The sequence below is a fragment of the Psittacula echo genome (assembly GCF_963264785.1).
Source record: "Psittacula echo genome assembly, chromosome: Z".
Lineage (NCBI taxonomy): Eukaryota > Metazoa > Chordata > Aves > Psittaciformes > Psittacidae > Psittacula > Psittacula echo.
In genome coordinates this window covers 62,832,621-62,957,059 of record NC_137742.1, presented here as the reverse complement: position 1 = coordinate 62,957,059, position 124,439 = coordinate 62,832,621, and the positions used below count along the sequence as shown (strand labels likewise).

Genomic DNA, 124,439 nt, shown 5'->3' with positions numbered 1-124,439 from the left:
GGTCTCAGAGAACAGTGGCTCAGCGACTTGCTGAACACTAAGAGCTGGAACTTGAGGAAAGGAAGACCTCTAATGTTTTGGGTTTTTTCCCTGAAGAAAGCTCAGACTACGAGCAAATGGCTACTTGCTGGCTTTGCCCCAGAGGAGCAGGTCTCATGTGAGCAAGCCAATGCAAGGAGTGAAAATGGAAGTGCTTTGCTCTGCTAGGAACGAAGGATGAAACCTAGAAAATGCCCAAGATGGCTCTCCTGGTGGGTTGGATTCCTGCACACCGACCTGTGCTGGCAGATCCTCCTGTCTACGCGATGTCCAGCTGGAACTTGCAGACCAAGGGAAATCAGTGATAGGATCTCAGGGTCTTGCAAACAAAATACATTGTGTAGGGTGCTTTTTTTAACTAAATACTGAGATCCTGGCTCTGGCACACTTACTGATTTCACTGGTACAATTAAGACCTCTAGGGCGCCTCTGTAGTTAAACGTACTGTTCTCTGACTTGATGCCTCTAAATGTCCTGTTATTTACAAAATACTGTACTTTTGTATTGCTATTAAAAATCTCTCCCTGGCTGGCCTGTTTTCAGTGTAAAAATCTCCGTGAGACAGGCTGAGAAAGTTGGGGCTGTTCAGCCTGGAGAAGAGAAGGCTGTGTGGAGACCTCATAGCAGCCTTCCAGTATCTGAAGGGGCCCTACAAGGATGCTGGGGATGGACTCTTCTTCAGGGAGTGTAGTGACAGGACAAGGGATAACAGGTTCAAACTTAAACAGGGGAAGTTTAGATTGGATATAAGGAAGAAATTCTTAACTGAGAGGGTGGTGAGGCACTGGAATGGGTTGCCCAGGGAGGTTGTGAATGCTCCATCCCTGGCGGTGTTCAAGGCCAGGTTGGATGAGGCCTTGGGTGACATGGTTTAGTGTGGGGTGTCCCTGCCCATGGCAGGGGGGTTGGAACTAGATGATCTTAAGGTCCTTTCCAACCCTAACTATTCTATGATTCTATGACACAGAGGCCATGATGGGATTGGAAGACAGGCTGTTCGTTCAAAGGTTTATGGTAATGCTGCCTGAAAGTTATCACAGGCTGGTGCTTGCAACATGAGTGTTTGAGGCTGTCATTCTTGTCAGCAGGGCTGAGTTTACAATAACATGGTTTACTTAGAAGATGATTAAGTTTGTTGGTTTGTGTCCTTCCCAAGACTGCTAGGAGTACTACAGTAGGTCCATTGTTTTTGGGGAGGATGTTTATATGAAATGGGTTCTTAGTTTTAATATTGGAGTACAAGAACGTCCAACAGCTTTATTGGGCAATTGTGCATTGTGCTGAATCAGGGATAAAGAAAATGACTTTCAGTTCTTGCACTGAAGATGGATGCAAACTGGAATAACAACGCCTTTCATGTTGCAGTCATGAGTGTCCCAGGGCTTGTGAGTTCCTGTTTTTTAGAGTTTTAGGTTAAATTATTTCACAGCAGATGAGGAACTGTGTGTCAGTATTTGTCCTTTCTGCCTTACTGGGGAAATCCATTTACAAGAGACTTGGTCTAACCTCAGATTCCTTCCAGAGCGTACTTTGAGGTTATTCACCAAGCTGTGTCCTAGGAATCCGGGGAGTCTATCATGTCTGTTCAGTTGCTGACTTCACTGTCCTGCTCTAAAGACATTTTACTCATTCGGATCCTATCAAGAAATTACAAATACTTTGGATTCCCAAGGAACGATTTCAGCTCATTACACCCTGTAAAGCCTTAACATACAGCAATTAGTAGGCTTCTGTGTTGTGGTAATTTTCCAAGAAGCCTCAGCTGATCACTGAGGTTGCAGCAATCACAGGATTGTTGCAATCGGCCTTAAACTGGGCTTGAACTGAGGTGAGGGGGAGGCTATTAAAGAACAGCTGTCAGCCTAGAGCTATTTGCCCTTTGAAGTAATCATCCCAAAGAAGTGTCCTCCCATAGCACAGTCTGCACATGTCCTGCTTTTACTGGCTATCTGCAATATAATGAAATCACCTGATGATGTTTGCTCTGGAGTGCTGTGCCCCCACAAACAGCATCTAAGGGTACATCATACAGCATACTATGTTCTGCAGAACGTGATATAAATTAATATTTTTAAATGAATTCAGTACTCAGTAAAAGTGTTTCACTCCAGGAAGCCATCTGTGAACGGGCTTGGGAACTGATGAGGTGGTAGCTTTCAGGGCTACAGCTTGTTCTGAGTACAGGAAAATAAATTGGTTTGGCAGCTCACAAAGAGTTCATTTCACCACTTGTCACATACACCCAGGTGTTTTAAGCTGTTTGAATTGTCATTTGTAACAGTATTAGTGTCTCTAAGAAGACTGTTTAGAAATACCAGAGTGGGTTCTGGTTATTTAAATAAGTGGGGGCCTGCTGCTTCTCTATCTTTAATTAGATAATTATGCATCCTGTAAAGGAAATGCTCTAGTCAGCATATTTTAACAAATACATTATAATTTGCTTATGGTCTTAGCGCTGATTTACTTAAATGCCTTTCTTCAAATGAGTCTTCAATACATGTAATTGCAGAAATGCTTATTGAGCTTCATAGTTAAGCTTCAGTATCAAAACAAAGGTTTAAGTTCTGCCATCTGCTGGTTAAATGGGGTTTTAGGGGAGGCTTCGTGTCATTCACTACCAGTAAAAGGGCATTTGACTTGGGAGTTCAGCTCCTGCTTCTGGTTCCGAGTCAGAATTCACACAGGTTACACAGGAATCACACACTTCCCTTGCTGAGTAAAAGCAGTTGTCTGACTCTGCCACACGAACTGAAGAAAAGGGAGTTTAGAACTGGATTATGTACCCAAAATCAAAGCATAAACTTAGACTGAGGCTAGTAAGACTGCTGACATTTGACTGTCAGCACTGTGCCTTCAACACCAGACTACATAACAGTTTTGCAGAATTTCTTCAGACGTGGATAATCTCTGATCAGTTTATAGTCACTGTACTGAGCATCATAAAAACTGTATGCACCACAGAAGTCAGAGGGCAGTTCCTGTCCTTGTTGAGAATCATGCGCAGGAAATGCAGAAGTCTTTGCTAACCACCAGTATATTTTTCTGAATAACTGGAATGGTGTAGAGGATTTTACCTGGACTAAATTATTGGGCATGCTCACCCTAAAACACCCCACAATCAGAAAAGACTTTGAACTGTTGATGTATATGCAGTGTACAATACCCTTGCACACAGGCTGGATCTGTGCTGTTCACAGTTTGTATTGCAGTTGCTCTCTTTCTGAGCTCAGGACTCTGACAGAAAATGTTATTAATCTGATGGAGTGGGGGATAAACTAATGCAAAAAGTTTGTAGAAGAACAAACTCTGGAGCACAGGCTGCTGTATTATATATTATGTGGCCAGTCTGAGCCCTCTGTTTTCACTTTGCAGCTGTACCAGCCTACAGAACTTGTACACAGTTGCTAACCTCTACCTGAGAGGTATGTTTCCTACTACATGCTCGCTGTCACATTTAGTGACTGGTAAACTTAGCCTTGAGCATTCACTACAGCACTATCCTACCATTCCCTGTACTGACTAGTAATTATTTGTAGTTGCCCTAACATCCGGAATTTGGTTTAGCCACATCCCCTGAGGCCTATTCCAGTGAGTGCTCTCACTTATAAGAAGCAAGTTGATGGTGAATTTCTTTTTCATAACTCACAATTCAGGAGTTACTCCACTTAAATAGCAGGGAGGTTTCTTACAAAGTAGAAAGGAGAAACAATAACACTGTCTTTGCATTAACTTACATTTTTGCTGCAATGTGGAAACAACTTCATATTCAAAATTCTGGACTTGATGATAGTGTTTATGTGTAAGTGTGTGTGTAAATCTGTTTCACAGTTCGAAGTGCACAGGGAGTGTTTTCTTTGTATGCCTCTGAATTACAATGTTGGGTGTCTTTAATTTGCTCAGGAAGGTGTTCCTCCTCCAAAGTGCTTTTATTTTCATAGTAACTATTATTTAAAGAAATATCTGATAGCCCTTGGCTCAACTGTTCACTACACTTCTGGGTAGAGCAGTCAAAAAGAGCATGAAGGGTTACTTCAGCCTCAAGGTCTATAGACTTTTGACTGGTAGATTGGCAGGGCTCTGCAGCAGGGATGCCGGTGCTCTGTCCAACTGGTTTCAGGGAGAGAGCAGTGTTTGTTTAAGAAACTTCACCAAGGACTGATTTCAGATTCTTCCCATTTATTTTGTCTTTGGAATGATTTAAAGACTCTGAGGCAGTCTGGATGAAGTCATGACCAAGATTCTCTTGTTCCTGAACAGCATCTTGCTCTACTAGATTTTTATCAAATCCCTTAGCCAATTCCATGAGTTCCTCTTCAGGATTTTTTATTTTAATATCTCTATATTAAAAACCAAAACAAAAGACAGACCTTCTGAAACGGTTTAGCTAAGGTCAAATAGAATGGCTGTATGAGTTGTTCATTTCTCTAGTTTTAACAACTACAAAGAGCATGACTGAATCCCACCACTTTCAATGCACAGTCAACATGCAATCTTTCTGATAAGTCCCAAGAAATGCCCATTAAGAGGAGATAACAAGCTTGAAGTTAAATACATCCTGTACGCTAATGTACAGTTACATGGTTCACTATACATGAAGGAACACCACATAGCCTTTTTTTAAATGAAACTGCGGCTGGGATGGGCAAGACAAAACTGTAATTTACCTTGTACAACTTAACTTTATCCTAGCTCACACTTTTACTTCTCCAGGTGTACAGGGAATAGCATCCTCACCCATCCATGTCACTAAAAGGGAGCCTTCATTACAGGTTGCTCTTTCATCCTGAAAAATTAGATTTATAATGTTTAGCATTTTGATTTCATATAAAGATTGGAGTAGACGCACACCCTGCATTAAAGTTGCTATATCAGTTAAACTGGATCAAATCTGTTGAAAGCCACAGATAGGAACTAAACTAATACAAGTTCAGTGAAGACAGGAACCTCAATAAAAATAACTGAATTTTACTTTGGTGCTCAAATCTAATACTCTATTTACTTTGGGTTTACACATAATCTGCAATATTCGTGTTATGAACTGTGATCTAGTTTATTTTAGTATACTACTAAGGAGCTGGTTCAGATACATGGTCTTTATCCACTTAGAGCAGCATTAACAGATCAGAGAATTTTAAAGAAATCATATTCTATATATTTCCAGGAAAAAAAAAAAAATCTGATTTCTTCCATTACAACTCATTTATACAAGGAGCCTTTAAACAGAAATAAATTAAGTTTAGGAATTAAATGAAGTTGTTTCACAGCGTTGAAGTTGAGCCTTGGACTTGAATTCTGAAAACTAAAGAGATATAATACTGCAGTGGTAAATTGTCTAGAAGGCCAGAGCCATGGGATGTAAGAAATTACTGCATATAAGAAGGCAAAAGAAATCTGAACTTTACTAACTACCAGGGTAGTTTGGGGGAGGTTTTCATTTAATTATATATATACATATTTTTTAAATTATTATTTTAAGAAAAAAGAACAAGGAACAGATAGTTGCAAATGCTGGTATTATTTACATTTATGACAAGGCTGTAATCAGGAAGGAAGTAGCATCCCTTACCAGTGATTTTCTAATTCTTAAGTATAATTTCTCCCAAATATGCCAAATAGTGGATACATTTTAAATGGCCCAAACAAATATGCATATAGGAATGATATGTTCTCTTATTTCACTTAATAAAAAGCAAAGAATAAGCAGTCTTATTTTCACTTTTCAGGCTGTAGACATCAGGCTCACAGCAAAAGAGAGACACCAAGAACATAGATTTAAGGTAAAAAAAGCAAATTATGTAGAATAACAAAGCAATGTTACTATGTTTATATTATTGTGAAGTCTCTCATCTGAGTCTTATACTTCAGCATTCAAGGCCATTCAAAATGCTTAAAAACAACTGCCAAGTAAATCTAGTATGGGAAGAAACTCTTACCTTTTAACAGATGAGTGATTAGGGATAAATGAACACACTACTATAACTAAGCCTGAGCCTTCACTAAGGGTGTAGCACTATTCTGTCTGATGACTGCTTATAGCAGAGCATTGTTTTAGGAAGTAACAATTACCTGAGGAGCAATACGATTAACAGTGTCTGAGATTTCTACTGTGTATCTACTGGTAGACTATTTGGGTTTTCCATTGCCTTTGAAAACAAAAAACCTTCTTGAAAACTGCTAAACAATTCGATTTATAAAGTGAAGTATATGCTAAATAATTCAAATATATGTGTACATTGAAAAAATATGCACTACATTGAAAAAAATATGGGTTATCAATGGATTTCTAACAAAAATAACACCAAACAACCTGCCCATGATAACAGAAATGGACTTTTTCAAGACATTTGGTAACTTTCACTGATCTCCCACTACTTGCCTCAAATAGGCACGCTGAAGTCTGGATTTCGTTAGCATTACTAGTCTGTGTGCAATTGGTGAATAAGGATCCCAAAAGATTTCTTGCTGTACATCAGTATCATTAACAGGAGAGATGAAAGTAGGTGTTCAGGATTTCCTACTCAATGATCTCTTTGGTGTTTTATGTAAACATGACTCTGTGAGAACAGGGAGATGATTCTCATTAAGAACAACAAATAAAAGGCTAAAATAACTTAGAACATACAACAGGAGAAGGCATAAGATGCTTTAGGAACATCTAAGTTAGGAAAATCAAGTTCACACTAATTAACATTATTTTCAACAGGAATATTGTTCACAACTATACACAAAGTATGACTTATCTGACAGTTACATCACCACAGAGATAACAGAGCATTACAACTCTGACAGCTATACACACTCAACACCTGATACAAGGATGAGAACTGTCAATCCTACTACTTGAGGGAATATTGATTTCAGCTTACGTTAAAGAGATAAAATACGTATACCTATGTAGGAGAATCTTTCGTATTCTTGCTTTCTCTGTATCTTTCACCCAGATTCTGATTTGGGTCACAACTGTAATGAGCCTCCAACCTATCTTTGTCTATGTTTCCCCCTCTGCGCCTTTCCATCTGGGACTGTTAAAAGCAGCAATACAGCTATTCTAAACCAGCTTGCAGCTGTTTAACATCACTAAGTGAACTGAATACACTGTCTCAAGCTCAGCTTTTCACCCCAGCCCTTTAGAAATGACATTGCAGATGTGGAAGCCTACAGGAATGATTTTAAAAGATGCAATTGCTGTGTGAGGAGCATCTTTGCACTTCAGCACTTAGCACGGCCAGGCTTTATTATCAACTAGAGTGGATTAGGGTCCTCAGTCAGCTCTAAGGACCTGCCGCGGGAAGATGCTCTCCATCACTCTTTGACAAGAACAGCCCCTTCCCAAGGCACACAGGCGGGAGAGGGCTCACCGCATCGCTCCTCACGGGCAGGGCCCACCTCCCCGCGGCTCCTGCGGTGGCGACCGGGACAGGGCCCCGGGACCGCTCCCGCCGTACCTGCAGCAGCGAGCACCGCCTCACCCACCGGCAGGCTCGGGCCCGCACCGCCTTCCCCGCCCTTGGCCGCAGCCGCGTCCTCCGCGGGGAGCTGTGCGAGGTTTAGAGTGGTTTTATCTTGGAAAGAGTATGTATCGTTAGAGAGGTTTTCAAAATATCTACCATTGCATCAATATAACTAACAAAGAGAAGTGACTTTATGTTACAGTTCATCTTTCATTCTTGTTAGCACTGGAAAAAGCGAAAATCAATAATAGCGATTTCAGTGGAAATACCAAGATTTGTGAGAGGATAGAGGTTATTAAAAATAATGAAATTATTTTGACAAATACTTCCCTTTTTTCCAGAATGCTTTTAAATGCTTTCTGAAATTTTTAAAGTGAGCTATGTTGGGCTTTTTTGTTCCCAAGCTGCACTTTCATTTAAAATTGATTTCTTTTTAAGGGCTGAAAGAGAAGTAAAGAAAACACACACTCACACACACACACACTCATAATTTGTCTCCAGTGGAAACGTGTATACATTTTGATCACCTGAGACCAGGTGAAAAGACAAATCCTTCAAGCCAGATGTTCCTTGGATAATTTGGGGTTTTTTTAAATGATGTGGGTACAAACTCCACAACTTAGTACACAAGTATATGATACTTTAAACATAAATATGTTTTCTCCTAGGGAAGGAACAGTTAAATAAGGAGTGTATGGAGCTGAGTAGTACCTGTGGTACGTTCCTAAAGCAATATGATAAACAGGTTACAGTCTCTTTGCTGCTGCAGTTAGACTTCTGGCAAGACAGGTGTCAGGAAAAGCTTTCTAAACCTGTGAGGACCTGTCTGCTTCTTTGGTTGTGTACAAACAGCAAAACACAAAAGCAGATGTTAACAGAAGCAAAATATATCTAAGGTTGTGCAGTGCTGTGTTCAGCCTACAGTTCTGCAAGAGTCCGCAGGAAATTTCAGTGGTCCCAAGAACAAGAGTCCCTGGCTGTGCTTCCTTGCACAATGCAGACTGCCTTCAGCCTTGTCGTGTGTTTCTGCAGAGTGTGGCTCAGCAATGCTCAGGGGTGTACAGAGGGACACCAGACGTAACTTAAGTGCCTGATATCTTCTACCTGGGTTTCCCACCTTGTGCCGTATAGGCATACTCTGGCATGACTTCTGTCAGAAGGAGGTAATAGTACTTACTATAGCATGGGTTGTCCTGGGGATAACCATGGAGCTGTTGGATACCACAGTGAGGGGAACTGTATAAACAGAGGAATAAACTTAGATGCTTAATGTAAGATGCATTTATAAGTACAACCCTGTGGACCCAAACAAAACTTACCTAAGACACCGACATAAAACGCAGCTGTGGAAGTAGAATATTCTAGCCACAAATTTTTACCTTTTTTCCTCACAGAAATCCTACTCATCCATATATTCTCTTAAGAAGCGTTGGAGTATTTACTAAAATGGAGCACGACATGATAGCAGATGGTTTATACAGGTTAACAGCAAGAGATAAGTGTTTTGTTGCCTTCTTTAGGACCTTAGGAAAAAATGAAAGGCTATCGGAAATTTTAACTTAATGGATGACTTTTTTTTTCAATTCATAGGAGAACACAGGCATCATGTGGTTTTTTATTAATAGCATTTTGATAGCACAGTTATCAAGGACAAAGCTTGTCCTTGGCTTGCCTTGAAATATCATACTGCCCTCACTTATTACAGACTGTTACTTTAATTTTCCAAGGTGAAATGTTCACGGAGCAGAAACTGGTGAGGAAAATACGGCCAAAACAGTTAGATCTACCTTTATTTTTAAAGTGCTGTCCAGAAGGGCTTGCAGCAATTTTTGCTGATGCATAGATTGGCCTAGACAGTAAAAGATATGTGACCTTAGAAATATCTGAAGTAGCCTTGCTTGAGAATTTTTAGTAGAGAGTCATTAAATGGCAATAAAATTTCCACAAGCATGGCCTAGTTTATGCTTTAGCATTCTCTTTCGCTCTTTCTCTCCACCATGCCACCTGAGAAACACAGAAAGCTTAAAAAATATTTTACATGTATCTTTTTTTTTTTTTTTTTGTCATAGAGATGCATCTTGTTTTATTTATCACACTCAGAAAATCTAATCAAATGTGAGCCTATAGTTTAGCTCACAGAGGCCTGATCCAGCAGAGCACTTGAGTACCTGCATAACTTCATCATGAAGACATCTTCCATTGCTCATTAACTGGTATTTAAAGGAAATTTTTTATTGCTTGGTGTCTGGGTGTTTAGAGGAAATTATCAGCCAAAATGGGTGAGCCATTTAGAAGAATTAGGTCAGGCAATGAACAGGCTACAAGTCACAGAGGTTCAGGCCTCTTGCAGAAAGCTGGAGATCACCACTGAGAGGGCCTTCTAATAGGTTATTTATTATAATGTAGGCTTAATTCCACAGCTGTTCTCCACTGCTCAGGATGAACTGTATTGAGGAGATGACTGATGGTTGTTCAAGGCTGTGGAGACCACTGTTTCTAGAACTTACAGTTCTACAGTTAGCTTCAGGGCACTGCTGCCTGGAGGCAGCTCAGGAGCTTCTTCTTCTGGAACAGATACAGTAATATGAGCATCTCTGCATTGCGCTGGCTTGCCCTGGGTAGGCTTGCACCAGGGAATGACGAGGAGGAGTCTTGAGGCAGTCATCCCCCATCCACTCACTTACTGCTGCATTTGGCCTTGTTACCAAGGAGCTCTCAGTGCTTTTCATCATTCACTCATGTCTGTAATATAGCATATACATGGCGGGTGATCCTCCCAGCTGAGGTGCACCCTCTTCTACCTTATTGTTTATACATGAAGAGGAGATTTGAGTAAGGGCAAGACCAAAACCTGTTCATAGAAATTACAAGGTTTTATTTTCTTTTCCTTTTTTTTTTTTTTTTTTTTTTTTTATATCTGTTGATCCTGCTGTATTACAGCTTGAGGCTATCAAGGAATGAGAAATAGATTTTCTTCTACTTTCTTAGTTTCTGGAATTTTTCTTATCCCTTATAGGAAATCAAGTCAGAGGGTCCTTTAAAGAACAGGAAAGAACAGGTTTCCAGCTTGTTTGGAAAACTTGACAAATATTAATCTACTATATATCCTTCAGATTATTTCTTTCATCAGTGACAAAAATTGACCTGTATTGAGACATTGACTTGCCAAAAACTCTCACATGCTATAGTGTGAATCAGCAAAGTATTTTGTGAGCTACCAAACACAAAGCAGTGAATGGCCAGAGAAAACAGCTTTTTGATCAAGCATTCTGGAGAAGAAAATAGGCACTGCTTATTTATTTAAAGTAGGCTTAACTTGTGACTGATACGGAAGGGCTTCTATAGGTATGTAGCAAATGAAAGACAGACTAGGGACAATGTGGGCCCTCTCTGAAAGCTATCAGGAGAATTGGTTATCCTGGATTTGGAGAAGGCTGAGGTTCTCAATGATTTCTTTGCCTCAGTCTTCAATGGCAAATGTTCTGACCACATGGCCCAAGTCTTGGAAAGCAGAAGCATGAACTGTGAGAATGAAGACCTTAGTCCCACTGTAGGAGAGGATCAGGTTCGAGATCATCTTAAGGACTTGAATGTGCACAAGTCCGCGGGACCTGATGAAATCCATCCTCAGGTCCTGAAGGAGCTGGTGAATGAAGTTACTAAGCCACTGTCCATCATTTTCAAAATCATGGCAGTCAGGTGAAGTTCCCAATGACTGGAAAAAGGGAAATATAACCCCCATTTTCAAGAAGGGGAAAATGGGTGACCCGGGAAATTACAGACCAGTCAGTCTCACCTCTGTGCCTGGCAAACTCTTGGAGCAGATTCTCCTGGAAAGCATGCTAAGGCACATGAAAAACAAGGTTGTTGGTGACAGCCAGCATGGTTTCACTAAGGGGTAATCCTGCCTGACCAGTTTGGTGGCCTTCTATGATGGGGCTATGGAACGGATGGGCAGGGGTAGAGCACTTGACATCATCTACCTGGACTTGTGCAAAGCCTTAGACACTGTCCCGCATGACATCCTTGTTTCTAAATTGGAGAGACATCAATTTGATGGGTGGACCACTCGGTGGATAAAGAACTGGCTGGCTGGCCGCACGCAAAGAGTTGTGGTCAATGGCTCAATGTCCAGCTGGAGACCAGTAACGAGTTGTGTCCCTCAGGGATCGGTGTTGGGACAGATCCTGTTCAACATCTTTGTTGGTGACATGGACAGTGGGATTGAGTGCGCCCTCAGCAAGTTTGCCGATGACACCAAGCTGTGTGGTTCAGTTGATACGCCAGAGGGAAGGAATGCCATCCAGAGGGACCTCGACACGCTTGTGAGGTGGGCTGATGCCAACCTTATGAAGTTTAACCATGCCAAGTGCAAGGTCCTACACCTGGGTGGGATCAATCCCAGGCACAGCTACAGGCTGGGCAGGGAAGAGATTCAGAGCAGCCCTGCGGAGAAGGACTTGGGGGTGTTGGTCGATGAGAAAATGAACATGAGCTGGCTTCAGTGTGTGCTCGCAGCCCAGAAAGCCAACTGTATCCTGGGCTGCATCAAGAGGAGCGTGACCAGCAGGTTGAAAGAGGTGATCCTGCCCCTCTACTCTGCTCTCGTGAGACCTCACTTGGAGTATTGTGTGCAGTTCTGGTGCCCTCAGCGTAAAAAGGACATGGAACTGTTGGAACAAGTCCAGAGGAGGGCCATGAGGATGATCGGGGACTGGAGCACCTCCCATATGAAGGCAGGCTGAGAAAGTTGGGGCTGTTCAGCCTGGAGAAGAGAAGGCTGCGTGGAGACCTCATAGCAGCCTTCCAGTATCTAAAGGGGGCCTATAAGGATGCTGGGGAGGGACTCTTCATTAGGGACTGTAGTGACAGGACAAGGGGTTAACGGGTTAAAACTTTAAGAGGGGAAATTTAGGTTAGATATAAGGAAGTTCTTTACTGTAAGGGTAGTGAGGCACTGGAATGGGTTGCCCAAGGAAGTTGTGAATGCTCTGTCCCTGACTCTGTTTAAGGCCAGGTTGGATGGAATCTTGGGTGACGTGGTTTAGTGTGTGGTGTCCCTATCCATGGCAGGGGTCTGGAACTTAAGGCCCTTTCCAACCCAACTATTCTATGATTCTATAGTTGTGTGGATTTAGCCAAAGCGATGTGCTGCTTTCACAAGTGAATTAAAGCATACACACTTGAAAAATCCTGTGCCTTTTCCTCTTAAGGAATACTGGTTTTCTAAACAAACATCAGTTACTTCCAAAGTCAGGGAGAAGAGGGAACCTTTGCGGCCTACCTTCAGTAATGCCACTGAAAGCAATGCAGTCTCTAGGCTTACACGCTGTATTAACCCAGGTTGGTGGAGGCCTAGATGTTTCATCAAATGTTTCTTTCTGCAGGTCCAGAAAGAGGAAAACAATTGTTGATTCTGCCCTTCCAAGTACCATGAAGTATTTTGTGAGTTAAGATGTGGAGCAAATTGTCATTGTTATGGTGACTTGAGTGTAACTGAGACAGTTTTTACCAACATAGGTGATGGCCACACCTCAAATTTCAGAATAATTTCTGCTTTGTAGAGAAGCATTAATATAAATCTGAATTTGTTGAACATGTTAACTAGAGTGTTCTGAATCAACTGAGATGGAATTTTTTATGGTGTCACTGGTAGAAATTATGTAAAACCAGTTTGACATAAAGTATGAAGGTATTACAATAGAACATAAGGGTGATGTTAGAACAGTTGTGGTCATTTTCAGTCAAGATAATTCTGAAGTCAATTGCAATAAGATTATTTATAAAAATAAGCATTATGTCATGATCCTCCGAATGAAGAGTGTAAGAACAAGCCACAAGGAATTCTTTGAGAATAAAAGCAGGTTAGAAAAAGAGGAAACTAAACCAGAAAGACAATGTATTGAAATTCAAGACAGGCACTGTTAGTAAAATGGGTAGGAAAATATAAGTAAATAATGCTATTATCATAAAAATATGAGTTAACTTCCGTCTAGATTCTGCAAGGGTTAATACACTAGCCATAAATGATGGGAAAAGGCTCAGTATAATTCATTCAGTAAATATTGAACTATTTTTGCACTGGCTAATAACTCAAAGTCTAGAGTTCAACTTGATCAGATGCACACTGCTGCAGCTGCCCAGCTTCTAGTGGAGCTGTTGTGACTTACATCAACTGAGGCACACTGTCAATTTTCACTTTTATAGGCTGCTCAGACAGCATTTTAACTCTGCATTGAGGGACTTAATGTGCAAAATAATGAGCAAAACTCACTGTAAGCTGCTGGGAGGGGAAAAGTGCCTCGTCTCTGAGGCAAACAGCTGACTTTCCCACTGCCTCTGCACACCAGCAGTGATCAAACAGCACAAGACTTTGGTAAGTAGAAAGAACAGTGTTCTTCTTCCTGTATGCCTGGTTGCTAATTGCTGGGGGAAGAAACATCTGGGCATGTCCTACTACCTTAGTGGGGGTACATATTTAATCCACCTGCCAACATTAATTTCAGTGTTTAGGCTTTATTTGCAAATATTCCCTGTTTTTTCCCCAGATATCTGTATTAGTACTTTGCTACTTTATTTCTCAATTTTCCTGCAGAAATTTAACATTCTGAATATAACAGCATTCACAATTCAAGAATATTCCACTTAATTTCTTCCAAGGCTTCCTGAACACATCACATCACTTATGATATGGCACAGTCAGGATGGGTGTTTCTCTGAAATTTATTTTTTCTGCCTCTGAGGACAGAGAATAATGCACCATGAAGTATATAACCTGACTCCTAGCAACAGTGAGAACACACATGCTGTTGCCTAGCCACTGGCTGCCCTGCACACCTCGAAAGTTTCTATTTTACATCTCACACCAGGCACTGCTAGTTCTTTTTAGAAAGTTGTCTTCTTTTGCCCTTTGCAAATAGTCCAAATCTTCCCATACAACTAACCCTTCATTAAGATCTATTTTAGTGGTTGCACTAACTAGTAGCACACCCGCTGAACACAGCAGCTGAGGATAACATAGCGAAGAATCCAGAGGGTGGTCTTTCTTTTTATCCCGTTCCTTAGCACAATGTTTAGATGCCACGAGAGTGGTGTTGTGGTTTAAGCCAGTCGGCAAGTCAGCCACGCAGTTTCTACTCTCTCTGTCCCCCCAGAGGGATGGGGAGGAGAATTGAAAGAATGTAACTCCCACGGGTTGAGATAAAAACAGTCCAGTAGCTAAGGTATAACACAAATCACTGCTGCTACCACCAATAATAATAATGATAAGAGAAATAACAAGGGCAGAGAATACGATACCACTCGCCGAAAAATGAGCCCGACAGAGCAGAGAACGTGCCCTTCCGGGAAACTCCCAGTTACATCCCTCGGGCATGACGTGCTGTGGTATGGAATACCTCTTTGGCTAGTTTGGGTCAGGTGTCCTGTCCCTGCTTCCTCCTGGCTCCCCCTCCTACCTGGCAGAGCATGAGACTCACAAAGTCCTTGGTCAGAGTAAACATTCTGACCAGCAACTGAAAACATCAGTTTTATCAGTATTATTCCCAGGCCGAAAGTCAAAACCACAGCGCTGCACCGGCTACTAAGAAGGAGAAAAAGTGACTGCTGCTGCTGAACCCAGGACAGTATCCACCCCTTATTCCATACCATTCACATCATGCTCAGATCCCACATTTTCAATATACCCTCACTCTGATCTCAGTGCACTGTTATCTTAGAGCATGGACCAATCCCTATAAAGCTGCTGAGTCCATCTGGTCCATGATGTTGTGCTCCATCTCTTGTAACAGTCTTTCAAGGCAGGAGAGGCTGTGTGCAGTGTTGGATTGTTGCCTGCTGATGCTGATCACTCCTTTACCACAGAACTCGTCTGGTTCTATCAAAGTTCATTCTCTGTTGGGATGATGGTCAGAGAGAAGTCAGGGCCAGTCGCTGGTGCCCTCTAGTCGCTGGTGACTTCTAGTTGATGGGCTATAAAAGTATTACATAGCAGGCAACAGCATACAACTGAGTTCATTGGCTGTTTTCCCCTAAAATCAAATCCCCTTGAGGTACACACTGGACTTCCCCATCTTCCTGCATTACCCACCAAGTATATCCAGGTCCCTGCGCAAAAGCAATCGCACGAGTGGGTTTGCCTTTACCTGAAGCAGGAATAACCCAAACTGTTTTCCCCAGCAAATTCTTCATGTGCACCACAGGAACTTTGTCTCCGTCTACAGTATGTAAAAGTTCTGACTAGGCTGGGCCAGCCCTGTTGGCAGATCCTCTGGTGTTGACCAACCAGGTGACCTTTGGTAAGTGTGTATCCCAATGCTTGAAAGTTCCCCCACCCATTGCTCTCAGTGTAGTTTTTAACAGCCCATTGTACCGTTCGATTTTCCCAGAGGCTGGTGCATGGTAGGGGATGTGATATACCCACTCAATGCCATGCTCTTTGGCCCAAGTGTCTATAAGGTTATTCTGGAAATGAGTCCCATTGTCTGATTCAGTTCTCTCTGGCGTGCCATGTCACCACAAAATCTGGTTCTCAAGGCCCAGGATAGTGTTCCTGGCAGTGGCATGGGGCACAGCGTATGTTTCCAGCCATCCGGTGGTTGCTTCCACCATGGTAAGTACATGGCGCTTGCCTTGGCGGGTTGGTGGGAGTGTGATATAATCAATATGCCAGGTCTCCTCATATTCATACTTCAGCCATCGTCCTCCATACCAAAGAGGCCTTAACCATTTGGCTTGTTTAATTGCAGCACATGTTTCACACTTATGAATAACTTGGACAACAGTGTCCATTGTTAAGTCCACCCCTCGATCACGGGCCCATCTATATGTTGCATCTCTGCCCTGATGACCTGAAGTGTCATGGGCCCACCAGGCCAAAAATAATTCACCTTTATGTTGCCAATCTAAGTCCATCTGAGCCACTTCAATCTTAGCAGCTTTATCCACTTGTTGGTTGTTCTGGTGTTCCTCAGTGGCCCAACTCTTGGGTATATGAGCATCTACATAGCGTACCTTCACCACCAGGTTCTGCACTCGGGCAGTGGTATCTTGCCACAGTGCAGCAGCCCAGATGGGTTTACCTCTGCATTGCCAATTGCTCTGCTTCCATTGCTGCAACCACCCCCACAGGGCATTTGCCACCATCCATGAGTCAGTATAGAGATAAAGTACTGGCCACTTTCACAGTATGTTAGAGATTGGAAGGGACCTCAAAAGATCATCTAGTCCAATCCCCCTGCCGGAGCAGGAACACCTAAATAACGTTACATAGGAATGTGTCCAGGCGGGTTTTGAATGTCTCCAGAGAAGGAGACTCCACAACCTCCCTGGGCAGCCTGTTCCAGTGTTCTGTCACTCTCACTGAGAAGAAGTTTCTTCTCAAGTTTAAGTGGAACCTCTTGTGTTCCAGTTTGTACCCATTACCCCTTGTCCTATCATTGTTTGCCATTGAGAAGAGTCTGGCTCCATCCTCATGACACTCCCTCTTTATATATTTATATACACTAATAAGGTCCCCCCGCAGTCTCCTCTTCTCCAAACTATAGAGACCCAGCTCCCTCAGCCTTTCCTCATAAGGGAGATGCTCCACTCCCTGAATCATCTTAGTCGCCCTGCGCTGGACTCTCTCCAGCAGGTCCCTGTCCTTCTTGAACTGAGGGGCCCAGAACTGGACACAATATTCCAGATGCGGTCTCACCAGGGCAGAGTAGAGGGGAAGGAGGACCTCTCTCGACCTACTGACCACCCCCCTTCTAATACACCCTAGGATGCCATTGGCCTTCTTGGCCACAAGGGCACAGTGTTGGTTCATGGTCATCCTGCCGTCCACTAGGACCCCCAGGTCCCTCTCCCCTACACTGCTCTCTAACAGGTCATTCCCCAACCTATATTGGAATCTGGGGTTGTTCCTGCCCAGATGCAGGACTCTACACTTTCCCTTGTTATATTTCATCAAGTTTCTCCCTGCCCAACTCTCCAGCCTGTCCAGGTCTCGCTGGATGGCAGCACAGCCTTCTGGCGTGTCAGCCACTCCTCCCAGCTTAGTGTCATCAGCAAACTTGCTGATAGTACACTCAATTCCCTCATCTAAATCATTGATGAATATATTAAATAATACTGGTCCCAGTACTGACCCTTGAGGCACTCCACTAGATACAGGCCTCCAACTAGACTCCGCCCCATAGACTACAACTCTCTGGCTTCTCTCCTTCAGCCAGTTTGCAGTCCACCTCACTACCTGATCATCCAGACCACACTTCCTCAATTTAGCTATGAGGATGCTGTGGGAGACTGTGTCAAATGCTTTGCTGAAGTCAAGGTAGACCACGTCCACCGCTCTGCCATCATCCATCCACAATGTTATTTCCTCATAAAAGGCTATGAGGTTGGTCAAGCATGACTTCCCCTTGGTAAAGCCATGTTGACTGCCCCTCATAACCCTCTTATCCTTGACATGCCTTAAGATGGCATCAAGGATAAGGTGTTCCATCACTTTCCCAGGGATGGAGGTGAGGCTGACCGGTCTATAGTTACCCAGGTCCTCCTTCTTGCCCTTTTTGAAGACTGGAGTGACATTTGCTTTCCTCCAGTCCTCAGGCACCTCTCCCATTTCCCAAGACTTGGTAAAGATGATGGAGAGTGGTCTAGCAATGACTTCCGCCAGTTCCCTCAGCACCCGCGGGTGCATCCCATCTGGACCCATGGATTTATGGATGTCCAGATTGCTCAACTGGTCCCTAACCCATTCCTCATCGACTAAGGCAAACTGCTCCAGTGACCTGGCTTCATCTGAGGTCTCAGGAGTACAGGGCTCTTCAGGACTGCCTCCAGCAGAGTAGACAGAGACAAAGAAGGCATTCAATAACTCTGCCATCTCTGTATCTTCTGTCACCAGGGCACCCACCCCATTCATCAGTGGGCCAACCTTGCCTCTGGTGTTAGTTTTATCAGCTATGTATTTGAAAAAGCTCTTTCTGTTGTCCTTGACCCCTCTCGCCAGATTTAATTCTAAGGAGGCCTTAGCCATCCTAGCTGCTTCCTACATCCTCTAGCAGCAGCCTTATATTCCTCCCGAGTGGCCAGCCCCTCCTTCCATGACCTATAAACTCTCCTCTTCCACTTGAGCATACCCAGCAGTTCCTTATTTAGCCACGCAGGTCTCTTGGCCCTCTTCCTTGACTTCCTACATGTCGGGATGCTCTGCTCTTGAGCAATTCTTAAATATATATATATATATATATATATTTATATATATATTTATATATATAAATATAATATATAAATATATATAATAAAATTATAAAATATAAATATATATAATAAAATTATTATATATAATATATATTATATATATTATATATTATTATTATATATTATTATAAATATAATATATAAATATATATAAATATATAATATATATTTATATATATAATTATATATAAATATATATATTATATATATATAAAATAAGCAATTCTTGAATGTCAACCAACTATCTTGGGCCCCTTTACCTTCAAGCAGCCTTGCCCATGGGACTTCCCCTAGCAATTGCTTGAAAAGGCCAAAGTTTGCCCTGCTAAAGTCCAGGGTTCCAATTCTACTTGCTATTCTACTGGTCCTACCACACAAGATCCTGAATTCCACCATCTCGTGGTCGCTGCAACCAAGGCAGCCCTCAACCTTTACTGCTTCTACCAGACCCTCCTTGTTAGTGAGGATGAGATCCAGCAGCGCTCCTCTCCTGGTTGGCTCTTCCACCATTTGCATGAGGAAGTTATCATCCATACACTGGAGGAACCTCCTGGACTGTGGCTGGGTTGCTGAGTAGTCCTTCCAGCAAACATCAGGGAAGTTAAAATCCCCCACGACAACCACGGCCTGTGACTGTGAGGCTGCTCTCAGCTGCTTGTAGAAGGCCTCGTCAACTTCCTCACCCTGATCTGGTGGCCTGTAACAGACACCCACAACAGTATCACCCCTGCCAGCCTGCCCCTTAATTCTCACCCACAGACTCTCAACTCGCTCGTCATCTGTCCCTGGACAGAGCTCAGTACATTGCAGCTGCTCTCACACATAAAGAGCAACCCCACCACCCCGCCTGGCTGGCCTGTCTTTCCTGGAAAGGACATAGCCCTCCATGAGTATATTCCAGTCATGTGAGCTGTCCCACCATGTCTCTGTAATTGCCACCAGATCATAATCTCCTGACTTAACACAGGTCTCCAACTCCTCCTGCTTATTTCCCATGCTGCACGCATTGGTGTACAGGCATTTCAAGGAGGGAGCTGAGCTCACCGATTTCACCCTAGGATTATAGGAGGCCTCCCAGTCTTCATCAATTTTAGAGTGCTGCCCCACTGGGGCAAGCCCAGTTACAACCCCATCCCCCTTCGAATCTAGTTTAAAGCTCTCCAAATGAGCCCTGCTAATTCATGCCCCAGCATCCTTTTGCCTCTGTGAGTTAAACCTTTCCCACGTGCCATCATTCGGACTGGAGCCTTATAAAACCAGCCGTTATCAAAGAATCCAAAGCCCTGCCTAAAGCACCAGTCTCGTAGCCAATTGTTTACGGACTGAATTTTCCCATTCAGTCCCACATCATCACTGGAAGATGGAAGAAGTGAGGAGAAGATCACTTGAGCCCCAGACTCTTTCACCATCCGCCCCAAGGCCCTGTAGTCTTTCTTCATCCCCCTCAGACTGCGGGAAGCAGCTTCCCCCCCACCTGTCTGGAAGACCAGCAGCGGGTAGTAGTCTGTCGGGTGCACCAGGCTGGGGAGCACCCTGGTGAAATCCCTGATCCGGGCTCCAGGCAGACTACACACTTCCCTATGATGAGGGTCAACTCTGCATATCGGGCCCTCTGTTCCTCTCAGAAGGGAATCGCCTACGACAATGACCTTTCTTTCTTTCTTGTCAGAGGCAGTCTTGAGGTGCGAAGTCGACCGCCTTTTCCTATGTGACCTTGTAGTCTGGCCTTGCACCACATCCTCACTTACCTCTCCATCAAGATCCAGGGCCTCAAACCTATTACGGAGGGGCACCTGGGGAAGCAGGGCAGGAAGGGAGGAAGGTTGCCCACGGTTCCGAACTGGAACTCGCTTCCAGCCCTCATCGTCTTTTTGGTCCCTTACCTCTGCGCGACAGCTACAGGGCAGGGGCTGTCTCGGGTCATCCCCCTCTGTCTGAGAGGGCAGGGGGTCCATCCCCTTGTGGGGGGTATCTCCCTGGAACCGTTCCTGCTGACATGCTAGGGAGTTACTCCACCAGTCGATCTCCCTTTCACAGTCCCTGATGGTCCTCAGCGTCTCAACCTCCTCCTTAAGTTCTGCCACCAATCTAAGCAGATCTTCTACCTGCTCACACCTCACACAGGTGGAATGCTGGCCTCCCTCTCTCGGCAGCAGCAGGCTCTGGCACTCCCTGCAGCCAGAGACCTGAACAGCCACGGTTTGGGGCAGGGTCTCTGTCTGAGTTGCTACAGTCTCCTTACTGCAAGCTCTCCTTCTGGAGGCGACCATATTGGTCAGCAGTGTGGGACACCAGCAACAGAGTCCACAACACGACCTGCTTGTTCCTCCCTGCGCCTGCTGGGCAGTGACCGCTGCCCTCCCAAAGGCTCTTTCAAGGCAAGGGGCAGGGGTGCGGTCGCCGTTACCGCGGGAACGCCCCCTGCCACGTCAGCCGCTCTCTCGCAAGGGCTGCTGGGGCTTCGGGGATCGGGAGATGTCGGGAATCGCGATGTCTCTGCGCTATCCCCTCTGCTTTTCCTAATCTCTGCTGACCCTCGTGGTCTCTGAAGCGTGCCGGCTCTGGCTCTAGCTGGGCTAGCTCCGATCAGCTGACTGACTCAATAATGACTTTCCTCATTCAGCAATGTCCAGGGCCAGCTGGATGGCTTTCACCTCGGCAAACTGACTCGATTCACCCTCTCCTTCAGCAGTTTCTGCAACTTGTCGTTGAGGACTCCATACAGCTGCCTTCCATCTCCGATGCTTTCCCACAATACGGCAGGACCCATCAGTAAACAAGGCATACTGCTTTTCACTTTCTGACAGTTTATTATATGGTGGGGCCTCTTCAGCATGCATCACCTCCTCCTCTGGTGACATTCCAAAATCTTTGCCCTCTGGCCAGTCCATGATGACTTCTAGAATGCCTGGACGACTGGGATTTCCTATTCGAGCTCGTTGTGTAATTAGTGCAGCCCATTTACTCCATGTCGCATCGGTTGCATGATGTGTAGAGGAGACCCTGCCTTTGAACATCCAGCCCAGAACGGGCAACCGGGGTGCCAGGAGGAGCTGTGCTTCAGTGCCAATCACCTCCGAAGCAGCTCGAACCCCTTCATAGGCTGCCAGTATCTCTTTCTCAGTTGGGGTATAGCTGGCCTCAGATCCTCTGTATCCCCGACTCCAAAAGCCGAGGGGTCGACCTCGAGTCTCCCCTGGAGCTTTCTGCCAGAGGCTCCAGGTAGGACCATTCTCCCCAGCTGCGGTGTACAGTACATTTTTACATCTGGCCCAGTTCGGACTGGTCCAAGGGCTACTGCATGAACTATCTCACGTTTAATTTGCTCAAAGGCTTGTTGTTGCTCAGGGCCCCATTTAAAATCGTTCTTCTTCCGGGTTACATGATAGAGAGGGCTTACAATCGAACTGTAATTTGGGATGTGCATTCTCCAGAACCCCACAGCACCCAAGAAAGCTTGTGTTTCTTTCTTATTAGTTGGTGGAGACATTGCTGTTATTTTGTTGATCACATCTGTGAGGATCTGGCGACGTCCATCTTGTCATTTTATTCCCCAAAATTGAATCTCCTGTGCAGGTCCCTTGACCTTACTCCGTTTTATGGCAAAACCAGCTTTCAGCGGGATTTGGATTATTTTCCTCCCTTTCTCAAAGACTTCTTCTGCTGTATTGCCCCACGTTGGGCACCAAAAAGAACTGTCGTGGTTTAAGCCAGTCGGCAAGTCAGCCACGCAGTTTCTACTCTCCCTGCCCCCCCGGAAGGAATGGGGAGGAGAATCGAAAGAATGTAACTCCCACGGGTTGAGATAAGAACAGTCCAGTAACTCAGGTATAACACAAATCACTACTGCTGCCACCGATAATAATAATGATAATGATACAGGGGGCTTGATATAAGAAACGCCAGCGCCTGGAAGTCTGTGGAATTTAGGGGCCCCACTAAACATGAATTGCCTTCTACATACCATTCTTCTGCCCATCCTCCTTATCAGTTGGCCCATCCTCCTTACATCTACATACCATTCTTCTCCTTCTCCTTACATCTACATGTCAGTTGCCCATTCTCCTTTGCTCATTCTTCTCTACTTATCAGTTATCAGTTAATCCAAAGACAGATAGATATGGCTTGTTTCAGCTACTTGTGTAATCACTGGGGCATCCAGATGTGACAAAGGTGAAAAGTTTAAGAAGAGGAAGACTCGTTTACTTAATCTTGAAGACCCCTACTCACAAGAGGAAGACTCACTTACTTCATCCTGAGATCCTCACCCATGACCACGGGGAGGCACTGCGCATGTGCAAAGGACTTTTTAGCTCATTATAATATGAAGCAGGGATCGATCATGAATGTGTATAGGCGTGTAACTTTGGAGGATAAATGTAGCGGGAAACAACACTGAGGTGTGCATACTTTGGAGGAGCGATCCCGATTCACCTCAGCGCTGAATAAAAGCATACCTACTTTACAACTTTTACGAGTTGTGGAGTCTCTCCGCGTATCAATAAGAGAAATAACAAGGGCAGAGAATACGATACCACCTGCCGAAAAATGAGCCCGACAGAGCAGAGCACGTGCCCTTCCGGGAAACTCCCAGTTACATCCCTCGGGCATGACGTGCTGTGGTATGGAATACCTCTTTGGCTAGTTTGGGTCAGGTGTCCTGTCCCTGCTTCCTCCTGGCTCCCCCTCCTACCTGGCAGAGCATGAGACTCACAAAGTCCTTGGTCAGAGTAAACATTCTGACCAGCAACTGAAAACATCAGTTTTATCAGTATTATTCCCAGGCCGAAAGTCAAAACCACAGCGCTGCACCGGCTACTAAGAAGGAGAAAAAGTGACTGCTGCTGCTGAACCCAGGACAAGTGGGTAATCCTCTGCTACTGCTCTGTGTGAAAATAGTACCTCCATTGTTGATCTTTCAGTGAACAGACTTCCTTATTCACCACAGACCTTAATCAAAAGCTGTGGTTATGCCAAGAGCAATCTACTCAATGGGACTTACTGTGAAATGCTAATTTGAATGCTACCAGACTTTTGATGCTTCATTTACATCAGTGAAATCCCATTCACTTTTTTTTTCTGTTTTAGTGCAGTATCGTAATGACCACAACCACTGAAAATTGATTTACTCAACACTGATGAGACATTTCAGTCATGCTCCTTATGCTAGCAGCTCCTAAGCAGCCAGGTTTAATTGTGTGGTACTTTCAACATATACTAAGGCTAAGTCTCTTTTTAAATGTCCACCTCCAAAAAGCATTTACTACTGTCCTGATGCAGCTCTTGTAATTTTTACCTTTTAGGAGATTGTGTTAATGTGTTATTTGGAGAGTAATGCTCAAAGGGACTATACCACATACAGTTCCATCTGGATGATCTTGTTGCATACTAAAAATTACACTGGCAGTAATTAGTTTAATCCACCTGCAGAGCAAACTTACCTAGAATACAGAACCCTAGTTCTGGAGTAAGCATTCACATGACAATTAGTGGAGGAGTATCTGCTGTGCATCTGCTATTACTTTAATACTGTTGTTTCACATTCTTTTTCCTCCCGCTACACCATCAGGCAAATGGTAAGCTGTTCTAAGATCCTACCCTGAAGTCTGCCTTCTCAACCTGAATGTAATGCTGACACATGGAAAGAAAGCATTACAGCATGTTTTTTCTCCATAGGAAACTAATCTAAGATTAAATTGGCAAACAGCAAGTAGTTAGCGTGTCTTTGATCTTTGAAACTCTTGTTAATGAATAATTGTGAAGATGCATTCAAGTATTTGTTGGTAAATTGAGCCTCTTAAGCTTTTAGAAGCCAGAGGTCTTGCCACAAGCTGCATCATGGGTCAGTGGGATGGTTTGTAAGAAAATTCCTGGTCTGAAAGGCAACAGCTTTGTTTTGGTGATCTCTGAGGAAAAGCTAGGCTGGACTACAGTGCCTACACTTGATGCCACTAGGCTACAGTGAGAAACCACAGGGCCCAATGCCTTTTCTGTTGCATAACCAGCCTTGTGCCCACTGATACCCGCAGGTGGGTCTCTGGGATGGGGCTGTGCACAGGAGCTCTCAGCTCCTCTCCTGGAGTTGCTTCTGGGCCCATGAAGGCTTTAGTGCTGGAGGTGCTGGTGCCTGTCCTCATGCTGCAGTGTGCAGGTACAGAATCTCTGTTAACTTAGGTGTGGAATGTGATTTGCTGTTAGGTGGTCATTTCCCCTGGCCCATGGGGAATTTAAGGACATCAGCCTCTGCAGAGCTAAGTGCCACTGGCACACTGCCTTCCCTGCCTGACCCTCTGAGATACCACACTGTTGCCTGAGACACTGGCTGCCCTGGACACCTTGAAAGTTTTTGCTTTACATCCATGACCGCGTGCTGGTCCTGTCCAGCTATGTCACAGAGCACACAAGCAGGTTTTTACCAGTTTTACTTGCAGCATGAATTGGAAAAATCACACTGTTCCTAGAATCTTCAATTGAGTTACACATTGGGAAGTTTTGTCTCATAAGATGGTGATAGAGCAGGTGAGTAGCCCTGCTGGGAGAAAGCAAGAACTCTTTTAACACCAGAGCTGGATCTAACTTTGAGGTTGTCTTTGCTCTGAGCTCTGGAGAGCCCTCTTCTGTGAGAAACACGGCTTTATTAAATAGTGTTTTATATACTAGGCTTCTGATACATAATTAGAGTGTAGAAGAGAAGCTGCAATGTGGTTTTACCAACATCAGACCTGTGTTACACGGAAATTTTTTTTTGGTGTGTAGAACTCTTTCCAAACCTAAATCTGTCATTCCAATGCAGAATCTGCCAATTCTGGATGTGGGTGTTTCTGCATATTTTGAAGTTCAGAATGCACTGAGTTAGCTATTCCATAAGAACTGCTTATGTGTTCCCTAGGTCCAGAGACAAAGCATGATCAAATAAACTAACAATCTTTACAATAAATAAATTAAACCCTAGTTGGGTTTGGGGTTTGGTTTGTTGTTCTTGGTTTGTTTGAGGTTTTTTTCCCCGGAGAAGTAATTCCTTAACTCTGAGCATATTCCTTATGTTGTCAGGAAGTTATTTGTGCTAAAATGTAGGAGCTGGAAATAAGCTATTAAAAGTTAAAAATCAGTGTATTTGGAGCTGAAATAGCTTGCCTGTCATACCATCATATTTGCTAGCTGACTGGATATAACACTTCAGCCTCTTGACCTTGCTATGTTGTTACACAGTAAGGTTTTTTTCTTTCAGCTCTGCTAAGATTATTATTTACAAGCCTCAGTTTTGTTAGCAGGACCAGAGAAGATCCTGAGATAGCAAGAAGTGTAACGAGTTCTGCAGTTCTGTCTCTCTGTGATAAGTGTCTCCACCTTTTTCTTAAATACTTACTAGTGTTGACTATAATGATTTTGTTAAGCTGCAGTTATATTAATTGATGTTATCTCTGTAGGTTTTTATCCACAGGAGATATACTTACTTAGACTGAAGCACTTTCTTTTGATCTAAGTCTCCTATGCATTTGTGGAGTGATATATTTTATGTATAAATATTAATATACAAGATAATATATGATTTATTTTCTGGAGTTCAAGAGGATAGACATCCTAATTTCCCTCTTTTCTTTTCTTTTTTTTTTTTTTTTTTTTTTTTTAATAAAGTGTTCTTTATTATAAGCTTTATCCAAAAAGGTATAATGTCTTAATCTGGCTATAAAAAGAATCAAATCAAATATTGGAAGACATACCAGCTATTTTACTGCATAACGTGAAACTGAGCCAGAACTTTGTGTTGGCTATCCATATCTGAGCTTTTGATTCTCTTACTCAGGGGTAGTTGTCAGTGCTTTTAACCAACAGGTCTTCACTCAATTTATTTCTATTGTTATCAGAGCAATTTTTTAAAAGACTTCTCCCCCACGGAAGTAAGATGCAGAGATCCTAAGCAGCAAAACCAAAACTAATTAAATGCTATGTATTTATTAATACTTTTTTGTAGTGTAGGTATGAGAAGTTGCATTTCTCTTTTGCTTTCCATTGATGGCCAAAGAATGCACAAATGTGATCTAATACTTTCCTTGTCTCTTCAGTTGTGAGATTTTAGCAAAAAAACCCATCCCAAACCAGTATCCCACTCAAATGAGCATCAGGATTTGCTTTTGGTTCAGATATCAACAACTTTAATTATGAAGAGGCAAAAAAGGTACAAATCTGAAACTCCTTTTGCCTAGGAAGCTGATACTTCTTCAGCCATTTCTACCAGATTAACCCTCAATTTCCAAATACTGGTGCACTTTTTCAAACCAGCCCACCTGCCTTGATGGCCCTCTATTTCTTCTGGCTGCCAACCAGGACACATTCAAAGCACCGCCTGTGTTTTAAATTCTTCATTCATAACAGCCACAGTTTATTTTAAATTTTCCTTTTCTACCTCCACATGTAATTTATGTCATGCCTCTCTTTCAATGCCTAGTGGTAGGGAAAGAAACATTCTTAGAGTGAAAAAAGCCTTCTCTAGAATCTTCTCTATTTCAGCCTGTGTCCATTGCCTGTCAACCTTTTCACTGGTTGCCACTGAGAACAGCGTGCCTCCTTCTGCTCTCCACCCTCTATGCCTATATTTATACAACCTTATAAAATCCTCCCTGTGCCCAGGTTTGACCTGATTGTTTATTGTCAGCTTTTCGCAGCTTGCTTACAAATAAATGGCTTCATGAAACAGTTGAGTAACTGGCTTTCATAGTACTGAGTGTCAAGCAAGCACTGATACAATTTACTGTATTGCTTAAAGGATAAAAATATGTGATGTGATATTGACAGCACATAAAAGTAATTTAATCTGGTACATAAACTGGGGGTAATGTACCAGAACTTGGAATTTTCAGTGGTATTAAAGACTTTTTATATGTCACAGTATGTCCTCTCCCTATATACACAGACTACAAGAAGGTTACAAAATGTTCAGAAGACCCAAGGTGTAAAGGTTGCTTGATTTACAGACTGCACCTCTACCAAGTCAGGAAACTTGCAAAAATGAGGATTTTCCTGAATTGTCTCCCCTACATTTGTATTACTTGAGTTTGCTGAGGTTACTGCAAGTACTCCAAGTACTGCAAAATATTTATCTGGGTATAATACTAAGTAAATTATCTTTTCAGAGGCATCACACTTTGACCCTTTTTACTGATCTGGTCAAAACATAGGAAATAGATGCTTTTAGAATTTTGCCTGTTTTCATCTGTGTGGCACTTCTTTCTTCTAAGAAGTGGTAGTTTATTCCCCTTTATTCCATCTTTCAATTATCAGCCTACAAAGCAAAAATTTCTGCATTATCAAAATCCCCTTCATATTCACTGCAGCTTGGAGATTTATGCACATCCTTTGAAACGGCCATTCAGATATGATAGATATCTCATAATTTTATATATTTACCCATTTATTTATATATTGAAAGACTGGAAGAGCCGCCAAACCTTTAACAAACGCAATCCTTTGATCTCTACCAGCTGTATATTTTACGATGGAAGCATAAGGGTAGAAATTACCTCTTCACCTATTCATGGGTATCTGCAGTTCATGCTAGAGTAGATGGGAATCTTGGTTCTGAATCAAAGCCTTAATAGAATTCCACAGAATCTTTTAAACTGAAATGCTCCAGAACATTTATCCATGAGAATATATAATTCTTTTAGAATTAACCAAGATGTTTTTTCCCCATAATGTGCTTTTACTGTTCATGATATTGGTTATTTGAAACAAGTTCCAAAGAAGATCTGAATATAAGTTGAATATTGACTACAGTTTCTGAAGGATGACCCCCTTCACATAGCCTGACCCAGACAACCTATCACAGTTTTACCACACTGAGCTGCCAGCCCTGAACAAGAATGAATGTCTCTAAGAACAATTCTGGCTAACAGCACAGAATTCCATCTAAAAAACCGCTGGCACTTCTTATCTAATTATAACTTTTGTCATAATGTAGTCAAACTCAGCTTGTTTGAAAGCACTGAAGTAGACTACGTGGGAGTTAAGCCAAGCAGACAGCATGGCAAATGTTCTGCTTTTTTTAGTCTCAGTTTCCTTTTCTCTATGTTCAACAGGGATTTAAATGTACCTGTGGTCTCTGAATTCTGTGAACATCTGCACTCCCACCTGGTGCACAGAGAGATAAAACTCAAGGAACTGTATCAGCCAGACTGCTAAGAGATACAGTCTTGCTCTGTGTGTGTTGAGGTCCATTCACATTTGAAATGTTTGAGTGTTAACACTTTGAATCCTAGGACTGTGGGATAATTCAGTCTGGAAGGGACCTAAAGGGGTCACCTAGACTAATTTTGCCCTACTCAAAGCCACGTCACCCTTTGTCTCTTGTCCTTCCAGCGTACACCACGGTAAAGAGCCTTGCTCCATCTTCTTGAAAACTTCTGTGTTGGTACTAAGGGACTACTATGAGGTCCTCCTGAAGCTGTCTCTTCTTCAGGCTGAGCAAGTCCCACTCCCTCAACCCTTCCTCAAACGGTGAGTGCTCCAGCATTCTGACCATCCTGGTGGCCCTCCACTGAACTTGGTCCATTTTTCATTGTGTTTCCTGTATTGGGGGCCAAAACTGGATGCCACACTCTAATGAGCACTGAGGAGGCAGGGATAATCCCTTCTCCCAGCCTACTGCCTGTGCTCCTGAGCAGCCCAGGATGCTGTTGAACGTGGTCGTTGCCAGGTTCTCATTTTTCACAAAGAGAAGAATCAGCCATTGTAAGAATCTCCACAGGGAAGTGATGGACTCCCCAGTGCTGGACACTTTTAAGATTCGACTGGACAGAATGCTGGGACATCTAGTCTAGGTCATGCTTTGCCTAGAAAAGTTCGACCAGATGATCCTTGCGGTCCCTTCCAACCTGGTATTCTATGATTTTAAGCGCCTAGAAATGTGTTCCGAGAGGCCTTCCTCTAAGATTTTCACAAAGACCAAAGTGGGGTTGAGTCTGTGGGAGATGGGACCTCTCATTATGGGCTTCGGCTCATTCAGCACGCATGCACTCATTTGCGCATTCAGCAGGCAGAGATCTTAAAAAACAGGGGGTTCACTCTGCTTCCCTCTTCTCCACCCTCTTGTATATCTGGAGCTCCATAAAGCTTTATAGTATTTTAGGTATGTTTATAGGACCAATTAGAAATACTTCAAAACATTTATATCTAACTGCTCACTCTTCCTGCAACCAAAAAAAGGACACACCAAGGTTTTTTTTAGTCTCTGAAGTGATTTTTTCTGTTTCTCTTTCAACTGCACAAATCTTTCTTACTCCTGATCATAAATAAGTTCATGTTAACAGCACAAAAAGGACATGTAAAGTAAGATCAGTGGAATTTAAGATTAGAAGATGCTAAGAAATTTTAGAAGGATTTCAGTGCTGGTCTACGCGACAGCAGGATGGTTTATTAAGCCTTTCACCAAAATACAAACAAATCAGAGTCAGAGATGAAAATTTAAACTGCTTTTTTCTTATCTGTGGCTTAATGAACACACCTATGTGTGTTGTTTGATGCAATAGCTTGTGTTGGAAGGGACTTTCAAAGGTCATCTGGTCCAAATTTCAGACAGCTCATATTCTCACTTAATATGAAACTGAGAACTAGGACCTAAGTGGAGACGTGAACAGCACACATCTATAAACACAAAATCCAGAGGTATAGCCTTTTCTCATTCCTGTCTGCTCCAGCCATGGCACTTTGCCTGTTGTAATGACAGGCAGAGGAGGAAACATCCTGGGGTGTAAACGTTCTCAAAACTAGAAAGAAGGTGGTAAAGGAAACATATAGCACAAAAGTGTTATAGAAGAGAGAGACTGCTGGGCAGAACCCATCATCTCTTCTAATAGAGGCAGAGATGTTAACAGTAGAAGGTAAAATCATAGCAAGCCATCTTCTTCTGCCAGTGCATCATGAGAAAAGTAGAGATGGAGTTTTATGCACTCCAGAACTGCGGGGGCTTGGGGCAGTGAAACTGCCCTGCGCAGTGGCACAGTAGGAACCGGGACGTCTTTTCAAGCTTCACAGTGCTAAGCTGCAAACCGAACCCGATGCTCCTTGCGATGAGACACTCTCACAAGCAGCTCTGTCTGTTTTCTCGACGTTTCCTGCTGCGGGCCTATCACCACCACAAGGCCCGGCGCTGCGGTGTGCGCACCTCCCCATGTTGCGTTCCAGCGGCAGTGCCGCGGCGGACCTGGCCTTTCAATGCCCGGCCACTTGCTTGTCCCGCTCCTGAGGGGTAACTCGCTCCGGGAGGAGCGATCACCTCAGCGGCAACGCCCGGGCAAGGGCAGCCCGCCGGTGCCCCCCGGACGGGCTGCGCGGTGCAGCGGTGCTGCCAGCAGGGGGCAGCGCATCGCCACCCGCAGAGGCCTTCACGGGCACCGCCCCCGCCCGCCCCTAGCCGCCGCCGCCGCCGCCGCCGCCGCCGCCGCCGCCGCCGCCGCCGCCTGGGGCGGAAGCGAGGGCGAGCGGCGGCTGGTGCCGCGCTGCGAGAAGTGGGCATGGCGGACGGGACGCGTTCGGTGCGCGGTGGCAGCCCGGCCTCCAGCCCGGTGCTGGGCGGCCGGGGACGGGTTACGGCAGTGGCGACGACGGGGGGGAGCAGCCCTCCGGGCCACGGCTTCCGCAGGGTGACCCTCACCAAGCCCACCTTCTGCCACTACTGCACCGACTTCATCTGGGGGCTGGCCGGCTACCAGTGCGAGGGTGAGGGGTTGCGGCGGGGCGGCTTGGGGCTGGGCAGGACGGAGGGACGGAGCGAAGGCTGCCGGACGCGGAGGGGGGGACAGGCCGGCCGCCGCCGTGCTGGCGGGCGGGTGTCCGACGTGCGGGACCGGCTGGGAACGACCGCCGCTTCCTGGGTGAGATGGGGGGGAAATATCCGAAAATACTGCTGATAAAAATGTAGTAGTAGTAGTAAGTAATGTGAAAAGAGCCTGATAATAACAAAATAACACATTCTGCTAAAATAATCTGACAATAGGAGTACTAAAATCTAGTAATAATGGTAAATTGTAATAATAAAGTGTAGCGACAACTGATGCTAAAAATTCTATTAGTAGACTACTATTAGTAACAAATGTTAATAATAAATTCTAACAGTACTAATCACAAGCCTAACAATAATAATTGTAAGTTATAATAGTAATATCTGCTTACGATAATGATTAAGCTTCTGGTAATAATGGTAAAAATTGTAACAATAATAATGGAAGAATTGAGGTGGTGCACTGCCTGCTCCTGTGTGGTGGCAAGGGTGTTTGCTGTGATCTTGCACATCTCAAGGTTTCCCTTATCTGCCAAAATGCCTGATGGCGTGGAGGAGCCACAAGGTGCATAGGGTTTGAACCTTTCAAACCCAAAAGGGGAGAAGGGCTCTCTAGGTCTACTTGCTGGCCTCGACAGCAGCAGAGGTTCCTGGAGACGATGAAATTATGGCTTGTTCTGACACAGCAAAACCAAGCGGTGTCACAGGGAAAAGAAGGTTCTCACTGGGCAGTTTTGGGTTGTTTCCTGACAGAACACCTCGATGTCTTCCTGAGTGTATGCAGCCCACCTGGCTTGGGTTACATCTACAAGACTACGTCTGAAGTAGCTGGGCTGTACAAGAGCCTCATTGTTCAGGTGGTGTTCAGGTTCTACAGACAAGGCTGTGTTTGTAAGACAAGTGCTCTGCAGTTCTTAAAATAGCTCCTGCCTTTTGTCATCATTGTGGGTGAAGAGGGTGCGGGATTAAGTTGGGTGGAAGTCATGTTCCTGTGTCGTGCCAGAGAAGTCTGGCAGGAACGGGTTTATGTTTGCTTAAAACTTTGGCTGAGCGATGTGTTGTTCTGTCTGCATGGCACAAAGTCACTGCATCCCCTAACAGCAAAGAAACCCCAAATTCGAGTGAAAATTTCTTACTCTGTCAAAATACACAAGGCTAGTCTTTTACAGTCTTTTATTATATTACTGCCTTAAAAAAGGGAAATCACTGGAGTCACAACAGTGGGCATTAAGGTGCCAGTTTTGTTACTTTAAGGGCTGAGTGCCTTTGGTGTGCTAACAAGTCAGAAAATGCAGAAGGTTTCCATCCATTTTTTTTACCTCAGTTTTTTCCCATTCACATACTACGTATGTAAAGGTGTGCACAGCTGTAACTTGAATTTAGGGTCTTTTCCTAATCTGAAAACTGCACTGACAGTTTGTGGTTTTGGAATTGTTTTCCCCTTTGGCTTTTCAGGCTGAGTTCTGGGTGAGGATTGTTAGCACTACTGTCTAGTGGCTGTGCACTAATGAGGCACTTGCAAGCTGCACTGTTAAGATACCTACCTCTTTTAAACCCAGGTGTGAAACCTCCACCCCAAACAAGTCGTGTGTGTGAGGGGGAGAGAAAAGCACACTTAGTCTGCATAAGGTGTACCGTGGGAGGGGAACCCTGTAATGTCCATGTCTCCTTTGGGTTGAGAACTGATCTTTTTTGTTATTGTTCATCTGTCTGTTTTCAACCAGTTATGCTCAGTGTCATGTTTGTCTTTTTCACCTGCTAAACAACAAAGCTCAAATATACGTGATGGGTCACTTGCTGATGGTGGCTGCTTTTGACAGCCACATGTACGCCCGTGTACCTTGTTGAATAGCTTGGCAGCTCCTTCTTTCAGAGTTATTTAATAAATGCTAATATGATTTCTTGAATGGTATTTTAAGTAAATTCCATTTTATAATTACTTCCTTGTCACATTTGCTTTAACTAATGGAATCTGATCATTGTTCTTTAGCAAGTAATAAAAGGGTGATCTCTAGGAGTGCCAGGCTGATTGAAAATAGAAAAATAATCCACCCGCTTTTAGTGAAGGAAATGTTTGCAGTAGACTAATAGACTTGGTAGATAATTGCTATCTCCTTTTTCTTCTCCCCAAGGACAAGCATTCCGGGTATAATTACAGCCGAGCTAATGTTGGCATTATTTGGATTCCTTTTGATAACCCACCTACAGGCTTCAAGATGAAGCCATCGAGGGGCCTTTTTCTAGGTGAATTTGGAGTGGTACTGTCTGTGGGTTCGGGTGTTCAGTCTCCTGATGCTGTTTGTATTGAAGTTGCCTTGAAGCTGTTCTTGATCAAAACAGAAAATTCCCAAACTTGGAAGGGAACTGAGCATGCTGATAATAAGATCTGTCAGTTAAAGAAGGGGTGGGGGAAGCTCCTGCCCATCATTATTTTGACTAGTTGTGTGGCTTAAATGACCTGGATTTGAGTTTTAATTGTGATCATGCTTTTGACCCTTGGAAAGTGGCATCCTCTATATGTGAATGATCAGGTCTATGGAGTTTTTCAATAAACTTACCACTCAGCAGGCTGGCATATATGCAGAAATACAGGAAAGTATAATGAATGCTTAACACATTTCTGTCAGTGCAGGCTAAAATAAATGGCCCTTCCCTTTTATTCTTGTGAACTCTGAAAAATACATAGAAGAGATGCTCTGATACTCTCCGTACAAGGCACAAAGTGTCCTGGATCTAATCTCTCAGATTTAGAGTAAGGTACTGCTTCCCTCTCCAGTTCAGGGCCAGTGCCACTCTTGCCAGCAGTTTGTGCAGCACAGGAGGTATTCTTGGGAATAATTGCAGCACTCTTGCTAGATTGACAGGATGTTTTTATAAATGAAATTTCACAGGTAAGGCAGTAGTCATCCTCTGTTGATTAGGTGTCCAGTTGGGTCTGAAGATGTCACTGTATTAATAAGCTTTTGTGCACATATTTATTGTAACCTGTGTTAAACAGGCTTATAGCTATGGTTTATATTTTTATTTCCTCCCTCCTGCAAATTTGTTTTACATAAAACCTTTGTAAATGACTCTTTATTTTTCTTGCCACTTTACTCCTTGTAGCTGTCACTTCCTTTGATAAGTGTGTGTGTATGTGAAAGAATAAGTGATGTCTGGATTGTACCATGAACAGTTACTTGTATTGCTCCTGCTTTCCAAAGCCTGATAATTTCAGGTTTGAGTGGGTTTAAATTTCCTCAGGCTTGGCAACAAAGAGGCAGGGTAAGGGCCTGCATTTCTGTGCATGTATGTGTGCATCTTAAAAATGAAAAATATTAAATATATTAAGTTTTTGTAAGAAACTAAGAGTTGAGTTCTTACTTGTAGTGCACAGAGGAACCAATTCAATACACTAAAATAATAACTAGCAGATATTTTAATTTGGAGTTTGGGATTTATTTTAGCCACCAATAAATATGTTTCTTATCACAGTGTCGTGTGGGTTTCGGTTTGTTTGGGTTTTTTTCCCCCCCATAAAAGACTTAAAAGAGAAAATGTAGAAAGAATTATGAATCAGTGCATTTTGGGGGCTGCAAATATTTCCAATGCTATAAATTCTTCTATTGTTAACTCAGTTTAGTTTATTTTAGCCAAAGGTAAAATGTAAGGGATTTAAATAATATGCACATTTGTTAGTAAATGTGATAAGTAATTATTAAAATAGTAATAGTAAAAAGTAATTTGCTTGGGTTTTAGGCTTTGTATTCTAAGCAGAACCTCCAAACTTATTCCAAGATGCAGAAATCCTTATTTCTCCTAATTTGGTTTAGATGTTGGCTGACAACACTGCTGCTTTTCTAGAATAAAATGTAAATGCTGACTTGGAGTTACATTTATGCCATAAATCTTTGAGCAAGAAATCCAAAAGGCGCTACAATTCATACAGGTATGTCACAGACATGGGCAAACCATGTTTTGCTTCATCAGTATAGCAGAACCTGGAGATCTTCAGGCAGCATCTCTGCAGTGGTCTGCAGTGCATATTCTGGACATGTTTTGAACAGAGTCTATTCCATCTAGCGACTGTTCTGAGTAACTGGAGCCAGACAGGGAAGGTGTGTTTTAGTTTAAAGCTGGACATTAGACTAACAGGGAGTCTGTCGGGACATGGAAATAGTAGCAGGCTAAAAAAGGGGTGATGAACAACGCCCTTGAAATCTCATCCTGTCTGATTAGTTTTGCTGTTGGGACAGCCAGCTGGAACATCCTTGACCCTGCTGGCTTCTGTCAGCTCAGTTTTGAAGGAAGTAAATGGTGTATGAGATTCTTCAGAAAGTGTTCATGCTTGCAGTTCAAAAGGAAAACAAATCCTTCTTCTGTTGAGCTTGCCTTGCTTTTGGGGCATTTTAAACAAAAAATGAAAGCTGCAAGAAAGTAAAGTGGCAGTAAACCCTCAGCTCTATCGTACAATCAGTTTGAATTTTCAAGACTTGCTGGCTTTATTCTTTAGTGGGTTCCTTGTCAGTGGTGGGGCCCTTCCGTGCAACTACAAGATGTTTGATGTTGAGATGCAGTGTGAGTTTGTGGTTGAGATGTTGTTCAGTGGAGGTGCCTTTACTGCGTTTTAAGTTTACATTGAATCATGTGACTCTGAATTTGTCTTGAGAGCAAACATAAAGGCTGTCAAGAAAAGGAAAAAAAAAAACCAACCCTAAAAAACCCCACCAGAAACACTCCCCAGAAGAAACCCTGACAGAGACACTTATCTCAGTTATAGTCAAGCTGAAACGTGTTGGGAAAGACGTTTGGAGCACTGACTGACACCCTGAGAAGTGAAACTTAGTTACTGGTCTGGATTTGAAGGATAATCCATTTTGTACTCAAGAGAATTCACTCTTTTTTTTTTTTCATGTCTCCCTGTAACAGTGCTTCAGAGAAAGATGTTCTCACCATTGGTGATGCAGAGAAAAGGACAGGGTGCTTTGCAAGGATGAGCACAGCTTTTGTAGCTCGAAGCTATTTTGTATTGATAGTGTTATCCTGGATTTCAGTCCAGAAACTCAATTAGGTAGTAAGTAACTTACCACAGAAAGTGCTAAGGCCAGCAATCCAATACTAGCCTTTGCTCTGTGTTACTGCCTCAGTCTGACTTGGCGGTAGATGACAAAAGCGATAAAGAAGGTTCTCATCAATTCTTCATGGTGTGGAGTGGCTGTGACTGGTGCTCTGCAGTTTTCCTTCCTAGATAACCTTTCATCTAGTATTTCTTAGACTTTATATGTTCAGGTGTTCCTCAGCCATCTTCTGTGTCTAATACCCTCGAGTTCTTTCCGTCTGGCATAAAATTTTTCAGTCTTCCATGTAGGTTTCCTGTGTTCCATATTCTTGCAATGCAGTGCCAAGGGTCTAAAAATCCATTTATTCTTTCTTGTAGTTGTGTGGGAGATAAATGCCAGACTAGTTATTTCTTTCTCATAAACAAAGGACATTGAACTCTACAGTTTTCCCATAAAACATTTTCTAAGCACTGTACTGAGCCATTTAACAGCATTTTCTTTAAAAAGTGGTTAGTGTTTCAGTCAGAAGTGACCTCAGTACTTCATGGGTGGAGAAGCACTTGCTTGTTCCTGTTTTCTGTGGCGTTTTCATGCATTAACTGTGAGCTGATGCATCCCCTAGTTCAGGTTTGGTTTACTTTTGGGAAGTAGTACACTTTGGTAACACATCTCCTTTCTCTAGAGATGGTGTGCATTCCTTCTTTATAGGTGTAGAAGCGCATCCATCTCAGCAACACAATCTCTGATTATTCTCTTGTCCTTCAGTTTTAGTCATAAGCAGTATTTTTGAGTAGTGGTGTTACTTTTATTTCAGCGCTTTACTGATAACATTAGAAGGTATCCTGGGGTTTTCCATGTGAAATAACCCCATTAAGCAATCACTTTGCACTGACAATTGCTTTTTAACAAGGTACACATTATGTACAATGGGCATTTATTAGCTAACTGTAGATGCTGATCTTGAGGTGGGGTCTCACGCTTATAGTGCCGTGGAGGATGATATGCAAAGGCTTTGGCTTTTTATTCTTGGCAGTTTGTAGTGAATATTTCTGCTGATTTCCCCCTACCCCCTTCTAAACTCTAAATCTAGGGATAAGGAATTTTGCTGTGTTGTTTCCAGTGGGTTCACCCTAGGCAGGGCCCTTGTTGCTTGTCTGTTTTCTCCTCTTTAATTACTAGCTTGTCCATAATGTTGTTTTTTTGCTTAGTACCCTGTAGAAACCTGGTTCTCATCCTGATTTTGCTGTTCTTTTCTTAGGTGGCAGCTTTGAATTGTCTTTGAATCAGGCTGTCCCTGGCTGAACTTTGGTTTTTGGTTATGTCACTAGTTTCTTCCAGAGTTATTTCTGACACTGCATTTCATCAGCTCAAACTGTCTTCCTTCTAGGCTAAATGTTGTTCATTAAGCCCATCCTGATCTGGCTCAGGAAAATCCCCTTGGCGAAACTGCTTTTGCAGTACCTATAGAAAAGAGGTGACTAAGTTACATTCATGTACTTAATTTGACTCTGCTCCAGTGGGAAAAGAACAGGAGGTATGTATAGCATATCGACCTTTCTAAAGGATAAAATAATATGTGCTGATCACCTCATGTTTTATTGTTTGTTTATTTGTTTGGGGGTTTTTGTTTGCTTTTTTTTAATTCAGTTGGGTTTTTGTTTCTTTGTTTGGGGTTGTTTGGTTGGTTTGTTTTGTTTTATATAGCACCTTTCTGTTTTCCGAGAAGCCTGTTCGGAAGTGCTCCCAAGCAGAGGGCAAAACCTAACATTTGTGTATCACAGTGTGATTAGGAACTCAGTGGAAGTGTACTTTTCTTTTTCCTAAATGTATTTTTCCTTTTAAACTATATTGTTACCAACTCTTGTCTCACTTCTGTTAGTGTGTTATTTGCTAGAGTAAAGTTAACCCAATATTTCACTTCCTGATTTTATATAATTATTTTCACTCACTTGGCTCTGGAACAATGTGGGGGTGTGAGTGTGTCTATATATATTCCTCTGTATATATTCACATATATATACATGCATTTGAAAAACATGTATTTTTATATATGTCTGCTGTTTTTTTCCTGTTTAAAATTGAATATGACTGATATACTTGGAAGTATGCTTAGGATTACAAATGTAATATGTTTCTATTGCTCACTTGCTTGGCTTCATTTTTAAAAAGCACTTGTATGGTATAAATGTCATAGAATCAACTAGGTTGGAAAAAACCTTTAAGATCATCGAGTCCAACCACTACCTCAGGACTGCCAAGACCACCACTAAACCAAGTCACTGAGGGCCTCATCTACACAGTTTTTGAACATTTCCAGGGATGGTGACTCCACCACTGCCCTGGGCAGCCTGTTCCAATGCCTGATCAACCTCTCTGTGAAGAGATCTTTCCTAATATCCAGTCTAAACCTCCGCTGGCATGGCTTGGGGCTGTTACCTGTTACTTGTTACTTGGGAGAAGAGATCAACCTCCACCTCACTGCAGCCTCCTTTCGGGCAGTTGTAGAGAGCAGTAAGCTCCCCTCTGAGCCTTCTCTTCTCCAGACTAACCCCCCCCAGTTCCCTCAGCAGTTCCTCTTCAGACTTGTGCCCCAGACCCTTCACCAGCTTCATTGCCCTTCTCTGGACCCACTCCAGCATGCCACTTGCTATGTAAAAATAATGTTGTTCAAGATCTAAAGCAACTACTAGTGAGAAAAAAAATTACTGTATTACGATTTCCTCTGTCCCTGGAGATTTTGTATACAGAGGACTGCTAGAAGCATTCTTAATACTTCGGTAAACAGATGTGTTTGGGAGAAACCAAATGATTTGAACTTGAGGTGTTAAAATAGAGCAGTATCTTGTCATGCAGGGTAGTGTTAGATTACGGTGGCTAGGAAATAGGACTTCCAGTTTAAGTCCAAGAATATGTAGCAATTGAAAAAAAAAATTAATCTCTGTTCCTCATTGCATTGCTTTCTCTTCAGCAGAATGTGTCACATTTTAATGTCTTGTTTTGTTATGATGTAATTCAGGAAATGAGTCTGTACTTTTTTGCAGTACTTTCTCTGCAGTGCATGGAGATAAGAACTGGTACACCTTGTTAACCAGTGAGCGTATGAATACTCCGCTAGCCAGTTTCTTCAGTGTTTCAAACAAATGCTTTCTCAGTGCTGAAATCGTTGCATGGTTCAGAGCTTCAAAAGAAGGCAGAAGAATACAAGGAAATTGCTAAGATTCCTCTAAACATGAAGAAGGCATGAAGGAAGGATCTGAACATAAAATAAAAAGGCTGGTCCTGTTTGAACCTGTGGATGCTGTCTTTCAGAACAAAAAATGCTCTTTTTGAGATGAAAAATTCTCATCAGAATGTAGTTAGGATGCCAGTCAAGTATAAATCATCACATGTATAAATTTGCATGGGAAACTGATTAGGACTAGCAGTCCTGGAATGTGTCTACTATGGAAAGCAGACATTAGACTTGAAACAAAGGTGTGGGCTTAGTGGCATGACCTAGGGAAAACTGCTTTTTTACATTAAACCTTTTCTCAAAAGAGTGTTGATAGGGAAGACTGGAAGAGATGTCAAGCTTCTTAGATATTCACAAATATTTAGAGAATTTAAACTTCTTAAGGCACTTCCACAAGTTGATGCATGAATTTTGGGTAGCCATGGATGCCATCAGTTAAACTGGTGACATAGTACTGCTCTGGAACAGTTGTGCCATAAGATGTGAGCAGTGTGTCTACACTCGCTGCGTTAGAGTTGTCATTTTGTGGTAATAGTGGCCCTTCCAAACAGTAGTCTCAACAGCTTTATCCTAGAAGGGGTCGAAACTTTAGGAAAATGGTGTTTGCAGTTATATTTGATGCTCCAGCGCTCTGTCTAGATGCTGAGGAGACTTAACTCTGAAAATAGAAGATGCTGAGTGAAAAACTGATCATATGACTGAAAATGAGATGGTGTGAAAGAAGAGGTGTAACCTTAAAAGCAAGTGAAAAGATTCCTGTTTTGTTTTCTGTGCCATTGACTTGGATGCCTGTGGTTTCTCTTGTGAAGAAGAGAAGTTAACTAGTGCTGCATATTCCCGAGAGCAGCTGGGGATGTTAGACCTCTCCAGCTGAATGCTTTTTCAGAAATAGGCTGAAGTAGCAGGTAAAAATACTGTAATGTTTTAAATACCCTTCAAAATATCTAAGTATAGTTATAGCATTCTGGTTTGACCTGTCTTACTCTGTTCCTTTTATATTCTCTTTGTTCCAAATAACTCCTGTCTGACAAGTGTCTTGAGATTTCTGGAAGCTATTATATTTTCATTCAAGCACTTTTTCTTCAGGAGGAACAAATAGATAATTAAAAGTTAAATCCTGCTCCCCTACCTTTTCACAAGTCTGGAAGGATAACAGAGATATATTATACTTATGCAGTACTTTGCTTAGTGTAACTTTTTTTCTAAATATGGTCTCATGGGAAGCCGTAAGAACCTCTCCGTGTGCTTTGGTAAATACAGAATCATAGAGTGGTTTGGATTGGAAAGGACCCTAAGATCAGCTCATTCCAACCCACCTGCCATGGGCAGGGACACCACACATGAGACCAGGTTGCTTAAAGCACTGTCCAACCTGTCCTTGAACACTTCCAGGGATGGAGCACTCACAGTTTCCTTGGGTAGCTTGTTCCAGTCTCTGCTACTGCCTCATCACTCTCGCAGTAAAGAACTTCTTCCTTATATCTAACCTAAATCTCCCTTGTTTTAAGTTTGAGCCCATTGCCCCTTGTATCACTACAGTCCCTAATGAAGAGTCTGGCATCCTTTTAGGCCCCCTTCAAATATTGGAAGGCTCCCCTGAGCCTTCTCTTCTCCAGGCTGAACAGTTCCAATTTTGGGCTTGCTTCAGTAGCTCCGTGTTCTTTTTACGTTGAGGACACCAGAACTGCACACAATACTCCAAGTGAGGTCTCACGAGAGCAGAGTAGAGGGGCAGGATCACCTCCTTCAACCTGCTGGTCACGCTCCTTTTGATGCAGCCCAGGATACGGTTGGCTTTCTGGGCTGCGAGTGCACACTGAAGCTGGCTCATGTTCATTTTCTCATCAACCAACACCCCCAAGTCCTTCTCTGCAGGGCTGCTCTGAATCTCTTCTCCACCCAACCTGTAGCTGTGCCTGGGGCTGCTGCAACCCAGGTGTGGGACCTTGCACTTGGCATGGTTAAACTTCATAAGGTTGGCATCAGCCCACGTCACAAGCGTGTCAAGGTCCCTCTGGATGGCATCCCTTCCCTCCGGCGTATCAACCGAACCACACAGCTTGGTGTCATCGGCAAACTTGCTGAGGGCGCACTCAATCCCACTGTCCATGTCACCGACAAAGATGTTGAACAAGACCGGTCCCAACACCGATCTCTGAGGGACACCACTCGTTACTGGTCTCCAGTTGGACATTGACCACAACTCTTTGTGTGCTGCCATCCAGCCAGTTCTTTATCCACTGAGTGGTCCACCCATCAAATTGATTTCTCTCCAATTTAGAGACAAGGATGTTGTGCAGGATAGTGTCAAACACTTTGCACAAGTCCAGGTAGATAACATAAATTGTTCTTCCCTTATCCACCAATGCTGTAACCCCATCATAGAAGGCCACCAAATTGGTCAGGCGGGCTTCGGCCTTAATGAAGCCATGCTGGCTGTCACCAACCACCTCCCTCTTTTCCATCTGTCTTAGCATAGTTTCTAGAAGGATCTGCTCCATGATCCTGCTGAGCACAGAGGTGAAACTGACTGGCCTGTAGTTTTCTGCCTCTTCCATTTTTCCCTTCTTGAAAATGGGGGTCATATTTCCCTTTTTCCAGTTGTTGGGAACTTCACCTGACTGCTATGACTTTTCAAATTTGATGGATAATTTGTGTGTATAAATTAATAGCTGATAATGTTGCATAATAAATTAAGAACAAGTGCTACAAGAACTTGCCCTGCCAGTCTGATCAATTAAAACAAAACACACCAAACATGAAGCCAAATGCAAAACAACAAACTTGTGAACATTCAGCCCCTCTTTAGGAACAATTTATAGTTTCTTATGGGTAGACTTTGAATTTTACTGTGTTGTGGGCAGAGCTACTGCATCTTGAAAGTTCTCATGTACACATAAGTGGTGTATGTGGTGACACTGCAAGCTTCCATTTTCCAAATAGATGTAAACACTCAGCTTCTGTGAATTATATATTGTCTAACTCATGTGAAAGACCCTATTCCTGAAGTTCAAGTTAAGTATAGTCCTGAGTCTCATCAGTGTCTCAAGCTTAAGTGGTGGAATTGGAATACTCACCCTTTCTTAAAAGGAATCTTACAAGGTTTGAAATTCATAATAAAATTAGGGATGGTGGTTAAAAAAAGAAGTGTATCACAAGATATTAGCACCTTCAGTTTGCTAGCCTTTCTGGAAATAGTGCCTGGCGAGTGTTTTACTTTCCTCTGATTAATCACTGTATGAATCATTTGCTGTTGATTTCCTGACCATGTCAATACCCTCACAGCAACCACGTTGAAGAAAATACTGAGTGTACTTACCCAGCTGGCACAGGACCCTCTTACTTTGCTTTTTGCCTGCTTCCGTCCCTTTCTTTCCAGCTCTGTTTTTCACCCACATTCTATAGTTTTGTACATTTCTATCTGTGATGCAGCTTGGAAATGAAACTCTATAGGAATGAGAGATAGAGGTTGCCACGGCAACTGGGGTGTTTTGGTTTGTTTTGGTGGGTTTTTTTCCCCTTCACTTGTTTTGTTTTGTTGTGGCTCTAGAAAGTGTGGAGATGCCCTAGATAATGCTAAGATTACCCAAGTTGAAAGAGTACTTACCTTGAGGTTACACATACTAATAATTTGTCTTACATTTTAATTGTACTCAGTGTTTCTTTTGAAATTGAAACTGTGCTGTGGAGGTATGCGGGTGCTATTGTAGCTGAGATTAGCAATGGTTTTTATTCTAGTCTCCTAAGGATTTTTATTACACTTTTATATTCTGCGTTCAGCTTTTAAGAGACAAAGTGGAAGGAAGTGCACCTCTGAGGCATTGCAGCCCTCCTGCTTACTGGTTACATAACTGAGTGAAGGAGGTTGGTTTTATGTGAAATGCTGCCTGTTTCTCCTTCCTTGGTCCATTCAAGGACTTAGTGTGTTTTGGAGGGAATTCTTGTGGTTTTACCCCCCTAAAGCACTGCATGCACGTGGTATACGTTGTGTGCCCCTGGGGCAGGGCTACATGAAAGCTGCTCTGAATGCTGTAGTGTTGAGAATGTCTCCAAATCTTTGAGTATTGTGAGGGATTCCAGGAAACTGTGTCAGCATCAAAGTTTTCTGCCAAAATGCCATCGTGGCTTTTGAAGTCCTACCATTCATTAACTTCTGCTATGGCCCATCCTGTTTATTTATGTGTAACTCAGATTCTTTTTCAAAACTGAAGATACTCTATGGTTATTTCCCTTTTATAAGTGGGGATGCATTTGGGCTTTTATATAATTAAAACTGCAGAAGTGTTAGCAGGACTGATTTTGTAGGAGACATCTGTGTTGTCCATCTGGGTTTCAGAAACTAGTTACGGAAGTATGACACGGACATTGTGTGAAGTTGTATGCATTACACTGGAAAACTAGTGGTAGTGATGCAGAAGGCCACATATATGAGGGCTGGAAGCCTGCAGTGTTTATGTGGGTTGCCTAAGCATGGTAAAAGTTTCAAAGATGCTTGCAGTAAATATAAAATTGTTTTGGTGGATTTTTCCTTGAAATTGAGGGCTGTATCAGATTGCCATGTGGTTTTTGTTGTGTTATTCTGTTCTGAATACTGTAAGCTATAGCTCTTTGTTTTGACCATTCACTGTGAGTCAGCTGGAGAGTGCTGATAAACAATTGACAAAGTTACTCTTTGTAAAGCATCACCCTGAAAACAGTGGATTGAAGAAGCTGCTGCAGACAGCCGCTGCAGGGACTTAAGTACCGTATCTTTAGCATTCATGACACTGGTGTACATGTCCTACTGCAGTAGGGGGTTCTTTGGTCCAGCTGGATCTTCCTTATCACTCTCCCGGTTTTAACCATTAATTGTTTCTCTGCCCTTGCAGATGCTGCAAAGCTGGCACCTCTCTGCTCTGGCCACTGTTCATTATGGTTCAGTTAATTGCATGGGTGATCTGCAGTAGAAGACTGAAGAGGTTCCAGCTTAAGACAAAGCCAGGGAAAAATACTGATGTTGAAGTGGTCTTCAAGAGGCTTGTCTGTAGTGGTATCTAGTACCTGATTTTCTTTTTACCTCTGTGGCATCTTACTGAAATTGAGCTGGGTGTTGTTGATGTCCTCTCTTTTTCTCCCGTCAAGGGTGTTAGGAGCTATAGGTTTTCACTGCAGGTACAGATGAGAGGTTTTCTGTCAGATTTCAAACCGGCTTGATCCTTTCTAGTTGTGTAAAGGCTGCAGACTGGAAGATCTGGCAAAAAACATTATGTACCATGGTCTGGCATCTAGTTTGCATGGGCAACCTTCATCCTGTAGCCTGTACAAAAGAGCTCCTAGAGTGCTTAATTGTTTGGCCTCAGGTAGATTTCTGTGGTTCAGATATGATTTCTTTTCAGGATCCCTGTCTTCAGGATCACTGAGTACCACGGCTAGCCTGCTAATATTCCCCGTTGCTGGAAGGAGAGTCACAGCCATCCCGATAGTCTGTGGCCTTTGCATCATGGATGTGACTTCCCTGTAGTGTGCTAACACACCAGTAGTGTGTTTAGCAGTGGAAAGACAAATTCAGTGGACAGACTGCAAAAACTGTGTTCCTCCAGGCTCCTTGTGCAACTCCACATCATGAGTGCAATGCGTCTTGCTCTGGAGGATCTTTCTGGGGAAACTGCCAGGAGATGAGTTGCTGAGCTATCTCCTGATGTTGTAGCCCTTTTCAAGATTTCTGGTTTTCCATCAGTGAACCAGTGCCTTGTGACAGGGCCTGTCCTTTCTTTGGCCTAATCCTCAAGAAAAGAGAAGGGGTTGGTGCTTTCTGGATTTGAATGCAAGTTTGACGCTAGCTATCTTCCATTTGTCTGAGGAAGAAAAAGCTTTTCATGTCGTGGAGCTGTTCTGTGCTGAAATCCCATGTCTTTGAAATTCTGTGCCCATCTTCATTTCATAGGTGATGGGAGGATGAGGAGGATGTTTTTCTGACAGGTGGAGTTCTGTTAGTTCATTTCTCAGTTCTGGGCTTACTGTACCGTGGAAGATGGGAGAAACAAGACAGAGTTTGTCATAAGACATCAGAATATTTACAGCCTTGCTGATTAGAGAATGAGAGGTCCTTAGGGTAGCCCAGGGGCTTTGTAAGACTACCAACATTTTAGCAAACCTATTGTAACCAAATCGGTGCTTTTATGATTGATGGTTCAAGTATATAATTTAATTCATTTGATTCTATCGTTATTCAGTAGCTTGTCTTGTTTTCACTTGACTTGTTGCTATTGTATTTTGTAACAGCATATCTGAAATACAAATGAATAGGAATTCAAATGTGTTGCCTTGAAATTACAGAGCTCAGATGTTACAAAAACATCCTTTTGGGTATCTATACCCATAAATAGAGCTTGCTCTCAAGTAGACCATTCTAGAGATATAAAGTATACCACCATCCACACTGTGCAGGGGAAAACTGCATTTTTATCAGCCAGAGTGTATGCTGGTACCTCCGTTTAAAGCAAAGGCAGGTATGGCTGGTTAAGCTGGCAAGGCCAGAGAGTTCTGGAAGGAGAAAGGAGCTGGTAAGTTCAAATAATCTATAACGACACTCAGTAAATATTTGGAAAACCTTAATAGGTTTCTTGATTCTTCTGGATTTTTGGAAGAAGATCTAGAAAGTGTCACTGAACTGTAGAGTCCACTAAGGCCCAAGGTTCTCAGGGCAATGAGAGAGGAGGGTGGTTTTGATGCCTCACTTATTAAAGCTTTCAGAAATTTTCCACTCCTGTCTTGCTGTTGTTTGAAATGTTCTGGAAAGATCAAAGCTTCTAGTGACAGCTTTCCTGGTGACATTTAGCAAGCATTGCACAACAGACTTCTAAACTTAAACTAGGTTGTGGTTTTCTTTGAGAGAGCACACCAGTATTGCACACAGGTCTTTGCATGTTTCTGCTGAATTGAGAAATAAGCTGGCAAGGTCCATGTACTGTGTCCAGCATTCCCTTCAGTGAATAGTCACTGTATTCAGGCTGGCCTGTGGTCATGGTTCTAAACAAAAAAGCTGAATGTGTCCTATGTTGGCAAGCTGCTACAATGGAGAAGGAGCTCAAAGCTGTGTAGCAAATGTAAAAGTTGAGTCCCACAAACTTCAAGTGAAAGGAGAGTACTGCCTTTAAGTTACTCATGAAAATAGCATCTCCACCAGCTGGAATGGTACTGTCTGCATAAGCAGTTCAGTAACAGTGTGTTTTATATAATAATCTTAAAACATTGAGATTAAAAGTATTTTTCTCCACTGTATGACTACTTAGCCTGTGGGTATTTCCTTAAACCTATTGTCTTCTAATTATCAATGGATCTCTCCACTGAAGGCAAAGGCAGGCCTGCTGTACGAAATAGCCTGCTTGCAGGGCTTCAGAAGTGAGTGAAAAAGCCCCTAAAGGGCAGAGGCACTCTAAGATGAAGCCTGTTATTTTGGCTTGTGTCATGTCAGTCACATGCTATGGAGGAGCAGGAAGAGAGGAGGAAATAATCTACTTAGTTCTGACCAAAATAAAACTTTGTTTTGATAGTGTCAGACTGACTTGGCCTGAGTTCTGTTGGTGCTTGATATGCCCTTTAAGTCCCACTGATTCATTGTTTGGAAAGTAGACTGTTATTGTTGTCTTGCGTAACAGCTTTGAAGCTTTGCTTTACTCCCTGGCTTTGCGAGGTTTGTTGTTTGTTCTGTCCATCCTTAGGCAGTTGTCCTTCCTCCTTCTATCTTTGGGGCATGCTGCAGTAGCTATGCCTTCTGCAGTGAGCATCTTTGCCATGGTGTGCCTAGGTGTGCTTTCATTAAACCAATTTGAGCAAGCTGATCCTTCCATGTTCAACTTTCCTGTACCCATCTTCCTTCCCTAAGCACTTATAACCAGCCTCTTTATAAACCAGTGCTGCTGTTTCATGACTGTGAGCTCCGGCAGAGCCGAGCTGGAAGCTAAGACATCTCTATGGGTACTGGCAATGAGAATAGGAAATTTGGAAGCCTTTACAGGTCCTGGACTAAAGCAGTTTGGTTTGGTGATCTCCAGGAGGCAAAGGGTGTTGCTGTGTTTCAGGGTAACTTTTGGTAAAGTGGCTGGACTGAACAAATGTTTGCATCTGTTTTATTAAGAAGAAGGGTAATAAGAGGACGCCTTGTTTTCACTTACTCTAGCAGTGATTGCCAGTGCTCTTAAAAAAACGAACAAAACATTAAAAAATATTTTTGTCACTTAATAAGCATGATCTTCCCTCCCCCCCTTCCTTCTTCTTTATCCCCCATTTCCCTCCCTTTTCTCCTCGTTTTTCCTCTTCCTTCGCCTCTCTTTCTCCCACTGCTTTCCATCCCCCTTTCAGGACATACTACGTGAGCTCTTGAGGTCACTTGCTGCGCAGCTTTCTGTGAAAAAAAGTAGTATGTTACCTGTGTGCTTTCATTACAGTTACTTCAGGGACATACCGAGATTTGCGCCCAAGGTAGTAAATATTCTTGTAGAGATTATTTTGACAGTGTATGTGTCACAGAAATAGCACACTGTCTCAACTATAACGTGAATGTTTGACATCACCTCCACAGGGTTGTTACTATGCTTCTGTCTTTCTGCTCGAAATGAGTTTTGTTTTGTGGATCGGAGAAGAACAGGATGGAAATCTCAATGCTTCCCACGTAGTTTGGGCTTTGTAATGTCCTCCATCTCTTCCTTCCCAGCAGGTGTCTTCTCAGGTGCAAATCATGCAAGACCTCTGAATTCCCACAGTCATTTGTTTTGATAAATGCCAAGACTTTTCTGTTAATTGCTGAATTTGTAGCATTCTTAGGCTTGGTGTCTGTAGTAGGCAAACATTCCCTAATGCTGAGGAACATTTGTATTCTGAAGAATAGCTCTGACTCTGGGGAGAGAAAATGCCTCTAACTACAGAACAGGTTGCCATGCTGGCTTGATGTAGCATAGGCAAATTTAATTACTCCCTCTTGTTCTATATTGTTGATGCTTCGTGTAAGTTGGTGACATACAGAACAAAGATTTGTAATAGTTGTGTCTGTTCAAGAGAAATATTTATGTTGTTGGAAGTACTAATGTTAATCTCATCACTGAACTTTACAGGAAGCCTGGGAGTGTTTTTGAGGGTGTAATTTACCCTAAATTATTCTTTCAGTTTGATAAAAACAAGATGTATGTTCCATGGTGTAATTCATGATCTAGTGTATTGATTTAAAGTAAAAGAATCTTGGCTTCTGTAAACTGTTGTGCTTTAGCAAGCTGAAAGGAGTCCTGCTGTTTTACAACACAAGAGCCTGACCTTAACTCTTCAGATTACATAGTCAGATGTACTGCACTCTAATGCTCTCTACTGGAGTTAATGAAAATGAAAATTACTGAAAGCATTGCAAAGGAATTGAAAAATTCACCCTGATAAAGTGAATTACGCCTTTGGAGTAAATGGATGAGTTATTCTTTCTGTAGTAGCTGCTGCATTTGAAACATAGTCACCTTTACTATGAAGCAGAAGGCCATGAAAGTACATTTTGTGCTGCCCTGAGACCTGCTGCTAAACTTGATGGCTCTGATTTCTTGCCGAGGTCAGTTGCCTGTTGCACCAGGCACATGGTAGTGAAAAAAGTGTCTGTGCTGTCACCTTTCCAAGGAGCTCGCATAACCCCAACAGTACCCTGGAGAAATACCATCAGAGTTGTACTCTGAGTGCTCACCACCTTGGAGTTTGCAGCCAGGAGACTGGTGGTTCTTGGACCTATCCACTAACAATGTGGGCTCTGACCAAAGTTATCGCAGGGTACACATCTGTGATCTTATCCTTTTGCCACCAGTAGGGAGCTGGATTTTTTGTGTCCCCCTTCTCTTCAAACAATTGCTCCCCTCTAGGGGCAATTAAACTTCGGGCAGTTGTGGCCTGTTGAGTCTTCCCATGGTTAATTCTGGAAATGTGTGGTGGGAAGCATTAAGGGGCATGGTCCAGGTTTGTCAGAGAGCTGCCCACCTGCAACTGGCAGAAAATGTTGCAAAAAAGCAGCTGGGATTTGTTCAGATGGAAAAAGAAAAAATTGAATACAGATGAGTTTTATTTGACGCATAAAATGCAGTAATGAGTTGAAGGTTGTCATGTTAAAAAGGAGGAGGGAGAATCTTGGGGTGTGCAGGTTTATGATAAAGAATGGAAGTTTCTGTAAAGGTGGAGATGGGGAGAATGTAATTGTACCACCTGCGTGTGGTCCAGGAAGCTATTTATAAATGTGTTTAATTTCTGAAATGAATACTTCAAATTTTTAACCCTAAAATATGTGCAAAGACACATTCCAGTTCAGGGTAGGAGGAGTGAAGTTGTGCACTTTAGATACCTTATGAGGCCGTCGTGTTTCTCCATCTACTGTGTTCCATCTCTTCATAAAGATAACCTTTTAAGGTTGACACGTTTGGGTAGGCAACATCTAGAACACTTACAATACTTGCAGACACCTGTTGTGTAGAAGGTTGTGGGTTTTTTGTCCTGTACAATTTCCATGTGCTCAAGAAAATGTAGACAACATTCCTGTGGCCACCCAAAGGGTGGTCTAGTGCCAGAGTCGGTTGCTAGCCATAACCACAGCCTTTATTTTTTGTCCTGTTTTCTGAGCATCTTAGCAAAAGACAGACATAACTGAGGGTACTGTGCAAGGGAGTTTCCCTGCAGAACTGAAAGCTGGCATTCACGATGTGTGAAATGCTAAAATAAAACCACACTGACTGCAGGCCTAGGGTTTGGGTTGCAGACAAAAGCAATAGAGGGAAGCAATGAACTCGATCGAGGTTGCAAGTGGAGTTGTGGCAGTGATCTTAGTAGGGTGTATGCTACTTAACTCTCCTGTTAACAGCCCAACAATCCCTCTTCAAAGGCCAGTAGTGAGCTGAGAGTTCATGTTGGACATCAGCTGCTGACAAATCTATTTAAGTGAATTAATTTTGAACTACCATCTCACTGCCTGTTGTTGATGAACGTAAAGTGATGTGTATGAAGGGGGGGACAGATACTCTTGCAAGTTGATGAGCCTTGAGTCAGCTTTCGGAGATCAGGCGAAAGGTGAAGTTAGAGTTGTAGTGATGCATCTAGGGAAATATTTGCCTACCGTGTAACTGTCAAAAAAACGCGTTATGTGAATAGGTCCACAGTGAGTTGTGTGTTAAACTGATCACACTGCCAGGACAGGATCAGATCTATTTTGGTCTTTGTGTTGACATTCCATGATCCTCCTTGGAGATCAATTTGGTAGCTCTACTTTAGAAATACAGTTGTTAAAGTTAAAATAAATAAATAAATAAATAAATAGACTTACATGTTAAAATACAAAATTACAAATAAATTTATGTTTGAAAACCAGCAAAACTGAATTATGGTAAGTATTTCCTCAAAGAGGAAACAAAACTAATTTTCAACGCCTAGCATTTTGTTCAGGAGTGTGTGTCCTTTCAAAAGTGGGAGAAGAATATGTGTCAAATTTGGTTATTTCATAAGCGTTTCTCACCCAGCCATGTTTACATGGGTCAGTGATACATCAGTAGAGTCTGCACAGCACATAATGCACCTTTTCTTCTTTCCATTTTTGGGATCTGCTTTGAAGTCTGTCTTGAGGGCAGAAAGAAAAAGGGTGGTGTGGAAAAAGTGTGGCATATTGGAGGGTGAAAACAGCCCTTGCTTTGCTAGCAAGTGTTACACAGCTCATGAGTTAAGAGTGATGCCCAGCTTTTATCTCCCGGCTTCCTAGGGAGGGCTGGAGTGGGATGTTTTCTGTTTTCCTCAACGTGTAGTTTGGAGAGCTACTGTATGTTCACTGGGTGCTGCCATACATACATGTTGTCCTTATTAAATCACAAAGTCAAGCAAAATGTGTTCTGGGAAGTGAAGGCTTATGGGCAGAAACTGCTGTAGAGCCGTGCCTCGTGCCAAATGTGGAGCAGTCCTGTGGTGCCTGATGGCCATTGCTCTTAATTCCCAGAGGTGTTTGTACAGGGCCTGGTTAACTTGTGTATTGGGTTACTATGTGCGCACTTGAAATAAAAGCGAATAGCCACTCAGAGATACTTGTCTTGTGGACTTAAAGTGCCTGCTGCTTCTGCAGCTCATAAAATTTCTGGGAGTGATATGCAGTGCATTGCTTTGTTCTTTCAGTCTGCCTGCTTTTGAACCAAAAAATCGAGGGGAAGCAGTGCCATTTCACTGATTTCATTAGTCACTGATGCTTTCTCCTTGACTAGCTCTACTTTATGAAGTTTTTGACAGTTGCCTGTTTATATTTGAAGTTTCATGTTGTCACCAATTATGGGTTGGCTCCCAAAGCCATGGGAGCCTTTGTCACCATGTTTCTGTCTGCAGTCCCCCTCACCTAGCCAGGTTCAGCTGAGCTTCAGGCACCTCTGAGGCAGTGGAGAGGCTGCCTAAACAAATGGCTGGGGCAGATGTCTTCTGGCAGTGGCAGGGCGTATGTGGTAGATTGCAGACTAGCTGGTAATGGGCAGGTAGGTTTTCTCCAGCCTCTGCAGACCTGCTCTCACAGCAACCAGCTGATCCTCCTTAAAGTGTCAGTAGAAATGTTGTGGAGACCTGGGGAGAGAGTAGGTTACGTCCATCTACATCCATGCTGTGGTAACATTGTGTAAGTGTGATAAGAATTCACCTGTTCACCGTGTGGGCCCCTACCTGTTTTTTAGAGCAGAAGATGCATCTTTCCTCTGCCCAGTCAATCACTTGTTCTCTTTGGTCTCCTCTGTGCTGATGGGCACTGTGCTCCTTTCTCCATAGCGACCACCTTCAAAGGTGTTGGACATCTGCATTTGTAGCTCTCAGAATCTGCATTATCGTCCCTTTGTTAACTCTTTCCACCCATTTAGCCAGGAACCCTATTAACCTTAAAGATGCACATAACACTTAATAGCAGCCATTAAAAGGTTTGGATTTACTCCATTCCTATTTTCTTTCATCAGTGCAGTAATCACTGTGTTACACCATGGGTGATGAATAACATCTTTGTACGCAGTAGTGACTTGCAGTGCTGCCTCTTTCTCTGACTTGCAGGCTAATGGAAAACAAACGTCTGCCTACTGCTCACATTAAGATGACTGCCAATGTGAAAGGGATCATCTTTGTGCCTCCAAAGGGAAGGGTTACCTTGCATGGTCTGGCAGTAAGCCACATAGAGAAGTGGACTTGGATTTTAGTGCTTGAGTTGGCATGGGAGAAGCAGGAATGTGAAATCAGAAGTTGCTGAGCTGGAGAAGGGGAGACTGGGAAAATTTGTCTGCTTGGCGATGGCACTAGCACATGAAGTCAGTAATGGCAGTGGTCTACAGAATGGGAAGCCTGAAATGCATGGAGTTTTTTCAGTTGCTGGTGAAACTTAAGAAGTGGTAAGTGTGCTTCTGAAAAGCAGAGATGTGGGAAAACCTCCTCTGTACAGCAACAGTTACGTCTGGGAAGTGATCTTCTGCCCAGGCACTGGCAGGGGTCTTAAGCATCTGTGTAAGGCTTCACACTTGAAATGGCAAGAGAGTAATTCTGAAAGAAGGAGGGCTCTAAAGACATAGCAGCATGTGTTATAAGTTCCTAATTAATGCGAGGTGGGGGGAATGAAATAAAGAATCCCTTGTTTTCTTTGCACAGCTTAACGTCATGTAAATCCATGGTAAGAAGCTGTGGAAAATATCACCACCATGAGAAATGATTTTTTTCAAACACTGTCTTGCTTGAAAGTATGCTTTCTGGAGCTTGGCCGGAATTCTAAACCTGTTGCTTCCACAGTGAAAGAGATAATTAGTTGCTCTTGGCTTTCAAAGCTGCATGCAACCGGTGACCTTTAATTTCATCTCCTTCATCCGTTACGCTCAGTGTGTAAAAATACTGTTGTTTTCTCCCATTTATTCCTGTTGCATGCATCACCCTGTAGAGTAATTCACTTTCAAACATCTCTGTCTGCTCTGGCTACATCAAACAGCTGTTTTTTTAACTTCCGATTGTTTAAAATCTCTTTGGGAATTCAAGAGCTCAGTCTGGTGCTTATGGAGAGGGATTCTGGGAGGGCATAACTTGCTGTAGTCCTGTGGTGCGTTGGTATAAACTCTCCTTCCTTTTCCACAGCCAAAATGAGCTGGAGTTCATGCACAGCAAGAAGTGTGAGAGTTGTGTACACTCTCAAATGTAGGAGAGATAAAATATGATTTAAAAGATGCGTTCCTAGCTGTATTTGACTCCGTATTATTTTTTGTTTGTTTTTTCGCTAAGTCTTGAAGACTTGCTCAAGGTTTTTATTTTATTTCTGCAGTTTGCAACTTCATGTCTCATGAAAAGTGCCTCAAGAATATCAAGATACCATGCTCATGTGTTGCTCCCAGCCTTGTGAGGGTGAGTAAGCACACACTGCCTTGTCTTTTTGTTAGGATAATAGAACAAATTTATTACTAATGAACATGGTGTAGTACCATGGTGGCTTGTTAATATCATAATGCTTAAATCAATTGTGTTAGTCACTACTGAGGCTTTTATAGCTGCTCAAATGCAAAGTTATATTTCCTTTGAAAAGTCCGTGCTATAGGGAGCTGTGGGTAGTCTGTCTTTGAAAAGACAGTTACTGACATTCTTTAATTGTTACTTAATGTTCTTAGTTATATGTAAGACTTGTGTGTCATTACCTAGAAGCCTCACAATAACGGAGTGGGGTGACTGATTGATATCAGTGCTCTCAGAAAACCATACTGTGTGTCATACTAAAGAAGAACTCTGTACATACAGTCACCAATTTTTTTACAGTGATTTCATCTTACTGGGAAAATACTAAAGCTTCTCTGCCTAGTGAAGGGGCTTGTTTATTGTGTCCAGAGAATAAAGTAATTGCATAGGGTTTCAAAGCAAAAAAGTCAGAGGGCAGGACTTCAACTGATGATAATATTTCAAATTTATTTATTTGGGTAATTAAGAAAGTAGTTGATTTTGGATGCCCTGTGACTTTTTCCTCTCATAAGACTTGAAGCTTAAGAGACTGCTTTTAAAGGGTGTGAAAAATAAATCGGATTTAAAGAAATATTATCTTATTAGTTGCATCTGTAAGATGCAGCTGAGGTATTAAAAAGCTAAATTGAGGAAAAACCAAAGTGGTGTTATTCACTTGGGAAAGGATAACAGTAAAGCAAAAAAAAAGGAAGGCAATAAGAAACTTATTAGAGAAGTAGTAAAACACGACAAATACCTAAAGTAGCCATACGCAAAAGTCAAATGAGACATGGCACAGTCATGTGCGTTACAGATGTTGCTGACTGAAGGCACATGGGAACACATTGTGTAGACCTGGGAACCTGTGAAGGGGAGCTGATTCCCTGCTTTGTATCCTAAAAAGCTTTGTAAGTTCCTTTATGTTGTGGAAACCTACACAGGGAGTGAGACAGGAAAGTAACTCGAGTTCCAGAAACTATCCAGAAAACTGGATAGAAATCAGCTACTAATTTTTACTAAATTTCCTTTGTCTAGAAAATAATGCTGTTAGGCTTTGCTACACACTTCCTCTTCCCCACATACTTTTCATCTTGAGAGGTATAACTTAGGTGGCAAAAAGGTATCTGATACAACAGTTGCCAGTGAAATGGTAATAAATATTGTTCTACGTCTTAGAACCCATGGTACAGGACATGTAGATAGTGAGAAATGCGATTCCTAAGACCGAGCAATCAGTCATTGCAGCATGGGAAAAGGAATGGTAAGTTGGATGATACAGATGTCTTTGCAAGCCTTTGGGGGGATGGTACAAATCCAAATCAGAAACATTCTTTTAACTCACAGTGTCACAATTGTAAGCTTTTGTGACTGCTTCTTTTGTGAATTTGCTCTAACTTTAATTCATAGTTCAAAATAGTGTTTGTGCATTTGCTTTTGCGTGGTAAAAAAAATCTAGCATTTAAACTGATTAGTGTTTCCACTTGCATCAGTTGTGGATGTCAGTGTAGTTCATTTGTTCCTTTGCCAATTCTCATTCTTTACCTGCCTGAATACATGAATTTTATCTAACTATTTATTATTTACACATAAAATGTAACTACCATTCCTGCGCAATAGAATTTCTCCTATCAGAATGGTGTTATCAGTCCTCAAAGCTGTTTGGAGTTCAATGTTGCTGTATTCAGCTGCAAAGCATCTTCTGCGTTATCTGTGTTGAGCCTGTAATCATTATGTTTTGAAAATACAGGATTGTACTGTTCTTTTTGGATTGTCTTGTCCTTGACATGGTCATCCAAGTTGCATTAATCCTTGTCTACTGTGCAAGTGAAGTCTGCCATATGGGAGATGTCCTTTTGTGTGCAGGCTCTGTCGAAGTAAATATTGAACTTGGCATTTGCTTAAAAAACATAACAGAGAAAAAAGCAAATTATAATAGTTCATAGAATGTGTGGAAAGTTTATTTTTTGTAATCTCCCTGTTCTCCTTTCAGATTATTTATTATTATTTATTTATTAAAAGGTCTTGACATAAGAGGGAACACTGGTGGGACTTTTTCCCTGATAGTTCCTTCTAGGATGTCAGTATTTAGTGTATCTCAGAAATGAGGTTGTTTTTGTTTTCAATCTCCTGGATTTCATCTAGAGAAGACTGCAATTCTTAAAGCTCATTAGCGTGTGTGTTACTTGACACTAAGTCAGACTGTCAGAGAATAATTTTTCAGCAGATGTTTCATGGAAACTTTTATTCCTGAGAGTAGGGTTTCCTTCCCGGGGTCAAGAAAAGGCCTAGAGACTCACAAGCATGCCATGACTGCATCCAGCATCAGATCATTCTTGTCAAGTTCTCTCAAGGCTGATATAAGAATGTTTTTGCACTATTCCCGATCATTATCACCTATGTTTAGTATTCCAGACTGGATCCAGGTGACAATGTTTCAAAACAAGGCTTCATGGATCAGTCTTCTGAACAAGTGGTGCTTTTATGTTTTGCAGGGCATATGATTTGTTTCACTGCTAGGCTATCACCAACTTGTCTAAATTCAAGCACTCCCTTCCCTACATTCCCATAGATACTTGTCTACAAACCAAAACAAAACCAAAACCACAGAAAAAAAACCCCAAAAACAAAGAGGGGGGTGGGGGAAAGGGCAAAACACTCCACCCCCAAAACACCCAGCGCAAAACAAAATAACAGAGAAAACAAAAATTATTTGATTCCCTGTGAAGTTTTATTTTTGCTTGTTAGGTTGGAATTGAAGCTGCATTAGAAGTGTGTGTGTTTTCTATATACCTGTTCTTTGAATAGTAAATGGAAATGAGAGTACGTTATAAGTGGCTTTAATGAAGTTAGGCATTTACAATGCTTGTTTTTCCCCCTTTGTATGTTGGTGCATTTTTATAAAGATTTCTAAACATTTCCACTTCAAAAAGGGTTGATGGGCTACTCATGACACTTTTCTTCTGTGCTTTTATTGTTAAAGTGGGGTTGTCTAGAGTAGAAGAATGGTCTTTTAGGTCATCAGCTTTGCCTGGAGCTTTCTATCCTAAAAATAAAACTTGGCTTTGTAGTTCAGAAAGTGGGTAGCCTGCATTTGTGAGTTGTGATAGTGAATGAGAAGGTTGTGGTGCCTGCTTGGGCAATGTGATAGTGAATGAGAAGGTTGTGGTGCCTGCTTGGGCAATGTGATAGTGAATGAGAAGGTTGTGGTGCCTGCTTGGGCAATGTGATAGTGAATGAGAAGGTTGTGGTGCCTGCTTGGGCAAGCCGGCATTGCCCTTGCCTGCTGACCTGAGTTTCTCCTTCTGCCTGCTGGGTTCAGCTATGTGCTGGTGGTTATTTGGGTGTGTTCCTCATGAACTGAAAGCAGATAAGAGGAAAAAAGGGTACTAGGGATTGGGGTAATTCCCTTTGATCCCCTTCAGGTAATCTGCTCTTTATTGGACGCTTCATGCTTTGTATGCACAACAGCAGCATCTCATTTTTCTGCAGCTGAAGGACTTCTGTACTGGGACACAATCTTTCTTTTGTTTACTTTCTTTCACTGCCCAAGAAGCAATGGGAAGGTCCAGCAAAGTGCAAGACAAAGAGCATCAAGGTTTGGTTATTGGCTTCACTTGCCTTGGAATAATAAATCCAGTCTCATTCAGCTGTCAGAAATGTCTGTTGGATTTTTGTGTGACTGCCTCAGAGAATTAGCTTTTTAAGGAGTGTTGTTGCAAATGGCTCATAGATGTTTTCACAATGGGGAAAGAACTTGGCAAGCAGGGAAGGAGAATTTGATGTTGTTGGACTGGGTGGGAGTTCTGGAGAGTTTAGGGAGAAAAAAATCAGAATCCAATTTTGGAAAATCATTCCTTGGTGGCAGTTGCAGGTGTTGGATGTTTTATGTCAATATGGGCTAAAAAATGCTGCAGTGAATGCTTGCTGAACTTTTACTGCTTCTCCCAGCAGACTGTCACAGAAGACAGGCTGAAATGCAATGTTAATGAAGAGCTGGTTGGCATTTTATGGTTACATCTTATCTTCAAATTACTGTGTATTTGGCGTACATCAATCAAGGGATGTTTTATCCTGCTGCTCTTGTTATGTCTTTTTGGGGGTTGTGGTTGAGTTAAATCTGCTTCACAAAATACGTGCTTAACATTTTTCCGTTATATATTATGAAGACAAGTTTGGTCAAGTTCTTCTCTCTCTTCCCGTTTTATTTGTTCATGATAAATAGGCTTTGCTGGTATGAGGGTTTTTCACAAGATGTCATAACAACAGATGGATCCCGAGCTGAACTTTGTAGCAGGGCCTGTTGTGATATGAAAAGGGATAGTGGTTTTAAACTAAAAGAGGGGAGACTCAGGTCAGATACAAGAAAGAAATTCTTTTTATGATGAGGGTGGTGGAACGCTTGCACAGGCTGCCCAGAGAGGTGGTAGATGCCCCATGCCTGGAAACATCCAGAGTCAGATCAGACAGGGCTCTGGGCAACCTGATCTACTTGCAGATGTCCCTGCTCATTGCAGGGGGCCTGGACTAGACAACTTGTAAAGGTCCCTTCCAACCCCAGCTATTGTATGGTGCTTGCCAGGTAGCCTTGACCACCTTCACCAAGAGGCCCATCTCTTGACCCTTACCAGTGTTGTTTCACCAAGGCAGTTGCTTGGATTGTTGCAGTCACGTGGCATAATTAAGAAGCCAAATGAGGTGTAAAACTGCTTGCTCATAATCCTGGCACTGCACCAAGGTTTCCTCCTTTTCCTCCTCAAAGTGATAATCCCTTTAACCCCAGGGTTAATATACTTATATATACCTTAATATACTTTATATATAAATAAAGGGCTAGTAATCCCTAGTTCACAAACTCAGGAGAGTTTATTAGGCTCTATTGAAACTTGATGCGAACTAGCTAGTAGCCTGCAGACTCCCAGATGAGCTGTACCAGTGACTCTTCAGGTTCAGAAGTGGTATGGGATGTCACTGTGTTTGTTGCTTTAAATTTTTAATCTCTATCTTGATAAATGGAGATGGACATTGCTTTCCTCTGTAGCAATAAAAGCAAGGAGTGGCTTTTATATATTGCTTAATTTTCCAGTACAAAAAATTCTAGTCCAAGCAACTCTTAATTGCGGTGGAAAGCTCTTACACAAGTCTCATTTACTAGGGGAAGTATCAGGTATTCCTGATTTGAAATGGTACTAAATGCCCTGTATAGTTCCCATCACAAAGAGTTTTTGAGAGCTTGCAGATAAGCCTGATGTCCTATCAGAGAGATCTGCAGGATGGAGAAAAACATTCCTGGATATAGTGAGGTCACATATGTATGTGTGCATTATTCCCTTGCATTAGCCTCAATTAAAATTTTGATAACTAAGTATTTGATTTTCTCATCTCTTCTGTCCAATAGTATGTTGAGACACCATTTAACTTCCTATTCTTATCTAATTTCATGATTTCCATATGGAGTATGTATACTTAAAGCTTGTATGTAAGTATTTTATAATTTATATTTAAGTATGTACTTAAAGCTGCTTTTTAACAGCAAGTGATATATCGAGTGCTCAGAGGAAGAATGTCAATTTGGACACAACTGATGAGTAATTGACAGGCCTTGTCTCTAAAAGGATAAAAGTAGAAATAGAGTTTCTACTGAAGTGCATGCAGTGTATTTAAGTTGCAGAAATCTGTTGCTACTACAGCAGAGAGGTTTCAAGCAAATGAAAGGGCTCTTTGTGATTACTGAGTAATAATAAGTAAGTAACTGAAAATATGTCAATAATGGGAAAAGTTGAATCACAAAGTTGTTAGCTTCTCTCAGGGAGGGTGCGGCCTAGACCCTTGATTAACCTGGACAGAATAATCATGGGGTGTATTCAGATCTCATCACCATATCTACCTTTCTAGAGCAAAGGTTTTTGTGTCACAGTGGACCTTAGGAACATTAGATAAGGAAGTACTTTGCACTGGAAACATCAGAATCTATAGAATATGTTCTTATTTCATAAACACCACTTAAATTTGTATCAGCTTTTTTTTTTTTTTTTTTTGGCATTATGTTGAGAGCAGTCTTTGTGAAAGACTCCGTGCATTTCATGAACATGGTTGCTTCCAAGCTGGTTGTGCCTTTCCTTAAAATGCCACCGTATTTTTGAACATAAAACTAGTGACCTGAAGTTAAATTCCGTTTGCTCAACCTTTGGAGTCTATTGTGAGAGTGTTTGTATCCTTATTTCTGTGTGCCCTTTCCTGCTTGCAAGCTGATCAGCCCCACAGTCCCGTAGGTCCTGCAGCCCTTCTTCCTCAGTCTGTCCAATATGTTTTCTGAATTCCTGCCAAGTGCAAGTCTCTCTGATGTGACAGAGAAGGAGATACATGAGCAAAATATTTAGACGCAGGCCTAAGGAAAAGTTTTTAGTACATTGGTCTTTTTTTAAGACTGCCCAAGACAGCAGCTCATAGACTCACAGAATGGTTTGGGTTGGAGGGGATGATCTAGTTCCAGCCCTGTGCCATAGGCAGGGATACCTTCCAAGCTGTCACTCTGTCATTTGGTATATCTGTATTTTTCTCTTTCCACTTTGAACCTGAAAATCATTGACTCATAGAATAGTTAGAGTTGGAAAGGACCTTAAGATCACCTAGTTCCAGCCCCCCTGCCATGGGCAGGGACACCTCACACTAAACCATGTCACGCAAGGCTCTGTCCAACCTGGCCTTGAATGCCACCAGGGATGGAGCATTCACAACTTCCCTGGGCAACCCATTCCAGTGCCTCACCACCCTCTCAGTAAAGAATTTCTTCCTTATATCCAATCTAAACTTCCCCTGTTTAAGTTTTAACCCATTACCCCTTGTCCTATCGCTGCAGACCCTAATGAAAAGTCCCTCCCAGCATTCTTACAGGCCCCCTTCAGATACTGAGTCTTTGGCTCAGGATTCAGGCTGAAGGTCTTCTTCTGCCTTAGTTGGTAGAAAAGCAGCAGGAACTGCAGGAGGGATAGACCTTCTATAGCTGTGTTTTTCCCTGCTGAGGTATACATACTGTTGCTGACCCGTAAGGCTTGACCTGACCTGGCTCCATCCAGAAACCAGAAAGTTTGGCTGGTAGCTTAGCTGCTTTGTACGTACATGGTGATTCCACTTCAGTGGAAGAGCACTTATGTATGATCTGCTGTTTGCCCCATGTTTAATACCCTGTGGCATTTCAGGGTGAGGAGCAATTTTAAAAGCCACTACCAGAAGAAAACAATTATGTTGTTTCTTTCCCCAGGCATGGCTGTTAAGAGCAGTTCATTGCTGGTTTTTCTGTATGGTTTAGGACTGCTATGCACTTGCAGGTTGCACTGAAGGGATTAGATTCTAAGTTTTAGGTTTCTGTAGGATTGAATTCCGTTGCAGGCTGATATGAACTTTTACAGAAATGTGTTACATTCTGTAATGCTCTGGGTTTCTTAATGGATGGCAGGAAATAAAATAGAAACTAGAAGTATCTTGTTCATGAGTGCAAAGTCATTCTGGAGCTTATGCTGGAGTGTTACCACTATATGTTCTCTCGATGCGCTTGTGATCAATACTGTAAGGGCACTTAAATGTTATTTAATAGTATTACTAGCAGAAATTTTCTGTCTTTTTCGTCAAACATCAATTTTAGTGGTTAGCGTAAAGTAATTTAAGTAGTTGTACTGGAAAAGTAGTTTTAAACTCTCATCAATTATTAACTTTGTCTCTATAGGCCACCTTATGTGTCTTTGCTGTACTTACACAGATGGATCTGACCTAGGGAATAATATGTAACATTTCATATTCTGACACACTGCTTCTCTGGCTTTCCTGGTCTGAGTTTTGATTATTTTTTTCAATGTATTGGGTACTAAGAACTCTTCTTTTTTTGTTCAGCAGCAAAAGAAATGTAGGCAGCTGCTGGGAGAAACATGGTATGATTGATGAGTTTGTGACATTGTATTCGCTCTTTACCTTTTTTTGCTCTTCGTCTTACTCCCATTCCATTTCCCACCAAGCTCTGCAGTGATTTTACACTTGTGCCTTCTAAGGCAAGTTAGAAAGACCAGTCATAATAAACAGAGTTTCTTTGGCTTGTTTCTGAAAAGAAGATGTTGAAGGAAGAGATTTTTTTCTGGTTTACCCCCTTTTTTTCCTTCCCACTCAACATTTCAGCCAGGCAGTTGTTCCCCTTTTTTTTGGCAGTGACTTGAGACTTCAGAGGATTGCCGCCAGGGTCTGAATGACTGCAGAATTTAGACTTGGTCTCCTTCCCTTGTGTCTTCTAGATAAATAGAGTCAGACCATAAGTAAGTCTGACCCTTGCCAGTCCTTTCTCAGTCTTTCACAAAATAAATACAATTTTTCATTAAACTCTACTTTGATCCTTTGATCTAGAGTGCCCTTTTTCTTCAGCAAAGTCTTTTCTGTGGCAATAACAAAAACTCTGCATTTTCATGCCAGGTGTACGGTACAATAGCCAGACTCATGGCCGGGGAAAGAAGAGTTCTCTGTGTTTCAAACACCGGTTGTTGAGTGGGTCGGGTACTCATGCTGAGTGTCCAGAGCAGGTTATTCACCACTCTAGAGCTGAAGAAGGTTGTCTCTGTGTCTGATCTCAAGAGGGGATGACTGGCTGCACTGTGGTGGGAGTAGGGCAGGCAGATGACTTGAAGATGATGCTTGAAACCTGAATGCAGGCTGAGATGTGCAGAAAAGCTTTCCTGAAAAAGATACCACTAGGGCTTTTTAGTACTCATCACAATTGCTGTGTCTGGCTGGGGCTGTGTTCATGTAGCCATTTTCATTGTCTCCGCATTTGAACTCATTGTGTGGGATAAATTTTAGGCAAGTGGCCTTCTCCCTCCAGCTGGGAATTGCACTTCTGTCTTATTTTTGGAGTGGCTGGAGTGAGCAACCTGCTGTGGCACTTCACCTCCATAATAGCTGAGCCAGGTAATTTGTATGTTACTGTACAGGGAAGTTTGGTTTTTCCTTTTCTCTGAAGTAGTAGCATGAAAGTGCAAGAAAAGTGATCAGGGATCATGAGCCTTGAACTTAATCTGAGATAATTCGATTAAGTTCCCCAGGCTCTCCAGTACATTTTCTCTCTCCCCCACCCCCCCACATATTCTTTTTATAAACTTGTATTATGTGAGTACTCCAGTTAAAAAAATTAAATAGTGCAAGCCAGCCAAGAACTTTGTGTCAGTCAGAGTTGGTAGGCTGCAGAGATGGAAATTTCTGATTGGGTTGTTAGGAGTAGGAGATGGAGTCAAAAGTTTTGGGGTAAATACTGAACTTGTACATAAAGTAAAAGTTCAAAGATCTTGGAGGCAGGATGTTCTGGTAGGTGGGTTGGCAGCCGAGCATGGTCGGGAGCCTGGGATCTGGACAAGCAGTTTCCTAGTCAATCAGAGACCAAGGGTTCTTCCAGACAACATGGTCTGCTGGGGAAGTGAGCTGGTGGCTCTGCTTGATTGGTCAGTGGCTCTGAGTGATGTTCTTCATTTCTGGTAACCCAGATTTTTCTTGATTAAACTTTCAGCAATGTTCCTTTCATGTCCCTTTCTCCTTGTGTTACATCTGGCAAAGTTAATCTTGCTTACTTCATGGTGCCTTCTTGAAGTGCAGGATTGTTTATATGGGGCACAGGGGAGACCATTGCTTTTGTCCTGATCAGCAAGTTGGCTGATGTGAAAGACATAGCACTGAGCAACAGTACTGACTGTGGCAGCGCTGAGCTTTTAAGAATTGTCTTGAGTATGTCTTTAGGGTATTTTGTGTACACATGCAACTCTTCAGTCATCCTCGATTCAATTAAGAATACTTGGGAGAGGAGCTGTGATTCCAAGTAAGTCACAGAGCACTGAACCCAAAGGAAACCTTTGGATTCGTGGCACTGTGAATCATCAAAAAGCTGACCAGCACTTAAAAATATATACATTACATATTAAGCCCCAAGAATTTTAGACAGACTTTTAAAGATTATTATTTAAAATAAAATACTTAAGTATTTCAAATATATTTTGAAGTTGGTTTTTTTTTTGGCGGTTGGTTGTTTTCTTGTTTTTAAAAGATGATATGCCTATATATTCGTTCTCAAGTTTAGTTAGCTTACATTGTATATGTGCTGTTCTGTCTTGCAAGATAAAGCAGTTTCTGTGAATTGTAACTGGCACTATGAACGTCGTGGCTGATGATATCTTATGCATTCTTCATTGACAGGTTCCAGTTGCACACTGTTTTGGGTCTCCAGGACATTACAAAAGAAAGTTTTGCACTGTGTGCAGGAAGGCACTAGAATCACCTGCCCTTCGATGCGAAGGTAATGTAGAAAACCTTACCTGTTTAGCCATCTATGTGTTAGACAGTAATGCACACTTTGCTTACATTGCTTATCTTGAAAGTGTGTGTGTATACACACACACATATGCACTCGCTGTATTTGAACGATTTTTGGGCTGTTTATCATCCACTCATTGTTCATGGAAATGTGTATGTCAAATCAAGGAATAATAAATCAGTAGCATTCAGTAAACCACAATCTTTGTCAAACCTTGCTCTTTCATCTTTCCTCCAATTTACTTTGTGGTGTTGATGGTGTGCAATGAATCCATGCCCCAGATGTGCAATGGATGAGAGGGTGTTATGGCAAAAGAAAGGCTTCTGTTGAAGTAATTTATTTCTGTTTCCAGTGGAAGCTTTTGGTAGAGGGAATCATCAGGTATTCATGTTTCTAAAACCTCCCCCTTTCTACAAAAGACTGGGGTATAACTTTTCAGTGTTACTGGTCTCAGATATCTGTTGATTGTAATAGGGATGAGGTGCCTTCAATTGAAAGGTATTTGAAAATATTATTTATCAAAATAGCACTGCTCTGAGTTCTGACATGGATTCTGTGAAAAAACAATAATTAAATAAATCACCCGAACACCATAATTTTTATTTGAAATATATGTTGTCATCAGTACTTGACTGATTTTGACATGGGGCAACTCCTTAATTTTCCCTTGTTTGCCCTGTCTTGAATATCTAGTATTTGTTGTTCAGCTGATATTGTGAGGTTGAATAGAATTTAGTATTTTAAAGAAATACTACCTGTAAACTGTTCAAAAAAAAAAAAAAAAGGATAGTTTCCTGAGAGAAGAACCAATTCTGCAGGGATTTGAGATGCTTTCAAAATTGCTGTCGTGCTAAATATAATGTCTTATTTAATATGATTGCCTTCTGATATTGAAATTTAAAGAACTTTTCCTTGAAACTTTGCCATAATTAAGGTAGAAAAGAGGGTTAAGATGAAGTTACCTTTTCTAAACAAATGATTGACATCATTAGATGTACTTTCAAAATAATTTAAGTAACCTGGTTTGTACTCTTCACATCTTCCAACAGAACAAATTTCCTGGAAGCAAATTGGAAATTTTCAGACAAATTCTAAATGCTGTGAGCGCATGGTAGGGCATCTGTTCTCAGAAATGAGCATGCATGTATATTACCGCCTGGTGAGATAAGTACCTACACTTCATCAGCAAAAACATTACAATGTTTGGACTCCAAATGCTGCTGACAGTTCCTAATTGCTTTAGAGAGAGTTTTTTGCTGAAAAAACCCTTCTGTGTTCTTACAAAATACAGCAAAAGGCAGTGCATGCCTGTGTTAGTAGAAGTAATGATAAAAACTCCAATGCTTTTGTTGATTACTTGAAGTCGTAATTCCATCCACAGAACTTTTTACCATCAGTGAGGATATGACTCAAAGCATCTATCTTGCCTCTTAGCTGAATTGGCAAACCTGTAAAATACATCTGCGAATATGGAGAAATGCGAGCTGATGGGGAACTGTGTCACAGCTCGTAGAGAAGTTCTTCAGCTCAGTGAGGATGCACAGTATGGGGAGCTGTATGTGAAAGCTTGTAGTTGACTTAGTAAGCCCTGTTAAAACAGGCTTTGCTTTGGTGTGATCATGGTCTTCTGCAGGGTTAGAATAAGACAGTGTTAGTGCTGATGGCCTTTTCTAGAGCCCAGAGGGTGATTTCAAAATAAGGTATTTTTCTCTGTGTAATTTAAGACTGTTTTAAACATGCTTTCAGATAATGTGTGCAGTTGCCACTTCCCAATTTTCAGTTTACAGTCTTCAAATTTGTGTGATGTGCTTGAAACAGTAACCTATTTGAGCAGAACACAAAAAAAATATTTGAAGAATTTGATGTCGCATCTTATTTTAATGTACTCAACAAAAAATCAGATGCTTTCCCAGAGTACTTGTATACACAAGCAGATGGAGGAGGATCTTTTTCATCTGCTCCTCTCTGTGTGGTCCATAGAGAATTTTCCTAACTCTTGCAGTAATGAAGCTAGGTATTGACATATTTTAGTTAGGGTTTTTTTTTTATGTTTGTTGGATTTTATTTGTTTGGTTTAGGATAGTTTTTTTTGGTTGTTTATTTGCAGATTGTGAGTGAGGCAGGAGTCCTGGCTGTGAGCAGGAGGGGTGCGCTATCTCCATGCTGCTGTTTTGGCAAGCGTGTCCCCTGCTTTGCTGGGGCTGGGGACTCAAACTTGTCTCTTGTTTCCTTGTGCTTCTGAAAGCGCCAGGGATACAAAGGATGGGCTAGGCAGCAGAAAAGTGTCTGCTGTTTTGAACCCACTCATGAAGTGCCTGCTTGCTCTGCAGTAGGGTTTGGGAAAGGGTATGTAAGAGGAATGGAGTATTACTTCAGGAAGATACTACTTTACACTCGAGACTTGATGGTATTTGGATGTAGAAGGAAAGCTTTCTGTGAACGCTTCTAGCATTCAGATTGTTTTCGTTTTCATGAAATCAAAGTAGACTTCAGGCACAGTTATATTTGAGTAGGCAGCAATCCCTATGAAACTGTGAGACGAAGCTGTAATAAGCCAAACAGTTGTTACAAATCTAACATGCTGTATTGGAGGAAATATGGCAAGTGCTTATGAGCAAAATTAGTTCAGCCTTTCCTTATACTTGCTGCATCAGTTTAGCACAAAGGAAATGGAGCAACACACAGGACAGTGCTGATAAACGTCCTTTATTGCCTGTCATTGCTGAATGGAAAAGAGCATTAAGGAAAGCAAGGATGATGCAAAAAGGTAGTGGAGGAGTCTTGGAGGGAGAGAGGGAGGGAAGGAGCTGCAAAAACCTGGAGGTTTCCAGCTTAAAGAAGTTTTCTTGTTTTCATGCTTTTAGTTTGTGAGCTGCATGTGCACACAGACTGTATCCTGTTTGCTTGCAGTGACTGCCGGCAGTGTCACCAGGATGGGCACCAGGACCATGTAAGTGTGGATGCCTCTGAAGCAGAAAGTGGTCACACGTTCTTGGACACGTTCTTGGTGTGAAAACATGGGCTAGAGGAGGGGGAGGAGCCTCGGCATTTGCTTTCACATGCTGCCCATTATCAAAGCACGTTTGTGCTTATTGTCAGGCAAAGGAAGCTGTGGCTTCAGAATGTATCCCAGATAGTGAAACGAATTTAAGTTCGGATGCATTCATGGTTCTTATTTGAAGCCATGCTGAAAAGTTCGTGCAATATATAAAATGTCCTAATTAAAAAAATAATAAAAAAAATCAGCATCTTATTTAAAAATCTGCGTTGCAGAAGCTGTCGTGAAGCTTTATTTTTCTGTATGTTGAGCTGTTCACTGCATTGCATCCCTAGCAAACATTGTCATGTTCCTCAGGCTTCCTGCAGCCTGTCTGAGGCAAAACTGCCTAGCTTCTCACTGTAAAATGTATGTGTAATACTGACCTTTCAGGATTATTTTTTTTTTAGAATATTGGTTTTGGTGGACTGTGAAGAAAAGCACCATGTGATATTATTTTTTTGATGGTTGGATAAGCTCCTTTTGGTGAAATTTAAGTTTGTTCATGTATGTATTTAGACTGAGAAAATACTTACTGTCATAGTCTATGTTGCTGTTTCCTCAGAGCTGTTCGAATGGCTGATTTTAAAGCTAAGTTGAAGATGCTTCTGTACGTGTCTTTTGAGCAGCGCCTGTTGTGATAGGATGAGGGGTGATGGTTCTAAGCTAAAAGGGGTGAGATTCAGGCTGGATGCGAGGAAGAAGTCTTTCACAGTAAGGGTGGTAAAACACTGTCACTGGTTCACCAGAGAGGTGGTGGATGCGCCATCCCTGGAGACATTCAAGGCCAGGCTGGATGTGGTTCTGGGTAACCTGATCCAGTGTATGACGTCCCTGCTCATTGCAGGGGGGCTGGATTAGATGAGCTTCAAAGGTCCCTTCCACCCAAACAATTCTATGAGTATGATTCTGCGTGTTTCATGTAATGCTAAATTGTGATGTGTTCCTCTAGGATACCTATCACCACCACTGGAGGGAGGGAAACCTTTCTTCAAGTGCACGTTGTGAAGTTTGCAAGAAAACCTGTGGCTCCTCTGAGGTGCTCTCTGGCATGAGATGTGAATGGTGTGGCATCGTGGTATGTTGTGCTGTTGAGTATATTTGTGGAAACTATATATATATGTATGCACATGCTTATTTAAATGCTTTATATAAATATACTTTATTTGTACACTTTATAGATATATTTTATGTACACTTTATAAATAAACCTTACTTATACACTTACATTTGTGAGACAGATGCAAAAACATATTTTTAAAATCCCCCCATTAGTGATTAAAATGAGCAATTCTCAAAATAACAGATAAATTTTATATAAATCCAATGGAACTAAAATTTACGAGGGACAAATTATTAGAGATTTCTGCTTATAAACCTGCAGAAAACCTTACTTTTCCTGTGTGGAATCAGAATTCCTTTCAAATCACACAAATTCTGCAATGTCAGAGACTTACCATTCTGATAGGATTATTTCTCTTTTAGTGTAGAATAGTTCTTAAGCTGTGTGGCTGTGGTTTTTTTAAGTTCTCAGTGTTCTGTGTTTCTCCTTTCATATGATGCGTATGTAATTGCTGTGCAACATGATGGTACCCTTCAATAATCCTCATGAAAGTCAAAGCTTTTCATGTGCTGATACACAGTCTGCAGTGTAGGTGGCAGCTGGTACATCCACTTAATGATATCGTTTATTGAAATATGATGAAAGTGCAAAGTTGCACCTGTTGGGGTGGGAACTGAAAAGTATATGTAGTAAATCATTAATTTGACACTTAGTGGAAGATGAGATACTTTATATAATAATAATTTAAAATGAGACCCTGAAGTTATTCAGTATTTCAGGTATGATTTGAACAGTTTATTTTTAAATTTAGTTTTGTATTTTTTAACCTGATTCATGATTTCTGAGGCAGGAGTAGCAATCTTTAAGAATAGTCTAGTAAATCTAACATGGTATGTGTATTCACTAACGCAGAAGATCTCACTTAAGTATAAAGGCAGAAACTAGCCATTCATATTTTGGAATAAAACTGCAGTGTTATCTCTGAATCTACAAATGTGAGAGGATATTGCTATTTTCAAGCTATTCAGTATAACCTTCTTACATTTCACACCTCCTCCTCAGTAAATATCCATATAGAATGGAAGATCCAGGGTTTGAGACCAAAACTTTAAACTTCTCCACATAGCTGTACAAAACCAGCTGTATTTTTAATAGAGCAGGTTTGCAGTATTTGGTGTTTCCTCATGTGTTAAGACTTCCCGTTGTTGGTTATATAAAACCTGAATGGAACAAATGAAAATCGAGGGTGAAAAATGGGTCACTCATTTTGTGAAAGTGATTTACGAAAGGTCTGTATGTGGCATAGCCTGGGTTTTGCAATTCCAGGGCACATTTAATTATAAACTAATTTGCTTTCTTTGTGTCTCACTACATTCTTAACTGATGCTTCTGTTCACAGTCTCATGCTGCTTGCTACGTAATTGTCCCACCAGAATGTACTTTCGGAAGATTAAGGAATATGATTCTGCCTCCAAGCTGTGTGCAGTTATTTTCTCGCAACTTCAGCAAGCTGCATTGTTTTCGAGTTATAGAAAATCTGCAAACAGAACCAGGTAAATCTTTTGCAGTTGCAGGTAATTGACAGATATGTTTAACCTAGTGTTGTAATTCACTGAAGCACGTGGTTGCTAATATTCAGTGGCTTTTGCGGCAATACTGTCACTTCGTGATATTTCTACGACGGGGTACAGATTTTTAAATGCAGAGTGTGTGCAAAATGCTGAACCTTCTGCTTACTGGTGCAGGGCAATTTGAAAACTGTTCTTTAAACAGTAAGTATGGTGTAAGTGAAAACCTAATATCCAAGCATTTGTGTTATTAGCATTTTCATTGCTTACAAACACTTGCTGATATGCATGTTTGTTTTTATTTGGCATATCATGTGTACGGATACTTTTGTTTGCCTCTTCGATTAAGCATCTGCCCTTTTTAAGATTTCTATGCTGAAAGGAAGTCGTGTGTTAAGCAGGGTAACATTCTGCTGCCATCTAGAGTGTATGTTTGTTTAGCAGCTCTTTAGGAATGAATTTTTTTTTAGCCACTGAAGTACTTTCTAATCCATATTTTGATTATTAAGTTCTTCTAAAGCCTTCCTTGTGGTGCTTGAATACAATAGGAAAGCAAATAAAAGGTAGGCAAGATATGGGTCGTGGAAGTTAAATATTTGCAGCTGCGCTTTTCTCAACCTGACAGGTTGTTCTTGGGCTTTCTACTTGGAACATACAGGTTTGGTTTTGATGGTCCCTAGCAGGAAAGCTACAGCAGGAGCCCTGCTACTGCATAAACTGCTTGACCCTGAGTCTATATAATCTAGATACACTGAAGTGACCTGTGAAAGTGTAAAGGGGGAGAGGAGGCATTACACTGCTTTTTGTAGATTGTTTTTTTACAGAGAGTTGTTTTTAATGAATTTGCTTGTTGGTGGGGGAAGGTAAAGTACAGCATGTACTTGAAAGTCTGGGGATTCGTAATGCTTCCAACATAAGAAGTACCAGAAATAAACAGTCTGAATGAACTTGGTTTTGCTGTGTCGTGCGGGCAAGGTCCTTCAGCAGTTCTCACACTGCAGCAGGGGCATCTCCTGTTGCCACAGCTGGTGAAGAACATTGCTCTTAAGATTGTTGAAAGAAGTCTTGGATGTCACCTGGATGAGTTAGCTGCTGCAGGCACAGCTCTTCCTGAGCTAATGATTGAGAAGTGCAGATGACTTGTTGTAGACAGAGAATGAACATATCATCATTGACCTATTGGAGAGCGTTTGTCCGGATTAGCTTTTGCCACTAAGTAAATGCTAAGCTTCACCACCAACATTCGGTAGACGCCTCTGTGATGAGAGTGGCTTTTCAAAACCAGTGTAGGTTTCCCTACTATCCGGACTGAGGGAGAAAGAGTAATAAAAGAAAGATGTCAGCTTCTTCCTATCTGAACTTGGAAAAGGTTAGGAGCAATCAGAAAATCTTTAATTTCTTATTTTTGTATTTACATATTCTTTTTTTTAATTTTCTTTTGTCTGAAGTGAAATTCCAGAAGGCATTCAGCTTCCATTTATTTCAGTGTCTTTAAAGATGGTATTATCTAAATTTCTCTCCAACCTGAAGCTTAACCTGTTTGTCGACTGTAACAAGGAAGGTATTGCAGCCTGTCTTTTGTATTTTAAAACCCTCAACTCAAACATTATTGTTAGTATTTCTTGTGGTCAGTTGAAGCATTACCCAAACGTTCAGTAAATTACCTAGTCTCCAGTTTAGGACTCCTGCTAAGTACCCTTCTTGACATGCTGTGATTTCTGCTGCTTGGAAGGTTTTGCTGCATCAAGATTCTGACTTCTCTAGTACCTCTTTTGCTCTGAAGATCTGTCTTTACTGATTTTATTTTATTTTTCCTCTTGTTTTCTGTTTTGATTTCCTGCTTTCTCCCTCCATTGCAAGGCATAGTTTTTATAAAACTGTTGCCATGCTTCCGTCTTCTGAGAGCTTTGTTTGCATCCCAGTCAGGAGTGACAGAGAGTTCTGATGGGTGAAAGTATTTCATCATCGCACTGGGTTGGCTTATGTTACAAGCTACCTTGGAGAAGAAGAATTTAGCCTGTTTGGATTTGTACCAGTATTACTGTGTGGACCTGAGTGTCAGGAATGAGAATGCAGTCAGGGTGTTATCTTCACAGAAGCAAATGTAAATGTTAGTAGCTTTTATTTTAGTCTTTTCTAGGTATTTTATGTGTTATTATCTGACTTGTTAGCTCCTATTTTTTAGTGAGAGTAATGAACAGCTGTCAAAATCCTCTTCTGGAGTGCAGTAATTTCCTTCTATTTGGGTGTCAGCAAATCTGACACCCAAGTTTTTCAATTACTGAAATTATATATATTTATTTAAACCCCATAATTCTGATTGGAAGGCTGTTACTGCAATTCTTGGACTGACTTGTGTTTTAAAACTTAATGGAAACCATATATGCTTTGGTCATAGGCAAACATCACAGCTTGAGAAAGGGATGTAATGCAGTAGCTACAATATTAAAACTAATAGTAGAAGGACTTCAGGTGTGCCTTCACTGTAGTTAAATGCCAGTGCAGGTTTGGTTTTTTAATGCTGTTTTTATAGCATGGATACCAGAAAATAGGCAGAAGAAGAAAGTATGCTTTTCTGACTGTATTCTTTTGTTTGATGGCAACCATCCTTAAATGACAAACACTTCCTTCCTGCCTCCCCAGTTCAAATTAACAAGAATCCTTTCTCAAAATCTTTCTGTTTTCACAGATGAAGATGATGATGCTGATGGGTCAACACAGGGATCAACAAAAGATGTCCAGATTTCAACAGATTCAAGTAAGCAAAATTTCAGTAAGTGCTAGATAGTCACCTATTCCAGTCTTTATTCATATAATCTTAACTTGTTTTGCCTTGTGAGAAAATATTAAGTGGTTATTTTTCTAATGCTGGGTATCAGTTTGAAGTGCAAAGTTTTGATCCAACATATTTATTCAGGGTCTTAAAAATATCACTATTTTCTACTGGTAGATTGCCATAAGTGACAACCTGTTCATAACCCTGACAAATAGATTATTTCTCTCAACTTGGTAATCAAAGAAAGAAAGCGTAGTGTTAATAATCCATAAATAACCAATCAATTTAAAGAGCAGGGAAGCTTGTCTTTTCAAAGCCTTTTTATTTTAAGATAGCTGGATGCAAGTCTTGTTGAAGACACCCGGTGATACTGGGATGGTTGCTTCTTAAGCAGTTAAATTCTTATGCATGTGGAATTTTCTGGGGTTGGTATTAGCCAAACTGTTACTTTTCAGAAGATGAAGCCAACCACAATTTAAGGGCATTCAACTCCCTACATCCATATTAGGAACTTGAAAAACATGCAACAGCTGTCAGTCTGGTTTCTGGAACTATGTACACATGGGTCACAGTGACCTGCAGTCCTGCTTTAGTTTGCATGTGACCATCTTCCTTTATCTCCCCTTATCCCTCTATTATCCCATATTTGATCCTTTCAAATCACTGTCCCTTCTGCTACCTTTGGTTCCTCCCCTAACAAGTCTTGTATAATCCTAGAATGCTGTTCCCATGCATCTCAAAGTCCCACAACCCAAGTGACTACCTCAGTTGGTGAGGTGACCCACAATGCTTGTCCTGTGGACTCACATGGTGTTACCACCCCCAGCCCATGGGGCTGATGCCCTTGCCTGAGGCCAGGACTTCTCTGATAATTTCTCTGACAAAATTTTTTGGGTTCACCTGCCAGTTGTTGTGTTGTGACTTTCTGCATGTCATAACCTATCAAATTAAACAGGTCAGAGTCAATGTTTAGCGTGCTGGACCCCTTCCACCCATCTCTAATTAATATCATTTATGTAATATGAGTCAAGAGTGAGGTGCTCATTATCTTCTGTGTGTTGACTCAGTTCATGTGCCACATCTTTTGAGATGTTAACATATTCTTCCTCAGGAGTGTCTGAATTACATTCCAGAATATTGTAGCTTTCCTTAGTTTAAGCTCTCAACATTTTACAGATGCATATTTTTAAAAACAGTGGTAGCAAGTCAGAAAAAAAGAAGAATAAAACTGACTTGTAAAGACATGCTTTTCTGTAGGAAAAACGCCAATAGAAAAGGGTACAAAGTCTGTAGATAATAACTAGGAGAAAAGTAGAATTAAGGGTCTGCATTCCTTTTTATTTCTTCTCTATTGTGGTAGAATTGTTGAGTGAAGTGTAAAGTTAGAAGGTTTAAATCTTAATTCTGGGAGCTGAAGTATGTTAGGTCAACCATGAAATTTAGCCTACCAAGATACTGAAGCCAAAGGCATAAAATGACTATAAAAACAGCCCTACACTTTCTGAGATAATAGATTTAACAGATGTACAGAGCAAGTTTGGAAAAGGACTGTAAATCTTTGTGCCTGAGAACACGAGCCAGCTTTTAAGGACTTGTCTACACTGTGAACAATTAGAGGGGAACTGAATGTTACAGAGATAGTAGGATAAGCATTGTGTGGATGATCTCATTAGTGTAGTTAGTTGTATTGCATGGGAAGGAGTTGAGCCTCAAGGTCCATTTTCATACTGAAATATTTCTTGGTTAATCCAGGAATATGTAACTGATAACACTGTTCTGTGTTGACAGATCTCAGCTGCAGGTGGAGGTAAAGAAAGGAATTAAAAGTGCTCCTTAGTGCTGTCCCTCAGGGGTATGCATTTTCTGTCCATTCTGAGATGTGATGTTCAACTAGGTTTCAACCAGCACAGATTATTCTTGTTTTGCTGGAGAGAGAATTCATTCGTTTTAGCTAAGATGCAACCACAATTTGATCTGTCAGTCTTCAGAAGCCAAAGGCAAACTTTTGAAAAACATTTTCATTATTTCATGGCAATATGAAGACTTAGTGGAGGCAGGAAGGAAAAAAACAAAAAAGATCTGTTGTATATATGAACAAAGGAATCCCAGAGGAGCTATCCCAGGAATTCCTGAAATAAAAGAATGAGTTAAGAGCTCTTACTTGTGTGTTGAAATGCAGGGATCTTGAAAGGTGAAAAGGCCTAATCAGGTGCCTGGGAGCATGATTCTGCCTAATTGCTTTCCAGGAATCAATAGAAGCTGAGGGTACTTCACTGCTGTATAGTGATGCTTAGGCAGCTTTTACGTATTTTAAAGCTAATCCATCATAGATAGTGATTGAGGGAGATTGTCTTCAACTTCCTTCCTCAAAAAAGCTTCTGTTCAGTGGTACTTCAAGGTACTCATTTATGAGTTGAATTGCTGTACCTGGTGTCATGCTGAATTTCTCCTGAGACAGCTTGCTTCACCTGCATTTGAAGATATTTTAGAAAAGAGGATTATGCTTGACTGTATTGATGAACTACTAGCTTAAGTGCTGGAAGAGTTTGTCTGTTTCCCTTTTTAGCTGAAATGCTTGTAAGTACTGGGAGAAAAAAAATTAATGTTCTGAAAAATCACATTACTTTTATTTTGCTTCACTTTCCCCATGGTGCTTATCTTCTTTTCCTCTCCTTCCCTCAACCCTCTACATCTGCTTTTTCTGACATTTCGTGTTGCCCACTGTTGTTCTCACTTGTAACCAAGTTATGTTTTGTGCTCTTCCCCAACTTGTCTCTTCCAGTTCACTTCCTTCCTCAAGCACAATATTTAGTCCCCAGTGTTGCTACCCCTTTGACTTGATTCTCTTTCAGCCTGCCTGACCTTTTCTTGTTCTTGAATCCCTACCCCCCTCATGCTTGATGTCTCACACCAGTTGGTAGTCAAAACATTGGCTGCTTTAGATGTCTATTTCAGGGAAGGTAGTCACCTCTTCTTAACTACTTCCTGCAAAATATAAAGAGGTTTTATGGAAAATCTGTTCAAGAAGAAAGATTGAAAAAATCTGTCGTTCTGTAGCATCGTTATCACGAGGCTATGGAGAGATACTCACAAATGTTATTAGCTAGTGTTAATTTATTCTCTGCCTTAGGGGTCCTTATGACAGTGCTTACCAGATTAAAAGTTTAACTGTGGATGCTTGAGAATGACATGGAGATCCGTGCTTTGTGAGTTGTTTCTGTGATTGTGCATTCTCTTTTCTTTAACATTCTGCTAGTCCTGATGCTTGAGTACAGTTTCTCCATAGCAGCCCAATGGGCATGTGTACAGACATATTTCAGGAGGTGTATTGAGCGCTCAACAGCCTTTCTGGTTCTCTGTGTGTGCAACCCATTTGTCAGACAAGGACACATAAAGAGTGCGGGCATCTCCTGGGAATCTCCCTGCCCTGAGTATCTCTCAGCACTCTCTGGCTGCATGCTAACTGTCCAATCCAAATGTACCCATATTTCTCAGGACAAAATGCAGCCATCGAAAGAAAACCCTCTTGGAAAGAGGTTTTAGGGGAATCTGTCGTGGGGGCTGTGGTGCTGCTAGTAAACTTATTTTCCACAGCCCCTCTTTTGCCAGGTTGCTGTGCACCTGCTGAGAAAGAAATATGAAATGTCCTTGCATTAGATCAACCTGAGTCATTGGCTTACTGCTTACTTATGTTTTGTCCAAAACCTGCTGACATTATGGAGCAGACCTTGTAATTCTGCAAGTGGGAACAAACTGTTTACAGGAGGAAGCAAGGACAGCTTGTGTGGATTTGAGGGTTTTATCCTCTAAAGATACTCACAAAACATTCAGCCTTCATAAAACGGGTCATTGTACTCAGCTAAAATGGCATACAGATAACCAAGCATGCCACATGTTCCTCTGAAACATCACTTAAATTAATTTGGAGCCCTAAAGCTAGAGGGAGAAGCAGGTGAAACCAGATCAAGTGGTGATACATATGGCAGATATTTGGAAAACAAGTTCAGAGAAGTGAAACACCTGCAAATGGCTCTCTTAGCGGAGGAACATCTGGAAAAAGACCAGTCTGAGATTTTGAAAGTTTCTCTTCAAGACCAATAAAAGTACATAATTCTTACCCATTTTATTGCTGCCTTGTAGGTTATGGATAGTAATACTGAAATTAACCTGAATTTGCCAGTGGTAATTTGAAGTAGCAATAGCTAGAGATGAATAGCAGAAAGCAGAAAGGGATAGCGCAAGTTTTCCTTGTAAGAATGATCCTTGGTAAGCAGTGTCTCTTGAGAGTAAATTCCACCAATATATTTGGTGTAGGCCTCTAGTGGAAAAAACATTCAGGATAGCAACATTTTCCTCTCTGCCACAAGCCGCACGTCAGTCTTTTCAGAACTAAGTCCTGTCTGTGGGGATTTGGAAGTCAAAGAACGTGAACTTTGGACTCATCAAATGCTGCTGATACTTTTCCCAGGAAAATTTGGTATCTTAGCCTCTAAAATCAAATTCCATAGTTCTGTAAATTATGCCTGGAGTTGACCTTTTTGTAGTTGTTTTCCCCCTGAATAGCATGTGCATGAAGAACAGGTTTTTTTTCAACTCAGTATCCCATGATAAGAAAAAAAGTGTATTTCAGGAGAAAAACTGATACTGTGTAGTCTGATTAAGCAGGAAAAGATAAAATACATTCAGCAATGAATTGTCAGTATTATGAGACAGGCAGTAACTCCTTTAAATACCAATTTTTTTATCTGCATCTGGTGCATATTAGCAAAAATTTTTTTATACTAAGTAGTGGTATGTAGACTTAAATTCAAATAAAAGTAGCTGTTTCTTCTTTTGTTAATGTGTCTCCAGAAGCTCATGTGCAAGAAAGCCATCATCTTTCACCGGGTTGGAGTAAAAGTGACCCCTGTGAGGAGGACAGTGACAAAGTTAAACATGATTTTTGAATGATTAATTGAGCTTGGTTTGCATGAAAGATTACATTAAGGAAAGCAGGATTGAGCATACTGTGTATTTAGCTAAGGAGTGTACTTGAGCTAAGGACGTTACTACTGGTCTGTGGATCACATTCTGACCAGTAACTGAAAACATCGGCTTTATCAGTATTATTCCCAGGTTGAAAGTCAAAACACAGCACTGCACCAGTAGAAAAAATGACTGCTACTGCTGAACCCAGGACAGTATCCACCCCTTATTCCATACCATTCATGTCATGCTCAGATCCCACATTTTCAATATACCCTCACTCTCATCTCAGTGCACTCTTATCTTAGTGCACGGACCAATCCCTATAAAGCTGCTGAGTCCATTCAGTCCATGATGGTGGGCTCCATCTCTTGTAACAGTCTTTCAGAGCAGGAGAGGCCCATTGCAAAGTCCACCCCTCGATCATGAGTCCATCTCTATGTTGCATCTCTGCCTTGATGGCCTGAAGTGTCATGGGCCCATCAGGCTCAAAATAATTCACCCTCCCCTGCAGCAGTCTCTGCAACTTGTCGTCGGGGACTCCACACAGCTGCCTTCCATCTCCGATGCTTCCAAAGCACTGGAGGGGCCCAGTGGATTAGATACTCGCCCATACTGTCCCACACACCCTGACATTCATGACTGTCCAGCCTTGGGGAAAAACTCTCGGTCCCCCTGTATTGTCTAAACCCAGACAAGACCCAAACCTGACTCTGCTTAACTTTCGAGATCAGACAAAATGGTCGTGGGTAGAACACACTCTGTGTGTGTGCCAACATGGTGATCCCCATCACAATCAGCAGGCAGGTCCCAAGGGTACCCAAAGGCCATTCAAAACCTTCAGAACTCTTAAATGATGCTGCTGTGCTTGTCACTGGGGCTGGTGTAGCTGCTGTGCTTGAAGGCTTTCTCACCACCAGCTTCTCTTTTTCCGAGTCCAGATCTTCCTCCTCTGCCTTGCTGGAAAGTGCTGCGGGGTCTCCTGCATCCTCCTGCGGCTCAGGCTCACGGGGCTCGGCAGACGGCTGCTGGGGGATGCTCTCGGCCGCCGCGGGGCTGGGCTCGGCTGTGGGGCTCGGCTCCTCCGCCGTCTCCTCCTGCTGCTCGGCAGCCGCCTCCTTCCCGGCCTCCGGCCCCGCTCCCGCCGCCGCTTGGTCCCCGGGGCCGCTCTCCCGGGCCGCTTCGGCCACCACCGGCTCCCGGGGCCGCTCCCCCTCAGTCCCCCGCAGCCTCACAAAGACGGAGGCGAGGATGAGGGCCAGGACGGTGAAGAGCAGTGGGACGGCCAGGTACAAGTCCACGGCCATGTCCATCCCGCCCTGCTGCCGGAGCCCGCCCGTATTACAACCCATTACCATAAAGTACAATGAAACAAGAACCTTAGCCCAAGGCCCACACTTGATAAACACTAACACAGCAAATACCGGCTCTAAGTAAGCTACAGCATACTGAAACTGTGACATCAAGAGAAACAACTTTGAGAGCCAATAAATCAGCATTGTGCCTCAGTCAGATCTGTTGTTATCTCAACCCTTCGAGCCCCACGTTGGGCGCCAAAATAGAACTGTCGTGGTTTAAGCCCAGGCCGTAAATCAGAACCACGAAGTCCACTTCCCCCCCCCCCCCACCTTTCTTCCCTCCGCTTCTGGAGGGACAGGGAGGAGAATCAAAAGAATGCAACTCCCACGGGTTGAGATAAGAACAGTTTAATAACTAAGGTATAACACAAATCACTACTGCTACCACCAATAATAATAATGATAAAGGAAATAACAAGGAAGAGAATACAACCGCTCGCCAACCGGTACCTCACCCCCACCCTGTCATGATCCAGCCCTTCCGGGCACTCTCAGTTCTACATCCTGGGCATGACGTGCTATGGTATGGAATACCTCTTTGGCTAGTTTGGGTCAGGTGTCCTGTCCCTGCTTCCTCCCAGCTTCTCCTCCTCCCTGGCAGCGCATGAGACTCACAAAGTCCTTGGTCAGGGTAAACATTCTGACCAGTAACTGAAAACATCGGCTTTATCAGTATTATTCCCAGGTTGAAAGTCAAAACACAGCACTGCACCAGTAGAAAAAATGACTGCTACTGCTGAACCCAGGACAGTCATGTCCAGGTGGGTTTTGAATATCTCTGAGGATGAGACTTGAGTACGCTCCCTGGGCGACCTGTTACAGTTTCACAGTAAAACTTTTTTTTTCTTAGGTTTAAATGTAATTTATTGGGTGGGGTTTTTTTATTTGTTTATTTATTTATTTATTAATTTTTATTTGTGCCCATTGCCTCTTGTCTGTTCACCTTTACACCCTCCGTTAATTACTTATACATATCAATAACACACCCCCCTTCCTGATCCTTCATTCTCCAGCATAAACACTTCCAGCTGTTTCATCCTCCCCTCATCTGAGAGATGCTTCAGACCCGTTATCATCTTCCTGGGCCCTCCTTTCATTTCTTCTGGTACATCTGTGTCTGTCTTGTACTGAAGAGCATAGGACTGGGTACAGCTGTCCTGATGAGGTGTCAGAAGGGTTCAGCAGAGTGAAATAATCATCTGTGTCAGCTTGCTGGCAGTACTGTTACTAATGCAGCTCTGAATGCTGTTGGCCACTTTGCTGTGAGGCAGAGCTCTGAGCATCCCCGCTGCTCTCACACTTGGAGGGGCTTAATAAGTGGACAAGTCTAAATTGAAAAACAAAGCCTGTAGCTGTCACATCTCAAAATAATGAGAAATAAAGGTAAAGAGAATGAAGGTAGCAGGATTTTATTTTGAGGGTTAGAGTCTCATGTTAAAAGACTGTTTTCAAACATAGTGTTAGATGAACATTTAGTTCTGCACCAGTCTGCCTTTGTTTGAAGTGACAGAATATACACTGAGACAGGAATAGGTGGATTAGACAGAGCGTGCCTGAGTTTCAGGCTCTAGGCAGCTTGCAGAGCATCACTGCAGTTACTCCCTGCAGTCTTTCTCTTTTAATCTGTCACTGCAGCACTAAGATACCAAATGAGGCACATTTCTGCCTGGGATTTTAGCTTGCTTTTTTCAACCATCACTTAGGAAGGGTGTGGTTTTTTGCTTCTCCAGCTCCAGCTCTTCTTTTTAATCCTTCTGTGACAAATGGTAGTTATTGAGGTCCTTTGACGCTAGATGCCATTGTTTGAGAGCAAAAGTCTTTCAGTACTTTCTGCTTTACTACAAAGTATTTCCGAGCTTTAAGGAAAGGATGGAAGTAGATTCCAGCACGTGACATATCTCTCCTTTACAATGTGTGTTAACAAACCGCATGATTAACCTGTTATGTGTACAGTACCTCTGGTGTACATAGCTTTCGGTTCATAGTTCTAACATTTCAAGTCCTCAAGTGGTACCTTCTAGTGATTTTATTACTTCATGATGAATGCAGCTGTACAGATTTGTTGTGAGATCAGTCTGTAACATAGTGTTACAGTAAACAGTTCATTGTGACTTGTAAACTGTTCAGTCCAACCCTGCAAATACAAAGGGCAAATTCTGACCATGAACAACAGTCATGTCTGTTGTAAAGCATGGGCTGTCTGGGAAATGCATGAAAGAACCTGCAAAATTGAACAGCCCGTCAGGTCTCTTCATAAACATGTGATCAGGAGAGGACACAATGTCTGTCTTGTTGGAATCTCCTCTTTGGTCTGGATTGATTAATTCCTTGCCATAAACTGGAAGGACACACACATTGGACTTTTATGAGAGAAATTTGTCATACATTGGATTGTTCCAGACTTGAGTCTTAACTCGTGTTTGTGAAAGGTGAACCTGAAATGCTTAACTTTTCACCCTTTGAAAGATATCTGTGCAACAACCTGAGCTGCGTGGTTTGAGCGTGGATTTGATAAGGCTTTAGTGAAATGAAACACAGCAAAGACTTGTGGTTCTTCATTTGCTGTACCTTCTTTCTTGTAGTTTTTCTCTTGTTCCTGCATTTTCTCCCGTTTCTGTACAGTTCACCAGCTATTTTAAAGACTTTCCTCAGAAGGATGCTCTCAGAACTTTCAGTGCTTTGGGAGCTGTTCTGAAGGTGACGGCACTCTGTCTTGGTTTTCATGTTGTTGAACTGGTCAATAATAAAAGCAGTCATGAATGGTGAGGATGAAAAAGCGGTAACATGAGCAGTACAGTTATATATGAACACTTACATCAAAGGACAGGATAAAGCTGTGATTATTTGAAACACTTTTTTGCTTTCCTCCCCCCGTTCTAAATGAAAAATAACAAAACAAAAATGGAAATATTCCGCCTCAAAGCTTGTGATGAAGAAGCAGTTCAGTAGATTAAATGCAGGGGGTTTTATAGTTCATTTTATGCTTCCTATTCAGGTAGCTTTATGATTTGAGGGGTGTGTTATTGAAATGCAGTAATTGTTTTCATTCAGGTAAACAGACATTAAAGATATTTGATGGGAATGATGCCGTGAAACGCAACCAATTTCGGCTGATCTCAGTTCCAAGGATTACAAAAAATGAGGAAGTTGTGGTAAGATACTCGGTGAATGTCAATATTCCAGTGTGATAAAGGGGCACATACTGTATATTACAATTGTTAGGAGCTAAAAGTTTTACAGATGTAACTCAATAACAACAAAATCTGTAAATGGGCTATAATAATACAATTTAATTTGACTTCTGCATGTAGCACTTTAATGTTAGACCATCTGAAGAAGTGGTGGCCTACATATCCATAACATAATGGGGACCACAGCGTATCACACATGAAGCAGTCGTTCTCCTTCCCTGTGTGACTCTGAGGTCTTAACTTTACTGATGTGAGCAGTACTGAATAATCAGCTCCTTAGGCCTTGCTCTTCTTCTGTAGTATTCAGTTGTTTGATGTTGGACAGCCACTGCTATTGCACTTCAGCTAATCTGTTCTGAAGACTGAAGCACACTATGGTTACCTCCACTCCTTGGCTGTAAAAGTAGTGAATTATCAATCACATCATCGCCACTCCCTAGCTTTTCTAGTGCTCTGTCTGGGGATGGAAACATGACTCAGTACCAAGTCAAATGTTCTGTACTTGATTTACTGGGCTAGGCAGAGACCCCATGCAGCGCAGCAATAAAGCCTAGAGAGGGTAGGGGGTGGTGCACAGTAGAATTAAGCATGGTGAGAACTCAAAGTCATAAAAGACTTGGCCCAGGAGTCTGAAGAATTCATTACATCAGAATTTGACAATTTAAACATATGGGTCATTAAGATTTTTATCTTGATATTGTGTTCAAAATCAACAGGAGTTTTGGAAAATGTTTGTAGTGTTCTGCATGTCAAAGATCTTGAAGGAAAAATGGTAAACAGTGCTGAAAACACTTTTATTTAGGAGTGCTATTTGCTTTTCAAGCCCATTTTATCAGGTTGCTGCTTATAATACCAGGGCATACCAGTTCTCATAGCTGACTTAATGAGCTGTATTCACTGTAGCATCTGTGTTAGCAGAAATGCTGCAGGCATGGGCCAGTAATGGATGTAAAATTCCTGTGACTGCTTGCATCTTCCAAGGACTGCGCTTACCTTTCCTCTTTACAGGTGTGTGAGTTCAGGACAGACTTGTGGCTGAGAAGCTCCTAATTTTCAGCATCCCGTTAGTGCACAAAGGTTGTTAGGCGTAACCAAGTGTAATTTACCATTTTCCTTGTTGAGCTAATTTTGCATGCAGTGAGTGTAGCTTTACCTGTGCTGAATTTTTACATTCAGTCTGTCATGTAGGACTTGACTAGCACTTGACAGAAATACCTTGGGCTGTGTTCAAATCCACTGATATCTCAAATTTGCTTTTGTATATTCCACTAAAATTTGTTTTTAAAACTTTGCTCTTGCTTTGTTTACTGCCATTGCTATTTATCCACCATACTGTGCTTAAAACATGCATTAAAGTTTCATTCCTTTATATATAATATATTCATTTATATCATAAATTTATATCATAAGATATTTATAAATGTCTGTGGTTACACAGGTATTAATGGTGTTTTCTCAAGGAAATGTTAATTTATCTTGCTGTGTTGCAGGAGGCTGCTTTGAGGGCATACTACATAAATGATGACCAGCAGGAGTATGAGCTTCAGACCTTTACACAGCAGGCGCTGCTGTCTGATGATGTTATCAACAGGAACGATGCTGTGGAGGACAGCAACTTGAGCTCGGTATTCCGTGAATCTGTTCCTGAAGCTTGGATCATCAGAGCCAAACCGAAGGATGAGGAAGTGATCAGAATTTATCCTGCCTGGCTGAAGTGAGTGTTTTTCTCTTTTATCACAAGGTTATCCTGGTTGGCTACACTTGCCATCTGTAATCTCCAGTATGTTTGAGTTACTGAAGTTGCACAAGTATAACAGAATGTGGCCTATTCTTCTGTATTTCAAGATTCTTCTGTTTATTTTTCTGAATGAGGAATGTACATACTATTCATTTCCGTGCGTGAAGACGTGTTTGTGCTTTTCTTTACATGCATGGAACATACAGTTTGTGCAGTTCTGTTATCGTGTGTTCAGCCAAGAAGATGCAGCTTTTCATGAACTCCATCTGTAAACAAATGATGACACACACATGCCACTTGAAAGCTTGATTTAATTTCTTTTTGTGTTTGGAAGAAACAGTAAGTAGGAAGAATTAAGTGTAACTTCTGATTTGAGAATAGGAGATAAAAATCAAGGGAAAAAACTCTGTTCCATCTGCCACTGAGACAATATACATTTTAAGCATATTTAGCAGTGGAAATCAGACTGACTGATAACCAACTCATTTCTTAACAGCAATGGTAAAAAATTTAAACATTTGTTCATGTTACTAATGCAACTGCATTAGTAAATGTTTCATTTACTAATGCAACTGCATTGCCATCTTTATGAAAGACTTGCAGGTAATTCTGTGCATAGAAAGAAACTAATTGCCAACAACTGTAATGATAATTTCTGTGAGATGAAAGTCTTTGCTTGTCTGTGAGGTGAATATTGCATCTGCCGTGAGCCTCAGTGAACAACTTCTCTTCAATACAGATCTCTGCCTATCCCCATAGAAAATTTGCCACTTAGGTGAAAAAGGTACAGACAGGGTAGGTCAAATGGTTGTCCTAAAATAAGTATTTTATTTCTCTTTAGGGTGGGAATGGCATATGTGTCTCTACGAGTAAATAAGGATAGCACTACACAGACTGTCATCAAAGAAGTGCTTCCATTACTTGGAAAACAGGTAAATGAAAGATAGTAAGCATGTCCATATATCCTGAAGTGGGGTGTGTATGTTTTTTCTCTTTAGAGAAGTTATAATCTTTCAATTCACAGTTACTGTGAACGATGTTAATGTTTGGTAGATGATCTCTTGTGATTGGAATGATGATCAGAACTTTCTGCAGTCTTGATGGTACATCTGGTTGCTCTGTACTGGAAGTTACTGTCAGTATTTCTGGGTCAAGCAGATTTACTAGCATGAACACAATGTTTCTTGGCACGCGGTGTATTTTCTTACGGCTTTTTATGTCTTGAGATATTTAAAATACACTTGTATGTAACTACACGGCTAATCTTACGCTGTTGGGAAACTGGAGATCAGTGTTAAGATGGTCATGCTTTTCTCCTACTTCTTTGCACTGCTCTGCAAAGGAAGTCATAGAATCCCAGAATATCTCAAGTTGGAAGGGACCCATAATGCTCACTGAGTCCAACTCCCTCCTTCTCACAGGACTACCTAAAACTAAACTGTATTGACTAAGAGCATCATCCAGGCAGTCCTTGAACTGTGACAGGCTTGGTGACACTTCCCTGGGGAGCCTGTTTCAGTGACCAGCCACCTCCCAGTGAAGATACTTCTCCTAATGTCCCATCTGAACCTCCCCTGATGCAGCTTCACTCCATTTCTCTATGCCCTGTCAAGGGTGACCGAAGAGAGGAGATCAGCACCTCTCCTCCGCTGCCTGCCTTGAGGAAGACGTTGACTGTGATGGGTTCACCTCTTTGCCTTCTCTTCTCCAAGCTGAACAAAGTGACCTCAGGTGCTCTTCCTCAGCCTTACCCTTGAGGCGTTTCACCACCTTGGTCACCCTCCTCTGGACGCACTCTGTTAGTCTGATGTTCTTAAACTGAGGAGCCCAAAACTGCACAAAAGCCTCAAGGTGGGACCACATTAGTGCAGCATAGAGTGGGACAGTCACCTCCCTCGACTAGCTGGCTATGATGTGCTTTGATGCACGCGAGGGCATGGCTGGCCCCTTTGGCTGCCATATTGACTCATACTCAATTTGCCATCAACCCATATCCCCAGATCTCTTTCTGTAGGGCTGCTCTTCAGCCTCTGCTCCCCCTGTTTGTATTTATAACTAGGATCACCCTGTCCCCAGTAGAGAATCTGCCTCTTGCTGTTGTTAAATTTCATATGACTGCTGATGGCCCAGCTCTTTGGCCTATCCACATCTCCCTGAAAGGCCTCTCTACACTTGAGGGAGTCCACAGCTCCTCCTAGTTCAGCATCATTGGCAAACTTCCTTAATGTGCATTTAATTCCTGCATCCAGGATCATTTATAAAAACATTAAAGAGCAGTGGCCCTAAAATTGAGCCCTGAGGAGCCCCACTGGTGACTGGCTGCCAGGCTGATGTATTCCCATTTACTATAACCTTTTGCACCTGACCCATCAGCTAATTGCTCACCCATGTATTATAGACTTGTCTAGGTATGAGCTGGACAGGTAATCCAGAAGAATACTGTGAAAGGCAGTACCAGAAGCTTTGCTAAAATCCAGAAACACCATATCCTACTGGGTTCCCTTGGTCAGCTAGATGGGTGACCTTGTCATAAAATTCAATTAAGTTGGTTAAGCAGAGCTTTCCCCTTGTGGACCCTTACTATGGGCAATGACTGCACTGTCTCTCAAGTGTCGTTCACTAATTCCCAGAATAACTGTCCCTGTAATTTTACCAGACTCTAAAGTGAAACTGATGGGCTTGTGATTACCAGGGTCTTCTTACCCTTCTTGAAAACTGGGACAACACTTACCAGCTTCCAGTCTGTTGGACTCTACACTTCCAAGATGGCTGAAAAACGATGGAAAGTGATCCTGTGATAACATTGTCCAGCTCTTTCAGTACCCTGGGATGAATCCACTGGGCTGTGAGGATCTCAGCATAGTTAAGGGCACAGGAGCCTGACATCATGTGTGAGGCTCAGTGTGTAAAATTACGATTATTCCTGGATCAGGAGGAGTGGTTTAGGAGAAATCATGGTTGGTTTAAAACTGTTTAATTTTTCATGCTCTGTGTTTGCGCAGTGTAACCATAACATTACTGTGAACATCTGATAAAATTATATTTAATTCAGAAACTACATTTACATTTTGTGTCTTTTGGCAGACAGAGTGCCTCGAGAATTTCAAATTGGTGGAAGTGCTTATGGGCAGTAAGCAAGGTAAGTGAAGGAGCATTGGCCGAAGGCACATCTGTAACTGATCTTCTTGGAACAGCTTTTTTCCCCTTTTAACACAGTCCCAGTTATTTTTTAACAATAAATGCCTTCACAAATGAAGCTTCAACATCATGTTGAAATACTTCATTAGAAGTGATGTTTGTTCGTTCCAGTTTTGGGTGTCCTCTGGGAATATGGTTGCCTTCTCTTTCTTCATCATCACCTAAAAGTTTATTAGTGGTTTCTGGCAGGTATTGGCCCTTTGGCAAAAAGCCCTGTTTAGGGGAGCTGCCTTTAACTGACATAATTGTCTTAAGTGCAGTACTTAGTAAAATTTAATCTTAAAGTTCAGTTGGCTCCCTGCTTTCCCTTTTCTTTCCCTCTGACAAGAAAACATTCAAGTCCTGAGATAGTCCAAGAAGTAGGTGTGTGCACTATAAAGTGCGCAGGCCTAGAGTCGCTCAAGAGGTTTGTGCCCCTGCAAGAGCTGAGCTGATGTTCTCCAAGTTCACATCCCTTTGTGCTTCATTATTTGTAAGGCTGCCTGGAGAGGTAAATAAAGTCGCTGAAGCAGTCTGATGATGCCGTGGCCACATCCAAGTAAGTATCTTTGCAGTTCGGATACTGGCCTGATACTTGGCTTTCTTTGTGAGCATTATCAGGAAGCTGGTTTATTAGGTTAATGTAGCCTTGTGAATGTCCCACCTAGTTGGTTTCTGGTGCTCTAATTTTTTTTAAATGGTTTTTGTTTATTGAGCCTGATAATAACTTAAAGTGCTTTTAAACATGATTAATGTTCTTGCTGTCTCCAGTTCAGCGCATGGTGTTGGACAGTCAGGAGCTGATTCTTAACAGACTCAAGGACATAAGAAAGGTAAATCTGAAAAAGTAACGTGATCCTTTTTTCTATCAAGGAGGTAATCCCTGTTATTACAGAAAAAGCAAGTAATCAGCTTAGATTGAAGCTTGTTTCTGTTCAGAATATCCTCCAGGCTTAGAGGACTTGATTGCTAAGTCCAGAACTATTTGGGATTTTGTTTCACAGTCTCTTTTGGCCAAATGTCACATCATTTATTTTTCTTATTTTGGTAGACTTCAATACGTCAGATGAATCAAACAAGATTTTACATTGCTGAAAACAATAAATCCATAGTGCGAGTAAATCTATTTGTTGGTGGCCTTCCACCTCAACTTTCTCGTGAAGAATACACCAATATTCTCAAAGCTGAATTAGCTATCAAAAGTAAGTCTGTGTTTTGAGATATATTTGTATGTATAAAATACAGTAGCATCTATTGCTCCTTTTTACTTTTTTTCTTAGTGTTTTAACACTATTTGAATAATCATTCTGCCTTGTTTACGTTCATGGGGGCTTTCTTAATTCATTTTAAAATGCTTATGCTTACATGAGAGATGTAACAGTTCATTATTCACAGAATTATTAATACATTATTTGAGTTGTATGTAACCACACCATTTTTTCTCTAGTGAAAAGTATCACTTCTTAGAATTGAACCATACATACCTTACACCATTCAAATCATGGCAGTGCAGTTTAATTCCCTGTGCGTGAATGTTCCTCACCTTTGTTAACCTCTGACATTTTTTATGTGGGCTGTTCTCCACGTTGTTCATAAGCTCTGTGCCTGGTCATGGAGAAGAATGAGCAGTGTGTTACACACACATACAGACAAGCACTCTGTTGAGAGAATCTATTTTTCTTTTTGAAAGAAGTGTAACTGATTTTCCATAATACTCCTTCAACCAATGTAGACTGTAAACAGTGTCAGGAATGCGTCATGCTTTTCGTTTCAGGAAGCGAAGCATTTTTCCCAATCTTTTATGTAACTGCAAGAGGAATTAAACTTCAAATGCCAGAAAGAATTCCTAGCCACATTTTATTAAAATCAGTTTAGCTTTTCTAACTTGCAAAGTAAACTTAGGAAAGGGAAAGTGTTAGCTGGAGGTTCTCCCTATATTTGTGTAACTTTCAATATTTATTTATGTTATATTTATGTAACTTTTAAAAATATTTTAAATATTTACTCTAAATGTACCAAGGTTTTATGTGTTTGTATTTTTATCCTTTGCAGCAAATGTAGTATCTGTGAGTCATGTTTATCAAGCACAAGGTAAGCATTAAGATTTTCGGTCTTGCAAACAATGCCTATTTTCAAAACTGCAGCCTAGTACTAGAGTCTCTAAGTTTGGAGTTTGTTAGTCTCAGCCCCTCAGGTAAAATGTAACTTGTATTTACACCGAGCAGTGGGTTAGCGTTACCTTATTAAAAACAAAAAGATTGGCTTTATGCCTCATGTACCAGAAAGTGGAGACATTTCACCATAAAAATGAGTTTGAAGTTGCGCTTCAACTGAATAGTCTAACACCACCAAACAGTTAAAAGCCCTTCGAGTGCTCCCTCTTTATTTTGACTTCTAATATGCTAAAATTAGGTGCTGCTTTTGAACTTGATGGTATTGTTTCACAGTCACTGTTTCCTAGCGCAGTTTAAGTGGGAGTTCAGTGGCTCGTCTGAAGAAAATCAGCACACTTAAGTCTGCATTCACGCTTTCAGATGTTGTTCTGCTTTTGCTGTACGAGCTTTATTTCAGCAAGGTTGAAGACGAGGTTTCTGACAGCCGGAGCAGCAGTGGCTCTGTGCAGCTTTAGTGCAGTGGTCAGGTGGAGATCTGCATTTGGTAAAACTTAGAAGTGTGGAATTTCTTTTGTACGTTTAGGTGTTCATATTCAAGATGTTTCACAACCTTTGGCAGGCTTAATTTTCACATGACTGCTAAGTGAATCTTCCTATAGTGTGATTTTGAAGACTGATGCATGCTTCCTTTGTGTATTTGCTGTCTCCATGTGGCTAGTAAATATTGACTTGTCGTAAGGAAAACCATAAAGCTTTCATATGTGCCTTCTCCTTTCATATGCCAGTGGAGAATAGTAGGTTTTGTGATACTTTTCTCATGTCACAGCTTCATTTAATCAAGATTACCTGCATGTGGTTTTTAGATGTTTCTGCTTGTGCGTGATTTTTGTTGTTCTTTGTGGGATTTTCTTTTTTCACTTTCTGAGTATTTTAGTGCTTCTGATGACTTCTTGACTCTCTCGCTTTTGGTTGCGGCCAGGTTGTGGTACCAGCTCACATCTCATATGCTGTCCATTACGCACTTTGATCTTGTCCTGCCCTGTTTTCCTCCTCACTAAGTATCTTACTTTAAACTAACTTGTCAGTGTTTTATTTTCTTTCATTTCTCCCTTTTGTCTTCTCTTGTTCCCCAACTTCCCCATACAGGTCCTAAGCCAACGTAAAGATCTTAAAGTGATTCTCAGACCAAGTCTTTGCTTGTAATAATTCTTGATGGGATATTGTTAATGAATGGAACTACTGGATTTTTAACAATGAGATGCAAAATAAAACCTAATACCTTTGTCACTTCTGCATGAGGAGAATAGTCTGTTGGTTATGATAGATAGTAACAGGCCATACTTCTGAAGCCCAAAGGAAGTCTTCAAATATGCAGTAGTTCTGTGCTACAGTTCCTCTTGTCCTCAAAATGTTTTGCTTTGATAAAAATCCAGGTTGTGCTTGGGGGTATGAAGAAAGGATTAAAAATCGAAACAGCCCAATTCACTGATAACCAACAACCACAAGTGTTGTAGAGTACCTTGTACTGAACAATGTCCTGAGTAAACTGAGTAAACTTTTGCTGTGATTGATATACAGGTTTCCTGATAGTAATAGAATATATAAGAAAAACCCAGTTCTGATGCCTCTTTACAGGTGCTGTTGTACTCGAAATTTCATGCTTTTCTGAAGCTGAAAGAATATATATGCTAGTTAAAGATACAACTGTCAATGACAAGCCTCTAAACGTTGTGGTGATTCCTGAAGTTGTGGTAAGAGATGGGTTTGTATTTAAAATATGTCTTCAAAAGAAAAACAACTACCTTAAGTCTTTTTCTGCTAAGTAAATGAAAATACATTTTACTCAAGGGAGCCATAAAGTGAGCTTCTGTAAGTAGTGTGATGAAACAAAATACTTGAGAGCCTGTACTTCGTGTTTATGATACACTTCTGCAAGTTAAGTCACTTCTGTTATGGTTGAATTGTCGGGAATACTATATGACTATGCAACAGCATAACTATACAACTATAAGGGGAAGAAAAACCCAAACAAAATCTTTTTTCTTCTTTATTTCTTTCAATGATCAGAAAGTTAGGTGGGGTTCTAGTTTTAGCTGGCATGTCTTGAAATGCTTACAACAACTTTGTTTTGGGGACTAAATGTATTTCCTCACTAACCATGAGGCAAAGTGCTACTGCTGATCTTCACCTTTACAGTATCTTCATATCTCTTGTTCTGTAGCAGAGGGACTTTGACCTTGTTCAAATGCTGCATTGTGGATTCCAGAGGAAAAATAGTAGTCTTTGGAAAGACTTAGTGCAAATTCATACTTGATTCTGATTCCTTAATTTTTATGGTTAAAAGTCACTTTCCTATGAACCGGTTGGTTTCATAATAGATTTCATGTTAACAAAACAGATTCAGGGTGAAAAGAGGGAGATGGTTCACTGAGCAAAGTGCTTCTTAACCAGGATGATGTAGGTTCCGTCCAAAAGAGAGTGTATCCATAGTTACTTCCTGCTGAGCTGTTACCTTGCAGTTACACTCTTTCTGGAGTTGCATTATGGCAAATGAACTGAGAGTCTTGGTTTGACTTTAGAACCTCACAGACAGTTGAAAACTTAAAAATACCTAATAACTAGGAACTATGAAACAACTTTAGAAGGCAGGGTCTCAAGTTCAGTAGTCAGAGTTGCAAATTTACATCTCTCCTTTTACCATTTAAAGAGTCCTAGGCTTGTCAGAGTTTTCTGAGGGCAACATTATATTTTAGTATGAGCAGATACTAGTGGTAGTGCTACATGAAACTGGCAAGATTAAAAATTATCCACCCTCCGAAAAAATGATAGCCGCCTTCCTATGCACGTGTGGGCGATATGTTTTGTGAGACCCCTAGAAACAAACGTCACCCTCATCCTAAGTACGTTTCGGAGTCTGTTACCAGAAACAGAAGGCAGCATGAAGATGCCACTGCTTTTGGATGCTTGTTTTCGGTGGCTTAGGCAAATGTATTACGAGACTGGACTTTGGTATGTGGTGTGTGAAATTGAACATACTCCTCTCTGTTGTTTACGTGTGTCTGGTTTTCTGATGCTAAGTATGTTGGAAGTGAACTTCTTGATGGCAGGAAAATACGAATAATTGTCTGATGCAAGGTATTTTTCAGAAACTCCGGTTTCTGAACTGAGGGACTGCTACGGATGAATTAATTTTATATTAGAAGGAGAGGGAGGGGCTGTACATGTGCATATGCATTTTGTTTCCATTGCAGCATGTGCTGTTTGTCTCACAGAAATAAGCCAAGATTAATTAATCTAAATAATACTTCAAGTGTTGTTTTTATGTGCTTTGGCCGCACAGCTTACGCCATTCACTAATTACCCAGGATAAACTGATGAGTGATTGTTGACCCTACGTTGGGTAGCAATTGGAGCAGGTGACCTCCTGGGGTCCTTTCCAACCCTGATTATCCTTGTATCGTATGATACTATCAGCCATTGTTTATACTTTATATATGTAACCATTTAAATACAGCACCAGGACGTACTTATCAGGAGCTGAGCACAATATTACATTTACACTTTGTTTGACATTCCTCTTCTGGGTGAAATACAAAGGAATTGTGAATGAAGGGCTAATGTGTAGTCTTAGAAGACGAATGGGTAGTAAAACAAAGGCCGCAGTGTTTTGGTTAATGAATGATTTTTCCAAATTGCAACTTAAAACCAAAACAAACCAACCAAACAGACAAAAAACCAGAAACCAAACCAAAACACCACCCCAAACCAAACAAACAATCTTCTCTAAGCCCAAAAGTAAATCCATGGTTAGCAGGTTGCTGGTCCTTTGTTTTCCTGAGGTGAGATTCACTTGTTCTTTGTCTCATATATCTTCTAAGGAGGAGGCTCAGTTCTAGTGTGGCGTGATCAGGTCTGCCAGAAGCAATTCATCCTCTTACTAACATTACTGAAAAGTTTGAATGCAGAATGAGTTTGTGCTAACTGTGTATTAGAAAGTCAAGCAATTAGTGTGATCAGATGTGCTGATCTGTTCTGCTGTTTCATGATCTTGGGCCTTTAAGAATTTAATCAAACACTTTCATAATATTCAAGTAAATGAAAATACTTCATTAGAGTGTAAAAAATATGCAGTCTCTCAGAAAGCTGTTTAACTGCAGGGTAGTTTGGTGTTTCTGTTTGGTAAATGTCAAGGTGAAAGACATTGCAGGGCTGGATTTTTGAACTGAAAGCTAAGTTACCAGAACTGCTCCTTTGCTAGTACTGCAAAGGGAATGAGCAGCAAGTTTTACAAGGGCAGTATCATCATGAAAGTGACAAATTTTTGTGTTTTTATCACTAATGCTAGTTACTGGTGAAGTGCCCTCTAACGTACTCTGTTTGGGTTCCTCAAGAGCAGTAGTGGAAGTTAAGTCAAGTGCACGTGTGGAAGTTTCCATTTCATTCATTCTACTGATTCTTCACACACATGTGTTCAGCTTAAAAGTGTGATGGTTTAATGTCTCTCTTTGCCAAAACACCATGAAAGGTTACTTTTCACCCTCCTTCCACTGCTGCAGTTCCCCTCCTGCTGTTGACCCAGCTACTGCTCTGGTTGCATTCAAACACCTTGCACATCATTCCTCATCAGATGCAATGACGTCTTTCTGGCGTGGAGGAAGTATGTGCTTGGGGCATTGTGAGTCCTTGCACACAGGAGATTCTACAGCCAGCCAGCTTGCAAATGTTGAATCTTATTTGTCGCAGAGGTATCTGCAGTTCCTGGACAGAGTCCACCACTCTGGAAGATGCGCTGTGGTGGTTGTGCCGGCTGGCCTGTGGCACAGAACACCTTGTTCTGCTTCATGCCCAGATGCGATTACACAGTACGCTCAACAGAAAGGGTATTCATTTGGATACTGACTATCTTGCCCCAGCCTGAAGCCATGCTTTGCTAATCCTAACAAATTAAGCAATTCACAGTGACTGTCAGAGTGTCTAAATCACACGGCCTCCTTCAGCTGTCTCTAAGAAACGAGCAATAAATTCCTTCGTGAACACCAGCCAGCACAAAACCCCTCTGCACATTTCACTCCTCAGGCAGAGCACGGAAGCCAGGGCTGAAGTGGGAAGGGAGCCCTCCGGCAGTGAGTCACACATCCGCCTCTGCCCGGTAACAAACTCATTCTGTGTCCCCACTGGGGCTTGATGGAGGGATTAAAACGTATTCAGCAGCATAAGAGCGCTACCCTTGTGGCCATCTGTAATTGTAATGGAGCGTCTGCAGAAAGCAAGGCCCTGCTCTGCTGTACAAACTGTCACAGGATTTTTAACCCCCCCTGGAAAATAACTGTTTTCTTAAAAGCTGGCCTTTAGCTAACGGCTCAGCAGTGTTTCTTAATCCTTTAAGTGTAATTAAGCGTGGTGGTGGGAAGCAAGTTAACTGTAAGGCTTAATCACCTTCTAGAATACTTCTGTTTAGCCTACATAGGAATGTTTAGTCCTAACAGGTATAGTTAGGGATTTACATTAGAAGATAACTTGAAGAAGGATGGGTTCAAGTGCTTCTGCTGTTCTGTTTACACTACAGGCAGATATTTTGTTAGCCCCAGGCATTCTGCACAGCTGCTTGTGAGTCTTCCCAGCTCTCAGGGTAAATGTTTCACTTTTTTCTGGTACAATATTGACACTGACAATTAGGAAATTTAGATGGCAGTTTTGTAGAAACTGTAAATACGTATTTGCGACAATATATATTTACTTGGTTGAGATCCTAGTCGACTTTCCAAAGCACAGCTGTGCTTTTGAATGCCTTGGAGCTTACCACATCTCAAAAATCATTGTGATTCCCTGCAGTTCCTTGTGAATTATTTTAGTTACTTGGTTTTAAACCCAGTGCATTAGAACTTGTCTGTAAAAGCAAGTAATATAAAACATGTGTTCAACATGTCACTTCTAAATGTCCAAAACCAGTATTTTTAGAAACTTACTTCCTGAAGAAGGTCATCATGTTCTTGTCCACATTCAAGTAAGGTATTTGTTTGACTTGAATGTTGTGCTGGTTTCTCTTCTCTTGTCCTTCTTTGAAAATGTTTTCATTTACTTTGAGCAGCAGAACTGAATATTGTTTCTTTCTGTCATCCCCTTACTTCCTTTTTTATTAAAGCCCCACAACTTTCCAAGCGTTAGACCAATCCTGAGGGTTCAGATAACTCATGTTTTGTGGGAAGTTGAAGTGACTGCAGGTGAAGTTTAGGTAGTAAAAAAGCTTTGAAGAGGAATAAATGGGAAGTGTTTAGGTGGAAATATGGGGCAGATTAGAAGCTGGAACAGGGAGTGCAGAAAGGGAACAGGTTGCCCCATTACCCCAAAGGGATGTGGTGTTTCCTTTCAGAGCTGCTCTGCCTTTCTTTGCTTGTGGGATTTTGAAAGGAACGTTCGTAATAGGATATGGCAGATGATGGTGCAAGAACAGATGGAGAAATAAGAAGGGCTTTACTTTTGGAAAAACTAGCGCTCTGCTTACTGTTTTTATTAATGTCTGTGATGGCTGGAGGGGAGGAAATCCACTCTTCTCATTTGGATGTGTGGATCCTTGAGCCACACAAGACTCAAGAAAGTCCTTCCCTTTTGTGACAGTGGCATGAGTTGTTTTCCTCAGACCTCCTTTTCTGGCTACAAATATCCTTTCCATATGCTTGACAGAAATAAATATATTGCCCTTGTAGTGTGTTGGACACGCTTCGAATCATTGCTTCTCCTTTTCCAATACAGACTGAACATGGAGGTGAGAGGTGTTCTGACCTAGCAGCCATCACAGTGTAGTGTGAAGGTGGTTCCTCTGGAGAAGGCTGTGAGGACAGCTTTGCAGCGTATGTCTATCAAAGCTAGTTATTTTGACAGCAGTGAAACCTTTCCCAGAAGACAGTCATCAACCTTGTTACCTGCTTAGTGTTCCTCTTCCCGCTGTGTTTTCTGTTTGTGCCTGCAAGTCATGCTGAACATCAGAAGGCATTTCTCATGCAGGGAGTGACACAGAGGAGAAGGATTTTTGTGTGTTTGCAGGTATCTTCACATGCCTGGGAGGATGTGGCTTGCAGAGGATTAGCACTCAGCACTTTTAGAAAGACAGAATTTGAGGAAATCTCTCAAATACTGGAAAGCCCCGAATGAAAATTTGGTTTCAGTCCTCCAAATCACATCACAGGTAGACAGTGGTCTGAGGTATCTCAACATCACTTTGCTTCCCTACGAAGTTATTTGTTAATTTGCTCTGATTTCACCTTTCTTCGCCTTATTTTGTGCTCTGGTGGTTGCTCGCAGCAGCAGCTGACAGGCTCTCCGCGTGCTGTCTCCTCCCCTCTGTAGCTGTTGGTATCTCTCTGCGTGTTTGCACGCTGCAGTCATGCTGCTGCCTCACTGCCCCTTGAATCATTCTTGTCTAAATTGACTTATATTTAGCACTGTTGTTCTGTTCCCTGAGTCCATCCTGTCAGCTGCGTGACAAATTGCTGTTCCCTGAATGCTGTCCAATTTGTAGACGCAAATTACCGCGACTTAGGGACTGTGTCAGACGTTTCTGTTTCGAAGTGTGCTCATTGAAATGCCCGACGGACTTTCCTGGTGCATACCTGCCGCACAGCCTTGTGGTAGGGGCTGTGGCAGGGATGGGATGAAAGGTGTGCTGGCATTCTCTGAACTCTGTAGAAGACATACAGATCTTCTTACAGCATATAGTTTATGGGCTGGCTGACGGAAAACCGGTCCCGAGGGGCTGCTTCTGGGTGCCCTTCGGTGGGGCTGCAGGTACCATTCCCATGCAGTCCATGGAGCACCCCAGGATATCCTTGGTCTGCCATGTGCAGAGGAAGTGGTCTTGGGGAGTGGTCTCTGGATGGGCACCAGGCTCCCCTGTCGCATGCTCATGCTTTGAGAGCCCTTTCAGCAGCAGCAGCTTCTGTAGAAGTGTGAGGATTTGTAAGGATACCAAATCCTCCCCATTAAAAATTATAAATACTTACTTTTAGAAGAAGCTTTTGGCCTCTTCATGGAAAGGGGCATGCCAGTATTTGCCCCAAAACACTCTGATTTTGCGATATTTAGTCCTTGAAAATTAACACGTATTCTAAGATGACCACAAAACTTCACACAAATGTTCCAGCTCTTCTGGGGAGAAATTATCTCTTTGCAAGGAAGTGTTTGAATTGGACATGACTCTGGAAGGTACCTTCTCCCTCACACTATTGTTTGGCATGGAGTGTTTACTGTCTACATGTGGGAAGGACTACTTTGGCTTTAATGTTAGGATCAACTATGTAGTTGGAGTGGTTTAAGGAAACTTCAGTTCCCAGAAGAATAAGATCAGCAGCGGACCTAGCCCTTGTCTGGACATTGAATCCTTTTATTTATCAAATCTGTATGTTTTTACTAAGCGTCAGGAAGCGTCAGGAGGTACTTCTTAGATGTAGTAGTAATTTTCCTGCTTAGTAATGATTTTGGCTAATCTTTTTCCTTGTCTTCTTTCAGGCTTCCAAGATACCACAGAACTGCTGCCCAATTCTTGTGTTTGTGAATCCAAAAAGCGGTGGTCTAAAAGGTCGGGACCTGCTGTACAGTTTTAGAAAGCTGCTAAACCCACATCAGGTCTTTGAACTTACCAATGGTGGCCCATTGCCTGGGTAGGTTGTCATATTTTGGAAGGCTTTTTATTTGTTTTGCTTTGTTTTTTTTTTTTAAAGATGGATCAGATTCACTTGCCAGGGAAGACTGAAACTGCTTCTGTTCTGTGCCTGAAAACCAGAGCAGTGGATCACTCCTGACTGGTTCTCATTGTGAAAACAGGTTTAAATTTTCGGGTTCTGTAACAAAAAGAAAGGACAGTGGTTCCTGGTAGACATGCTTGTGTCCATTGCAATACAGCCCATTCCTGGGAACATGATACGCACTTTACAGCAACACAGATTTAATCATAATTAAAAATAAAAATATTTTGTAATCGAATGGGGATGGAAAGAGAAATGTCACACTGCCCCACGAGGACTCATTTTTGCTTTTATTTACTTTGATGTTTCATGGGAACTAACAGGAAACTATAATAAAATTTTCTATCTGACTTTTGAAACTTGGCCACAATTGCAGAAGTAACAGGGCTTGCCTGGTCACAGCTGCAACATTTCTAAATACAGGGAACAGAACATAATGCACTTGTAGGGAGGCAGGAACCAATTACTTGGCTTAATCAACACCACTTGTTAGCAGCTTCATAAAACTGAAAGTGATGGTTGTGGCCTACTCAGAGTAGCCTCATTCCTTCAGCACTGCTTTAACAAAGAACTCTCATGACAACTCTACAGAACAAAAGCTTTTGTGTAAGAAACGCAGCTTACACAGGAGGCAAGAGAAAACAAGTTGTACAAACTAAGCTTTTTGTCAGAACTGTATAATTCTGTTGTCTTTCTAATGTAGTTCAAGCTGCAACTTCAGTAATTCGTTCATTTTGGTTTGCCCATGGAATCCTTCTGTAGCTTTGTGGCAAAATGCTTCCACTTGTTCACAGCTTCTTGTGCATTGGGAAATAAAGATTACTTTTGCATCATATGTAGTTATATAGGATGAAAAGCTGCAAGAGTGACCAGGAAAATAGGGCTGTGAAGAAGAAGATGTACTATAAGTCCTATGACTGACCATGTAAAAAAACCCTACCACTAATCAACATCTCTGCTAGAATTTAGAGAGTTATGGGGTGTTCACATTGAAATTATGAATAGTTAGATGTCTGGTTTTGGAGAAGAAGGAAGTGATTAACAGTTTGTCTCTAGCTGTGACGAATCTTAGACGTATGGTTTTCACTTTTTTAAACAGCTATATCTAAAAGTTACTATTGTTCCATTCACTTTGTTGAAGTTGATCCTGAAAAGGTTGATGGGTGGCATGGTTTAGTGTTTGGGTGACATGGTTTAGTGTGAGGTGTCCCTGCCCGTGGCAGGGGGGTTGGAACTAGATGATCTTAACGTCCTTTCCAACCCTAACTATTCTATGATTCTATGAAGATGATGGTAGTGGTAGAGGGAGAAAGGAGGAATACACTAATAATGTGTTATCTGAAGTAGCATATTAAGAGGGTTTACTTTTCCTGTACCACATTGTAACATTTATTTTACCCTGTGCTTTGTTTCTCAATGGAGGTTTCACACGTTCTGTAAAGTCCCCTCCTTCCGAGTGCTGGTGTGCGGAGGGGACGGCACCGTCGGCTGGGTCCTCGGTGCACTGGAGGAGATCAGGCACAAGCTGGCATGCTCAGAGCCCTCAGTTGCCATCTTACCTTTAGGAACAGGTGAGAATCTCAGCAAGCACCGTTCTTCTGAGGGCAGAAATCCTCCAGAAGGTTTGCCTTTATTTGTTCATCTGACAGACATCTCAGTTTTGCAGTAGGGATGCCATGAATCAGTTCTGTTTGGACGCCAATGCAGTTATCAGCTTTTCAAGGAAATGTTGTCAGTCATGCTTTTTGAAGGAAAAACAAGTGGCAGGAATGTTGTGTGTGTGTGTGAGTGGGCATGAGCTGGAGAGGGCAAAATATTCTCCTCCTGACAATCGTAGGTGCATCAGCCATTGCTATAAACCAGCGAGCTCAGCTGCTCCCTGACTTCTCAGCTCTGTAATGAACAGGTTTTTTCACATTTTATGAAAACTTTTCTCTTATGTGATACGAAGCCCGTGTGCAACACAACAACTTTTAGGTATTTTTTCAGCTTGTTAACTTTTCAGTCCAGTCTCACTACTTCGATGACTTGTTTGGAGCACCTTAATGCAGTCTGATTTGTGAAACAGGGCAGATACACTTTTTGATGCTTCTAGCTAGCTTACGAAGCGCAGTCATATTTTGGAGTTCTTTGTTGTTCCCTAGGTAACGACTTAGGGAGGGTCTTGCGCTGGGGAGCTGGCTACAGTGGAGAGGACCCCTACTCCATTTTGGTTTCCGTGGATGAAGCAGATGATGTTCTTATGGACCGCTGGACTATCCTTTTGGATGCAGACGAGCCAGCTGAAGCTGCAGAGAATGGTGTTGCAGAACCTGAACCTCCAAAGGTGAGCTGAGCACCATTCAGATCTGATTCTTAGGAATGCTGTTCTAGTGGAAATCACGAAGATGGATACTAACCTAGTTTAATCTTTTATTGCTTACCTGTCTTTGAGCTTAGACCTTACTGAGCTATTCCTTAGTGAATAGAGCATAGATCTGGAGCTAGCACTTCTATTCTGGTAGGACTGGTTGCCTGCAGAACACACTTTATAGCTGCTTGGCAAAAAGTGTCTGACAGAGGATCAGTGAAAGGATTCAAGCGACAATGGCATACATGTTCGCTTCAGCTGGGAAGAAATTTATTTCTCAAATAAGAAAACCTTTTTAAAGCAACACCAAACACTTCCCAGAACACTCATGAATCTGGAGTGTTGACCAAAAAGCAGTTCCTCCCCCCACCACTGTACTCTCATCTTTCCTTGTAACATTTCAAAAAATGAGTAGGAGTTGCTAGCAAATAGAGGAAGGAAATCCTTGTGTCATCTTGCTCCTATTGTGTGCCTGCACGTATGGCCTCTGTTTTATTTTGGCACCTGTTCTATTTCTTTTCTCTTTTGAGTGAAAATCCCTGTACCTTGGTCTGTATTTCTTACTTCTGTTTAGGAAAATAAAAATGTTGGTTGTAGATGGTAACTTCAGAGCTTTGTGTGAATCGTGGTTGTGTTTATCTTCAGATAGAACAAGGAAATTGGACAAAGGGCAGCAAAATGAAAGCAGGAACTTGTAGTGTGGTAGCAGTTGTCCAAGATTATAGTCCAATCACTGGAAAATGCTAGGCATTACATGTCGGTTGGAGGATTAAAGTTGCTCAAGTTCCAGCTATTTTTCATGTGGTCAAGACAGGGGTTGATTTGTCTTGACTGCCTAATCTGCTTTTTAAAGGTGAAGGGTGGGAGAGTCAAGGGCTAGGATAGAAGAGCTATGGAATGAGCTGGTATGCAAAGAAAGAAATAATTGCAGAAATGGTCGAAATCCACAGAAACTGGAGATGGGCATATAGGGACCTATTTGAAAGCAGCTGAGTAGGTGAAGTCAACTTCTTCATTCACCTGACGTAAGGTTGTTCCCTCCCAAAGTAAGGAAGAGCATCTTCCCAATCATGTCATGATAAACCTATGGCCAGTGCCAAAAACAACAGTGGCATTAGTGTTTAGCAACTTGTGCAGTTATTGCGTAGAATCGCTTTGAGAAGGTGAGTTGCTTTTATTCCTGCATTTGTTTTCATTTGTTCCTTATTATGCTTGTTACTTGCAGTTAAGATTAGATTTAGAAGTTTCAGATACTTTGGAAATAATGACTACACATGTCAACAGTTGTCCATACAGCTTTGCTTTTGGCACAGTGTTCCTGGAAAATGTGTTCCAGAGTCTGTCGGGGTGCAGGTGTCTCGGGAGGGTCATCTACGAACCTTGCTTTTGTTGAAAACTTTGGAACTTCTTCATTTGGGAATGTAAGGAGGAAATAATACGGTTTTTTTTCTTTTTTGCCAGATTGTACAGATGAACAATTACTGTGGTCTTGGCATTGACGCAGAGTTGAGCTTGGACTTTCATCATGCTAGAGAAGAAGAACCAGGGAAATTCAATAGCAGGTAATCCTGGTAAACCAGGGGTGAAGGGTGACTTGTGGTATTGCATAACTTCCAACTTACACTATGACTGATAATCTTGAAATGCCACAGGTATCCACAAACAACACTGCTTGAGGTAGAGCTGGCACAGGGAGGGATTAAGTTAGCCAGGAACTTGCAGGCACAGAATCTGGGGGCTTTGTTTGGTTTTCTTTTTCTTTTTTACTCATCCCCCCCTTACCAAGAGAGAGCACCAAAGCAGTTTCTGGAAGCACTGTCATTACATATACATATTTGCCAATAACTGCGGTGTTGAGTTCAGTGGAATTTTGAGGTAGTAGAAGTATCTCTTATTCAAAGCCTTTAGCAGGAGGGAGAGCAGTACTGCTACCACAGCAACACACTGGTCGTAACTTCTTTGTACCTTTCCCACCCTTGCTTAGTGCTGTGGTAGCACCTGTGTGCTGGTAACAAGAATAAAAAAAGATCTCTGTATCTCAAGTGAGACTGTGATTTTAAAAGGCGTGAAGAGACACTTTCCTCCTTTGCTGGTGTTGTGGTTTAAGTGTGCAGATCGATCAATAATAGTACTTTTTCTTCTTCCCATAATCACTGAAATTGATGAGAAAAAGAAATCACATATCTGTAGTCTAGCAAGCCTTCCAAATAGTTCTGGGATGACATAATGGTGCAAGTGCTGCAGCCCAGCTGATGCAGGGATCACTGGCTCCATGGGGATGGATGAGCTTTAGGTAACGCCCTGCTCTCCTCTCTCAGCCTCAGCACTGTCATTTACAGCAGTGACTGCAATATGGGTCGCACCTAATACAAACCTTGATCTACTTCAGCACAAATAAGGTGTTGGAGACTGCTTCAAGGACAACTTCCTCCTTCCTGCCTTACCAACTGACTGTGGTGAAACTGCTGTCTGCAAATGTACCTACCCAAGCGTTTGCTTCAGGAGATGACTATTCTTTCTACCCATGTGGGCAAGCTAGTATGTTATTGACTACAGCTATCAGTAGACTGACAACTTCCACTGGCACTTTCTCCCTGATCACGTCACACGTGTAGATGTGCAGAGGTGATTCTCTGTAGTGCTGGATATGCAAAGATCACCTTCCCAGCTTGGCTGGCCATTTTAATCATAACATTTTTCAGTCACTTTCAGAACCATTGGGTAGGAATTGGTGGGGTAATGTTACAGAAATCAGTTTGTTCTTACCTGGTCTGAAGACCAATAAGATACATAAATGGAAGGGAATATGTATGCAAGAATGGAGTAATGGGATTTTAGCTCTGACAGATTTATCCTTTGTCGTGTTATCCAGTGTCTCTGATCCTGTGGACCGCAGTGGTCCGTAAGTGTTTCTTACAAGTTCTGTAATTCCGGACTGTGTCTGCAGTTACGGTACTGTGTTGTATTCTTTCAGTTTCTGCAGGCTTCCTTCTTCATGCAACAAAAATTAATACTTCTTGGGGCTATTTACTGTGTTTCCTACTGATACTCCATTATTTTTCAGTTGTATCCAAATGAGACAAAACGCAGCACAGGCACATCTTATTGTCTTGTCTGGAACAGACGCATATGTTAAATATATGTTAAATGGTGCTACATCAGGTCCCTTTAATTCAGTGCTGTTTAAAACTGTTAGCATGTAGGACTAATCATTCCCAGTGTAATAATGTAAAAGAACTGAAGAGTCTCTGTCTGAAGAGTTGACTGTAACCCACATGCTAAACTGTCCGTCTTCCCCACATGAATGTCTACATCATTTAGACATAATGCTACAAGAGATTTTGCAGAGTTGGATTCCAGTCACACCATTTGCTAGTAGGGTCAAAAAATGGAAATTTACACTTTTTATTTTAAGGTTGTCCTGAAGGCTGTGTATCAAGAGGTTTCCATTATAGAAGAAAATACTATGTGTGTTTAATTAACATTTGTTTATGTAATTCTCAAAATATTTTTATATTTCTAGGGATGCCATAAAGTCTTCTCTATCTTTTTTTACTCTAAAATTAGAGCCATTAGGGCTGTGTCACAGGTTAACATCACTAAGCGTGTTTTGAGTTTCTGCAGCCGAGTATATTTTAAATGAATGAGCAATACGTGAAGCAAAGACTTACAAAAGTTTCTCAACATTTTAAAGTACTTCATTAGGACTTCTAGATCTTAATTAAAAATGCAGTTTTCCCAGAAGTTTACATTTCAAAGAGTCATTGCACTCAGGCAATGCTTTAAGAAGGGTTGATTTCTCTGTAATAAAATTTCACAGATCTCCACATTCCTCAACAGCACAAATCATCCCTTAAGTAAAAGGTGTATAAAGGAGCAGTTTGTGACTTACGCTTTGTTTCTGCAGTAAAGCTACAAGAATTTGGAAAGGGTTTTAATTGACAATCTCTTCAACCATATCTGACAGAAGGAAAAGCGCTACGCTGAGCCTTACCTTTTAGTTACAGGATGCTCGTCTGCTCCTAGGTTTCACAACAAAGGAGTTTACGTGAAAGTTGGGCTGCAGAAGATAAGTCATACCAGAAATCTCCACAAAGACATAAAGCTTCAAGTGGATCAGCAAGAGGTGGAGTTACCAAGTATTGAAGGACTCATTTTTATTAATATACCCAGGTAAAAAGGAGACGAAGGACCCTGTGTGGATGCATGTCTGGCTTTATGTGTGGAAACGCTGCTTGATATTTGAGCATCAAATGTCAAATGGTTAGATAAATGTTAAATTAGATTAATAGATGATTATTACTGGTATTTTTGATTATTGTCTGACTTGCTCCCTTTGCAACAGTGCTTGAGGAGCTAGCTCTAAATACCATTTTGACATAATTTTTCTGACCTGTTGAAACTCAGTCTCACTCCCAGTGCAAACCCCTGTATATTTGCTATTTATTCTATGTCCTAACAGTAAGTTGGAATAATTTCCTCACCCAAGGTCTTCAGAAGTCTTTTGGAGCAGTTTTCCCATAAACCATGAATTTTCAGGCGTGGTTGTAGGCCTGTGGTTTCTGCCCACTACCATTTCCAGCCTTCCCCAAACTGAACAATCCACTGGATTTCACCATGACTTTCAGAAAGATCAGAGCTTATCACTTGTACATGCTTTCTGGCATGCTAGAGACCAGGTGCCTGAGCAGGATTCAACTGTCAGACGCTGTCCGGGTCCTACGGTCAGCCGGTCAGTGTGTGTGTAGCTGGTGATGCTACGCAGGTAGCTGTGGAAAACCCACAGTTCAGATACCTTTTGCAGGATTCTGGGGCTGTCCTGACACCTGCAGGGAGCTCGAGTTACTGCTGTGGAAGGAAGAAAGGCAAATCTGCAGGAAACCTGGCTTCTTGAAATGTGCTGTTGGTAGAGGCAGGGCATTTTCTGTACAAAACCAGCAAGTAACTAGTGCTGCCATACCATTCTTTTTCCAAGGATACTCTTGTCTTAAACTGCCTGTACTTCTTTCTGTTTTAGTCTGAAAATGTTTCAACTTTTTATTCAAATACACGTATCCTTACATGTGTACACGCATGCGTGCACATGTGCGTACACACAAGTGTACGTTGCACAAGAGAACTGTGGAGAAGAAAAGATCCCAATTGGTACTGAGCAGTCGATGCACTAAAACAATAAGCAAGTGATTTGAGTAAGGAGGGTCAGCAGCGCACAAAAAGCAACATAGTGTTAAGTTAGACGCATTTCAGAGGATTGAAGCACAGAAACACTGTGGAGTGTCCAGCTTTTGAAGCCTGTGGAACTAGCCACCCCCAGCAGGGAACTAGGCAGGGTGCTCCTGGCTGACAGCAGGTCACTGTGGTGTGCTCTCCATGCAGCTGGGGGTCCGGAGCTGACCTCTGGGGGTCTGACAGTGATAACCGCTTTGAGAAGCCACGCATCGATGATGGGCTGCTGGAAGTTGTTGGTGTGACGGGTGTTGTTCACATGGTAAGTTGGCATCCCACTAAGAGCTGAGGAAACATAAATTTTCTCAGACAAGTTTACCTTTGTAACAAACAGTGCATTGTAAGTCCTAAGAAGTATGCATCGGTGTTAAGGTTTAACCATTGTTTATTCAGGTACTTGTTGTGTCACACAGAAATGGTTATAGACCATAACCAGAATTAATGGGCAGCATTGGCTGTCTCTGAACAAGGGGCTGGGGTGTCAAGTTCGGCTGCAGCTGTAATGCCTCTTAAAACAGCAGTGCACTCTCATTGCCTGTATACTGGCCTGCCCTGAAGGTCCAGGTTGAAGTGCCAGACTACAGTGGGTGGAATGGAAACAAAGAAATCTGTGGTGGGGTAAGAATAAATAATAGCAGTGTGAAGAACTTATTAAAAGTGCATGGGAAATGCTTCATAACTTAAGCAGGTTTCGAGCCAAGGCCAGAAATATACATATATACATACATGTGAAGTGCAAACATACGTATTTGCATATGTGTTATGGTATATATAAATATCATGGTGTCAAAGCCAAACAGTTCTTGGATGAAAACAAGGGTTTATTTTGATATTACAAAAACAGATGGTGTATTTGTGAAACATCTTGTTATACCTGATCACAGTCATTTCCCCTAGACAGGCGGCTTTTGTAATTATCTGCCACAGGCTTTCCAACACCTGTCTCTGAGAATCTGATACTGCCCTTGATCCTGATGCTATGTGAAGCAGATGGTGTGCCCTTCTGCAAAGATGATTATGACTCAATTTGTGCAATTTTAATTCTTCTATTATTACGTATTTTAACAATGGCTTGCTATTAGCGATGCAGTCTTGTGAGGTGTTGGAATTTTTTTGTCTTCATATTTCTTTCATTATACTAAGAAAACTGCTGCTGGAAAAAGTATATATGATCAGGCAGGTAGAGACAACTAGCCCATACGACCAACGAGATGGAAAGGTGGGTGCTTAAAACGGCTTGTGCAGCTTGATCTTTGGTTTTGGCAAACTTCACCATTTTGTAGTTAAGATCTTTTAAGAAAGACAAATACAAAACATTCTATTAGAAGTAGTAGTTTGGTAGAGATCCTTAAAATCTGGGTGAAATTAGAAGCAACAAGGTGTGTACCCATTGCTCTGGAATATAAATGTTAACAAACCCATGCTCTGGTTTTGTGATCTTCTGTTACGGTTTTTACCTCCATGTTTGGTGTCTGTACAAGCTCCCCAAGAGAATGTGTAGCAGGAAAGTTCACTTTGCTTTGAACAGTCAACACTCAGCTGTTAGTTGTAGTTGACTATATGTATGTAGCTGAGTACATAGTATATATATGTAGATACATGTGTGTGTATATATATATGCACACATATATTTGGAGTTGAGTTTGGCAAAACTCTCTCTCCCTGTTTGATAAAAGAGCTTTTAGACCTGAGTTTCAGATGTGTGTGCTGGTCTGTGTGTATAGCTAGGTGTTTAGAAACTGTGTTTGCTATGTTATGGAGGGGGGACGTAAAAGCAAACAAGACCTTTGTGAGTGCATGCTCCTTGGCCAACCTGAGTGTACAGATGGCTTCACTGTGTGAGTTACTTTGCCAGCAGCAGCCCACAGGGGTATCTGCATTCATCTTCATGCGCTAACTTACAATAATGAACGCTGCAGTAAAGACATCCTATGCAGGTTTTGCCTAAGCAGTTCTAAGTAAAATAACTTAAAATGTCAGGTGAGAATAAAATTCTAACCACCCAAAAGTGTAGCTAATGTTTATGCTTCTGGTTTATTGGGGTGATTGATATCCTGGCTTTTACTTCCAAACAGGGTCAAGTCCAAGGTGGTTTTCGATCAGGCATCCGTATAGCCCAAGGCTCATATTTTCGTGTAACTCTCCTAAAGCCAATTCCAGTTCAAGTTGATGGAGAGCCCTGGATTCAGGCCCCTGGCCAGATTATAATTTCTGCTGCAGGACCAAAGGTAGTGGCTGTAGATCTTTTTTAGCAAGTTGACTTTGTTTCTCCAGTGGATATTATCATATTACTGCTTATCATGTTCTGATGCTTAACTGTAAAGGAGCTTGTTGTCACGGTATGGTAACTGTTGGATAGGTACATAGCAGTTTCTGCAGAGGATGATTTGAGGACCCTTTCCACTGGCTCAGAAGAGGCTTGTGTTAGAAAAACGGTTCAGCCTAGTGACTTAAATATTTTACCCAGCATTGAGATCTCCAGGCAGCGTTGCTTGCCCTGAAGCAGACCACAGTTATGAGGGCCATGGCAATATGCCATCTGCGAGGTAGCAAGCAGTCTGCTGGTTGTACTGGAGGAGGGAAGGTCTGTCAGAGAGCAGCAAAAACGACGACTGAGCAGTGAAGGAGGAGGGCCTGACAAAAAGAGGATTTGGAGTAGTCATTGTCTGTCTGATAGGCACTCATATCTCAATGTATATGTAGAAGGAAAAGAGCTTCAGCTACCTCAGAATTTAACTTCTCTATTGACTCTGAAATTGTGAAATAAACATTTTGCAGTAGCTGACGCCTGGTGCACAGTCGTGTACACATTTGTCTGCTACCTTAAGGATGCCTTTTCAACTCTCAGAAACAGGTTGCTGTTGTCAGTCTTGGAAAACTTGTAGCCCTACTGGGAGGGCTACCAGAAAAATGGCCTTTGCAGAGTCAAAATGGGTGAAAAAGAGGGTCATACCTCAAAAGTTTTGCAATATGTTAAACTGTTCTTTTCCTGAGAGAAAAAGAGGGAAAGAGAAAAATGAGAGAGAACATACCTAACTTTGTCCTTCCAGTGAGAAATATTTAAATCTATCAGGTTAGTCACTAATAGCGTTAATCTGTATATAATGTGTATATATATGTGTGCATATGAATATATATGCACACAAATACGTACACTTATTATATATAAGTACACATAGAATAATAGAATAGTTAGGGTTGGAAAGGACCCTAAGATCATCTAGTTCCAACCCCCCTGCCATACATGTGTATATATGTTTATGGAAAAAAAGTCACTTAATCCTGTAGCTTTTTAAGGATAGGTGCTTCTGATAGTTCTGTATTTAAATGCTTTTCTGTTGCAGTTCCAACATTTTACTTGTGTTAGTTGCCTTAGGTTTGCCTATAGGTGACTACAGATACTTAGTTGCTCACTTTCATTTAAAACTTTGTATTTTAGGTCCACATGTTGAAAAAATCCAAGAAACAGAAAAAAACTGGAAGCATGAAAGAAATGCGAGGGGATATATCCATCTCTGAAGGAGGACGCTAAGTGGAGACCTGTGCGCAGAAGAGATGCAGCAGACCTGCTTTAGATACCAAGATGGCTCAGTAAAACAGAGTGAAGACAGCTAGTAAAGAGAGTTGCTTATGAGCGTGCCTTTCATTACATTTTGATAGTATCAAGTTCTATTTTGTCTTTCAAAGATAGTGCCTCATTGTTAAAAATAACTGTTATATACCACTTGTCACATCTGAAATGTTTACTTTGGGTTGCTTTTCCATAAGCTATTTCCTACTTTTCCATGTATATAGAAACTGAGGTCAAACAGAAATTCCAAGATGCTGAGATTTCTGATCTACCTTTACAAAGACTCTTCCCCTCCTCCCAGCTTTTTCTTAAAGAAAACCATTCCATAGATAAATTTTGGTGCATTGTTCCATAAATCAATATGTGTTCCTCCCAGCCAAAAAAGGGCAAAGACATGAGCTGCTGAAAACTCCTTGGATCAGTCCAAACAGCAACCCTGAAACAGTGCTACCATAAAGAGAAAAATACAAAACACAGGAGAGATGATTTCTGTTAAAGGAGCCCTTTGCTGTGGGAGGACAGAAAGTACTAGAACGGTTGAGTCAAAATATTTCAGAGTTTAGTTCAACAGTATTTGGACAGAATGAATTAAGGGGAAACAGTTTGTAGAGCAAGTTTTCAACTGCAGCTTAGTTTCTCCTGTATTATTCAGCCAAAGCCTATTTTAAAAGGCGTTTGAATTTCAGCAGCTACCCTCTAATATAAAAGAGGAATGAGAACACCTGAGCTGGTATTACATTATACTGATGGTTTTCTGTCATTGAAACCATTACCTTTGATGCCAGACTTTTCTTCTTGTCTTTACTTGTGATTAATTTGTCACAGTTGGACTGTTAGTTAACAGCAAGCTAGAAGACTAAAGGAATCATCACTGATTAGGGTAAAAGAAGTACCATTTAGTGTTCACTTTAGTAAATGAGCACAGTCATAAGTCAGAGCTGAACCGAAGTATAGCGTAGCTTCACTGAGTAGCCTGAGGAGGTACTGAAGCCTGTAGTGTGTGTAACATGCTGTAGGCTTCAGGTAACTGGGAATGCAATAGCCGTCATGAAAATACACTTACCTGAACAGCCTTCTCAAGGTCTTGGTAGGTATTGTTATCAGTGTGGGCTCAGGGACACAGTGACTCTCTTTTCTCACTTGGGGTGTGTGTGTGCTTCCCAGAGGCCATTCCTCTCTCAGGTCCTGTGAGATCACCTCTCTGTGCTTACTATTTGCTGAAGATGTGGGGATCTGGAACTTCTCTTTTGTGGGGATCTAGAACAGCTTCCTGCTAGAGACTGGCATTAGAGCAGACATGCTGATCTGTCATTCACTATTACATATCTGCTGTCCATGGCCATAGTTGTGTTGGCCTTCACTCTCATCTCTGCTGGTCTCATCTCACTGTGGTTCTCTAGTGACTGAGCCTTTCACTTCAGGTCAGCATCACACACAAGCGGCCCTCTGAGCCAGTTGTGCTGCTTGGTTTTGCCACTTGTGTGCATCTGCTGCTTGGAGCTACTTAAGTTATGTTGCCAAAACCCCATTCACTAGCCAGTGGGCTTACTTGTCCTCTAGTGTGTGGTAATAACTAATTCATCTATGGATGGTATGAATTGATCACTCAAGCTTTAGGAGCATTCCTCTTGCCAGTGCCTCTAGGAAAACATCTCCAGCGGCTTCAGGGGACTACAGTATAACTGAAATACACAAAAGCTGTTTTGTGTTGGAGCCAGCCACATGCTGAGGCAGTTCGTGGTGGGTCTTGCTCAGTACTTTAAGCACTGTGCCAGCTTCAGCTACATATGATCAGTACCTGTGCTTTCTGCTTTCCAGTCACAGTGCAGACAAGCATGTCAGTGTGGGTGTTGCAAGACAGTTATCTGTAGCAACAGAATGATACAGCTAAAGCTATAAACAAACAGCCATGCAAAAATGGCATCTGCCTGCAGCTTCTCCATCCTATTCAGTGATTCCTTCTGTTCTTAGTGTTCTAGTAGAGATGCGTTTAGAGGACTGACTCCTGTTTTCAGTGAAGGGTATTGTTAAAATTGTTCATTTAATTTTACGGATGTTTTTCATGTTCACTATGTGGATTACATGTTATCTCTTTATACAGCATGTAAACTGGAGTCGTGATATGAAGGAGATAGTGTGGATAGTATAGAGCTAAAATCCCCACCTCCTCATCATTAAACACAGAGTTGTCTCTGCTTCAGAACCTGGGCATGAAGGATCAGCTGGAGCTCTTCTGGCATCTTGGTACCAGCATTACAAATAAGATGGGTAACTGTTGTATTTCAGGGTATGCTGTCTCAGAATGAAGCTCACAAATTGGAGAGGAAATGTGAAATTGATTGCTGCTTGTAATTGTCCAGAAAGCCAGAGAAATTGCTTTGTGTCCTCAGGGCAGGAGAAAGAATGCATGGTCTTTTTTCCAGTGGCTGACTCAGTAATGGAGAGGAAAACTTGACTTTCTGTTACAGAAAACATGTGTAAACTTTCAGCTTTCTGGTACTGACCATCTTCTGCAGCCTAAGTAAATCAACCTGTCTTACTGTTTTTCCAGACATACAGAATCCTGCAGCTGACCGTGTTTCATGTTCTTGGCTCATTAAGGACCTGGCTCTCTCTCCCTTTTGCTCAGTATCTGTTATCTGAAATAACATGAAACTTTTGGGTCATGGTATTTTAATCAGAGGGCCACTTACTGTGGCATATCCTTCCATGGGGGTTTTCCAGCCCTGGAACACTGCACCAGCCTGGGTCAGGTAGTGTGCTTGGCAGGAAGGCGACAGAACGTGTTCTCCTCACAACTGCCAGAGGGGGTCCTGGTGCAGAACAGGAAGGCTTTGAGTTTTCTTTTTTCTTGATTTTTTCTTTTCTTCCAGAACCCAACTCCCCCACGTGTTGTTTCAGCAGATGAGTGCCACACTGGAATGAAAACATGTCTTAAGCATTTAAGGTCTCTGTGCATCATAAAATAATGCTTGGTATGTTTTGAAGACAAAACAGATTCCTGGGCAGTCTGGACAGAAAAGCTGCTGTAAAGCTTTTAAAAAGGAGAAACTCAATATTTAACCCCTCTCTTAAGATGTTCCTGTTTCAGGTAGTCTAAAGGCCTGTATATCAAGATGTATTTTTTTCTTATATTTTCATCACACATAGTATCTGAGAAGGTCTAGTATTTTCTTCCATAGTATGTTAGACTTCCTTGAAGAGAGAAGGTAACTCTTTGCAGTTAATACGAAAGCATTTTGACTTATCCTTTAATTGAGCAAAACAGTGCCATATAATTTATGTGATAGCAGGCAGATAACTGATTCTTAGCACTGAGTCTTTGAGTAACATTGTGTGAGAACCTAGCAGTAACTTGTCCAAGTGCTTTAAATAATACAGTAACGTGTTGGGAAGAGGCTTGATTCTGTCAAGATTAAGTGTCAATCAGCACCAGGGGCACAGGACCAGAAACTATATAGACAAGGAGGAGACACGGGGTATTGCTATTCTGAGCACACTCTCTGCACTGCCCTGCCCTTTACTTTGCATGTAAACTGTGGCAGGCACAAGACAGCACAGCTAGCATCTCTCCTACTGAGGAATGCGCTCCAGACCTTTTACTAGTGTCCTATAATTCTTTGCCAGCATAGGGGAGAGAAGGGTCCTGAAAACCATGCTTCATTTCAGATAGCCCGCTACGGCAAATAGAAGGTGGTCAGCTGATTAAAATCTGTTTTGATGGGTAAACACGTTACCTCTGTCTTGAATCAGAACCCAAGTTTGGAAGCTTATCCCCAGGATACAGGGGCTACTTCAGAACATTTGCTGCTTTTCCACCATGGCTTTCACACTTTATTTGTATAGTTAAAATTGATACTTTTAATTGCACTGATTTTTAAATGAAACTCTTGTTATTTTGCCAAAAGCTTTTTCATGTGCACATGAAACACACCCTTTAAAAATAAGCCTTATTGTATTTCCTTTCACAGTGCCTACCTGTACAGCTTTTGCTGCGTTACAGCATTCTGATAGCACTTACTTCTGGATCTTTCTCTCACCAGTTTTGGACAGGAGGCAGATCTTGCTCTCTTCCTGCTCCCACTGAGGTTCCCAGCACATATTTCTAATGGGCATGTGCTTTACAAGAAGACATGGTGCCAATATAGTGAAAGCACAACTGTGTTTATAGTAAAGTCTCTGCATGTGCACAGTTTGAGCTCCTCTTGCTCTTTTAGATTTTAATCAAGTCTGTGCATGTCTAATGGCAATGGCTATTTTAGCATTTTAAAAACTAGAAGAAGCTGTAGCATAATTAACTGCAAGACTTAAATAAGGGAGGAACCTAAATGAACTGGTATAGACAATTGTTCATTAATCTTCACAGTTACCCTTTTACAAGTATTGTACAGATTGCATTTCTTTCAAGAGCAAAAAATGTACTCACTTTGAAAATATCAGCTGTTTGGAATTGCTAAGCATTTACGCATGCACATTAGTCTGCAGCAGTCTGTTGGCATATAAATGTGACATTATGAAATGAAACCTCATTTTGTGGGAGGAGAAGGTAAGAGGAGCTGTTGTGACACTTAAAAAGGACTTATGTCACTCAACAGATCTAGCTGCATAAGTGTTTTGTAACGTACTGACTGTGCGCAGATACACCCTGTGCGGCACAGGCAGCAATCCATACACCAGCACTGAAACTGGGGATGCGCTGGAGGGGTGCACTTGAACGACCTGGCATTAAATACTCTTTTCAGTCTGTGTGTGCCTCATACCTCTTCTTTATAACCTTCACAGTAACTGTGCTTTTCCTCTTCTGCTAGGCTGACTCCCTGCCCTTTTGGCCCAGCCTTCATACTGAAACTGGTAACAAAGGCAGGAGTCTGTGGTGGTGAAAGTGTGTGGAGAGCAGGGGAACGGACATCCTGCTCCAGAATACGGCCCTGGTGTTGGGCTTAGACTGTTGGTTAGTATCTCCTTCAGCTTCTACTTCAGCCATTTAATAGCTCTGCAGCAAAGACTCTGCAACTACTGAACTACCTTGGATTCCTAGTGACAAGCATTGCCTCATTTTCAGGCTTTGATCTTATCTGCACCAGGGCACGTGTCACTTCATACACGTTTTGCACTTAACAGAAAAAGCAGGTTAGATAGGCTCAGAGTGTGGCAAAATTGCAGTGTTTGTACTTTTTTTGTAGATACGGGGATGATTCTACAGATACAAAGGTGCACTTTCAGGTAATGATGAAAACAAGTTTGTAGAATGCAGCTATTTAGGACTTTGACTGCAGCATTCCTTGCTTTATATCGTGTCCTCCTTGAAAGCCTGCTTGGGAATGAGAGATGGTATCTTCCTCCCATCGCAGTATGTATTTATAACTGACTGACTGAAAATTCATATATGTATTTAAACAGTTACAATTGGCTGCTACTCTGAGATTTAGTTTTATTAGACTGATAATGCATAAAAGCAATGTTAAAGTTTTATTTATAATGTCAACATATACTGATTTGACACTTGGCTTGCAGGATTGATCTAGCTTAAAGCCTTCATTCCTTTTGCTAGTTAATGTAATTAACAGTGTAGCCATTGTATGTGTGCAGTGAAATGAGTGCAAATTACTAATCTTATCCTGCAGTTAGACCAGCAGTTTCAATGTTTACAGGAGAGTGACTATTGATTGTAAACCCATACATGCTTATTGAAACAGTACAGTCTCTCAGTGTTTTGGAAGCATTGTTTGTGTTTTCTGTGACAATTAATGAAAAAATTGCCTTCTGGTTTAGATTCCTGGTTATGTCCCTTTCGAGAGATTTAAACGGGGATTATGGCTTTTCTGCCACCCAAAGGACAGAATTTCTACTGACGTAAGAGTTGTGCTGAACATGTTTTCTGAAAAATTGCCTTTATTTTTTGTGAAGATAATTTAAGAGCATTCGGTGTTGCAGAAAAAGTTGGTCTGAAGTCTTGAAATAAATGTGTGTAGATATTAAAGATGTATCCCAAAGCAAAGTATTTTTTAATTGGGCACAGTTACTGGTGCGGGTTATCCCTCTGATCTCTCCTAGCAACACACCCACGGGAGTGTGCACAGCTCCTGTGTGTTACTTAGGAGATGACTTGATTGCAGAAGACGTGGGTTCATTTACATTGTGTGTGTCCCATACCACTCCTCTGGCAGCAACTCCTAATTACAGACATGGGGTGTAGAAGGCAGAACATCTTCCCTATGCACATCACCGCAGGTGAAAGAGCAGAGAGGCCACCTGTGTGCCTGGCCGCAGGGCTGTTTGGCACTTGCAGTCCTCTCCCTGTCCACACAAAGGGTGTGCCATGCATTAGTCCTTTTGCTTTCTGATGGAAGGAAGTTGCAAATCGACATGTTGCCTGTGTGAATCAGTTAACCAGCTTGCCTCGCTGTGGCATCCTTTTCTTTGTGCTGCTGACCTTGCCAAACTGGGTAGCAAGAGGTGCTTGAAGAGTTACTATTTATTGTGTATTTTTTAGGTGCTTATAAAGCCTTCACTGCTATTTTAAAGCAAAATTCGGGGGATCTGTAGCACAGCAATAGCTTTATAACTCCAGCTTTCTGAACATGCCAAAAGCAAGTTATCCTTAGGATAGTTTAATTAGCAATGGTGCACATAGCAGTAATCATTACCTTGAAGCTGTAAGTTCTGATTACTGAAAGAGAGCATCTCTGGTTTGAATGTAAACCATCACAGAATTTATAAATCACTATAACATCCTGCATACTTTGAATCACCCATCACATCTTAACTCTTCTCAAACTGTGGCTGAAGTATTGCTTAAATAACTGTGTTTCTCACTGCTGGTTATTTAAATAGCCCAACTTTAAGAAGATACTCTGTCTTAAAGCATTTCCTGTGAATGTTATAATACATTGGTAATAAGTCGTGTTGGCCCAACAAGATAACGTGAGCTGACCATAGAATAGTTTAGTTATTGTCTAGTGCTTTTTCTTTGTGCATCTGCCTAATAATTCTCAGAAAAAGAAAAGCCTAAGTATAAGCATTAAAGTGAAAACTGTTTCCATATTGTGTGCCTCAAACCAGTAATGCATTATCATATGTTTACTTGTGGACTGGTCTCAGAGACAGGCTTTTAATGATGTAACTTGTTTCTGAATGTCTGCCTTGCAAATGAGACACATCACTATGCTGTGGTAACTTGTCTACAAATAACATACTGAGTGTACTAATTGGTTTAAAAAAAATAATTTATAAAAGATGAACTTTTCTATTTAAACATCTGTTTGTCCTTGGGTTATGTTCTTAGCACAATTCTGTATATATTTTGCAATATGTGTGTTGTGTTTGATTGTACATTTTGCACTTGAAATTCTGTATTCTAAATAATATTTACAAGTTCCAGAGATATGTAACTAGAGTTTGTGTGTGAAAAATACAACATCTCTTTTATCCTGGATGTTTGTGGAATAGTTGTGCTGTAAAAAACAGTGAAATACACTTCTGCAGAGACAAACATTCTGTCAGCTGGGCACTACGTTTATCAGTATTCTGTAGCCTTGATGTTCGAGGCCATGTCATGCTCCCTGAGAGGAGCGTGTGTTACTTCATAGGCTTTCATTTTTAAGATGACTTCTACACACTACGTTTGACCCTTACAAGGTTCAAACACTTCTTGAACCCTTGTTTCTGTGGGTAGCGCTTATGGTAACTGGTAAAATCTTTCTGCAATAGCACCGTAGTGTGTTTTGGTTTGTGGTTACTCTAATGATGATACAGATTTTCCAAGGCAGTTTTGTGCAATTGCTTGCCTTATTTGCACTCCTGTGTGGAAATACATGGCCTTGTGTTTTCAGGCTGTTTTCAGGGAACAGGACCATGCATGTTCCCCACTGTGCTTGGCTCAACTGAGCAGTGGTGGGCCTCGCCTGCACAACCCAAGGGCCAGACCCTGTGGACCACCTCCCTGTGACCCAGGGAGTCAGCTGGGGCAAGAGGAATGGCTGTCCACGGAGCTCAGCCCAGATGGAAGCTCAGCCCCACTGCGGGTGGACATCCCGTCCCTCCCTGGAGAGCAAGACCCATCAGCTCGTGCCCTGCCTCTCAAGGCTGATGGGTCCATCAGCTTGACACCTCCATGTAGGATGTCTCTGCGCAGAAACCCTTCCTCTGCCTTGCAGCAATTGTTTTTTACCCCACCCTGTTAACAATTGCAGAACAGGGGCGGGCTTGTTTTTGTCCTAGCACTTGCAGGGTACCTTACTGTTCCTTACTGGGCTGCAAATCAAGAAGCTCCGAAGCAGCTATAACCACATTTTAAAAAGATATATAGAAAACTACTTCAAGACTACTGTTCTGAGAGAAAAGGGGAAGCAAACAAAATACCTTCAAGCAGAGGGGAAAAAAAGCCCCAGCACAATAGATCCAAGCCTTGAAGTGTTCATGATTTAACAAAGCTTTAGGTGTAATAGCTTGCCTTAAAAATGGAAGAAAAATTGCCCTTTCCTTGCTAACTGGGAAAAGCAAAGTGGCACTTACACTTTTTTCAGGTCTTAGTGGTGTTACATGCTGCTGCTCACATTGCATGCACTTCTTTTCAAGTGTCACACGTTGCAATCCAACACAGTTTCAAATAAAGCAATTACAGGAGCCAGCCAGGCTGTCCAGTGGGTAAAACACTGCAGGTCTTGGGTTCTCTGTGGGTGCAGAATGTGGTGAAATCCTTCCAGTGCTGCAGGTGGGCTTGTGGTGCATCTTTGCAAGACAACAGCAGGCAGTGCAATAGGTGAACTTTGTTTTTCAAGATACATGACCAAAACATTGTCCTCGTACACAGTCCTAAAAGAGAAAGGGAGTGTGATCTAATTCTCCAGTACCTGCGAGGAAGCATGCAGTGATGAAGTGATCCTCCTCCTTAGCAGAGCACTGCTAGAGGCTCTAGCATTGACATCTCAAAGTGGTATGCATGGCCCCACAACCTGCCCGCAGGAGGAAGGCAGTAGACACACGCTGTGGGGCAGATGCCATGTGAAGCTTCCTGTAAAGTTGCTTAGTGAACATAAAGGCACATCCTCAATCCTACCCAGCTTAGGAAGGCCTCAAAGCCTTTACTCAAGCCTAAATGAGAGTGCTCTGACTGTCAAAGGGAAAAGAAGGAGAGGAAATGTGAGTGGAGGAGCTTCCTAGCTGGGGCTCCAGAAATTCACTGTGGGAGGAATTCAGGCTACAAGGGATTGTTGAGTAGCCAGAGGGTTGCATCTCATGTTTACACCTGAAGTGGCCTGTGGTGGAAAAGGTACCAGGTGAAGTTACCTGACATCTCAGGGTGAGGCACCATAGGCTTCAGTGGAGGATTATTATCTTCAGAGTCCAATACGTATCCAGGAACTCAGGTGCTTCCAGGATACCATGACGTTCTGCCTATACTGATGATGATTGGCCAGGGAATTTTACCCCTGCCCTCCTCTGAGCTTGAGAGAACAGCAAGGATCTGGTTTGCAGGCAGAGTGGATGATTTCCAGCAGTCCCTTCCCTCCTACTCCTGGAGGCTTGTGCCCTGCAATGTGGCCATGTCACATTCCCATCAAGGGGAACTAGTGTCTCTGGGAAAGAGGGCTGGCCACAACAAATCCCAGTTTGACTTTCAAGTGGATTCAGTCACCAGCTAGACAAATACACTCTGAAGCACAGCTAAGAAAAAAACCTTTTAGACCAATGATTAAGTCAGAAGAAAATCAAACTGAGGGACAGCTGGGGGCATTCTGGACATCAGATTGGCCATCAGAGGACAACTTTGGCCCTCTGAAACAGACGTGTTCTTGTTGTGAAGAACTGGTGGGCAGTTATAAACAGGGGATTCCTCCCGCCAGGGCTGCATTACCAAGTGCTGGGACACATGGTGGCAGTGGCTGTGTTTCCTCATTCCCAGGGCCAGCCTGTTGCAAACAACAACCCAGACATACAGCAGCCTTTGCAGACACCCACATACAGGCAAGCAGCATCAATATGAATAATACAAATAGGCCAACCCTGTGCCTTCTCACCAACTCACAAGGTTCAAAATTCACTACTGAATTAATCTCTGCCTCTCTCAGTTTTCCCAGGCCTCTCTTGTAACTGGCACTATACTCTTGGTCTGTGCAGAAGAAAACCAGCTTAAAAGCCTGCTAGGGGATCGCAGAGAAAGAAGGAAAACAAGAACAAAAAACCAGTTATAGACAGAGTTTAGAGAGGTAGAACAGCCTGCAAGGATCAGGCACAGAGTCTGGCCAGACAAATGCTCTGATCAGGAGCCTGCTGACTTGTAAATACAAGCCTGCCTTTGTAGTAAGAGGGGGTCAGGGCAGGAGCCAGAAAACACACCCAGAGAAACTGCACACGGCACCTCAACCCAGACTGGGACATGGGATAGGAACAAACTTTGTCCCCTCTGGGGTTCCCTCAGTCAATCTGTGCAGGCAATCAAATTGATTACTTACCACAAGCAGCCACTCTCGCATCAACTGCTGGCCCTGCTGCTGGAGCAGTGCCCCGGCTCTGTGCTGGCCACCTACAAAGCTGGTGTAAGCCCACCATTCCCAGGGATGCTGCTCACACCTCTGCTCATCTGCACACTGCTTCGAGGTCAGGACCTCATCGTTCAAAGTGGCTTTCCCTTCTGCAATGCCCAGAGCATAGGCAACTACAGCAGCTCTGGGAGCACAAAATATCCCCAGCAGCAAGGACATGAGCCATGGGTCTTGACAGTCCTGCTTCAAACTGGACAAGTTGAAATAAACTAACCCAGTTTCATGTGCCACTCACTACACAACCTTATATTAAAGGCCCTGTTCACACAGTTCTCTGTCACAACAGGATGGCCTGGCATCCTCCCATCTGCAAGTACAAAACATGGAGCAGAGCTGGTAGTAGGTATCCTACAACTCTGTCTCATCAGCCACAGTCCCCACAGCTGCACTGTGATATCTCTGGTCCAAACAGAACTCCTGGACACTAAGAAGGCTGTCTGACAGAGTCTCAGCACATCTGCAACCAAAGTCTGAAAACAGACCTCACCTAGGAGATGCCAGAACTGAAAAGCCTCCATCAGAGCCTTCCTGTTACACAACAAGGGAGACTGCTTCAGTTGGCTGGGAGATGCCTTTTCTCCTGCATTCTTCCACCTCAGCTTCCCAACCTTTGATTCCTACTGGAGGACTTCCATCCTCATCATCACCCATTCCCTTTCCACTCCTACGTCACTGCTGTGTATGGCTTGCCATATTTGCTATCCTCTCGCATCATTTAACTCTTTTTTTTTTTCCCCCGGGTATTCTGGGTTTTATATGAACACTGCGTGGATTTTTCTGCAATCTCTTCAAGTTTTTAGCTGTGGTGTGTCAGCAGCTCTGGTCATAAACTTCAAACTGCAACCTGCTAAAACATGTCCAAAGTCTGAGTTATATCTGCCTGTTATAGGGAGCTGCTTTAGTTTCTGTTAATTATAAATATCTTTCTGGGTGCCTGCCAAGCTTCATGCTAAGTGTTGGCACAAAACAAATCCGTGCCATTAAACTACTAAAACAGGGACCTTCACTCTGGCAGTTGTTTTTTATATCCGAACAAAGCTATTCGCTGCTGAGCACAGCTTTACAATTTTGCTGTCAACTGCACTCGCTGTTAAACTGGAGGTTGCTGCCCTCTTGCTTTCAGACTGAGGATAGCAAAAGCCACTTCTGAATCAGGAAAGGCTTTCAGGAACCCCGCTGCCCAGTTGCTCGATGTGCTATTGCTGCAGGTTAAAAATTATTGTAAGAGAAATGGTGTGCTGTAGTTATGCAAAAATGCTTATGCCATAACTGGTTCACAGACAAAAAACCTTGCTCTGTTTCCTTAAAGTCATCCTCCTCCAAAACTATCATCAGCTCTGGGAGGACAAGAAAGGCAGTAATGTGGGGTGCTGAGGGCACAGGTTTCTGTAGCAACTCTCCCAATGTCTCCAAAGCTTTCTTTGATGGCCCCTCATGCTGCCTTCTGCCACGGTACCTTTCTCCATCCCCACCACAGGGTGTTTCCCTACACCAGGACATGTTGTTGAACCCAGACACCCACCACACATGCTGGGAGCAGCAGTGGTGCCACGCCATGTGTGGAGAGTGTGGGGCAGCCAGCTGCTTCTGCTCCTACACGAGAAGGAAGCAGGCAACAGGGCTGTCCCTGACTGAGAGAGAAAGCTGAGCCTCTTCCCAGCAGTGTCCCCAGAGGCTCCTGCTTTGTCCTGCCCTGCCAAGGACCGCTGCTGCAGAAGCCGCAGGAAGGTGTGGGTGCCATTCCCCTCTGGAAGGGGGCACACATACTGGAGAAGATTGGCAAGCTGTGCCCTGGGGGTGACCCACCTGTCCATGTGGCCACACAGAAAAGGGCACAAGGAACACAGTCCCTGGTGGGCCACGGGGAATTTGGCTCTGAAACTTGCCTGCAAAGGGACACAGGGCAACCCAAGGCATGGCCCAGCAGCCAGGGCCATGGTGCTGAGCTTGAGGTGAGCTGGAGGAACAATGTCTCACACAGCAAAAAGGTCCAGACTCCACAGCACTCAGCACATGGAGATCATGGCGTGTCACAGCATGAGGACCAAGCCTAGCAGTCAGCAGTGGGGAACAAAGACCTCAACAGACAAAGGGCCAGGCCCCAGGGTGCTCAGACATGGGGAATTAAGTGGGGCAGGGTCAGCACCATCTCAGCAATTAGTCTCATACTGCTTGGCTCGAAGGGGACCTGAGGCAGAAGGACCTGTGGAACAAATCTCTCCTGCACAGCTGGACAGATTGGCCTTTCTTCCCTCTGCACAGCAGCCTCCTCAACCAAGCAGGGCACACAGCTGCTGACAAGTTTCTGCCCTGCAGCCTCACCCAGGAGCAACAGAAGGGGGGCAGCTTGGTCCACACTCGCGTCATTAGAGCTCTGCTGCACACAGAGAGGCCCATCTGGAGCCTCGCAACAACTCCCGGGTCCCTCGCTCCCCTCACCTGCCACATGCAGCACAGCGCTCTTCCCTGGCCCCTACCTCCAAACTCTCCGCTCTTCATAGGGCCACTGCCGGCTCCTCTGGCTTCCTCCCCTCTCGCCCATCTCAGCTCCACAGCCTCTGGCTCAGGCTGCCAACACCACCCGCCTCTTAACTCCTCCAGATTTCTGCCTGGGCAAGTCCAAAGAGCGTCTGCCACAGCCACAGTCCAAGTACCCACCGACACAGGAGCGTCTCCTGCCCTCGAGAGCAGCCCTGCTCTGAAGATCCTCCTGGCAGCCCCAAGGCTGCTCCTCATCCCCAAGGCACCGGCCAACTTCACCAGCACCACCGGGAACTGCCCAAAGAGCACCACCAGCAGAGAACAGCCACAGCAAAGGGCACTTTGGGGAGCAGCAGGAGGATATGAGGCAGTGCTACCAGTCAACAATAAACCAAAACCTGACGTGGCTGCTGCTCCCACGAGAGCTCTGAGCACATCCTCATCTGCCCCCCGGGCACCCAGAGCCCTGGCGCACACCGGGCACATGCAGGCAACGGGCACAGGACACGTCTGCTTTTTGGGGGTGTTCCAGAACAAGCGGCATCGCGGCAGGATTAACCCATCCCTCGGCCCCGTGAGCTCCGCCGTGGTTCCCATTCAAGGCAAAGCTGGAGGCTGGCTCCCAACCCAGCCCGGTGACCGGCACAGGATTACTGCCACAATCACGGCTCCAGCACGCTCAGCGCAGCCACAATGGGGGAACAGCAAACGCTTTCTCACCACCATCAGCTGATGGCCCTGGGCAGCACAGAACAACACAGCAGAGAGCTGATGGGGCAGCACTTGGTAAGCCCCCGGGATTACAGAGGCTCAAAGGGGCTGAAAGCACCATGTACCGCTAACCCAGCACAATGACAGCTCCAGCCCTCGCCTCTTTCACCCAGACACCCGCAGGCAGCTGCTGCCTTCCAGCGCCCCAAGAAGGGTCCCAAACACCAGTGCTGCCACCGAGAAGCAGAGACATAAAGAGCAGCCACCTGCAGACAGCCCCAACCCTCAACACACAGCATCGACCGTCACTTCACACAAACCTCCTCCCGTGCTCCATCACACTGGCCACAGCAGCCCCCTCCTGAGCCTGGGGAACAGCAACCTCCCCCTTCCCTTGGAGGGCCACCTTTGGCCACGCTGCTCCCCGGAAGACAGGGGAGCAGCCGAGGGCACAGGGTGGCTACGGCAGCATCCAAAAGGCAAAGGGCACCCGCCTCCCTCCTGGCTTCTGACCCACACTCCAACTTCTGCAAGGCAGGTGCCTCGATTCCCATGTCCCAAAACACACTGCCGGCATGGCACCAGCCAGAGTCCACCACACTTCATTTCACCTCACACACACACATACACTGACCTGTTGACCACAGTGACGTGCCTCTGCATGGGCATCTCTTTAGGTGGTCCACTCCCAGCAGCTGGTGACAAGGCGAGACGGCCACTCTCCACAGCGGGCTTCACCATGCCACCCGCCACTCCTCTGCCTCGTGGCAACCGAGGAACAGGCCTCTTGCTGCCTTCTTCCGGCACGCTGAAAGACCTGGGCTGTCTCAAGGTTCCTTTGGGCTTTCCTAAGGAGTTTGCAGATGTAGCTGTGAGTTCATGCCCTCCTCCACCCATCCAAACAGACTTCAAGCACAGCAGGTAACTCTCCCCACAGAATCCATACTTCTCCAAAACACAGTCAGAAAGGATGACCCCAAGCACAGTTGTGGGTCTCCTTGCTTCAGCACTGTGGCTCGCACCCAAGGACTCACAAGCCACAATCTCCACCACTGCACTGCAGCATGGAAACAGGCTGGAGACTCATCTCCCCTGACACTCCCAGAAAAGACACTTACTGTGAGATGCCACATCCTTTCACCTTTCAGGTGGGACCCATGGTCAGGCTGCTCTTTCCCCCCCTTTCCTTCTGTAAGGAAGCAAACCCCTCCTTACACGCAAGAACAGGGGAACACAAGCAAACTATGAGGCCCACTAT

General features: G+C 42.3%; 1 protein-coding gene and 1 long non-coding RNA gene across 3 annotated transcripts; one reads left to right on the top strand and one right to left on the bottom strand.

The window, feature by feature from the left end:
• Positions 1-31,187: 31,187 nt before the first annotated feature.
• DGKQ (diacylglycerol kinase theta) lies at positions 31,188-112,145 on the top strand. Of its 2 annotated transcripts, XM_080638118.1 has the most exons (23): positions 31,188-31,454; positions 54,077-54,156; positions 64,456-64,555; positions 67,438-67,523; positions 68,563-68,688; positions 70,073-70,226; positions 72,931-72,999; positions 82,392-82,492; positions 84,022-84,245; positions 85,111-85,201; positions 87,354-87,408; positions 88,218-88,279; positions 88,498-88,648; positions 89,499-89,537; positions 91,196-91,311; positions 98,063-98,214; positions 99,721-99,869; positions 100,443-100,624; positions 102,110-102,210; positions 104,675-104,821; positions 106,025-106,136; positions 107,950-108,102; positions 109,314-112,145. In XM_080638118.1, exons 1-23 carry the CDS (start codon positions 31,250-31,252, stop codon positions 109,404-109,406), a joined length of 2,748 nt encoding a protein of 915 aa, XP_080494244.1. In that variant the 5' UTR covers positions 31,188-31,249; the 3' UTR covers positions 109,407-112,145. The 2 variants fall into 2 exon arrangements, with proteins under 2 accessions (XP_080494244.1, XP_080494245.1); XM_080638119.1 differs by lacking the exon at positions 107,950-108,102 and having other exon boundaries at positions 109,314-109,452.
• On the bottom strand, positions 106,097-118,041 carry LOC308232097. The gene is made up of 3 exons (XR_013958803.1): positions 117,960-118,041; positions 112,139-112,361; positions 106,097-106,159 (listed from the first exon to the last, which is right to left on the bottom strand). It is a non-coding gene; the product is annotated as an uncharacterized lncRNA (long non-coding RNA).
• Positions 118,042-124,439: the final 6,398 nt, after the last annotated feature.

What these genes read in the sequence shown, in the direction of transcription:
- DGKQ (XM_080638118.1), top strand. Translation starts at nt 31,250, where the DNA reads ATGGCGGACGGGACGCGTTCGGTGCGCGGTGGCAGCCCGGCCTCCAGC. An exon ending in GTGAATGGTGTGGCATCGTG is followed by an intron (nt 68,689 to 70,072) that starts GTATGTTGTGCT and finishes TTCTGTTCACAG; the next exon opens with TCTCATGCTGCTTGCTACGT. An exon ending in GCTTATGGGCAGTAAGCAAG is followed by an intron (nt 87,409 to 88,217) that starts GTAAGTGAAGGA and finishes TGCTGTCTCCAG; the next exon opens with TTCAGCGCATGGTGTTGGAC.